This window comes from Chlorocebus sabaeus, chromosome 20 (genome assembly GCF_047675955.1).
Source record: "Chlorocebus sabaeus isolate Y175 chromosome 20, mChlSab1.0.hap1, whole genome shotgun sequence".
Lineage (NCBI taxonomy): Eukaryota > Metazoa > Chordata > Mammalia > Primates > Cercopithecidae > Chlorocebus > Chlorocebus sabaeus.
In genome coordinates, this window is record NC_132923.1 from 57,802,995 (window position 1) to 57,947,173 (window position 144,179).

General features: G+C 35.0%; 1 protein-coding gene across 1 annotated transcript; it reads left to right on the forward strand.

Moving 5' to 3' along the window:
- The first annotated feature begins 1,303 nt into the window (after window positions 1–1,303).
- On the forward strand, window positions 1,304–119,330 carry ADGRL4 (adhesion G protein-coupled receptor L4). Its single transcript, XM_007978197.3, has 15 exons — window positions 1,304–1,479; window positions 2,897–3,046; window positions 61,243–61,395; window positions 68,394–68,464; window positions 69,375–69,554; window positions 69,666–69,849; window positions 71,255–71,371; window positions 80,550–80,755; window positions 85,874–86,047; window positions 87,347–87,550; window positions 89,695–89,915; window positions 90,044–90,110; window positions 116,443–116,534; window positions 117,923–118,091; window positions 118,396–119,330. The coding sequence occupies exons 1-15, from the start codon at window positions 1,458–1,460 to the stop codon at window positions 118,456–118,458; spliced, it is 2,073 nt and encodes a 690-aa protein (XP_007976388.3). The 5' UTR covers window positions 1,304–1,457; the 3' UTR covers window positions 118,459–119,330.
- The last annotated feature ends 24,849 nt before the right edge of the window (window positions 119,331–144,179 follow it).

Genomic DNA, 144,179 nt, shown 5'->3' on the forward strand with positions numbered 1-144,179 from the left:
CTGAGCAAGTCACACAACACCTTTGTTCCTCATTTGTCTCACCTATTATGGTGCCACTCTCAGGAACTTTTGCCCACATTCACCTAGAAGGAGTCTGGGAAAACGCTATGGAGAGCCAGATAAATGTGTCAACACATAAGCACTTGTGACTGCTGTTAATACATAAGTCACTTTGTAGTGTGTGATTGTGACTAGTTTTAGTCGTTTTTCCAGGGGTTCATAATCCCCCTGGAGTCCAGGGGCTGTGGCTGTTCATCTTTCTGAGACTGCCCTTTATACAAAGTAAATTTGCACTAGTCACTTTTTAAACAGAATAGGAATGGAATGTGACAAAGGTGATCTGACTTTTGAAAGGTAAAATGACTTGTGTTAATGGCAAAAATATTAGTCATTTCCTTTCTTTAAATCAACTTTATTTAAACTTCCATATAATACAATTCATCTAACTTATATATGATAAAATGCACCAATTTTAAGAATACAGTTGGATAAGTCATGACAAATGCATGCACTCATATAACTGTTGCCTCAATCAAGATATAGAATATTATCATCACCTCAATTTCTCCTTGTGCCTTTCTGCAGTCAATCCCTCTTCTGCATCCCAACCCTGGGCAACCATTGATCTATTTTCTGTCATGATACATTAGTTTTCTCTGCCAGTTATTTTTAATTTTTTAAGCTAGAATTGTTTCCATGTTCCAACGTGAACGATATCTTTCTACATAATCGACTTGTATACTAACATGCAAACGATATGATGCACCAATTTTTCTGCGGGTGTAAGGAGGGGCTACAGGTGAATTTTACCTCAAATTGAGTTGATAATGGAAAACACAATCTAACCTAGACACAATAGACTATATCCTTATTTTACACGATGCAACCCTGAGTCCCAGCAAGGTGGAAACTGAGCACTGGCATGCCCCTTTGCATGGGTTCAGGTTCCCTGACTACGTCTTGACCCATTGTTCTTTAGGAAAATTTATTGGTGAGTATATTTAAAAAAGGCTACGTCTTGAAATTTAGGTGTCAGAGAGAACCCCTAAAACCTATTGAGTTTTGGATGCTAGCTCCGGAGGGGCTCTCCATGGATCTCAGAGATCTTTGCTTTTTAAGTACTCACTTTTAGGGTGTCACTCTGGGAGCTGCGCCTGAGGACAAACTGATTCCTCACTGAGGCTGTAAACATTGCTCAGGGTCAGTGGTCACCAGGCAGGGAATAGAGCCCAGGTGGCGTGGGGAAAGGGAATGGGGGCCGGACGTGGTCAGCAGACTCAGGACTTGACTCACACACTCACACAAAAGAGGCCGGAAAGTGTCCGGAGGAAGCCGGCGCGTCACGGACGACGGATCCGGGACCCTGCCGCGCCCGCCCAGCGGCGCCCGGTCCCGGGTCCACAGCCGCACTAACCCCGCCGCGCTCTCCGCCACCGCCACCACCGCGGCCACCGCCAATGAAACTCCTCCCGCTCCTAGGTGAGTGCTCAGCGCCCCTGGTCGCCGAGGTCGTCCGAGGGGCCAATGCCTTGTAGGGGACAGGATTTTTTAAGAGGTGGAGCTCACATGGCAAGTGGATTTGGCAAAATCTACGAGGAGAATTGACTTAGTACTTCTCAGGATGTTTTTCTCCTTGACCTTTCAACTCTAAAGCTGAATATTCCCAGGTCCAGGGAATGTTACCTTTTTATTCCTCTTGAGGAAGTGTCCAGCGTCCCCTTTCACCTTTCTTCTGTTCTGACCTGAAGAAATTTGGGAAATCCAAACCATTAACACCCATGGGAGGTTTCCTGGCATTTTAAGGGGATTGCCGAGCCAGGTTTGAGCTTCATTTTGACCATACTGTGCAGAAAGATAGTAAGCGACATCTCTGAGGGTGAAATAATTCCAGCTTCGTCAGTATACATAGTTATTTGCCACTAGGATTTAGAATAGAATACTTAAGAATCTCTTGGTACCTGATAAGGACAACTTATGTTAGATGACTGTTTTCAGAACAATGACCTCATGCTTTATAGCTGTTGGTCCTCAAGACTCTTGAGAAGGTCTGGTAAAACAAGAAAAAAGGAACCTTCTGTACTTTTCCTTATCTTTTCCTATCAGTCCACAACATATAATTTCCAAATGTATTTCAATAACTCTGATGTATAGTCTTGCTCTTTGCGTTGTTTCTTTCTTTTTTTTTTTTTTTTTGGTCACATTTGTGTGATGTTCCATTTCAGGAAGATCATTCTTTGCCCATAATGTTGAGTTTGTTTTTTGGTTTTTGTTTTGTTTTTAAATTTCCCCTAATGGAAAAAAATAGTGAAATAAATTTTATTATGAATAATTGAATTGAAAACCATTGAAATTGAAAACAATTGAAGTTGAAAACAATCATTAGAACACAGAAAAAAAACAGCAATTGTATCTGTTCTCCTAGATGTCATCTTAAAATAACACAGATTTGAATTTACAAAAACCCAAATACTCAATTTACCTTCATTTCTACACAGAATTACTCCCAGAGGAGGGAAATTGCTTTACAATCAGGCAGTTCCCTTTCAAAGTATCTCACCTCAGAATGAAGGGTAACACTGAATCAACATGTTATACTGATGTGGGAACACAGTTTTTATTATAAAACTGAGTTGTTTATTACATTTTAGCTTCGTTGAGATTTACTTGATAAAGGTTGAAATTGAAAAAAAAAAAAAAAAAGCCTTCATCTTAAAAGCAAGTTTTACTTACTTGCGGTTGTGCTGTTACTTAGCTAAGTACTCTCTTGGGAAAAATTTATAATCTATTTATCTAAATAGAAAGAGAGGAGAATTTATGTTTATTATACTCTAATTCAACAATGGGGAGAGGTGTTTCTTTTACTTTTTGAAAAGGTGTATTTCTGTATTTTATTTAGTGGTTTTTTCCACTTTGTTGAATTGTTCCTATACTCAAAATTGCACCAAGACACCTTGTCTCCCAAATGCAAAATGTGAAATACGCAATGGAATTGAAGCCTGCTATTGCAACATGGGATTTTCAGGAAATGGTGTCACAATTTGTGAAGGTAAACAAGCTTTATTACTTCTTTTGGATGATACTGTAAGATTCAATTCTGATGCGAATGTTTTTCTGTCCTCCAGAAACTAACTTGTTTTGTTACACAGTTTAATTTCATATATTTAAATAATGCTTAAGTAGCTAAACAGTAAGTTTGACTTCACTTGTCAAAATTTATGCTTGTTATTGATTTTAAATGACTTCATGCATATCTTATTTTTTGATGCAAATATTAAAGATTTCCCTTTAACTCATGCTGGAGATCCAGGTATAGAGGGCATAGTCAACAGCTTTGGGAACAAAAGAGTTCATGAAATTTAGACTATACTGGTGTGGATTGCCTTCATATATCCTCTTTACTACTTGATATATGATACCAAGTATATAAATATTCGTATACCTATATGGTATATGATACCACATATACAGGTACTTGACCGCCTATATTTGGAGATGATATTAAGAGATTCACGGTTTTCTCATGCATACCCTGAGCATAGGAAATGACAAAAGAAAGAGAGAATTTTGAAAAGACATCATCTTTTGAAAAAGTAGATTATAATCATCGAACTTTATGCTACTGCCCAGAGACAGAATGCCAGAAAGCATCCTTGTAGGATGCAGTGTAGTCCATTGATTTGATCAGCAGAACATCATCTGATAATCAAATTTAAATCATTTCATGTCTGTAGTTGTCACCTTACCCTTAATCCTCCACTCCCCTTAACACACTCAATCTTTTTAAATTCATTTTCAGTAAAATCTAGTTTTAACTGGATCTGTAGACCAACATTCTATGTAGAAGAGAGAGAGAGAGAAAAAAAAAGTACTAGGTCACACAAATTAGTTTTAAAATATAATTAAATAGCAAGTTCAAATTAAAGCTGTATGGTGTTATGTATCTAAGTGTATTTGAAGATAACAGGAACTTTTTCTACTTAGGACAGGATATTGTATATTGTTAATATTGCATATGTTTGCTTGCAACATAAACAAGTTGTATCTTGTGATTGAATTATATAAACTCTTTAAAAAGATTAAATATGCAGTGTTTAGTAAGACCAAACCTCATCATAATTAGGTTGAATGTTTAAAAAGTGTACAGCAAAGCTAAAGTTCACTTAATGGTGCATTAAATCAGGCGTTTCTGCTTGTGTACACAGCCAGAATTTGTAATGTACTATTTTACAAGAATTACAAAATCCTTTTCATAAATAATCTTAGAAATTTATTGTGTATTTAATTGAATGGCATTATAGCAAGTGGGAAGTTGAGCGACCTTCAAAATACTGCATCTCACAAATTAGTGTGCATTTCCACTAATCATTACAAATTGTACCATAGTACTTCATAACCAGAGTTGCCTTTTTGTTTAGATACTTTTCAATTGTCATGCTTACCATAAGTAACATCAAAATTTTTCACAATTTGGACCTTTAGCAACCAACCAGCTTATAATCATGTCTTTAATGATTTCTTTTAAAAACGCATCTTCCATTATCTAATGCAGTTGTTTTTCCCCTGCTGCCTAAGTCAATAACTAGCTAATGAACAGAAAATATTTTCCACTGGAAAGAAAATTCTTTAAGACCTTTTGGCCTGCAATTTCTTTTCACACAGAATATAATTTGTAATGGGAATTTATTTCCTTCTTAGGTTCATGTTAAACTTAAATTCCCTTTCTGTTTTTAAAAAAACTCCATATATACTTGTTTTGATATTTATTATCTGAGATTTGTAGTGTCCTCTTAAAACTGTTCAAACAGTGGTTTTCATCTTTTTCACCTTTTATTAATTCACTGACAAGTTTTTAACCTTTTTTTATTCAGGATAGTTAATATGCCTTTTAGGATTAAAACACTGCATTCCCAACTGCTGAATAGTCTAGGTTATATTTTGAGTTTTAAGATTCTTGTTGGCATTTTTGTCTCTAAAGAGATTCCTCACCTTTCCTATCTTTCTCTAAGATTGGTATTAGGTCAAGATGAAATGACTGGACAGGAGATTAGCTACAGAGGATGCCTACTTCTTGATGAATAGAATTTGTTTTCTTTTATCTGTCTTCAATATTACCATTATCATAAAATTTGTCTCTCTCAGAGGTACCAAAGAAATGTTATAGTAATAACCCAACCTCACTAAACATATTAAAAGAGCAAGTTTTGAAGAAGTAATTTATAATTTGTTTTGCATGGTCCTAAAGAAATAAGCTTTAATTGTAGTGAATTTATTTAATCTTTTTTTAATTCAACAGATGTTTATTAAGCACTTTGATCATTATCATAATCACATCAATATTAGAATAACTAATATATACTCTGTACTGAGTCCAAAAAATTAATTAACAGAGGCCTTACAGTCAGACGTACTGATTAGGAGTACAGGCTGTGGAATCAAACAGACTTGGATTCAAATATTGGCTCTACCACTTGGTTGGTTGACCCTTCCTACTTCATTTTTATTCTACCTAACAGAGTCATTTCCTAATACACATAATTTATCATGTAACTCAGCTACTTAATACCTGCCAGTGACTCTTCCTTGTCAACAGGATAAAATCTAGGCCCTTAACATTCTTACTTAATTCCCATTGCCTCCTCAACAAATATGACCTCTGATATATGTCTGTCATGAAATTCTTGGAACTCATTTAAAAATATCATACATCTTCAACTTCTAGGTTTTGGCTGATGAGTGAAGGGAATAATTAACGGCCAAAATGATTTTTCAAAACGTTGTATGCTTATAAAGTAATATATGGGGAACATTTTTTCATGAGTAGTATGGAGTAAAGACAATTTGAAAACTTTTGAGATGTTTTGAGCAATAGCAAGCTGACTGTAATAAATGTATTGACTTTCAAGTTGTTACTTCTCATTTGGATGCATATGTTCCATTATTTGTTTAAATATAAATGAATTATTTTCATGCGTTCATCTTATAAACATTATAAGTGGAATTACCATTAAGTGGAATTCTTCAGAATTTCACTTCCAAAGGAAATTGCTAATGTCTCTAACCCTAAAATAACAAAAATAAACTATTATGTTACTGAAACAAATCCGAGAGGTAAACCAACTTGTTTAGAAAACATATTTATAATGCAATTATTAATGCAAACATTTAAAAATAACCATTACAAAGCATAAAAACAATAATCAAAAGATATCAGTGCATTTTGAAGAAGAGATCAAGCATTTTCCTCTATGATAAAATATCATAATTACCTTGAAAAAATGAGAAAAAGGCAAAACCATTTACTTATTTTAGCAATTACAGTATTCATTGTCTCCCCTTCATACTAAACATTTTCACAAAATGGTACATTTTCACAAAATGGTACCTCTAAGCAATTAGCATAACAACAGTACAATTTGATTACCTAAAAAGATTGTCTATCAGCTTATTTTTATCATATCCTAGTGAATTAAATAGTCTGCTCACCAAAGTTAGTCTATTTATTCACTGAGATAGTGTGTTACACAAATAAGCAAAGTTGAAGTTCACAAATTGCTTTAAAATTGTATAAATATGGATCTTATGTGAAAGTACATACCCAGAATATAGAGTTTATCAAAACTATCTGCTTCAGGTCCCTCTGGAGAAGCTATTTTTTGCAGTGGCTTCTAAATATTTTCTTTCTTTTCTTCTTTTTTTTTTTTGATCTTAGGCATTTTAAAAACATTTGTTTTCAGTTTTCATCAGACATTATCAGCTCTCTGGTAATCTGAAACTTTTCTTGTCCTTTCATTTTTAAGTATTGAAATTTAGGAGTAGTCAATTCAGCTGAGTAGTACCTGGATCAGCATTCATAATCCCTCCCTCCCTCTCCTTTCCTTCCTTCCTTTCTTCCTTCCTTCCTTCCTTCCTTCCTTCCTTCCTTCCTTCCTTCCTTCCTTCCTTCCCTCCTTCCCTCCTTCCCTCCTTCCCTCCTTCCCTCCTTCCCTCCTTCCTTCCTTCCTTCCTTCCTTCCTTCCTTCCTTCCTTCCTTCCTTCCATCTTCCTTCCTCCTTCCCTTCCTTGCTTCTTTTCCTTCTTTCTCTCTTTCTTGTTTTTTAAATTACAATCCTCAAAAGGAGGTGGTTCCCGATTTTCAGGTAATATTTAAGGACTATTTCAAAAATTGCAAGTATATCTCAATAATATTATATGTATGTTTTGCTTCATGTACAAGATATGTTACTAAAAATCTTATGGAATTTTTACGTATCTCAGAGGAACTTCTTAAATGAATGCTACAGCAAACTTGAAAAAGTATAAACTCAGATGTGCTACTGGAGAGTCATGTATCAAATTTGTTTAAAGAGAGGTTTATATTTCCTTGGGATTTCTGTATTAAATGGGAAATGTAACCTCTTTAAGAAATTATAGTCTAAATTAACCCAGGGTTTACCTTCCAGGATCATGATTTCTGTAAACTTCATTCAAGTAAATAAAATATCTTGCCAATTTCAGAAATTATTTTCTTTGTATTGCAAATATGACCTCTTTTCTCTCTTCACAAGAAAGGTTCTACAGTAGAGATACCTACCACTATAATTAGTTGGAACTTCCTCAGAAATATCCACTCAACAATATTACACATTCCATCAATATATAGAAAGAGGAAAATAAACCAATAATACCATTATAAAAACTTCCTTTAGGTTAATATTTGCTTTGAAAAGAGAAGGAAAGGGACTTGTGTGATCTGAGTTTTGCTGATCAGTTCCACAGTTTTAAAACCAAATATTTCGTTGATCCGGTTTATTAAGGTCAGTTTTACAGACTAAGTTTTAGGAATCATTTCTCCAAATCATCTTGCTTCATGTTTATCTCACAGGATAATTACCAATAATGAATCAGATACAGCTAAGAAATTTCTTGAAATCTTAAAGTAGAGTTTAACATGAACATATGATTTTGGATTTTCCCAAGTAACCGATAATGAAACCTAATTAAAATTTTTCTTCAAGTAGAAGCCTCATTTATTTTTTTATGAGTATTATCTAGATGGATTCATTGAATATTTAGAACCAGAAAAGTAATATCAAGTAACTAATAGGATGAAGAATGCAACTGAAATAATAAAAATGAACACACAGCTTCTGGGTTCTAATTTTAAGAATAAAAGTTATGCAACATTTTTTACTAAATCGATCTTAAATAAGACTTTACACAATATATTTTCTACTTATGCACAGAAAAATACCTTCTGGGTTGACATTATTCGAATGTTGATTTTTTTTTTTCCAAATTAAGAATACCATTTTCTGTTTACACTTCAGGCTCTGCCATCATTTTATAAAGTTGATGATAGGTAGAAAGATAGACACAACTATAGATGTGCATCATATAATATGTATTCGTGATAAGGGATCAATGACAATAAAAATTGAATATGCTTTTCCTAGAGCTTGTGTTCATTTTGCATGCAAAGTGAACACAGTGGCTGTACCATCTTATATTTCCTGTTCTGCCATGTATTTTGAAGCTGCTATGAATGTAAAACTAAATAAAAATTGTATCCTAAATGGGGATTATCATACATTTTAATTCCTGTTGCTTTTCCATGAAAATTCTGGTAGAAGGGTGACCAAGAAATAGTAGAGATAGCACTTCCAATGCTCCCCCCAAAATCACTGAGTCCAAATTTTCCACTGTGTTTATTATAGTTCTAGTCTTTTGTCATTATTTTAAGGTTGCAAACCTTATTTTCCAAAATTGATGACATTTCTGTCATTCTGGAAATGTCAGTTGTCTATAGCCCCAATTTTTAGGGCACCAGCACACTTCTTAGTAAACTCTTGGTTATTTTAAAAGTAGATTATCCAGTCTTGTACTTATCTGTGTTCCCATTATTTCTCTTCTTCCTTATTTACTCTCTTTAATTATTAAGTAAGTTTCAGGTTTGCAGCTTAATAAAAAAATTATATATTGATGTTGATTTTAGTGACTTCTGTGAGCTAGACACTATTCTAAGCACTTCACATGAATTTTTAAATTTAATTCTCACAATACTTCTCTGAAGTAAGGGCTGGTATTATCCCCAATTTATAGATTAAGTAATTTGCCAGAGAAAGTATATACAAACAATTGCCTCATATAATCCTCAAACTACTCTGTGATGTAGGTCTGCAAATAAAGAAAGTGAATCTCATGGAGATAAAATGAATTATTTTGGTTCTACCCCAGCCCCATCAGCCTTTTCCCTGCTACATTATGAAAACAATCATATATATATATGAAGATATTTTAAGAATCTGGCTGGGTGTGGCGGCTCACACCTGTAATCCCAGCACTTAGTGAGGCCGAGGCAGGTGAATCACCAGGTCAAGCGGTAGCGACCATCCTGGCAACATGGTGAAACCCTGTTTCTACTAAATATACAAAAATTAGCTGGACATGGTGACACATGCCTATAGTCCCAGCTACTCAGGAGGCTGAGGCAGGAGAATTGCTTGAACCTGGGAGGAGGAGGTTGCAGTGAGCCGAGATCGTGCCACTGCACTCCAACCTGGCGAGAGAGCAAGACTCTGTCTCAGAAAATGAAAAAAAAAACAAAAACAAAACCAGAATCAGTGCAAGTTTTAATATCTTGATAAAATGCGTAGGTCAGGCATAAGAGTTTAACTCCTGTTCATCAATTTCCATCAAGACAAGTGAATTTTTTTTTTAAAAAAGGAATGAAATCAGAGGGAGGCCACAAGAAGTCCACAAATTACAGTGAAATTCTCAAAGCAGTATCTAATGCCACAAAAGGGGGCACTTCAGTGCGTATAAAGAACCCTGCGGCAAAGAGGCCAGCTTTTCCCTGTGGTGGGTATCCTGACCTCTTCCCAGAAGTGGAGAGAAATCTAGGTGATTGTTTGAGACATTGTTTTCCAAAGATTACACAGATCGGGCATTCTATTCCTCATTGTTTGTCTCCAGATAAAGTCAAGAAAACACTCTAAAAGAAAACTTGGTTATCTGCCTGGAAGCAACTCTTGAGAGTGAAAATTGATGCCTCCTTTCTGCCTTCTCCTTACTGATGTTACCTAGAATAATGACTCAAAATTACTGTACCCATCTGCGTATACAAAGAACTCTGAAATCTCTTTTACTCCAGAGATAGTAATGGTTAGCTGGCAAAATCTGGAGCAAGTTACCTGTGATAATCAACATTGTTTTCTAATTATAAATGTGAGGGTCATTTAAAGATAGTCCAGTCTTTGAAGAAAAGTGAACAACATAAAACATCTATTTATTAGATGAATAAATAAAAAAATTTGCCTGAAAAGCCATACTTTTAGGTTGAAGAAAACACTCTGATTTATATGCTTAAAGACATTCTGGAAAATTTTGCATCCAAACAATTACAAAAATTTAGAAGAGGTTTCTATGTACAAAGGAAGTATCACACCACAAAAAAATATTGCTTTGGTATAACCTCAAACCTTTGCATTGCTCAACCTCTTCCAAATGCTTTCTCTAATTCTGCTTCTTTCATAGGAAGAGGTATCAAGATACAAAGCTGCTAAAATTGTCAGTAATGCATGCCAGTGCCCAAAAACCAACAAAAGATTGTGATTAAAGTTTCTCATTCCTGGATTTTCTGTCTTGCAAGGGTGGTTGCCGGATAGAACAGGGAAGCTGCAAATATTCAATGTATTTATGTCTCTATGGAAGATACACCAGGACAGCATTAGTCAAGATATTCTTGAGCATATCATCTCAGTACCATTCCCCTTTTTATATCTCGATTTCACTCCTTTTAATGTTTTTTGTTAATCTAGGTCCAGACTTTTTTCATATTCTTCCTGTGCTTTATCTCAAAGGTTAAACAAGGCGATCATCCGTGTGTTTTCTGACCCTAACTGCATGGTTTGCCTGTGATTTTTATATTGAAATGTCATTAATGCAGTAATGGAGTCCATATCTGGTAATCATTGTTGCAGAACCCCTGCTTCATTTGATTGAACTCAAACTCTTTCTGTGACTCACTTGTAACTTTTGTTGTTGCAATAGTGTAATCATGTCTTCCCTGTGTTGTGTGTTTACCCCAAATGATTTCCTGAATTCATTGGCTAACTTGATTGCTCCTGCCAAACAAACCTAAAGTATTTTTCACCTTCTATAAAATATATTTATCTTCTGATAACTGATGAGATAATGTACAACAATAGGGCTGAAAAAAATCATCCCAAAATTGTAGCACTAACAAGCGAAGAGGGAATATAAGAGAACAAAATGGAAAATAAGAGAACAAAACTGAGAAACAAAGGACCAACCATGGAAGGTCTAATATTCATCTAATAGTAGTCTTATTGAAGAAGGGTGCAGGCAAAATTTAGCAGAGGATAAAAGACATAAATTGATTTCCCAAAACTTAATAAAGTCATGAGCCTTCAATTAAGAGAAACCACAGATGACCACTTATCTTCTATGGAATGTGCCTGTGCCTTCACTTCTTAGTTTATTTTTAAGGAATATCTATTGATATCCTGTTATAAAAGAAGAGTATAGTTTACTTTATAACCTGTCACTTTTATTTATACATGTACGTTGTTTATAATCTTTATGTCCTTAAGCAGTAACAGAATATATTGGCTGACTTAACATTAGGAAACTCCATTTCTAGAGCCTAGGTTAAAAACCTACACAAATCGTGAGAAGAGAGAAAGTACTTTTCAAAAGGACATTTGGGTGACTACTGTCAGGAGGATGAACAGATGCCCTGCAGCCAGAAGGGCAAGTGACCACTGCAAGAAAGTTTCTGTCAGTCCTTTCAGTTCCCATTTCTACATCCATCTACTTTCATTTAACCACTACTTTATCTTTTTCCTGAGACAAATTCTAGTCTAAAAAGGGACATTTATTAGAAATCTTGTGTTATATCATATTAATAATAAAATAATTTCTAGATTAAACTCTTATCCTCCAAGTTCTAATTATTGGACTCCTCTTTTATATCTTATGCTCCAACAGCTAAAACCCATCCTTATAAATTGAAACCCTCTTGGTATCCTATGCTCCTGTAACTAGATTCTCTAATAATAAATTTTAATGTTTCTGTGCTAAAATCTCCAAATTTGTTAGGTATATTTTATCTCTGTTCTACTAAGATTCTCATCGTAAGTCACAAAGAACATCCAAGCCTCAGTTTCCCTAAAATGCACAGATTGGACTAATATATTTATTAATGTCCCTGCAAGGTTTAAAGTTATTTGATTCTACTATTGTAATACATTTATTTGATCTGTAGCCAATTTTCAGTTCAACCAGTTCTTGAGTACATAGCCTTGATCTTGGACTCAATTTGAAACATGAAAATGAAACAGACACCGATTTTGATCTCTCGCCTGTAAGCTCAGTGCCCTTTCCACTTTACTGCACAGTTCTGTTAAACTCTGATCTCTGGAGCTGGCATGACCAATGCAGGAGATGCTCTATCTACTCTTTGTACTCCTCTCGTCTCCACTCATGACCTGACACAACATGATACTCTTTCCTGGTGAGCCAGGATGTGACCTGAAAGTTCTTCTCCCAATATTACCAGGCTGGTGCTACAAATCAGTAGAAGTTGGCACATAAATGAAGCATTTTTTCCATATTTTCTCTGTTGGTTTCCTCCCTCAGAAGGAATTTCTGGATCAATTTTCTGAGACCCCTCCTGCATTACAGTGCTGAAAAGTAAGACATTAAATATCATATGATCAGTGAGAGAAGTACTATATTGGAGTCACTTGAACCATTAAAAGCAAGCGGAAGCCTGTTACATCCATGATTTTTATATTTGCTCTCCTATTGGAAAGGTTTAGTCACTGTGATGTGTGACTGAGAGTACTCCTTTGAGTAAGATGGTGCACAAATCCATTTAAGGGACAGGAGGGTTGTAATTCATGTGATTTTATCATTGCTATGTAACTAACAACTAAAACAAAATAGTACATAGTGGGACTGATTTTGTGTTGCAGTTCCAAAAGATCTTTGCTTAACGAGTGTTTATGTGCAGGAATGGTAAAAGTAGAATGGATCAGAGAGGCAGTCGTCTCAGCTAGGAAGTAAATCCAAAAGCCACATTTATTCATTCTGAGAGTAATATATATTGCCAGGCATCAAAATAATTTTGCACCAGGCTCAACTAATGAGGCAGGATGATCAAGTGTATGTGTGATCAGAGGACAAATTAGATCCTTTCAATACTGGGACTTATAAACCTGGTTTCTGTCCAAGACCAGATTCACATGCCACTTTCTTTGCAAGGCTTTAAAAAAATTTTATCTGTCAGTAATAATTGTTTGTTTTTAATCACGCTCTCTAAAGTAATTAATCCTAGTAATGAATAAATAATTTCATTTTATTTTTAAATTGATGATGGAGTCTGCCTGCTTTTCATTAGTGACTGGGAAATCCCATCAATGATTACACTTTGAGGAGAATGGCTGGTTCTTATTTTTTATTGTAACCTTGGAAGCTACAAAAATCCGGTCTACAAAATGCTGCAATTCCGGTTTGTTGATGCCCCGCTTTTATTGTTCTTTACCTATGCTGAATTTATTGAAAGATCGTGAATGGTATTTCTGTTTGCAAGAATCAAGCACTTAGATATGATTGAACATCACATATTGTATAAGGTTGAAATGAGATTACTTTAGATGTAATCCCATCTCAAATATTTTGCTGTAAATACAGAGTATCCATCATAGCCAAATGAAGAATTTGCATAAATGATCAAACTCAGTATCATAAACTTTACATTGGTTTGCTCTGTAATATCTTTGTTTTCTACTTCGTTTTAAGGGATGAACTATGCAAGTCTGAATTTTCATTGACTTATTTATTGCTTTTGTGAACATTTTCATGAATAAGAAAGTAACATTTCCTAAGACAGAGTTAGCTGAAATATTGGCATTAATAACTTGTAATGGTCTGTTTTTGAGGCAGCCTTCAGAGTCCCAAGAATTACTTTGTTACTTTCTTTTGGATCTTATGTATCAAGTATGATTTTTTCACAAAAATTCTGGGAAGTGTAAAATCACTGGCACTTAAAAAAATGAAATTTTTGGCCAGGTGCGGTGTCTCATGCCTGTAATCCCAGAACTTTGGGAGGTCGAGGCGGACGTATCACGAGGTCAGGAGATCGAGACCATTATAGCTAACAGGGTGAAACCCCATCTCTACTAAAAAAATACCAAAAAAATTAGCCGGGCGTGGTGGCGGGTGCCTGTGGTCCCAGCTACTTGGGAGTCCGAGGCGGGAGGGTGGTGTGAACCCGGGAGGTGGAGCTTGCAGTGAGCCGAGAGGGCGCCGCTTCACTCCAGCCTGGGCGACAGAGCGAGACTCCGTCTCAAAAAAAAAGAAAAGAGAAAGGAATTTTTGCTTAGAATCATATTAGTACTTATTTTAAATTACAAAAATAATTTTACTCCTTTTACTCCATGTGTTATTCATAATGCTTGTCTCACATTTATCACTCACTTCCAATGAACCAAACTTCATAAATACAACTTTATATAAGATGAGGTTTTATAGGTTTAATAATTTTTTACATTATTATGTGCAAGGTGAAATATTTTATGCTGTTACAATTTCATATTTTAAAAAAGTTTATTTTGTTTATTATGCCCTAAATTTGATTAAAATGGAATGCATGATCACATAAACAAACTGGGAAGAAATAAAGTATTTTTGCTCTCTACAACTTTAAGTCATTTTATGAGAATTTGTGTACTCCCAATATATAAAGATTGTAAATAAAATATTGTGTACATTCTCGAAAAATGCTTGGTTTAAATTTTAAAAAAAAAAATGTATTTTAAACCTCCTTGTTACTTTCTTCCTCTAGAAAAGATTATTTTTCTACTGTTTAGCAGTGTTACAATCAACTAAAAATTACATGTTTAGGAGAATGTAGAAAAAATAATTTAAGAAACTCTAAATGTATTATCTAGGATAATTTTCTACTTCCTTTATGCCCAAGATATAATTTAATATCCTCTGTTTTATCAACCATCAAACATCAAGTGGTCTGAAGTGACATAGATTTGTATAGTTTGTTAGTCAGCTGTATGACAGAACACCACTGTACGGTATATATTATACAGCTTTTGTAAAAATGTATCAATCATTTGGATTGATAAAAAATGGAACAAATCAAACTCGTCAGGCATAAAAACGGTGACTTTTCTGAATATTAAAACACTGAGGCAAGATTTTTGAAATATTCTTTTATCCTTAGCTCTTTGGTCCATTGCCATTGAGCATAGATGAAAAACACCAACCTTAAATTATTGTCCTTTTATGTGTAGTTGTGAGTAGGATAAGAATGAGAGTATTAGGAGGAAAAAAAGTTTTCAGGCAGTTGGAATATAGGGAACAAACTCTAACATCTGAGTCTAATAGATAGTATTTTATATTCAAGTCAAAGAATTTTCATTAAAAATGTGATTATGTGGAGTGTCATTGGTCAGACAAGCTCAGTTCCTGAAAAGTCCCTTGGCATGGGATTTACTGCAAGGTAATGCTATTTTCCATATCAACATGATTTTTCTGCAATCTTATGTTCAGATACATAATTTATATTACCAAGAAATCCAGATTAGTGTACAGTTTCATAGATTCTCTTTATAATTGTTTAAAGGCTTCCTAATAAATTGCTGAAAGACAGAATGTTAAAACTGTTCAAACTTTGTACTTATTTTAAGGAGGAAATTAACACTTTGGTCCTTTATTTGCCATGAAAAGAGATAATAACTTTCTCTAGGAAGATTAGAATCTAACCAAACATTGTAGTCTAAATATAGCATACAAAGTCTTGTGCCATTTGTGAAAATGCTATCAGGGAGAAAACCCAGTAACTGACTTTCTGCACTGTATTTTTTAGGTACACAGATTTAATTTAGAGATTATGGTTTGAGAATAAAATTTACCGTATGAGTGTTTTTGGCTGATAAGAAATTGATTTTGTGACCTTGGTACACATTAATTGAAATATCTGGCAATATGTCTTGACTAGGTTAAAGGAACCATACATACTTGGAACCATATTATTCCTTCACACTGTACTAGCGAGTTAATCCCTTTGTGCCATTAGAAGGATGTAAACTGCTTTTTGCTACTATGGGAGCAGAAATAATCTCCTCCTATTGAATAATAAGTAGGTTTTGTGTAATTAACTTACACAAAACTTAGTTGGTTGACTATATTGAAGGTGAAGTCTTTTAATTTATTTAGGAGTTATATTACTCACATATTAAATGTAGTATATTTTCACATATTTCAAAAGTTATATTTATTAAATCATAAATATAAAAATATGTGTTGATGAGCATATTGAGACTTAAAGGTTGCTACTTCAGTTATTCGCCAAATTTTAGAATGTAGTTTTAAATAAGTTAAAATACCGTGAAAGTACTAAATTGTCAGCATTCTCCGTACCTTAAGTGCTAGCTTATTTAACCAATATTGACTCTAATTGTATTTACGCAGGAGAAATGAATTGCAGAAGAGAATTAAAACAAATTGTGAAATTTGTAAATTCTGCATAAAGAACCCCAAAATATGTACTTCCCATGAGGTTTTTGGGACTTGATTAACCAGACTAGTTATCTATACAGTAATTATCCAGACACATGCATTGCACATCTTCACTTATTTCTCTTTCGTGTATATAACTTCAGAACCAAAATGTAGGTCAAGCTTACCTAGCACTTTGTGCTTTTGGCCCTCTGAAGGACAAGAACACATCGTAAGTCTTAACGAATTTAGTATTAAAAATATAATTGAAGTTGTATTTAACATTTACAACTAGCATGGGGAAAGAATGTGCTGCTGCCTTTTATGCATTTTTGGTAATTAAAGTTGACATGTACAGGCAACTAAATCAGTTTTCATGGGATTGAACAGAAGCTGAGGTGTTTTTAACACTTGCTTGATAGTTTTGCCTTTGTGGCAAATTATTGATATTTTGAAATAAGAGAGTTGTATATCCTTTGTGTCAAAAAGGTTCTCATGCCAGATTTCCTGGTGCCATATGGAGGATAAGTTCTGAGGATTTTTTCTGGACCTTTATAAACACAGAAACCTATTGAGAATATTTTTTAAAGTACAACAAATCTCAGTTGTATATGCAATGCAGAAAGGCAAGCAGATGCTTGATTATAGTGTTATGCTTCTTCAACTAATGTTATGTTCACTGTAGCAGTTTCCAATGGAATACCATGTGGAGAAGAATGGTCTTTTAAATGTGTTTTCGTCTTTGAATTTCAATTTATTTGTAGACAAATATATTTTAAAAATTTCAGTAGAAGCATTAATTGTTGTTTTATAGTCAACAATCCCTTTATACTTCTCCTTTGAAAAAATCAAATGGTTGCTTTGAGAATAAATAAATGTAGTGTTAATCTGAATTTAAGCAAGTCTTTAGATTATAATCCATAGTAAAAATTGCATTATTGTGTCAAGAAAGTAAAACCAAGTCTTATAAATTATTGGTGATACCTTTTTAATAGAAGATTCCAGTGATTCCTAAATTGTGAACCAGGGACTTACTACTAGTAATGCCTTAATAATTCCATATCAATTTCTTAACTAATGAAAAAAATTTCTTCTAACAGTGTTTAAAATTAAATAGAAATATGACACACTTAGAGAATACAATTAAAAATAAAATTTGGAAGTATGACGAGTGCTCAAAATTAGATATCAAGTACAGATAATAAACATAGAAGGGAAAAACGGCTTGTTCATTTCAAAAGAGTTTTGAGGATGTAGCACTATGATGGAGATACACTGAAATAAAAAGGATCCTCAGCTTTTTTGATTCAGAAATGAAATATTGATGATCTCAATCAAGATTAATCAAAACCTGATGAAAATATCCTGATCATCCATGGGAAGTAGAATACAGCTTACTGTGGGAGTCAGGACCTTGGAGGAAGCAGACCTTCTAAAGAAGGCATTCCTGGAATTGAATCCTGGTCCTGGCATCTACCAGATTCTACATCTGTGGATTGTAAATAGTTTTATCAACAACAAAATCATTTTTGAAAACGAAAGACGAAAATACAATTAAAGCACTTAGTTATAACCCAGCCATCTAGAAAGGCTTCAATAAGTCATAACTGTTACAATGTAAATCTGTCAATCACTTTGTGACAAAATTGTGTTTGATGGGTTCAGTCTCTTTCTACTTGCCCAAACCATTCTAGACACCTGATTAAGATCATCTAGGCTGCAAGATTCTGATGCTAGTGATGCACAGATAACAAGATGCTCTTCTGCTTTTCCCAAATTCCACAAACTACAACACAAAACGGGCACTTCAGTACATACCTAGAAAAAGAACATGTTACTCCCCATTCTTTACCAGTTTACTAGTCTTTAACTTGTATTTTTAGCTCACTGTGTCCAAAGGGAAAAAGAACAAAACAAAACTTTATTTAATTATTACAGTAAGAAAGTAAGCTTTCTTTAAAGAGTAAGTTTCTTTAATTTCCTTTGTACCAATCACCTGGTCAGTATGGTGGATGACTGTATTTAAAGTAGAAGCATGTTTACAAAGACGATCTGGGAACTAACTTTTCCTAAATTGTAAGTATTTCAATACATTCAATTATCTAAAAAAGATGGTTAGCATTGAAAGCATGCTATGATATAAAGTACAATAAGAAATATATTTTAAAAGTGTAAATTCTTGAAATAGTTTACTGTGAATATCAAAATGTGATACTTTTCATTGCTTGAAAATAATGAAGTTTACACAGAAATTGAACAAGTGTCTATATTATAAAATTCTAAATATTTTGTTTGGCTTAACAGATCTTTTACTGAAATTAGTTGTTTAAAATATATGAAATAAGTTATAGATGACAGAGCTTTACTATATATGAAGTTTCTTTTAATTATTATTATGAAATTTGTAAAAACTTGTAAAAAGACTTGTAGAATACTTTGGCATAAAGTTTATTAGAGTAGAGAAGTACATATATATTTTTAATTCTAGGAAAATGGAAAAAAATCATTTTGCAGGGTGGAAGGATTGAATAATTAGCACAACTTTGTTTGTTTTAAAGATGAATTTGGTGTCTTACCTCTCAAGTGGTTCATGTAATCTCCAGGTAGATTCTTAAACTTTGAGAAAAATCATAGATCTGTAGACTCACCTTGTGAGACATCATTTAGGATTTTCAGTGCCTAGAAGTGATGTGTGTTCATTGACAGGAACTGGTTGAGAGGGATGATTGGAATTACTCTGTCAGGGTTCTGCTTTTCCATGGCTGTTGAGGCATTCATCAGTGTAATATTTTATCTTGAACAAAGATAGATTTGAATGAAAATGTGTCAAGACACCTTCATTGAGTTCAGCAACATTTCTGAGTTACAGTTTAATTTATGTTATCTCTAGATGATCTAATATTTGCTCATTGCACTTGAACCCTCTGTAGTTTTTGGAAACCTTTCCAATAAATGAAAAGTAGAGAGCTAAATATGAATTCTATAAAGGAATCCTTTTGTAACTAAATCTCAACTTTATATTTTCAGAAATCAGAAGAGCTCTCTTAACTCTTGGTCTGGCTCTCCTAATTCTTAATTTATTCCTATTTTTTTCAATCTGTCATTTCAAATTAATTGTCAAAAAGCCGATCATCAATTTAAGTTTTCCAAAGTGCCCTGAAATAGTGTTTAAACTCTTGGTACAATAACATTTGTTTTTCATTACTTTCATTTTGTAATTTGCCAAGGAAACAGTAGGTTTTACCTTAAATTGCTTCTCTTTTAAGTATGTTATTTTAAATTCTAGTACATTTTGCAACTTTCCTACTAGTTGGTCAGTATTCCTAAATTACGAAACAAAAAAAAAAAATGCAGTGGCTATTTTAAATAATTGAAATAACAATGTGATAAATATTACCTTACTATAAATCTAAAAATCATGGTATGATTAGTATGTGTTAAAAAAAAAAAAAAAAAAGACAATAGAGCAGTAAGATTGAATCAGATTGAATGTTCCTTTGGATAATTTCCCTTTCACTAATTTATGTCTCACATTATTTCTAAGGCTTCAGCGGTAAGGACAAAAGGGCAAATAAATGTGGCCTCTCTTGGAAAATGATGAGTCATGCAATATTGAAAAGGAAAAGATAGCAGCTAAGAAACTCGCCACATAAATTAATCAAGAATATTTGCCAGTGCCTAGAGTAGAATTCTGTATAGTAAGGTTCCAACCTAACTATTAGTGTTCCAATAACACACTTTGTTCTTCCACCAGCTAGATAACCATCATGGTATCCCTTATCAGCACTGACTAGATATTGCCTTAAAATTTTTCTCAGTACAGTGGATTGAGTAATAACTTCCAAATTTTTAGAGTTGTGTTGGGAATCAATCTTATTTTAATTAATGGTGGTAATTTTTTATCCTGATTCATGAAAATTATTTACACTGTAATCCAATGTATATGCATTTATTTATTTTATATTTACCTCACTCTACATTATGAAACACCCCAAACCAGAAATGTATAAGGCATAAATAAATGAAGAAGTGTTACCATTTTTACCTATATGTCAATGGATGGCTTTGCACACACTTTGGGGTGCATTTCCCCATTGTAATTGGACAAAACTGTTATTGTTGAGTCATTCATTAACACGTATATCACGATGACTTGTCATTTATATACTATGTAGCTGTCTTAAATCATATGTGGAAAGTATAATTATTATGCTTGCAATTAGATAGTGATTTAGATATAGAGATTTGCAGGTACTTTTAACTAATATTCTTGGTAAAAAATTTATCTGAGACTGAAGACTTACTACTTAAAATATCATTGGCATCTCCTTCCAAACTATCCTGTTTAAATGATACCATCATGTCATGATTTATCTACTTTGTTTTATGACACGCCTTGTTAGTTTCATGGCATGCATGCTTTCAAAGCATCTTATTGCTACAGAACACCTCCCGTGTGGTCAAATTAGTTTTTAGACTCTATCCAATCTTTTATTCAAGATATGTTTTTACTATTTTTGATCATTATGAGGTTTTAACTTAGATTATTTATAGTTATTTCAAATAGGACTCTAGGTACTCTTTGTTATGATGAGCGAATAATTGGGAAAATATTTTAATTTTAGTGAAAGCACAGTTTGCATTCCAATTTGAATGTTATTTTATTATTTGAAAAATTTTACTTTTATCCCAACTATTCAAAAAATAGTGTATATTGTTTTTTAATTATTTATTTATTTATTTATTTATTTAGATAGAGTCTCATTCTGTTGTCCAGGCTGAAGTGTAGCAGCTCAACCATAGTTTACTACAGCCTTGAACTCCTGAGTTCAAGTGATTCTTCCTTTTCAGCCTCCTGAGTAGCTGTGTCTATGTACCAACACACACGCAGGTAATTTTTTTTTTTTTTTGTATTTCATAGAAACGGGGTCTGGCTCTGTTGCCTAAGCTGATTTTGAGCTCTTGGCATCAAACAGTCCTCCTGCCTTGACCTCCCACATGCTACGATGACAAAAACATCAACAACTTGGTTGCAGATTTCACTGCCAAAAGACAAAGTCAATTAGTCATAGTTCTGCTGTATAAGAACTTAAATAGGTTCTGGATATTAGCCCTTTGTCAGATGAGTAGATTGCAAAAATTTTCTCCCATTCTGTAGGTTGCCTGTTCACTCTGATGGTAGTTTCTTTTGCTGTGCAGAAGCTCTTTAGTTTGATGAGATCCCATTTGTCAATTTTGGCTTTTGCTGCCGTTGCTTTTGGTGTTTTAGACATGAAGTCTTTGCCCATGCCTATGAACCTACAAAGAACTCAAACAAATTTACAAGAAAAAAACAAACAACCCCATCCAAAAGTGGGCAAAGGATATGAACAGACATTTCTCAAAAGAAGACATTCATACAGCCAACAGACACATGAAAAAATGCTCATCATCACTGGCCATCAGAGAAATGCAAATCAAAACCACAATGAGATACCATCTCACACCAGTTAGAATGGCGATCATTCAAAAGTCAGGAAACAACAGGTTCTGGAGAGGATGTGGAGAAATAGGAACACTTTTACACTGTTGGTGGGATTGTAAACTAGTTCAACCATTATGGAAAACAGTATGGCGATTCCTCAAGGATCTAGAACTAGATGTACCATATGACCCAGCCATCTCATTACTGGGTATATACCCAAAGGATTATAAATTATGCTGCTATAAGGACACATGCACACGTATGTTTATTGCAGCACTATTCACAATAGCAAAGACTTGGAATCAACCCAAATGTCCATCAGTGACAGATTGGATTAAGAAAATGTGGCACATATACACCATGGAATACTATGCAGCCATAAAAAAGGATGAGTTTGTGTCCTTTGTAGGGACATGGATGCAGCTGGAAACCATCATTCTTAGCAAACTATCACAAGCACAGAAAACCAAACACCGCATGTTCTCACTCGTAGGTGGGAACTGAACAATGAGATCACTTGGACTCGGGAAGGGGAACATCACACACCGGGGCCTATCATGGGGAGGGGTGAGGGGGGAGGGATTGCATTGGGAGTTATACCTGATGTAAATGACGAGTTGATGGGTGCAGCACACCAACATGGCACAAGTATACATATATAGCAAACCTGCACGTTGTGCACATGTACCCTACAACTTGAAGTTTAATAATAATAAATAAATTAAAAAAAAAAAAAAAAGAACTTAAATAGGGATCACATTTTTTTCAAAAGGCAAAACATGTTATTTTACTTTGTTTTTTATGTGATTGTTATTATTATTGTTTTTAACTTTTATTTTAGATCCAAGGATTCATGTGCAGATTTGTTATATACATAAATTGTGTGTCACAGGGGTCTGATGTACAGATTATTTTGCCAACAGTAAATAAGCATAGTACCTGATAAACAGTTTTTCGATCCTAACCCTCCTCCCTTCTTCCATCCCCGAGTAGGCCCCAGTGTGTATTGTTCCCTTCTTTATATCCATATATACTCAGTGTTTAGCTCCCACTTATAAGTGAGAACATGGCATTATTTGGTTTTCTGTTCCTGTGTTAGCTCATTTAGCATAATAGCCTTTAGCTCCATCTGTGTTGGTGCAAAGAACATTATCTCATCCCTTTTTATGGCTGCATAGTATTCCATAGTGTGTATATACACCACATTTTCTTTATCCGGTCTACCACTGATGGGCATTTAGGTTGATTCCATGTCTTCCCTATTGTTGTGAATAGTGCTATGATGAACATACAATGCATGTGTGTCTTTCACATTTCTTATACATTGCTTAAGCTTTACTATGCCTATCTTTTGACATTTAAAAGGAGGTTGTTATATGTAATTTTTGTCCCTGATTTTCTGTCTTCATTTAGAAGAGAAATGAGAGATTATGCAATAGTTATTAACTAATCTCAAATTACCATTGGAGGAAACATTATACCAATTGTGTAACAAGAGTTAAAGGTCAAAATTAAGACACTATTCTTAAATTGATCAAATAAGTTGTAAACTCTATGCTTTTGTTTCTAAATACCATTTCAGCATATTTTGTTTTGATAAAAGTAATATATACTTGTTGCAAAAAATTTTAAGCCACTGAAAAAGTCAAGGGAAAAAGCAAATCATCACTCAAATCCCTACCTTGTAAGCCTGCTTTTATGTGTTTAATTAACATAATTCAGAGTATCTTTCTATGCATGGACACTTATAAAATAGATTATAGATAAATTAGAGAATAGATGAGAGAAAGATTAGATAGATAGAATGGTAGACTATTATAAATGTTGGATTGCTGTTTACATGCTATTTCAATGAAAGTCCACTCTCATTTTATTATAATTTAACAGAAGGAAAAAGAGACTAAAATGAACTGGAAAGAATTGTTGATTGTAGATTTGCAGATTTATATTTTTAACCACAAGACAAATAAGTTTTAAAATAACTATATAAATATATATATAAACATATATATATATTTATACATATAGGTGCTGAGATAATTTTTAACCACTCATTTAGATTTCAGACAGTACTAGTTGACCATTTGCCATACTAACACTTCTTCCTTCCTCTCTTTCCTTTTTTATCTTCATGTTATTGTTTTGTAAAGGCTCATAGTGTTAACATTCTGTTCTTCCATGAGGTCCACAGTAGTTTAATCTCCATTTATGCTGAAAAGGTTTTAGCCCTATCCTGAGGTTATTTTCACTATCGATTCTCCATTTTTAGGAGAAATTTCTAGGATTTTTTTTTTTTTTTTTTTTTTTTTTTTTTTAAGATGGAATCTCGCTCTGTCGCCCAGGCTGGAGTGCAGTGGCCGGATCTCAGCTCACTGTAAGCTCCGCCTCCCGGGTTTATGCCATTCTCTTGCCTCAGCCTCCCGAGTAGCTGGGACTACAGGCGCCTGCCACCACGCCCGGCTAGTTCTTTGTATTTTTTAGTAGAGACAGGGTTTCACCGTGTTCACCAGGATGGTCTCGATCGCCTGACCTGGTGATCCGCCCGTCTCGGCCTTCCAAAGTGCTGGGATTACAGGCTTGAGCCGGAAATTTTTTTAAATGCAATTCTAAGAATTCTAAAAAAAGCTAAATTTCTTTATTGAATATGTGGCTTTTTTCAAGAAAGGTTTCTCACTACTGTGTTCTCTGCTTTCTTCTGTATTTGAAAATGTCTTACTGTTCGTCTTACACTTGGAAAACTTGTTTCGACACACTATTTTTAAGTCAAACTGTCATCATTAGAACTTGGATACACTACATTTTGTGCCTTTTGTCGCTGACTGCTGTTATGCCAAGATTGAGGCTAGTCTCACTTTTACCTCTCATACATGTCATGCTTTTTCTGCCTAGATGAATACATTCAAAATTAATCCAGACTGTTTTCTGGTGGACATTTACCTTTTCCATCTCTTTCCTTTTAGTTTTAATTTTAGTTTGTATAATTAACTAAATAAATCCAAAATGATCCATATTTTTACATACCTAAACATATAAGAACTTTAGTATTTTAGCACCAATCTCCTACCTCAATATTACTTAGTTTTATAGTTCAGTATTTCAATTTCGTGTTTTTTGCCCCTCAAATTACTCATTAATATTTTTAAATAGTAGTAATACTAACAATAGCAATAAGAACCATCATAAAGTTCTTATTTTGTACCAGGAATTGTTCTAGTGTCTTTGCTTGTATTAAAACATGTTTGAATCAGTATACTGTATTGTCTCTTAATGTACTGCTTATGTAGTAGTGTTGTTTTCGACTTCTCTGGATATTTGTTTGTTTCTTCTCGGCATTCCTTCATGTTAACCATTCTTTCCTTCTGAGTTCAGTATTCTTTTTCCTGAAGTTCACCTGATAAATTTTGTGTTTGTTTATCTGAAGATGGCTATCTGAGTAACAGATACTTTTTCCTAAGAACTTTGAAGGTATATGGTATATTATTTTCTAGTAGTTACTGTTTAAAGTGTCCTCATATATCTTTTTTTTTCATAGGCAATCTACCTTTTCTCCATAGTTGTTTATAAAATCATCTCTGCAATTTCACTGTGATGTTTCCGTGTTTAGTTATTTTCATTAATCTTGCCTAAAGTTGTATTCCCCGAATTTGAACATTGTTATCTTCAATGGTGTAAAAGTTTTAATCTGTTAGCTCTTAAAATAATAACTTTCTCATTTACTGTCCTTGGAATTTCAATTGAATGCTCCTCTTTCTGTGATATGTTTCTTAAACATCAAAATCTTTTTTTTTTTTTTTTTTTTTTGAGACGGAGTCTCGCTCTGTCGCCCAGGCTGGAGTGCAGTGGCCAGATCTCAGCTCACTGCAAGCTCCGCCTCCCGGGTTTACGCCATTCTCCTGCCTCAGCCTCCGGAGTAGCTGGGACTACAGGCGCCCGCCACCTCGCCCGGCTAGTTTTTTGTATTTTTAGTACAGACGGGGTTTCACCGTGTTAGCCAGGATGGTCTCGATCTCCTGACCTCGTGATCCGCCCGTCTCGGCCTCCCACAGTGCTGGGATTACAGGCTTGAGCCACCGCGCCCGGCCAAACATCAACATCTTCTATCTCTTTTTGCTTATGTGTCTTACATGTTAGTATTTCAGATCTTTCACTTCATTTTTTTCTATAGCTATATTTAATCTGTTGTTCAACCAGTTCACTACATTAATTGTCTTCTTTTATTAATTCTAGAACTTCTACTTGGTTCTCTTAAACTCTCGAGTCTTTTTAAATAGAACCTTGTTGCTTTCACATACATTAAACTCCATTGCTTATCTGTTTAATGTTTTCAACCTAGCTACCTTGTATTCTGTATCTAATAAGTCTGTTTGTAAAGTGTCCTAAATCTGCTATTTGTTCTTTCTGCGGATCCTCACTGATGATGTTTTGTGTGTATGTGTCTGTGTGTGTAGTTTAATTGCAAAATCTCTTTTGGCACTCCTTATGTGTGGGAATCCTGTGGTGCCAGAGCACAGGATCTTTCTATACAGGAAGAATATTCATTTGTTCTCTCAGCCACCCTGCCTTCTTCACCATCACCTCAGGGTCGCTTTCTGCTGCTAGTCAGTTTGGAGTTTCTGTGATCATAGGCATGTCGCCAGACATTCTTAAATGACTCCCTCTCTCCCTCTGCCCCCTTACCCTAGGCCAAGACCAATAATTTTATTTTATTTTTCCTGATGAGGACCCTTTTAAGGTCCATCCTATCACTGAATGTGTAGCACTTTGAAGTCCTGACTTCAGACAATTTTTTTCTGTCTTAGATGGACCTTGCACAGGTGCAGTCCTAACCTCTTTTCTCAGAGAAACCCTTAAAAACCATAGTCCCCAGAATGTATTTTTGAGGTTTTGTTTTACACCCCTAATTTTTATATTTCTATTTGTGTTGTCCTCAAGGATTTCTCTTATTTTCCAGTATGCTGTTTATCTTCTAAAAGTACATTAATTTTCTTTGTCATATTTTATCTAGCATTTCTAGATGTTTTGTTGGAGAAGGATATTGAGATTATCTAGTCCTCATATTGTAAGAATAGATATTCAAAAGTTATAAATAATCTTATGAGCATAAAGGAAGCTAGCCCAAGGGGAAAAGTTTCAATTCTTTGGATGACAGAGCAGAAAGAGGAAATAACCTTGATGACATGGTTGTGCTACTAAATTAATCAACCCTGAAGCCAATCTACCGCTGTACTTTTTCTCTTTTGTGAGATAATTAATTACCTTATGTCTTAAGCCACTTTGAAATGGGTTTCTTGTACTTACAGTAAAAAGCATCTTACCTGATCTATTATCAGCTCGTTTTCTTTGGTGTCCGACTCTCCCCATCTGTGCCTTGAATATAAAACCATATTGGTGTAAGCGTTGTTCTGCCTTTCATAGGAAAATGTTAAAGCACGAAATTGTGAACAAAATGATAAAGTCATGCTTTCCTAACAACCAATATTTTTCTATGTTGCTCCTCCTCTGCCTGAGTGAAACACTTCACATTCATTCATCTATTTTACTTTAAAATATCAAATTTTTATCATTTTGTGATCTATTGATTTCATTTCATTGATCGGTTGGTATTTTTCTTCTGTCTCCTTTGGAGTTTGCATAGTAATATGACTGCTTTGTGGAGAAGGGATTGTTGAGGGGCCAGAGTGGTAAGTAGAAGGCTGTTCTACAGAGAGGCTGATGTCTTTCACAAGCATTCTGAGAGGTGTCACAAAGATTAATACTATTTTGGCCAATGCCTGTTTAACCTTTGACAAAAGAAGTACTCAGAGGTCCAGTATTAGGCTACACTGCACAAATGTATGGTAGTTTCTAACATAAGGGAGACTAACCTGTTAGTTTCAGGCTTCATCAGTGATGCTGATGAAGTGATCCTACAGCAGACAGGTTTACACTGTAGCATTAGAAGTTTTGGTTACATTTAGGGAAAGATTTTCAGGTTGAAAGGTGTGAAGTGTTGGAATCAGTTACAAAGAGAAGTTGTCATATCTACTTTCTACAGGTTTTTATAAATAGTGTAGTTTCTCATCTCTGTGGGATGATTTAAACATGAGAGATGAACTACGTGACCTTTCTGGTTCATTTCCAGCCTTGTCATTCTGTGAGGAAATAAAGTATTTCTTCAGAACTGCTCATAAATTCCATTAGACTACAGTTAGTAGTCTCAGTGGTAAACTAGTGGCTAAAGATTTCTTCTAAATTTTCTGGCTCTACTATATAAATAAAGCTTTAACTCCTCAGTGGCTATAAAATTGTGTTTTAACAATATTAAGTAAAAGTCTTTTAATTGTAGAAGTCAGCACTGTTTTACAATGAAACACTCAGGTGGATTCTATTTATAGGCCTCTGTTGGAGACAATGATATATTGTAAGAAGCAGTATTTTTTGTTTTGTGTTTACTAAATATTTATTATATGCTTATTCTTAGCTGACAATGTATTAAGCACTAGAAAAAAACAAAGTCACCACTCTTCAGAATAAAGGCCTGGTGAAAATGTTGAAATGTAAATAAAAAGAATTACAACTCAGTAAGAATAAGGGCACTGAGAAGAGGTAGCACATGGAATAGGGAATACCACCCAAACTGGTGGGTGTGTGTGTGCACGCACATGCGTGAGTCTTATCTGCATGTGAGTGCAGCACGCAGATAAGAAATTAGAAATGCTGCTGGAAAAAAAATGAAACCTGAGCTACATACTAATACATTAGTATTCTTTTTTGTTTAAATTTTTTATTTCAATAGTTTTGGGGGGCACTGGTGTTTTTTGATTCCCTGGATACGTTCTTTAGTGGTGATTTCTGAGGTTTTGGTGCACCTGTGATTTGAGCAGTGTGCTCTGTACTCAATATGTCATATTTTATCCTGTCTCCCTCCTACCCTTCCCCTCAAGTTCCCAAAGTCCATTATATCATTCTTATACCTTTGCATCCTCATAGCTTATCTCTCACTTATAAGTGAGAACATGATATTTGCTTTTCTATTCCTAAGTTACTTCACTTAGAATAATGACCTCCTGCTCCATCCAAAAGAGACATTATTTCCATCAATGTAAAAGACATTATTTCATTCCTTTTTATGGATAAGTAGTATTCCATGGTGTATATATTCCACATTTTCTTTGTCCACTCATTGGCTGATGGGCACTTAGTTTGGTTCTATATCCTTGCAATTTCAAATTGTGCTGCGATAAACATGTTTGTACATGTCTCTTTTTCATATAATGACATCTTTTCCTTTGGGCAGATACCCAGTCATGGGATTGCTGGATGAAATGGAAGTTCTGTTTTTAGTTTAAATATTAGTATTCTTTATTAAAGCAAGGTTAAATGAGAATATGTCAAAAGCAATACATTTAATGGTTCAGCAAAGTAGAGCCATAAGATGTTTGAAAATCTTCAAGTACTTCATAGGTTTGAAATGTTGACTACAGGGTGTCAAGAGAAGAAGGATGTAGTCATGAGCTGAATCAGGAAGGGATTTCAATACCAAGCTAAAGGGAATGGACTTACAAATCAAGCCATGGGATTTGAAATTAGTTTTGAAAACAAAGGTTTTTCAAGTAGTGAAAGGACACAATGACATTTTCATTTTAGGAATATAGATCTCATGACTGTGTGAACAATGTTTATTTTTGAAGGTTAGGTTCAACATTTCCAAATTATGATAAAATCTTAGATTCACTTTCTTAGGAAGGCCAGCCACATTAGGGAGAGAATCATGCAGGATCTAGAAAAGGCTGTGATATTTTCCTGGTTTAATTTAGACACATTTAGAAATGTGTTCTCAAATTTAACTCATAATTCATTCAAAAAATTGCTGCTGCTGGTGTTAAATACTAAATATTCACAGTCCAAAAATATTAAAATGTGAAATACCAACATTAGATTATCAGTGTATTTATAGGATAATGTTAGGACAAGGAAGCAAAAAAAGATAAGATCTTTGGCATTAGATTAACTTGTGTTTTAGTTCTGCCTCCAAACTTTCCACCTCTGTAAACTTTGAAAAGTTAAACTCCTTGACTCCAATCTTCTAACTGGTGAAAGAGAACTAATAAAATCTAACCCACAGGAATTTTTGTAAGGATGAATTGAAATAGCACATGTAAAACACAGATTTCAACAACGGGACAGTACTCAATAAGTGTTAGTCTGCTCTTGTGCATATTTGTAAAATATAGTAAGGTTTCTTGGGAAATCCTGCACAAGGAAAAACACATATCATTTTGTTGAAGAATATGGATATGAGAGAAAATGATGATATAAACAGAAAAACTTGGCAAAAATAGACTGAGGAATAGAAGGACGAGAAGAACTGAAACACTGACTATTGCAAACTTTTTTACCTGGAAATTATGGCTTTTCGTCTTTCATGTTCTTGTGGACAAAGATAATGCCTTTCACTTCTACAATGTCAGATATATGGTAGACAACACGTTTATAAAACAAAAATAGTTGTGTGAGTGAAAGTTCGGGAATGACAATAAATGATCTATGTTGAATCTTCACAAAGGGCAAGAAAATTTCCCGAGAGTCTCTCAAGCTGCAGAAATCTGGGACTTGAAAATAGGCACAGATTACCCAGACAGGAATACAGGCTACTTTTAATCGAAAGATAACTGGAATGCTGATGCTTTGATACATGACTTAGGGTGAAAGAGCAAAGTGGAAGTCGTATTATATTAGATGCCAGAGAATCTGACCCCCCAAATCTTTTCCACATAACCAAGATAAATGAGGTGATAAAGCAGAGTGGGGAATGCCTATGGCTATTTATATAATTGCAAAATTTGTTTGAGGGATACTATTAATTTGAATAGTAATTTAGAAACATATTTTTTGTTATTTTATTGTTTACTGAATAGATGTCTTTTCTGGTCTACTGGCCTATACTTCTTTGCTAGCATTTCTACCACACATACATGATGTAGGTGACTATCAGCTGTTTTGATTATGTTAGCCCTTTCCAATTAATTCCAGGTAATGCTTATACCTGTATTTTAAAACGTATTTGCTATAAGAAGTAGTTTATAGCCAGGTTCTAGTAGTGCCAGATGAAAAAAAGGCACTTATTCTCCAAACTACTCACCCAAACACACACATACTACTACTATAACTACTACTGCTATTACACGTACACAATTTGCCCATGAATCTCTGTTCTATTTCATTGGTCTCTTTGTCTCTCCTTGCTACAGCTTCACATGCTCTTGCCTAATGTAACTTTATATTAAGTCTCTATGAAAGTCATTATACTTTGTTTTTCTTTCTTCAAGAGTATCTTGGATTTATTTAGTCCTTTGCATTAAAAAAAAATCAACTTCATTGTGGAATAATTTGCATTTGATAATACTGACCCATTTTAGATGTATACTCTGAGTTTTATAAATTTGTAAATCCATTTAACCAACACCACAGTCAATATACAGAACATTTCCATTACCCCTAGTTCCCGTACAATTCACCAGATTCAGTTTTCACTATTACCTATGATTTTAGATAATTTTTTTATAGATGTCCTTTAGTAAAGTTACCTTCTATTCCCAGTTTGCTGAGAGTTATTTAATCATGAATGGATGTTGACTTTTTGTCAAATGCTTTTTCTGCATTGATAGAGATAATATTTTTTTTCATTTTGTCAGTATAGTGAAGTATATTGTGTTTATCTCAAGAGTGTAAGCGTAATTTAAGTTTTATGCTAACACTCTTGAGATAAACCCAACTTAGCCATGATGCTTTGTATGTATAGTTCGATTAAGTGTTACAATTATATTTAGCATTCTTCCCTCTATTTTCATGAGTCATATTGGTCTGTAGATTTTGTACTAGCTTCATCTGATTTTGGTGCCAGCGTTAATGATGGCCTCATAGATAAAATGGAAATGATTTCCTTCTCTTCAATATTTTGGAAGAGTTTATGTAGAATTCGTATTTTTTTCTTAAATGTTTGGAAAATTCGCCATTGAAGCCATTTGAGTCTGGAGGTTTTTTTTCTCTTGTAAGGCTTTAAATTATAAGTTCAATTTCTTCAAAAATGTAGTGCTATTCACATTATCTATTTCTTCTTGAGCAAACTTTGATAGTTTGTGCTTTTTATGGAATTTGTCCATTTTGTCTAAGTTAAGGGTTGGCAAACTTTTTAATAAAGATTCAGAAAGTAAATATTTTAAGCTTTTCCATACAAAATCAAAGGTCTTATGTATATATAATTATTTAACATGTAATCATTTAAAAATATAAAACCATCTGTAGCTCATGAGCATAAGAACTAATGAAAAACTAAAACAGACATATAGGTTATTTTTCACCTAAGATGTTGAAGACTTTATCTATAGAGGATTTTTTTTTTCATTTTGTTTTGTTTTCTTAATATTTCCTGTCTATATTTAATTTTTAACAAGTGGAAAAAAATACTGAAGCTCAATTCCATTAAACATTTTACCCAATGTCCTATTTTCCATCTGTTTTGTGAGAACAGAAGCTGTTGCTACATGAGCAAGGGATATTGCTCTCTATTATGCTTTCAGATGGTTCTCTCCTCACATGCAGCGTGCAGCACTTATTTATTGTACTTTGCTGAACCTACAAGGGGACCTCTGCAGTTATCTGGATTCTTTCTCTCATGTTTTTGCTTGTTTGTTTCTGTCTTGTAAACTCTAGTCACCGTGTTCTTCTGGAACTGTTAACTCCATTTGCTTAGTGCAGGGAATCCATCAGGCTCTGTCATAGCCTCCTGAACTCTCTCAAAGCAGTAAGCTGGGGCAGTCATGTATTAATAGTTTATCTCTTTTTTTAACTTATTGCTCAGGGATTACTGTTTTTTGATGACTGTTGTCCAGTGTCTTGAAAATTACCCTTTCACATATATATATATATATATATATATATATATATATTTTTTTTTTTTTTTTTTTTTTTTTTTTTTTTCTGGCAGTGGTGATTATTGTTGCTGCTGATGAAGATGTTTGTTTCTGTTAGGAGGGTAAATCTAATCCCTGTACCAAAAAGAAAGTGTTTCAAAACTTTGTGTCTCTTGTTACTATAGGCATAGTCCTTTCATATCTAAACACTAGGTTGCTCTTAGTTTCATTATCTATAATATATACATAATAACAATTATAATACATTGCCCAGCACAAAATAGTGACTCTATAGTGTTTTTGACAAATGCATACTACTGAGACATGAGTTGAAGAGTTTATATGTAATAATTCATGTAAATATCAAGATAACCCCTGAGTTGGATTGTAGTCTCCATTTTGAAGTTTAAGAAATTACAGTAGTGGCAAAGTCAGATGTCAACCTGGGCCTACATAATTGTAAAGGGTCAACTGAAAAGTTCATGTAATACCATTTAAGAGGGTCTTTCAGTGGAAGATAGGGAGTTTGGATAGACAAATAATTGTTTAGGGGACAAAGAGGTCTTAATATCAAGGCATCTCTCACCATCCATTTTGGTGACATATGGGCATCATATTTCTCATTTGCTTTTTAACTATAGGTTTTTGCCATCATTATTCCTATATTCTAATTATAATATTATTAGTATCATGAGATACTTATTCTAAGCAGTAATTAGTCATCATTGTTCCTATATTCTAATTATAATATTATTAGTATCATGAGACACTTATTCTAAGCAGTAATTAGCCATCATTGTTCCTATATTCTAATTATAATATTATTAGTATCATGAGATACTTATTCTAAGCAGTAATTAATATTTTCTTCTTCAGAGTTTCAAATCATACGTCATCTTGGCCCCACTCACTACAGTTATATCCAGAAACGAATGGTAGTCAAGAGTGAGGATTGCCTGATAATTACTAAAGAAACTGCCAATTCTAATTTTCTACTAGAAAAGAAAGTTAATTTATCCATATTTTTCTCTCTATGATTGTAATAGGAGTCAAAAGTCAAACTTTTACCTGCCCACTACAGTCTATTCATTGGATTTGTTCATATTTATTCACCATATGAAATAGGCAACCATGATAGGCAGAATAATGGTACCCTAAAGATGCCCATGCCTTAATTCTCAAAAACTACAAATACGTTACATGGCAAGAGGGAAATAATGTTCTATATGGAATTAAGGTTGCTAACTATGTGACCTCAAAATAATCAATTATTTTGAATTATCTAAATGGTCCCATTGTAAAACAAGTGTCCTAAAATGTGGAAGAGGAGGCAGAATAGTTAGTGTCAGATTGGGGTGATATGAGAAAGATTCAATCAGCCATTTCTGGCTTTGAAGGTGGAAGGTCATAAGCCAAGGAACACTGGCAGCCTCTAGAAGCCAAAAAAGTCAATAAAATAGATTATCCTCTAGCATTTCCTGAAAAGAGTTCAACCCAGCTGACACATTTTAGCCCAGTGAAACACATTTTGATCTCCAACGTCTAAATCTGAATGATACTACATTTGTGTTTTTATAGACAACAAATCTGTGATAATTCATTACAGTAGCAATAGGAAATTAATATGGTAACTGAAGAAGTTTCCTTGAGAATAATATAAAAGTAAAAAATGTGACTTGTATACATTTCCATTCTTTTCTTTTTCAATCTCTTAGAGTTTTGGAGCCATATTTTAAAAACATATATATATAATAATGCTTAAATCAGAATGAGATAATTCGCTTGTCAATAAACAGCTGAAAAAGTAGAAGAAAATAGACCATAGTACTACTGTCCTAAAATTCACCAGGATCCACAGGCTGATATACATAGAAGGTTGTGACTTCTTCTCTCATCTTTGTAGGCAATTATTAAAGAATTTAAAATCAGACATACAAATTAAGTAAAATATTTTGCGGTGAAGATAAACTGGAAAAGAACATTTATATGTGTGTTTGAGGGAGGAACAGCAAGACAGCATGACAGAGTGGATAGCTGTAGCTGTACAGGCTCACATGGGGTGCTGGAGGGAGGGGTGTGTGTGTGCGCTCTTGCACACACGCAGTGTATTGAATCAAACAAAGAAAGAAGCTATATTTTCATCTAAAGATTGCTATAAATATATTCTCAATAATAATGAAATCCAAGTAAAGTAAAAAAATCCATAACTACCAAAGGATGTCATCAGTTGTTCCAGCCTTAATTTATTTATTAAAATAGTAAAATGTCTTCCTGGCATTATTGAAAAGGGGAATTACAGAATATGAGAGCATATAAGAAAAAAAACATAAAACAAAACCGCTTTAGCACCAGTGGATATTTTAGCACTTTTTATAGGTTAAGAAGGATAATAAGCAACTCAATTTATTAGAAATGGCAAAATTTGCTGAAAAATTGTATCTTGTGTGCTCAGGCTAACATATATATCATATATACAATTATCTTATTTAAGATAATATGTATACTAATCATATTATTTAAGATAATATATATTACTAATTTACTTATTTATATTGACATTAATTATTTTCCTGTGATACATCATGTATTACTTGGGAGAGATTTGCATGTGTTAAATTTTATTTAATTTGTATTTTTAATATATCATACTTGCTCATAAAGATTCCTTTTTTGAATATTTAAGTGCAGTCCTAAGAATATCTTTTAAATCTACACATGCTTATGTGAAAAGTTTTAATATAATATTTTAAATTATAAGTAGAACATTCACAAATAATCATTCAATTATTTAGAACTGAAGGCAGTCTCTATATACAGTAGTATACCTTATATATAATGCTTATACATATATATGAAGGGAATCACTAGACATTTGCTCTGTTATATGGAGTAAAAATAAACTCATTTTAAAAAAACGCACAAACGGGAAAGTAAGAGTAGTTCTTGGTTTAATTCTAAAATATGAACCAAATTAAGAATCTATTTTTAAAAATGCCTTGAAACTAGTTCCTAAGGAAAAAAGACTAAATCAGGAAGGAAAACAAAGGAGTCAAGCAGAGGAAATGATATTTGAGAGAAAATGCTAATGCCAACAGCCTAAGGGTACCACCTGTCTGGCTTCCTTTAAAACTACAGAAATATGTGCTTTGCAACTGAAATCAGTCCTATGTTCATAGCTGAGAGGCCTGCACCTGGTAAGAGCAGAGTCCATTGGCAGCCTCATTCCTCAACCAAACTTCCCACACTTTTGGTGCAGACTGGGATAGGCAGCAACAACAGATGGAACACCACTGTGATACAAAAGACATTTGGTGGGAACCATATGCAAATGTATGTTGGCCATGAAATTATGTGAAAGGTCTTACAATTTGAGAAACTAATTGGAAAACAGAACTATTGCAGAACCATCAAACAGAAAATTGAATAGAATTTGAGAATGCTTTGGCAATAAGCAGATTCATTTATGAAACCAAATAGCCAACACTGTTCTCTACAACTTAAAAATAATAATAGTAAATTTTATTTCCCAATATGTTCCCTTTCTGATTCAACAAATGCATATCAGTGCTCTAGTGGTAAATGTATACAGTATTTAAATTATAAAGAGTTGTTATAGGACTGAAACCATTGCCTCCTATATTTTATGGAAGATCCTCATGTTTTGGATTTTATTATTTTAAAAATCTTTGTAATTTACATTTCTTCTAAATATACTAGAAACCTTTTAAATCTGTAATATTTATGAGATCTATTAATTAAAATGTTAGAATTACACAATTCTAAGTTTCTAATGTTGCTTTACTGAAGATTCCTTCATAAATATTAGAGCTAAGCATTCATACTGACATAAAATCCAGTCAGACTTTCTCATCATGGTGATATGCTATGGAGATAAATACAGGTTTTACATGAACAGAGATAGCATCCCATAGCATGAGTAGTAAGATAATTATTTCCCACATAGTTATTCAAAAGTTAGCATGCTTTATAGTCCATAATGTTTGTATGGCATCTACATGTGCTACCTTAGGATATTTAAGGGTTTTTAATCATTAAAATAATCCTGTAATCCTGACCAGGTGCAGTGTTGCATGCCTGTAATCCCAGTACTTTGGGAGGCCAAAGTGAGTGCATCACCTGAGGTCAGGAGTTGCAGATCAGCCTGACTGACATGGTAAAACCCCGTCTCTACTAAATACAAAAAATTAGCTGGGCATGGTGGCACATGCCTGTAATCCCAGCTACTTGGGAGGCTGAGGCAGGAGAATCACTTGAACCCAGCAGGTGAAAGTTGCAGTGAGCTGAGATCATGCCACTGCCTTCCAGCCTGGGCAATAAGAGCAAAACTCCATCTCAACAACAACAACAACAACAACAAATCCTGCAGTGAACATCATTAATTCCATTTTGAAAATGAGGAAACTAAATTTGAACAAGTCACATAATGTTGTAGGACTTTCTCCATAGTTCAGCTAGGAACCAGGTCTTCGCCACACGGCCATGACATTAGGCTCAAAGATACTTTGAAGGGTGAGAATAATGGAATATAAGGAAACAGGGACTTTCCATCAAACCAGAGTCCTGCTAGTGTGCTTCCTGCCTTGCAGATTGAATCCCAGGTACCACACCCTGGAACAGGAGAGAGAGGCCAGGCCCTCCCCACCTGCAAAGGATGTGTACTTCCCATGGCTCTACCCTAGTGTGCAGGTCATCTGAGGTTATTCCAGGGAGCCCTTCCCACCTAGCTCTCTCATTCCCCTCTCTAAAGAAGTACATCTAACTGCCTTTAGAATAAGGATAAAAATGAGGACAAAGACCGATCTTAACTGCTTCCTGCTGTCAGGGGGTGCTGTTTGGGGAAAGTGACAGTCAAGAGTTTCCTCAGAGGCCTATCTAAGGGTTCCCAGCAGAAGGGGCCATTGTCCGAAGCTCCAGTCACATGATTGCATGACCGTTTGGAGTCTGATGCCCTGAAGGCAAGAAGAGATAAACAGGGTTATTAGAAAACATTTATCAAAATGGAACAAGGGGAGGGGTAAGGATGGCTCAGAATTCCCGAGGTCTTTTACCAGTTTGCACAGGGAGAGGGAGACCAAAAGCCCGACTGGTAAAAAAAAAACCTTTATCCTTTTGTCAACATGTTGGCCTTCTGGATTCCCTTCCCCTGAGCCCAATCCTATGCCAACCAGTTTGTGGCTTGGGAAATTAACTTTTCCCAGTTTGGAGGATGCATCTAAGGGGAGTGTCCCATAGTACTGAGACACAATTACCTACCCGTGAAGAGAGGACAGAGAAGGAGAAAGGAAAAAACAAAGGTAGCTTTTCAAAGGAGTCCCAGGGGTTCAGGGTGCATTCAAAAGCAGTACAGACTGAAGATTAATGCCTATCCGTCTAGAAAGAGGGGAGCAGGCATCCCTGGTTTCCTTCTCTTCCTAGCAGATAGCTGGGGTACATGAAGGAGAGAGGGAAGAGCATCCTTTTTCCCTCTTCTGTCCTTGCATTCCTGAGTCCTGGTGACCTTGGCACATGCTGGCATGGGTGCCAAAGTCGCTTGCACCCATGACACAGGGAGGGCCTAGAGAATAGGAATTATCCACTCTCACCCATGTCTCTATCCCACCTACTATCAGTAGTCTTGAAGTTCCCTAGACCTCATTTATGCTGTAGATACTAGCATGACCTTTATCCATGAAATGGTAGACTTGGCTTCATTGGCAGGGATTAGCCATGCTTACCTGCGCTCTTCCTTTTAACCTCTGTTGTCATCTTCATCTGGATCCTTTAGATCCAGTTTTCCTTCCTAGGGTTTTGACCCAAAACTTAGAATTGAGTTTTGGACAAAAATGTGTCTTGCAGGAAGAGTTGCATGGACTCCTTAACATAAGCCAACTACTAAGGTGAAAATGTGGAACTAAGTCCTCCTCCAACAAGGAAAAGAAAAGATGTCTTGTGACACACCCAGATAACTGGTGGCTACAGTTATGCTTGCTAGGATTTGGGTGCATGGTGCTTGGCTGTGGTTAGCTCCCTTGGTTTTACTTTCCCAAAGAAGGAAACCTCCAAGTGGTGAGCATTCTATTTATTCCTATCACCTGGCAGGATTTGCAGGATAATTACTCAGAACTAGAGTATTGATCCAGATTTTTACATTGCCCATCCCTCTTGTTCTTTCTGAACTGCAGCTGGAAGTTGCTGGTTGGTTCACAGGAACAAGCAGTGTTACTTTAAAATGTAGGTGAAAACTTAAAAACAATTAATGACAAATGTGTGATAAGTTTTGAAACATAATTTCTCTCTCTCCAGTCCTCATTTTTGTCAAAAAAAAAAATTAAAAACCCACAAATAATCATCGGATTGAGTGGTTTGTAAAACAGATTTTAGTCTTACACTTGTCCTGATTATTTGAATGAAGTGCAGCAAGAATAACTATTTCCACATGGCTTTTGGATTGTCTTTGATGGAACTCTGTTCCACAAGGAATCTCAAATAAGACTTTTTAAAGCCAAGCCCAGCCATCAGTTTGTATCCTCAAATATCTGTGAGTTTGGTGATCCTCTTAAGGTCCCAAGATAAACTTGGAGCTCCTAGACCTGTTAGAAAGTGATATTCTTTACTGACCACCAGCCAGGAACCCTGTATAGGGACTGTCTAAGCAAGAGTATGAGGCCAGTTTCTCCCCAGGGGGCTTTTATCAGCTCTGCAAGTTCAGTTTGGCCCCTTAAAGGGAAACATATCCTTCCAGTCAAAGCCTTGGTAAAACAACCAGTTTCTACAATTATGTCCTGTTGCAAAAGTAAAATGAATTCTTATTGCACTGATGCAAATTACGATATTACCATAAGTTAAGAATACTCACAGATAGTTTCCAAATTCTGAAGAAGCCAGGGAGAGAGATAGACAAATATGCTCCAAATTTTGTTCACAGGAATATACCTTACTCAATTATTAAATGCTGTAAATAGTTCAAAATAAATCCCGTTGGCTGAAAAACAAAACAAACATCAGCAATATTCCAATCAAAAGTCAAAAAGATGTCTTCAGCTTTCTGAGTTCAGTTGATTTAATTATTGATTGGCTTGGTACCCTTGAACATTTCAGCTCCTCATAAGTCCTATACATTTTTCCTTTATTCCAATATTACAGTCAACAAAGTTATCAGAAACCTGTATTTGAGAGCATCGGTCAAAATTCTATAGCTTATGATAAGCCATCTTTTGAAAAGGATTAAAACCAGATAACAATTGTCTGTGAATAACAAATTTTCATGGTAGTTACAGTTGGATGCAGGGTCTGTCCTGCAGACCCTGACCCAATGACAGATGAATAAAGTACACAGACACAGATATTTTGCCTGTCGGTCCAGCTGATGATCCGGGCCCCTCACAGACACCAATGAAGGTGCTGTAAAGAGTAGCAACCACAGCCCTGTTAAGTCAGTGAAGCTTGCATTTATTCAGTATAGATTAAATGACAAAGGTCTTTGAGTAAACATCACTAGAGGGTAATTGAAGTGGTTGCTGACCTCCCCCACCCCCCCGCCCCAGTAGAGAGCAATTATGCATCCTTGGTTGATCAAAGGTTGGTCTTAGGACTGCATGAGTAAACAAGCTATTTAGATAAACTACTCTACATTCCTTTGTATCTACTTTAAACTATTTAGTTAAGATAAGCATTAGGCTGCCTTCAGCCCAATCTATTACTTGAGCTTATGCAAGCCCTCTGTCCTTCCAAGAAGATTGTGTCTATTTCCATAACTATTTTTAAAATATTTCCCACCAACCTGACTGAACTCCCACAGTTGGAAACACAATTGACAAAAAAGTTTGGTTATCTCTGTGGCTTACAATGACTTCATAACAACTTTAATTATAATTGATAGCATGCAATCAGAAATTAGAATTTTAGAAATCCCATACAGTTTTGGAATATATGTTAGCTTTATCCAGAAAAATATAACCTAAAGAAGATTGAACATCATTTTGGCAATCTCATGTACCTAAACATGTCAAATAGTCTTGTTTACCTTTCTCTTCTGGACACTCCAAGCATCCTCTGGAGCCTCAGAAAAGCCAGGTGTCAAGAAAGACAATTTTGAAACTGAAGTTTGATTTTGGGAAGCCTGTTGAATATGGTAGCAGTTTAAAACACTTGATGTTATGAAACAGAATTCCAGATCACCATAAGTTATTTATTTATTTATTTATTTTTTTGGCAAAATAACTCAAAAATTTTAAAGTAGCAAAAACCTTTTGTAACCTTTTATAAATTTTGCCAAAGAGCAGATTAGTGCCTTAAGAAATCCTTGTTGTGCTTTTATTTCAATGTTTGATTTACAGAAAGACTGTAATACCCTTTTGAATTTAGTCAGTATGTTCACACAGAGAACCTCTTCCACAAGATTAATTTCCACAATCTTTCCGGCACTTGTTTGAAACTTCAGCTTTACCTTATGTGATTGAAAACAATCCTTTAACCCTGAGCAAAAATTTACATTTCTATGTCTTCTTATAACCTTTTACTAAAAACACATTTCACTGTTCTTGCACACTTTGCATGTAAATTTATTCTCAATAGTTTGAATTACACATTATAATCGTAACTCCTGGCAATTTTAACTTTAATATGAAACCTAGTAAGTTGTTTTAATTGTGTGCTAGGTGCAGCCAAGGTTTGACTGCTTCCAACATAACTAAGGGTGTGGTTATTTCCACTTTTACTCAGGTCTCACTAATTGTGAAACTGGCAACTCAGATAGTTCTCAAAACCCCAAACCAGTTTATAGCCTCAGACATTTAGAAAGCCTAGTATCTAACCTGCATAATTTAGTCCACCTGTTTACATTTTCATGGCTTATGCTTTTTACCAAAATTTTTAAAGCTGTTTTTATTTCTCAAAGATTAAAGTGATGTGAACTGAAAGGTACCACAGCTTTTATCTTTCCTTTAAAAAAATTTGATCCAAGTGCTTATCTTCCTTTAGGCCCATTAATTAGACCTCTTATTACAGACATCATGTATACAACACATGCTACACAGAGGCAGGAGAAAACATGATCCCTGTAAGATCCTTCTTCACAATTAAAAACTTACAGAGAATATAAACAGAGATTTTTTTCTTTTTTTTCTTTTTTTTCTTTTTTTTTTTTTTTTTTTTTTTTATCATTTCTAGCCTAGTAAAATGTCTTCTAAATAGGGGGAAAAAAACTAACTTAAAAGTTAACTGCTGACTGACAGAATGGAGAAGAAAAAATAATGCCTGGGGGAAGAACCTCTTATTCTTATTCAAATAGTGCCTCCACCAGGGAGAAAAGCTCAATTACTATCCAATGGAGTTGAAGCTGTTGGCCAGGGAAGGCGAAGATGTAAATGCTTGCATTCCCCAGGCCCAGCTGGAAAGGGAGGGGGAGGGAGTGAGGAGCCCCTGCTCACCTGTCCTTCCAAAATAAAAGAAGGAAAAGACCATGGAATGGCCCCAGACCTCTGGGAACAATGAAGGCGGGGGCACAGTTTCTCCTACCCTCAGAAGACCAAGGATGAAAAGGCTTAGAAGTGACAGTGAGAGGTTTTGAGTCCCCATTTTACTCACCCCTTCTCAAGACCCATGTTGGGCGCCAAAGATGTTCTATTACTTTCTCCTTAGTTCGGCTAAGAGCTAGGTCCTTGTCACATGCTCGTGAGATATTAAGTTCGCAGACACTTTGAAGGTTGAGAATAATGAAATTTATTAGGCAAAAAAAGGAAAAAGGAAAACAGGGACTTTCCACAAACCCAGAGTCCTGCTAGTGTGTTTCCCCCGTCACAGATTGAATCCCAGGTACCACACCCCAGAACAGTAGAGAGAGGCCAGGCTCTTCCCCACTGCAAAGGGCATGAACTTCCCATGGCTCCACCACAGTGTACAGGCCGTCAGAGGTTCTTCCCACCTGGCTATCTCAATAAAATTCAAACTTTACTATTTATGACACTGTAGCTTATGTGTTTTTCCAATCTCATGGTAGCTTTTCCCAACCAAAATTTCAAACAGCTTTTGTTTCTTGTTTTCTTTGTTTTTTTTTTGTTTTTTTTTTTTGGGGGGGGAAGGGTAGTTCTGTCTTATCATCACTGTTAAAGTGAAATAAACCTTACTTTTTCATTGAAGAATAGTTCTTTTGGCAAAACATTCATTTAAGATAATGTAAACTTTGCTTAATATTTTAGAGTGTCAGCTCAGCTGTCAGATTTAAAAGTCAGCTCTGACATTCTCTAATGCTATGTTCTTCATTGAGTGACTTAAGATATCTGTACTTTTAGTATTTTCATCTATAAAATGGGGGCAATGTCATTTTAAAGGTTTCTTTTAATATTTAAATGACAGAGTTAATTTACTGGCCTAGAACATAATAGGTTCTGAATCAATGTTGGCAATTGAATTCTTTTTATAAAAGATTGGTAGAAATGGATACAGGAGGGTTTAACACTTATAATCTCTTGTTATGTCCAGTTATTGGTCTTTGGAGTAGGTTATTTAAAAGAAGATTCTAGGTATACTTTTTGTTGGTAAATTATTTTATTGCTTGCTACAAAATTTGTGGGTTGTGAAATAGGAAAATTTTTTTTCTTTTTTTTAAATTAACACTTGATTGTTTTGGTAACTCCCAGGAAATAACTGTAATGTTAGCATGTTATTCTACGTGATTTCTCTTCTATTAGTCTGCAAAGTTTGTGTACTATAAATAAGCAAGTACAAGGAGTTAATGCTCCAAATATTTTTTTCTATCATAGTTAATATTGAATGATCAGTCAGTTTTTTGCCTAAATTTTATTCTTATAACAAAGTATCATACAAATTAGTTTTATTGGGTCACATTTATGTGATTGCTTTCAAGATTTAAAAATTAAATGACTTTAGCTTGTAAATTTAAAAAAACTCCCAAAATATATATTTGCATTTTACTAGAACTCTGGACTAGATAATTATAAACATCAAAAGGATTTCTATATTTTGAATTTGGTACATTTCTGTTTTAATGATTAAAATCTGAGGGTATTTTAGCTTCACAGTTTTTTTTTATTTAAGACTATTTAGAGTCACTCTCGTTTTTTGCTAAAAACAGTTCTACAGAGCATTAGAAAACTGGATAATTAATATCATCACTTTATAGGTGAGAAAACAAGAGACACAGAATTGAGTGGCTTATTCTTTCTGAAAATAAAATAATTCTGTTGTAAATAAATCCAGAACTAGGGTTTATCTTCCCAATTTAAAGCCTTCATACTTTTCAGTTGTACCAATAAGCAGAGTTGCATTCTGGTTACATATCTTTTCTCTTCCAAAATCTCTAATATGAGTCATTTAGCCAGAACGAAGAAGTCCTCATTTTCAGTAAATGTGCATGGAAAAGTCATCAGGCATAACTAACTACTATCACAGTCATTTTTAAATGGATGTTTGAAAGAAACAACTTTGATACTATAACAGAAAACATTACAGAAGCAGAAAACAGTATTTTATTTGATGAGTTTAACAGTATTTCAACCAATAAATTGGCTGTCATCCTTGCCCAGTGTGAGGATAAGGTGGATAAGGACATGTAGATGCCCTCCTTGGTATGCCAATTTGCAATTACCCCATGACAGAGCACACAGTTGTACTATGATTGATGAAACATTTTAGAAAGAAAGAACTTAAATGAAAGAATTTTATTAGGTTTGGAAATGACATTGCTAACAGTAGTGCTAGGGGAAAATAAACATAAAAACATTTTAAGTAGATAGTAGGAATGCAGCCTAATGTAAGCTGCCTACAATGCCCTTGCTATTTTCACTTACTTTTGCCTCATATATGGGGATGTAAACAACTTAATTCTAAGGTTATTGTGGGACCTTTTCTGCTTTGTACTTTGATCAGAAATAGTGTCTGAAATAAAAATGAGATAACTCTAAGATTTCAGTGCTTGTCATAAAAGGCTGTTATTAAGCATAAACACAGCAACTGCATACTCTGAGCTAGAAAAGCACTAGAGTGATAAATAAATGTACATTTTACAATAATATCAGGGTCACTCTGATCTTGAACATTCATTGAACATTCATTTTCAAGTTGGACAAAAGTTTTTGAATCAGTCTCCTTTGCTCTTAAGTATTCATATCTTAAGTTATATATCAATTTTACCATCCCATATTGGGTCAGATCACTGTTCCAGAAAATAAGGCATCATGTGTTTTTCCAGGTTCTGTACTGTTAGTTAAATCATCTTAACACAGTTCAGTGTACCTAACCAGTGGTATAAGACTGCAAAACTGATGGAGGAAAGCAACTTCTAACTGACCCTTAGGCAATTATTGTAGGACTGGAAGCCTGATACTGATTACACTCAGTGTCATTTTCAATTTAAATAACTATAAATTACTCACATTTTTTGAATATCTACAATCTTTAAATCAATGAACTCATCTAAGAATTGAAGAAATTTCCACAGGTTTATTTCATGCCTAATAAACACTGTTTCTTCACCTGCTTTAATTATTTCTTGGGGCCTTGATTCTTACCATGTATACATTTATTTTCATCTTATTTTATGAAGAAATCATGTAAAATTGTCACAAGACTGATGATGTGAGAGCTACTAGACATAAATGATAAGATAATATTTCTGTAGCATGCTTTAAGATAAAAGCATATTTGTCTTAAAATATAAGCAAATGTCATATTTGATCTGGAGAGTATAAAGCTTAAGAATTCAAGATTTATTTTCCATGGTCCCAAATTAGACTTCAAATATACAAATCCAATTAGATGTTTCCATCTTGCTAAGGAGACTTCAAGAGACAGAGAAAGACAATGTTGACAGTATGCTGGGGGTGACAATACTCCAATCTAGGCAGGATCTCTTCAGCTCCTTTCTGGGCTCAGAGAAGTTTGGGATCAGGTAGGCAAAGCAGACAGGTATCAAAGAAGCAAAGAGGTGTTGGGGCAAAGGGAATGTGGGTTTTTGATTACTTATTATGCATCCATAGCCTCTGTGTTGCAATGTGAGCACCAGGAAGATTTAGATCTATAAAAAAATCCCATGCCAGCCCTTAAACAACTTGTCGATAATAGACGTTTGACATATTCATACCTGGTGAAATCATGAAAGCTTACTCTTGTGTTCACCTCATTGAACAAGAATTTATTGTTCATCTTTTATGTGACAGGTAATTTCCAGCAATTTCTCAAAATACAAGTAACAGTAAATTGTGATCTTTTTTCCTTGAGAATCTCACAGTTTAAAACAGAGGGCATATTTGTGGAGAGTTTCTCAGCTTATAATAAAATATGAAAAGATTTCACACACACAATAGCTTTGCATAGTAAGTTTTCTTAAGAAAAGATGAACTTCCATGAACATTTTTCTCAAGTAGATTGGCAAACTATTTTATACTAATCTGTTTGTTGCTTGTTTAGTTTTGTGTAGCCATAGAATTTAACTATATCCTCACTACTAGTGCATTTTATTTTGCATATTGTGAGATATCTGTCAAATTTGAAAGAATGTTACCTGAAGATGAAAAAATATCAGTGAAGTTAAATTCTGTATTCTTTTCTCTAATCAAATAAAAACTATTTTCCCATATATACATATATATTTTATATATATATAATATATATATAACAGAAGACATGAATGCTATTTCACTACATTTTTAAAGAATAGTTGATGACTTATGGAAAATATCAAAAGAAAAATATGTTATCCTAACATCATCAATATAAAGTTTCAGCTTGGATGGAGAAGACAGGGGAGAGAGGCAAGGAAAGATGTCTTCAATCTGGGTTGGCAGGAGGAAGGGTGAAATCATGATGGAGATAGAAAGAACATGAGAGCCAAAATGCCTGCCATCTTCACAGATAAAGGCATATACAAGTAGGCTAAAACTTACCATGTTTATTGTAGGAGAATATTTGGAGAGGTAAATGGAAATACCTAGTAGCTATTGAGTTAGATTGCAGAGAGAAATCATGGGTGGAGGAAAAAAATGTAGGAGTGTCCTCAGTGGCAGTAGTTGAACACAGAAGGATGAATATGATCACTAAGGAGAAGGACAAAAGACTGCAAACTGAGGCATATTAGGAGCACATTACATATTTATTTAACTATAGCCTGGAAGGCCAGGCCCAGTGGCTCATGACTGTAATCCTAATACTTTGGGAGACCGAGGTGGGTGGATTGCCTGAGGTCAGGAGTTCAAGACCAGCCTGACCAGCATGGTGATACCCTGTCTCTACCAAAAAATACAAAATTATCCAGGCATGAAGGTGCATGCCTGTAACCCCAGCTACTTGGGAGGCTGAAGCAGGAGAATCTTTTGAACCCAGGAGGAGGGGGTTGCAGTGAGCTGAGATCTTGCCATTGCACTCCAGCCTGGGCAACAGGAGCGAAACTCCATCCAAAAAAAAGAATTATAGCCTGGAATCCTGCCCACATTCTGATTCTCAAGCCATGTACCATGTTTTTTTAACAGAGAAGGGAACAAGGGTTCTATATGCTTACCTAGTCACCTGCCTGCAAAGCTGCATTCACCCAGAAAGGGCATCTTTTTCTAAGTCATACAATGGTGCCATATAGGAACATCAGGGTTGCATGTGACCCTGATGTCCTGCTGCAAGACTGTTGTGAAGGCCATTAAAAATATTGTCTGGCACCTGGCATACAGTAGGTCATTATCAAATGGTGTCTTAGAAAGTGAAACTTAGACTAAACAGAATCAAGTGACTTGAGCAGATCGCTTCTTGTTCAAACTGTCTTTCATGACCCATTAGGAGATCATACAGTCAAAGTAGCAGATCATTACCAGCACTTTAAAACATACTGAAGTACTCACGTCTGTAATCCCAGCACTTTCGGAGGCCGAGGTGGGCAGGCTGAGGCAAAGAGACCAAGACCATCCTGGCCAACATGGTGAAACCCCGTCTCTACTAAAAATACAAAAATTAACTGGGTGTGGTGGTGTGTACCTGTAGTCCCAGCTACTCAGGAGGCTGAGGCAAGAGAATTGCTTTCACACCCAGGAGGAGGAGTTTGCAGTGAGCCAAGATAGCACAACTGCACTTCAGCCTGGTGACAGTGAGACACCGTCTAAAAAAAAAAAATACTTAAGTACATAGAGTCATAAAAAAATGGAGCACACACAATAGCTGATGGAAAGATAAATATTTTGATGAAAAAAATTACTCAATTTTATTTATGAATAAATCCATACATGGGTGCATAAAATGAATTTCTTACTATAGATTTGTCTTAGTTCATTTTGATTGCTATAACAAAATACCATAAACTGTATATCTTGTAAACCACAAAAATGCATTGCTCACAGTTGCGGAAGCTGGAATGTCTAAGATTAAAGCACTGGCAGATTCATTGTCTGGTGAGGACCGACTTTTTGGTGCTTTCATGCTGTACCCTTGCAGGGTGGAAGGGGTAAATGAGTTCTCTGGAGTCTCTTTCATTAGCGCACTAATCCCTGGAAAAGTTCCTAATTCCTAAAACCATCACCTTGGGGATTAGGATTTCAACATACAATTTTGGGGGTGGGAAAACACAAACATCAGTCCATTGCAAAATTACTATAAAAAAAAATCGCAAAACGTTAAGAGGCACACATTAAAGTGGAAAAGTTAAAACAACATATCCAATTTCCTCTTAACTCTGTTATTGTCTTATTCACAGTTTGCTTTGTCATGTATATGATCTGAGACATAGGACAATTATGTTAGGTCACTCCATAAGGGTGTCAGAGTTATAATTATTGTTTCAAGAGCAAGGAATCAGATTCATTGTCAAATTTATGATATATTCTAAAGGCCTATGGTTATCAGAAATCTAATTTAAGTATTTGTGTGATAACTTTAGATACTAGATATTTACAACATATATATAATCATAAAGTGCTATGTATACAGGTATGGTTTTAAATTCGGAATAGTTTTCGCAAAATTTAATAGTTTTAGAAAAACCATGATATAAATAAATAGATTTTTTAAAGCCACATTTTTATTTCTGTAAAATGCTTAATACAAGGATATGCCTTTATGCAAGCATTTTTCTTAAAAGATGCAAGAGATACTTTAACTCAGCAATAAGCAATGAGGAATAGGATTCACCTTTGTGTTTTTGGGGATGTTTCACTTCTTAAACTGCGGATATTATCTATTGTTAATGAGTATTCTTCAAAATTTTATTTTGAATGGCTGTACACTTTTAACTTATTCAAAATATTTATATTGGGCATTTAGGCTTTGACTTATTCTATATATTATATTACTTCTGTGAATATTCTTGTATATAACTTTTGACAGATCTCTGAACCTTCGAATTAATACCTATCAAAAAGGTTCATGGGAAAATATATGGCCACCTTTGGGGATCTTGATGTAAAAGTGTCTATCCTTGAGAAAGCAGGATATGTGAATGCTCTGATCATACTGACTCTGGTTTAGTATACTTTTATGGACAGTTTTAGGAAAGTAAAATGTTAAAATAAATGAGTCCAGACCAATAAAATACAAGGAAATACAAACTGAATTTCATTACTTCTATAACGTGTTTGCTATTAAAAAAGAAAACAAGATCATGAGATCAGGCAGTCCACCAGTCCATGCAATATTCTGACATTTTGCCTAGGAGGTAAACACACGCAAAGGTCAGACTGGAGACACGACTAGCTGAAGATGTTAAGGATGATATGAATGTGTTTTTGCTATTTTGGCCCAATGACTGAGTCCAGTTTAGAAACTATTGGCCTGGCAAATGGTGGTATTGAGTGCAGGATGGTGTTGTAACCAATTTGCCTACTTATTAATCACAGCTTAAAAAACTGTAATTTCTAAATACATTTTGACAATTTTGTAGCTGATCATTGGACTTTCATTTTCTATTTTAATTTTAGTTTCTTTATTAGTAAAGATAAATATTTATGTAGAACAATGAGCTATTTCTGATTTCTTCTATGAATTACATAAGGGCATACCTTGGAGATAACTGTAAATTTTGTTCTGACTACTGTCATAAAGCCAGTATCACAATAAACCAAGTCACACACTGACTTCAAAAATGAAGCTGCAGACCCTCGCGGTGAGTATTACAGTCCTTAAAGATGGTGTGTCTGGATTTTGTTCCTTCTGATGTTTGGACGTGTTCAGCGTTTCTTCCTTCCGGTGGGTTTGTGGTCTCCCTGGCTTCAGGAGTGAACCTGCACATCTTCGCAGTGAGTGTTACACCTCTTAAGGTGGCGCGTCTGGAGTCGTTCGTTCCTCCTGTCAGGAGTTGTTCATTCCTCCTGTGGGTTTGTGGTCTCGCTGGCCTCAGGAGTGAAGCTGCAGACCTTCATGGTGAGTGTTACAACTCATAAAGGTGGCATGGATCCAAAGAACAAGCAGCAGCAAGACTTACTGCAAAGAGCAAAAGAAAAAAGTTTCCACAGTCTGGAAGGGGACCAGAGCACGTTGCCACTGCAGGCTAGGGCAGCCTGCTTTTATTCCCTTATCTGACCCCACCCACATCCTGCTGCTTGGTCTGTTTTACAGAGAGCTGATTGGTCTGTTTTACAGAGAACTGATTGGTCCATTTTGACAGAGTGCTGATTGGTGCATTTGCAATCCCCGAGCTAGACACAGAAGGCTACCCAGAAAAGTTCTCCAAGACCCCACTAGATTAGCTAGATACAGAGTACTGATTGGTGCATTTACAAACCTTGAGCTAGATACAGAGTACTGATTGGTGCATTTACAAACCTTGAGCTAGGTACAGAGTACTGATTGGTGCATATACAATCCTCCAGCTAGACACAAAAGTTCTCCAAGTCCCCACCCTACTCAGGAGCCTAGCTGGCTTTGCCTAGTTGATGCCGCTGCAGGGACCCCTGCCTGTCAGTCCCGCCATGCATGCCGGCACTACTCAGCCCTTGGGCGGTTGATGGGACCAGGCCATGGGACCAGGTGCCATGGAGCTGGGGGTGGCACCCATAGGGGAGGCTAGGGCCACGTGGGTGTCCATGGCTGGCGGATCTTGGGCTTGGCGGGCTGCAGGTCCTGAGCCTTGCCCGGTGGGGAGGCGGCTGAGACCCTGCCAGAATTTGAGTGCGGTGCATGAGGGCCAACAGTGCTGGGGGACCTGGCGCACACTCCGTAGCTGCTGGCCTGGGTGCTAAGCCCCTCACTGCCGGGACCGTGGCGCCAGCCAGCTGCTCAAAGTGCGGCTCACGGAGTCCGTGCCCACCCGAACTCACGCTGGCCTGTGAGCGCCACAACGCAGCCCCAGTTCTCGCCCGCGCCTCTCGCTCCACAGCTTCCTGCAAGCAGAGGGAGCAGGCTCTGGCCTTGGCCAGCCCAGAGAGGGGCTCCCATAGTGCAGTGGCTGGCTGAAGGTCTCATCAAGCGTGGCCAGAGTGTACGCCAAGGCCGAGGAGGCACCGAGAGCAAGCAAGGGCTGCTAGCATGTTGTCACTTCTCACTAATGCTATATACTGTTGGATACCAAAGGTAATTCAAAGACATATTAGAATATAATCTGGAAAAAGACTAGAGTCAATTGTTATTATATAGTAAAGAAAGTACAATGTATTTGTGTAAATAAATGCATACACTTTTAGTAAGTTTAGATTAGATAAGTTTTTTCCAAACTATTTTATTACATTGATAATGTGTGTTGAAATTTATGGCATCTTAAAATCAAGGAAACAAGGTCTCATTTATAAGTAAAGCCAGCTGGCAGTGATGAAGGTGTGGAAAAACTCATCAACATAAGAGAGACTTCAGAAACTTTTCTAAGTAAATTAGTGTATTTTGGATATGAAAAAAATAACATTTTAAATCAGAAAAAAATGAATATGGAAAAATAATGAAAAAACTTACTCATTTTAGGAAAATAGATTTCAACTTCACATTTTACAGTGAAGTAAATTGCATATGATTCAGAGATTTTATTATAGGAAAAAAAACAAAAGCAATACAAAAGTATTACTAAACGTTTTTATAATGTTATGAGTGTGAATGTTTTAAAATGTGATAGAAGATCATAAACAAGAAAGGAAAGGAATGCAAGACATGATTACAAAAAGATCTCTGCAGCTTGGGAAGCAAACAAGTAAACAAAACAAATAATGTCACAAATAAAGTTAAAAACAATTTTAAGTTTAATGTTTATATCGTATCAGTGAGAGGCAATAGTTGATAATTTTAAAAGACTCTTGCAAATCTACAAGAAAATTAATAATGCCTAAGCAAAAGACACGAAGAGCCAATTAACAAAAGCAAAAACAAAATATAAATATCATGTAAATATACAAGAGGGTTCTGTCTCAGCAATATTTGAGTACATAATCTCAACATGATTATAGAAATGAGATCTTATACTTTGTCTATCAAATTGAAACTGAATGCAAAGGAATTGAGAAATATGCACATCTTGTACATTACTAAATATCTACAAATTTCCTGAAGGGTAGTTTGGCCATGCTGATCAAAGTTTCATGATTTAGAGTAATACTTATGTTGTTTTTCTTAAGTAGCTTTTACTACATTGAAAAAAGATTTCTCCTATCTGATGAATTTTATTAATTACATTTTTGGTATCCATTGATATAAGCACAAATTTTTTAGTAAGTTGAGTGTATCAGATTCATAAAAAGGAAAATTAAAATATTCAGCTATTATTGCACCTTTGTCTACTTCCCTTTGAATGTCATGTAATTTGTTTCTCTATAGCTTTTAAGCTAAAATGCTGTATTTAAGTTCTATATTTCTAACTACAATTTTTTAATAAACTGAACTTTTAGTGATATAATGTGCTTCTATCTCTTTTAATAACTTTAATCTTAAATTCTACTTTAATATTATGTGCCATCCCTATTTTCTTTGTCTGTTGAAATTTTCAAGGTTGTTTCCATTTAAAATTTAAGTATGTTTATTGTTAACAAAATATAATTGGATTTTGTTTGCAACCTAATCTGACATGCTGTGTCTTATGGGGAAACGCATGTCTTCCTCATTTAGTGTAACAGTTGATATACTTGATTGCTTTTCTTATTCCATCAAAATTGTTTGATGGTAGCTAATTTGTTTTTACTTAGAGTTTTGTTTTTTCTCTTATATTAGATTTTGTAGGCTTACTTCATCTCTTTTTCCCCTGTTTTTTTTAATTCAATGGTGAATTTTCAGTACATTTTTCTTTCCAGATACTTATAATAAATTCCATATTTTTGTCCTTTACTAAAATTCGATAATGAGTCTTCTTTATTCCAGTGTGTTTTACTTGCCCGCTGTGCTCCACTCTCACCCTAACTAAAGTAATATGAACCCTACTAGATGCAGACTATTTATTTATTTTTATTTATTATTTTATTTTTTTTCTGAGACAGAGTTTTGCTCTTGTTGCCCAGGCTGGAGTGCAATGGCATGACCTTGGCTCACTGCAACCTCTGCCTCCCAGGTTCAAGAGATTCTCTTGCCTCAGCCTCCCAAGTAGATGGGATTACAGGCATGTGCCACCATGCCCAGCTGATTTTATATTTTTATTAGAGATGAGATTTCACCATGTTGGCCAGGCTGGTTTCAAACTCCTGACCTCAGGTGATCAGCCTGCCTTGACCTCCCAACGTGCTGGGATTACAGGCTGGAGCGACCTCGCCCGCCTGGTGCAGACTATTTATTAGTTTCTCTTTTCAACATATATCCTATGAGAGTCCTAATTAGCATTTAATTTATGTGTTCATGATCACACAGTCATCATCTATTTGAATTTATTGTATTGCAGGGCTTATTGTCCACCATTTTTACCTCTCCATCTAATCTTTCCCTATATAAAATTTTGTCTCCTGAATTCATTGGTATTTGGTTAGAATACTGTCTTGAATATTTTCTTCACACACACTGCATGAGTGATCTACTCTCTGAATCCATGTATTTCTACAAATGTCTTTCATCGTGTTCAGAGAACAGTTTCTTTAGCAGGTTAGAGAATTATAAAGACACAGGGTCATTTTATCTCAGTGACATACATGTTACTCTATTGTCTTTCAGTGATGTTAGCAAGAATCTGATACTATTCTAATAGTTTTTCTTTTGTGAACTAGCAGCATTTGTTTTGCAACTGAGAACTTGTAAGATTTTTCTACCAATGATTTAATTTTCCCCATCAAATATGCATTACTTCAATGATTAGAAACAAAATTCAATAAAACTAGCTCCTCAAAAACAACTTCATAGCCATCATGTAAGTCCCAGAGATACTATAAGAGCATTACTCATCTTTACTGTACGTTGATTGATAGATACAGTAGAATGATAGTTTTAAAGTCTTTGGTCATTTGAAATAAATGTGTAGAATTTTGTCCTATCCTGCAATGAGCAAGATAAGTGATTTCCAATATGTACAAACATAAGATTGTTTCATTTCCTTTACCTTCTCTACTTATACTTAATTTTGTTTGTTTTCCTAATATGTGTATATTAATAGTTCTGACAAAGAGAACCAAAAAATTGGTAATAATATAAAATGGGAACATTTTCTTAAGTGCTACATTTCCTTCAGAAAATAAGTAAGTGTAAACAGAAACAGAGATTCTTCTCTCCAGGTACTGTTTGTTTGTTTTTTTCCTGGCTTATACATATTTTTCAAAGCCTGACTCATAGTCAAAGGGACATTTTTCCTTCAAAAAGTTTTTGAAATGGACCAGCAGTTTCAAGCACTTTAAAAATTCATTCCCAATGAAGATACTGAAAAATAATAATAAATACCCAGCACAAACATTTTATTCTTGTATAACTCTGCTTTATTTTATCTTTACAATTGTAACACTTTTCATTTGATGAATTTTACATTTCCTTTAATAAATTGAACTTGAGTTCATGGTCAAGGAAATGTGAGTTACATTATGTGCTTTATAATCAACAATGCAAATGTGAGAAGTGTATCTTCAGTATTAGATATCTGTTTTCATCTGCCTTGTTAATCAATAATTCTGCACATGGGAGGATATATATTCTGTCCTGCACTTAAAGATTCCAGTGCAAAAGCAATTTCCCGAGTGGAAGAAAGATGTAATTCTGTATCTTCCTTTTGGTACCTTTCCTTGTCTTATAAAGAGCATGCTTTTCATTTCATGAATTTTACATTTCCTTTAATAAATTGAACTTGAGTTCATGGTCAAGGAAATGTGAGTTTACACTATGAGCTTTATAAGTCTATTAATTGTCCTGACTGATTGAATCCATCCTGGATTCATTGTAGTTCTTTTTTTCTCTCCTTTCTAGTGATCTTTTCTTCCTCCTTATCTCTTTACCTGTATTTTTACCTTGGTATTCACAAAATAAATACAAACCATAGAAAGTTCATAATTGAGAAGGATAATGATGAATTTTTAAAGTCCCTCATAGTACTGATAAGGAAAGAGAATTCCCAGTGCTGTTGAAAACAAATGAGCCCAGTAGCTGCATTAGGGAAAAAGAGGGGGGAAAAAAAGTTTTGTTATGTTACTGTTACTCCACCTTTGAGACAGAGGGCCTGTTTCACAAGGAATCACATAATGGTTATGGTCATTTTAGTGTTCAAATTTACGGAGCAACACCGGCAATCACATCCAGAGGGAAAATGTGTACAGGAGTGATGCTGCTGTTAAGGTTCCATAGATTTCAAGTTGTTATAATCAATTCGAGCCCGGTCAGTAATATCTCAAGTGATAAAAAAAGAGACGATTCTTTTTTCCTTTTGTTTTTCTCCATCTTTGGTCAATACATTAAAAAATGAAATATAAACTAAAATCTTATTAAGATTCTGGAATACCAGTGTCTTATAAAGCAAATAAACTTCTATTCTATTATACAAAGCAGGTAACATAATCATAAGGTTTGTGGTCAAAAATGTTTCATTACTAGGGGCCTCAATATCACTCTTGAATTTGGAGAATTATATGCTCACTCTTTATGTCTTATTAACAAGTACACTTTATGATAAAGTACACTTCACTCTTCAATGCTAAAAAATAACTTGGGCTTTGGAGTCAGACAGTCTTAAGCATAAAATCTGTGTCTACCGGATTCTCTTTCTACGCTAGCATGATTTAACCCATCTGAGCTTTAGTTTCCTCTTAAGTAAAATGAAGACAATATCAATCATTGCATTGTTGCAACAATTAAGTAAAATAAAATGTGCCATTTAACAGAGTGCTTGAAATACATGTTTTCTCTGAAATAATTCTTTCATACTATCGGATATAAATCTTGTTAATCTACTTGTTAATGTAACTCCAAAATTACTAAACAAGTAGCTAACCATCTACAACAGAAACAAAGTGCCTACAAATATTTTGAAAATATATTTTAGACATATGCATCTGTTTATTAGGTTAACTCCCCATGTAGTTTACTGGCAAGTTGGGCTGAATCATGTGGAAACCTAAAGGCTTTTTCTGGTCAATGCTGAAAGCAAAAATACGTGGAGAGGCTTCCTTTGTTGTTTTTCTCTGCCTTCACATCCTACCCTCAATCCTCTGCGCTTTATCACTTGATTGGTAAGAAGCAGCAAATGTAAGGAAGAAGACACGAAGGACAACAAAAAATGGAGGGTGGGAGGCAAAACAAGAGCGCAATAATGCTCATACCTATGCTTGTAAGCTGAGATGGAACATGGGGAGTTAGAAGGAGAGGAAAGGGGTCCATTTAGAGATGAAGCACAAAGAAAAACAGCAGGCTTGCCCCTTTTCTCAGGAGTTGAGAAATACCAAGCTCTTGAATCTGACTCATGCTATGGAAGAGAAGAAGGGAGTCGTGAGCTTTCTCCTACGAATAGACAATTTATGACTGTATAGTTGACTGTGGAACTATTGATACGCCTTCTGAAATGTCCTCAGTTAATTAAGGCACATCAACTTTTTATGGCCAAAAGTGACTCCCCATTTTACCCTGCAAGAATGCTCCTCCTCTGCTTCTCCCTGTTCTGATAAGAGGATCAATTTATCCACCAGATCCCTCCAAGTCAGAACGTGGATTTCATTTTTGCTGCTCCTCTCTCTTCAGCCAACTCAAATATCCATTCAATCTCCAATCCCCATTGATATTTTAAGAGTATTTTATTATGAAAAATTTAAAATATAGAAAAGAAAAATATGATATTAAAAATTTGTATGTAGCCATCACTTGTTTAATCCTACCCTCTTTTCTTTATCTTCTCCAAATCACTGACTCGTAACATCTAAATATGTCTGAAATATTCCCTGCTTCTTTCTCGTTGATTCTGCTTTGATTAGTTCCTCAAGTCTTCTAGTGTTCTACCAGAGCTACTTGGGCCTTAGTTTTCTTTATACTTGAAAATGTGTTTGGAAACTCAAATCCAATCATATTTATCCACTACATAAAATCTGTTGATGGACATCCTTTACCCACTGGATATAATTCCGAATTCTTGGCAAGCGTTTTCTCAGTTTCAGCCATGCCTACCTGCACAGATTCTTGCCCTGAAGCCTCGTGCCCAGTGTCTGACAGTACAATTCTCCTCTAAATTATGCTGTTCCTGCAGGCCTCCAGGCATTTAGGTAAACTTTTTCCTTTGCCTGATTGGATTGTGGGGACCCCTTTTGTTTGTCTAAACTCTTGCTTATACTTCAGTACCTGACTCCAAGCATCACTTCCTTTTCTAATACTTCTCTGTCAATAATCTTTACACTTTGATCTTGCAAATGACCTGAGGAAGCCGTTTTCTTCCAGTTGCCACTATACTGCTAAATACCTCTTTTATTTTTGACACACACTACAATCTAATAATTTGGGTGTTGGTACATCTTCTCCAGTAGCTATGGATACCTTTAAGTTAGGAGCTGTGTGTATGCCTGTGTCTTGCTGTGCTTAACTCAGTGTATCAGAGGTGAACCAGGAAGAATTTTTTCTCAGAGAATACCAAATATTTTTCCTTATTAAAACATTTTGATAACATTTTAAAATATATCTTCAATATAATTGTATTTTAAAGAATTTTTCAAGGGACATCTTAATCTAAGTAGTTATTTTCCAATCCACCAAAATTATACAGTGAGTTACAGGGATTAGGTATTATAACTGGTGAACTGATTTGAACATTAGAAATAAGAGTGCCCAAGAAGCAGACTTTTATTTTTCTATATTATACCCATCCAGAGAAACTTTCTCCTTGAAGATTAATTATTATGAAGTTGGACCCTGGAAAGTTTAAGGTAATTTAAATAATTCATTTTATATATTACTTCACAAAGATAATTTTTTGCCTATCTCCACTATCTTGAGGGAAGAGAGAGGTTACTTTCAGATAAGTGGTATTTTACCGAACAAGATTTGAGTTGGACCATTAGGGAATTTGTCCATATCATATATCCAGCCCAGAAGATAGGGAGATAGATAAGGAAATATTTTTCTTTCCAAATTCTTGATAAGAAAGCAAAGAGGTCAAGCGCTCAAAACCATACAGCAGGAAAAGACACAAACATTAATAGCAACTTTTGTTTTTTTCTACCTGTTAATGTAGTATCCAAGACCAGTAACAATATTTTAGAGTTAAGCAACATATTGGCAAGTTAATCTATTTTTACAAACAGTCAGTTAGGTGATATAAAGTGGTTCATTTTCTTGGACTCCAACCAATACCTCAGATCTCATGAGTTCTTTTTCTCTATATTTTTGCATATCATTTTTGCGGCTATAGCCCACAAGGGATACAATCCTCATCATTCTCTATATTACCAATAACTGATATGAGAGCCAATTTCTTTTAAAGTTTAATATCAACTTCTCCCAGTATGCCATGAATGGAGTCAAATTTAAAGATAAAAATGAAAACTTTTATTTTAATAAAAACTCACTTATATGCTTCTGTGTTAACTTGCCTTTAGAATGTGAACTCTGACAGCAGGGCACAGATCCTGACTTTTTGATTAATTTTTACTTATTTCCCAGTATAGACATATTCACTTTTGGGAACTGGGAAACTCCATAAATATGTGAGTAACTGAATGATTGAATCAAACCTAATATGGTTCAACTATTTTGCTTATTTTCAATTTGTGAGCCACTCTCAGTTAATTTTAAGAAACTACTTTAATTTCTATTTTATGCATACATAGACATATATATCTACTTTCTGAGTATATATAGCCATATAGAGTTGCATCATATATTTATTTATACAAAATAGGTAAATTAATTAAATACATACATGTTAATAAAGTATTTTCTGCATTTTATAGAAGACCATTCACAATTTTTCTTACTTTATTGTCCTATTTCAGCAATTTTTCTCTCTTCCTCCTACCTCCATATGTTGTGCTTTAGGGGCATTTGACAAGTGCCTGGCGAAATGCTAAATCTAAACATGGAGTCTTAAATATGCTTTTAAATTTTTTTTTTAATTTTAAAATTTTTAAGTGAGTATGTACTTACTGGTACCACAAGCTACACAACACCACTTTCTATTGCCTGGTTCTGATGGAATCAAACTTTTACATTACCTGCCTGGCCTATAGAAACTTTTGATAACTCAACCTTCTTTGTTCTTTCATATCTCAAAGTTGTTAGTCTCCAGGAGAGGCTCAAAATTCTTCCCTTGCTGCTCTGCTCTTCTGTCTTCCCAATAATAAATCAGCTCAAATGCTAGGGATTAAAATTTTCAAGGGAACTTGAGATTCCCTCTCAACCTGCCAGGAAGGTATCTATGGTAAAATAAAAAGTGATCTGATGCCACAAAGAAAAAACTCTTAGATATGATGCCTGGGCTCCGTCTGCTCTATTTTTTCTCATCAGTTAAAGATAGTAATATCTACCTTCTAGAGCTTCTATAAAGCATTAAGCTAATTAATATTTATAAAACATTTAGAATATATCTTCAACTTTTAGTGATTACTATATGTGAGCAGTAGCCAGTATATGAATTAAATGTTACACAACTCACCCTTTAAAAAGAAATTAAGCCTGGTTTGAATAAAATGAAAAATAAAGATTCCAGATATTTTTCAAACCTGACTTGTTTTTACAATTCCCCTATGATTTCTCTCTGTGCTCCCCAATTAGGCTCCTTACAATCTTCAGAATATCCCAGTCACTTTTCTGCCTGCACTTTTGTCCAAAATTTTTTATTCCTTTAGTTTCCTTTCTTCGTCTCTTTCTCTCTAATACTTACCTATCCTATATTCTCCAGTTTCAGTCTACCGGTTTTCTAGGGCTGCCATAAAAAATTATGACCAAATTAGTGGCTTAAAATATCAGAAATTTATTCTCTCACAGTTATGGAGGCTAAAAGTCTAAAATCAAGGTGTCAGCAGAACCATGCTGCTTCAAAAACGTAAAAACATCTAGGGAAGAATCCTTCCTTGCCCCCTCTAACTTTTGTGGTTGCCAGCTATCCTTGTCATTCTTTGACTTGCAGTTACATCTTTTAATCTCTGCCTCTGTCTTCACAAAGTCATCTCTTCTGTGTCTCTATGTCCAAATTTCCCTCCTTTTATAAGGATGTCAATCATTGAATTACACACCATAATCAAGTATGACCTTGTTTTTCTTTAATTACATATCCAAAGGGCCTATTTCAAACAATGTCACATTCATAGACACCTTGGGGTTGGGACTTGAGCTATGTTTTTTAACCCACAACAGGGTTTCATATCACTGGAAAATATTCTCCTCCAGACCATTATGATAATCTCTAAGAAGCACATATATTCCAATCAATTTATTTAACAGATAATATAAATTTGCCTTCTGATATTTAAAAAGGGGTTATGAATCTTTGTCTTCTCTGATATATTGTAAGAGTATAAAGGTAAAAACTGTATTATTTACTTTTTAATTTATTGTATTGTATACTTCTGTGGACCAATATAATGCATATAGTTGTAAATAAATGCATTAATGAATACATGAAAAGATTGCATGCTGAGTAATGCAAATTTTTCTGTGGAACAATGGATGAAAATAAATAATACATGATAAGAATATGTCAATTTGTAATTTCTGATTTTTCATTTTTAATTTATGTTGTGCTTTTGATGGATTATGAAGAGTACTATAAATTCAAAATGAGCATATATTTGTTGACATGGTTATAATTAAATTACATATAAAAATTTGAAAGATATTGCCACATAGATTTAATAGTTACATCTAGTGTTTTAAAGTAAGAGACACTATTTTGCTTTGCAAATACAAAGAAGATCTCATATTCTAAACAAGAAGAAGACAAGTGTGGAATACAGATTCTTTAGTACTAAGGTTTGTAGATATAAACATTATATACCTTAAACTATTTAACAGTAAAAATTCCAAAATACTGATGGAAAATAGTCAGAATTTATGTCAATTCTATAAAAATAATCTTTTAAATTGATATGCCGACAGATGATAATGAATGTGGAAATTTAACTCAGTCCTGTGGTGAAAATGCTAATTGCACTAACACAGAAGGAAGTTATTATTGTATGTGTGTACCTGGCTTCAGATCCAGCAGTAACCAAGACAGGTTTATCACTAATGATGGAACCATCTGTATAGGTAAGTTCGGTTATCTAAATTGGAATTTGTACATATCTCTTATTGTTTATTACCCACAGAGGTAAAACATATTCAAACCAAATTCTGCCAGACCTTGATTGCACCCTAGGTGTTAAGTACTTTCAGAAATGTACTTAATGTCTTTATTTCTCCAGTGTTTTAAAGTCTATGGGATATTTATCCAAGGATACAGGAAAAAGGTTTTTTTTTTAATTTTTGGGAGAATAAGTTTGCAAAAATATAAAATAAAAGAGAGAGAAATGTTCATGGAGCCTTGAGATCTAGTATAGTGGCAAACAACAGAATAAATATTTATACTTTAGAATAATTTAATACTTCAAGAAAATTGTCATTTGCATTAAAAGATATTGATGCCTTTGGAAATATGCACCCTGTGATGGGTTCTACATATTTTTCAGACAATCATCATTTATAAAATAATTGTTCTAGTGGTTTTATCTCTGCTTTGATAAAAGTCACACTTCAGATATGCATTAAGTTTTTCTGAACACTATAGTCAGAAAATTATTTATAAAATCATGTAGGGTCAAGAAAACATCCTTTGTAGGAAAAATAATTTCAGTGTAATTTTTAAGTGATTGTTCACTTATTGTGGGTCTAAAGGGAGGACCTAGATGATTTTTTAAAATATCTTTCTGTTGTAATTTGGTCATGCATGCGATTGATCAGATCCTAGAGAATTGGATTCCAGCCTGAGAAAAAATAATTATTTATAAACTTCAACAGATGAATAATTTTCAGAAGCGAATTCTCTGGAGCCAAAGACTTTAACTTTGTAAATAAATTTTAAATCATCTTAAGCATGGTTTCCAAAAAATATTCAACTCATCAATAACTATTATAATTAATTAAGATTGGTAATCTACAAAATTAATAGGTGCGTGGAGGCCCTGAGAATGTAATCATGTAGCCAAGGTTAGACATGGGAATAGAATTCAGGAACCTACGTGCAACATAGAGAAGGCTAATATGCTGCTTCTAAATGATATAGCTAGATAAAAGAGATAGATATTCAAGTTAATCTCGATCACACTAAAGCCTTTGATTAGTGTCCTAGTGAGACCTTTTTTTTTTTTTTTTTTGACACAGAGTCTCGCTCTGTCACCCAGGCTGGAGTACAGTGGTGGGATCTTGGCTCACTGCAACCTCTGCCTCCCAGGTTCAAGCAGTTGTCCTTCCTCGGCCTCCCGAGTAGCTGGGACTACAGGTGCATGCTGCCACACCTGGATAATTTTTTGTTTTTTAGTAGAAACAGGGTTGTACTGTGTTGCCCAGGCTGGTCTCAAACTCCTGAGCTCAGGCAGTCTGCCCGTGTCGTTCTCTCAAAGTGCTAGGATGGTAAGCTATGAGACAATGTTCAAAAAATGTATATGTGAAATGTCTGTATTAAAGAAATTATCCAGTCTCATGTACCCACGCTTCACAACATTTACTCTGCTATGTAAAAAAAGGAGGATTTTATTTTCCTCATTTTATTGCCAATGAAGTGAAGGGCTACTCTAGATTCACACATTTTGGATAAAGGTAAGGTCTAAAAACTCTTTGTTATTTCCATGGAATACTTAAATGTGTAGCAGACCATTTAAATATCTCTTTGATCTGAATCATCCAGATACACTGGATCAAACTTTGCAAGGGTATAAAATATTTAAACATATGAGAAAATAATGCTATTACTGTTGAATGGTAAATTTACCTTTAGTGTTTCTACAGAAAAGTTTTATTGCAATATAGCATAATAACATACTCAGGAAATAGGAATCAATGAGATTCTGCCCAGAAAACTTACAGTACTTCACCGTTTGTTCTTCTCAAGCCTATATTATTGCTATAGTCTTAGAATGTCATATAATGTGCTTTTTACCTTTAGTAGTTCAGTTCTAATATGTAGCCCTGCAAACTTTAGTGGAAATGTTCCAGTCAGTGAGGAAGTCTAACTTGTAACAACTTAATCACTGTAATTTAATAGAATTTTAACTTTGCTCTCCATTCCCTAATGTCTCTTGTTTGTAGAATACATCTGTCTTTTTATCTGATCATGTTTACTTTTAATAATTCTCAACTCACAAAGGGTTATATTTCTCTGTTCATGTTCCTTGAAGTAGAGAATTTCTGCACTAGAAAACACTGAATCATAGATACAGAGAAAACACAAACACACAAAGATGACTGAATGGCAACGTTTTATGGGGGTAGTATATTTGTAATTGAAGACTCTTTCTCTTGATACTCAATTTCTATTGCGGTAAGGTGGAATGGGCCTAAGTTTGTGCTAATTCCCTTTTTAGCTATTTTAAGTAGTCGGTAAATGCACTAACCTTATTAAAGCCTAATGCCCAATATTGAGCCCTTCTGTTTCTACCTGTTTTGTTTGATGGATTATTCAGTGAAAAACTCATTCTCTAGAAAAATGTTATTTCTCATCAATTTTTGTTGTCCTTAAGGATTAAGCTTTTTTGAGAAGCAGTGTAGCTATTTCATTTTATTTCAGTTCTGCAGTAATTTTTGTTGCACAATATCATAATCTTCAGGGAATCTGAACAGAGAAACATAAATCTATTTCCTTTTGCATTAGTATATCACCTTACAGTATATTGCTTCTGATTTGAAATTTTAGCTTATCCTTAAATTTGACATTTCTGGTAATTATAGTCATTAAAATCTCTATGAATAAAAAATGGAAGACTTTGATATAGGGCAAGACATGACTCAAGCAAAATTCTTTACCTTTAGTCCATATTCAAATACTGTTTTCCACACATAAGGTCATTTTGCTGCAGAAGGCGCTGGGTGAGATTTAGCACTGCACATATTTCTCCTCCCCTTGGAATCACAGTAAAACGGAACTTTAGAAGTCCAGCTCCTGAGAAACCTAGTTACACACCAGAATTTCACAAATGGGAAAGTTGGGACATCCAATAGTAAAGTTAATCTGCTGAAACCAAATTAATAGAAGCCATGAATTCCTTCAATTTCACCATGTCTTTTACAGCATTGTTTACTGCTTGTCATGTCCTACTGCCTGGAGTACTCTCTGATAATTGTAGATTTTTTTTTCTAGCTTTGAATAATATTAAATTTTGTCTTTGAAAATTATTTACTATAATTGAACATTTTATCTTTCTTTGGCAGTCTGTGAGTTACACATTAGAAAACTCTATTATTGATCATAATAAGAATCATAACCATCATCTGATCATGTTTTGAAAGAAGATTATGATAAAATGTTGCTGGATTGGCTAATTATACACATGAAAAAACATAACGTTATTATCATCATTATTATTATCATTATTTTTGAGCTGAGGTCTCACTCTGTTACCCAGGCTGGAGTGCATTGGTGCGGTTATGGTTCACTGCAACCTGGAACTTCTGGGCTCAAGTGACCTTTCTGTATCAGCTTCCCAAATAGCTGGGACTACACTCCACAACACCCTGTCTGACTAATTTTTAAATTTTTTTTAGTAGAGAGAGGGTCTTGCTATGTTGCCCAGCCTGGTCTCAAACTCCTGGAATCAAGTGATTCTGCTGTCTCAGCCTCCTAAAGTGCTGGGATTATAGGTGTGAGCCACTATGCACAACCAAGCATCACCTGTTAACAGAAATGTTGCAAATGAGTTAAGATTGTTAACGATATGCTTGCATTTAGTGATATCAAATTGTTAATTTAAAATCAAATTGTAAGTTGGTCGTGAGGAAAGTGGGTCAATCAGTAAATCAGGTCTGTCAAATCTAGCCGGACTTAAATAATTACCTAACAGAGATTTAGCTTTCATTATGATAGGAAAGAGGTTCTTTTTTTATAGATTTGGAGATTACCAAGATATGGTAACGTAAAAGAAAACACTCTTTATTTATCTGTATCTTAAAACATACTACACAAAGCTCCTGCTATTAGGAAAATATGCAATATGAGTAGAATCACCAGTCCTGATTTTCCAGTTACAGTATCAGGTGGCAATGATATCCTAGGCACTATTCCACCTTCCCATACATTTTCTTGTTTGTTTATGAGGTAGAACTCTTTTGGGTTAGAAGCTGTCTTCTTTTTGAGACAGTGTCTGGCTCTGTCGTCCAGGCTGGAGTGCAGTGGCGTGATCTGGGCTCACTACAAGCCCTGCCTCCCAGGTTCACGCCATTCTCCTGCCTCAGCCTGCCGAGTAGCTGGGACTACAGGCGCCCGCCACCACGCCCAGCTAATTTTTTGTGTTTTTAGTAGAGACGGGGTTTCACCATGTTAGCCAGGATTGTCTCGATCTCCTGACCTCGTGATCCATCTGCCTCGGCCTCCCAAAGTGCTGGGATTACAGGCGTGAGCCACCACGCCCGGCCTAGAAGGTGTCTTTTTAAGATATTACCCAAGGTCATCACACAACTAATTAATGTTATAGTCAATATTTGAATTTAGATCTTCTAATTAGCAATCCCAGAGACTTTTCCTTCAAGAAAGAGGTAAGTGTAGGTTTTAGCCATTTGGACCTGCAAGAGATTGCAAGAGAATTTAGTGTGGATCTTGCTGCAAAATGTAGCCATTTGGCACATTCATTGTAGCCAAGCCAGTTTCACTGGACATTAAAGTCCAGAGTGCAAGAAGGAGGATGGAAATTGAGTTCCTGGAGGCAAGATTTTTATGTTTCTCAGAGATTGGGTTTGGGATGAAGTTTCTAAGAACGTTGCACATTTAAAGGATTTGAAATTGAGAAAAATCACCATCTTGTTTACTGTTACCCATAGAAGGCATCTCACCTACAAAACAAAGGTATTCAAAGAACATAGTAGTTTTCTTGCTCATTAAATAAATTTTTTTATTGTTGTTTATGATACTTCATGGGTCTGTTCACACTTTCATTGGGGTGTTTTCCCAGTTGGAGTATAACATTTGGTGCTTCAACAGTTCAGCTCCAATAAAGATTCATCTTTGCTTTAGTCCTATATAGTTTTCTCACTTCATTGATTTCATGACAAATGACCACCCTAGTCTGCACTACCATCTGAGTGCTTCTGTCTTTAGTCCAGCCTAGAATGCTTTCCTTGATGGTTCTCCACATCCCAAGGTCACTTGTCACTACTTGTTCCCTACTTCATTTTCTGTTCATTCCTTTTTGTGGAGTGGTAGGTCCTGAATACACCTAGAAAAGAGAGGATGAGGGGTGAGGGTGGTACAAGAGCATTTGTGTTTCTTTAGAAGTGGTGAGCTCAGATTTCTGGGTAGTACAGATTTTGAATACATATACTTTTTGGAAGAACAAGAGCTGTTCTAACCTTTTAGGCCTGCGCTATTAGCTGACCTTGTAAATCTAGTACCATCACCTTTCTAGTGAATGGAACTTTCTTTAAGAATCTAGCAAGAGGCTCACTTCCAATTTTTGGTTTTGGTGGTGCGAATTTGGATGTGTTTTCTAGATCTTTGTTGGATTTTTTAATGAGAAATAGGAACAGCTGCATTTAAGATAACTAGTTAGATGACATTTTAAATTAGACTTTGATTACACACCTTTTTTCTACTACAAAGAGTATTATGACACCCTATTAGTTTTAAATCAAATTATAAATTTAAGGTTAGATGTTCATTTATTAATTTAATATAAAGTATCTTGAAGATGTCAGACCTGGGGTAGAAACATAAAAATTTTGCATTAATTCAAGGTAATGATCTAGACTCTTCAGTTCCTTAGAATCTTTTTCTCTAGTAGCAGATTATTTATACTCTATTTATAATTATAATGTAAAGCATATTTCACTGTAGTAAGTAAAGTTTTAAGTTAAGAATATAAACTGTGTAAGCTTAAAACCTAGGGCCTTTGGTACAGCCTCAATACTTGGCTTTTGAGAATGTAAGACTTCATTCTGTATAATGTATTATTTTATTTATGATGATTGTGTGTTAAGAACCGTAGTAAAATGTAACCTGAACAAAAGTAATAAGTTGTGATAAAATTTTAAGGGAATTCAATCACACATTCTGCTACATCTTAGTTTTTTAGATTAACTTACATGCAAAAATGAAGTTTTGGAAAGAAATTGGGTCACTCTTCTATCCTCCAGATTACACTGCGTTGTTGAAATCAGTTTAGTTTGATACTAGAAAACAAATAAGTTTAAATGTGTTTCTTAAGTTGGGTCTTTGTTAAATTAGAACTAAGTGTTACATCATCAATGATGGAAATTACTGTAATGACTTTGTTGATTAATCATGCAATTCAATCTGAGAGTGTGGCCCATGAATAATATTTTCAGTACTCTCTCAAAATTGATTGGAGGAATTAAATCTAAAATGTATATGCAGCTAAGTTTGTTATGCCATTGTCTAAATGATGGTATTTCTCTAACTTTCTTATAAAATTTGACATGAAACCACTAATCATAAGTAACACTATTTTCAACAAGTTAGCAAGTATATGAGCACTAAAAAATTTTTTTTCAAATATTAATATTTCCAGATATAGATGAGTGCAGTGAGTCAATTGTCTGTGGTGATCATGCCATATGGGCAAATGTGAATGGTGGGTATAACTGCTCCTGCAAAGAAGGTTATCAGACATATACAGGAAAATCGCAGTTCACACCTAATGATGGCACTTACTGCCAATGTAAATTACATTATCAAATTTTATGTGTGATCAAAGAACTATATAAAATATGTAGTACACAGTTGTGAAGTACCACAGAGCTACAGCTTCCAAGGAATGTGCCTGCATTCTTTATGTTCTATGGAATAAAGAAATGAAAGCCTATTTTTAAAAATTTAATCAAAATTGTAGATAGCATTTTATGGAACTAACATTCCTTGGTCCTTAAAACTCCTTTGTTTCATTGTCTGTAAAATATTGCACATTCTAAAACTGAAGAGGAAATTCAAGTGTTAGAGAATGTCCTTTTAATATTTAAATAAGTGAGCAAGATCATTGGGATTTATATGATGAGCTTAGGCAAAAATACTTTTTAAAACTTACTGTATAATCTGTTTTTTCCTACAGAAAATGTGGATGCAAACTGCCATTTAGATAATGTCTGTATTGCTGCAAATATTAATAAAACCTTAACAAAAGTAAGTAGAACAGTTAGCAATTTATTTTATTTGGACATTTTGATTTCAATTAAAATGCTTTCAATGTCACACATTTCAAGAAGAGTAATCAGTAGCTGAACTTTAGGGAGGGTTGAAAACGTTTACATATAGAGATCTAAGCATCATGTTTGCATCAAAGACAGGGTTAATTTGAAAATCCCCAAATTATTTAAAAGGCCTTTTACATATTTAATATGCTACGTTTTCATTACTCCATATGTTGGAAAATTCTTTTTATGTAAAAAAGTTTATTGAAAAATAGTAAAGAGGTACTTTGACTCTAGACCCATTCCCACATTCTAAGTAGACATAATTGAATGCACCTAGATTTGGTACTTAAAAGAGAACATTTCAAAGAGCAAATAAAGTAGATGATTTATAAAATAATTGTCATATGATTGAGAATGTGAATCTCAACATGAGTAATCAACTATCAGTTTAAAGCAAATTTTCATTTAATCACATTGTAAAGAGTTTTGTTTGGTTGATTAAAATCTAATTTAAAGTATTATCATTTATTGCTTAGGATAGCAATATTTATAAGTACTAAGCAGTTCAAGTATTAAGGTAGATTCATTGGCTAGAATATAATTCTATACTGAAGAATGGGAAGTTATTTTGAAGACTCATTTTTAAAAAATTATTAATTCAAATATGCTCTGTTTCTTTTCTAAAGTAAAGTCTATGCTTTTAAGTTATTTGCTAATCTCTTGTAAATAAATTCAGGTTTCAGTGATGCATGTTATGGTTTAGGTTTATTAGTTTGATATTATTTATGTGTAGACCAAGAAAACCAACTCAGAATAAATTTAACATATAAGTTTTATTCTTATAAAACTCCAGTAGAACTAATTTAGTTTCCTTTTTCTGGACTCATTTTTTTGCTCAGATCAGACCCATAAAAGAACCTGTGGCTTTGCTACGAGAAGTCTATAGAAATTCTGTGACAGATCTTTCACCAACAGATATAATTACATATATAGAAATATTAGCTGAATCATCTTCATTACTAGGTTGTAAGAACAACACTATCTCAGCCAAGGACACCCTTTCTAATTCAACTCTTACTGTAAGTATGTTCAGCTTCAACTCTTAATATAATTGGGCTTTGAATTTTTCCTTTCATCTGTGATTAGTGTAGGATTCTAACGTTTCTAAAAGACATGCTTTTTTTCAATAGGAATTGGTGAAAACCGTGAATAATTTTGTTCAAAGGGATACATTTGTAGTTTGGGACAAGTTATCTGTGAATCATAGGAGAACACATCTTACAAAACTCATGCACACTGTTGAACGAGCTACCTTAAGGCTATCCCAGAGCTTCCAAAAGACCACTCAGTTTGATACCAATTCAACGGATATAGGTAAGAAACAAGGGTCCATTTCAAAGTAATCGTGTTTTCCAAATAAGCCATTTTCAAAGTCTTGGGTGGGGGTTAGGAGGCATGGTGTTGAAACTAGTACTGATTACATTGAAAACTACTTTTATTAGTGTAGAAATGAATGGTGATGCATACTGCAAGAGCACTGTGAATAAAGTACTAGTAAAAAGGATAAATCCACAAGTGTTGTCTCCTTCCTATCATGTCCACCTTTTCTGATTCCTGAACTGTACAGCCATTAAATGGTCAGAGTAAATTACTCCTTTGTCATTTTGAGTCCGTCATCTCATGACTTGTCAGGGTCTACCTTGACCAACGAACTTTTGGATATTGTTTGTTTGTTTGTTTTGAGACAAAGTCTGGCTCTGTCACACAGGCTGGAGTGCAGTGGCACAATCTCAGCTCACTGCAACCTCCACCTTCTGGTTTCAAGCAATTCTCCTGCCTCAGCCTCCCGACTTGCTGGGATTGCAGGCGTGTGTTACCACGCCTGGCTAATTTTTGTTCTTTTGGTAGAGATAGGGTTTCACCATGTTGGTCAGGCTGGTCTCGAACCCCTGACCTCAAGCCGTCCACTTGCCTCAGTCTCCTAAACTGCTGGGATTACAGGCATGAACCACCATGCCCAGTCGGATATAACACATTTAAACTTCTATTTAGGAATCCTTTGCATGTTGATGATATAAAGCAATCAACATAGCAAATTAGAATGTTTCTTGCTTCGTGCAAATTCATACCTAAAATATTCAGAATCTTGTGTCAAATTGAGGATGCCTATAAAGTCTTACTGAGGAAGCAAGGTAAGTTTGCTGAAATAATCGCTGCATACATCTATACTGCACTTTCTGAATGGCATTCTGCTGTGCAACCGCAGATTTACAAAAATCTCCTCAGGATTCATCATTTACTCTAAATCAAAGTTTCAAGGATTATGACTAATATGTAAGTGCTCTATTTTTATAATGTTTCTGCATGAAAATGGTGATAATACAGCAGGTCAAAGGAATTGTCACTCAAACGTTTAATTAAATCACTCATTAGTGAGTTATAGACACTATTCTGTAAGACATTGTAGTTGCTTATCTTTGCTTTACTAATTGTAATTTTACAGCTTCCTTGGTTACATACACATACTATATTTTATTTAATTCAAAAAAAAAGTTAAACCATGAGTGCCATAGTGAAATTAAAAAATTAAAACTTGAGTCAGATTTTTAACACATATATTACATTGTCCAAACATGTTAAGAATATGTTCACTCTACCTGCTATAAATAAGTTGAAACACAATAATGATGGATGAAATTATCTCTAAGCTAATATATTTACCATGTATATTGATTAAACTAATTTCAGGTTTTTCTTTGTTTTCATGGTTTTGTTTCAGCTCTCAAAGTTTTCTTTATTGATTCGTCTAAAATGAAACATATTCATCCTCATATGAATGTGGACGGAGATTATATAAATATATTTCCAAAGAGAAAAGCTGCATATAATTCAAATGGTAGGACTTTAACAATCTAACAGACAATATATCAGTGAATTTTCAATGAATACTTATCATGTATTTGATTATGTCATATGTATATGGAACAGTATGGTTTCCTACAAAAACATATGATGTATGTACAGTATACAGAATATCCATATTCTTACTTGAGATTTCCATTCTGATATAAATACTGGGGAGGATTTTGGCTGACAATATCTGGGTCCTTGTCTTAACTCCAACTTTTGTTACTGTCTGAAATGTTTGAAATTCTAATGAAAATATACAAAGAGCTCTGATTTTACTACTCCTTATACAGCAAAGTCACTACATTTGCAGTTCCTTTAATTTTTCTTCCTCAATAATCCATCATATTCTTCATCATGAGACAAAATTTGGGATTATGTGAGGAAGAAAAATAGAGATTTTTTTAAAATAGGTTTTTTTTTAAATGTTTGCTTTAGTTCTGGGAAACATGTGCATAACATGCAGGTGTGTTACACAGTTATATGTGTGCCGTGGTGGTTTGCTGCAGCTATTGACCCATCCCCTAAGTTCCCTCCCCTCTTTCCCCACCCCCCGGCAGACCCTGGTGTGTGATGTTCCCCTCACTGTGTCTGTGTGTTTTCATATTTCAACTCCAACTTATGAGTGAGAACATGTGCTGTTTAGTTTTTTGTTCCTGTGTTAATTTGCTGAGGATGGTTGCTTCCAGCTCTCATCCCAATACCTGCAAAGACATGATCTCATTCCTTTTTATGGCTGCATAGTTTTCTGTGGTATATATATACCACATTTTCGTTATCCAGTCTATCTTTGATGGGCATTTGGGTTGGTTCCATAACTTTGCCACTGTAAATAGTGCTTCAATAAGCATACGTGTGCAGTGTCTTTATAGTAGAATGATTTATAATCCTTTGGGTATATATCCAGTAATGGGATTGCGGGGTCAAATAGTATCTCTGGTTCTAGATCCTTGAGGAATCACGACTGTCTTCCACAATGGTTGAACTAATTTACATTCCCACCAACAGTGTAAAAGGGTTCCTATTTCTCCACTGCCTCGCCAGCATCTATTGTTTCTTGACTTTTTAATAATCGCCATTCTGACTGACATGAGATGGTGTCTCCTTGTGGTTTTGATTTGCATTTCTCTAATGATCAGTGATGTCAAGTTTTTTTTCATGTTTGTTGCCTGCACAAATGCCTTCTTTTGAGAAGTGTCTGTTCATATCCTTTGCCCACTTTTTGATGGGGTTATTTGATTTTTTTTCTTGTAAATTTGTTTAAGTCCCCAGTAGATGCTGGGTATTAGACCTTTATCAGATGGATACATTGCAAAAATTTTCTCCCATTCTGTAGGTTGCCTGTTCACTCTGATGATAGCTTCTTTTGTTGTGCAGAAACTCTTTAGTTTAATTAGATCTCATTTTTCAATTTTGACTTTTGTTGCAATTGCTTTTGGTGTTTTTGTCATGAAGTTTTTGTTCATGCCTATGTCCTGAATGGTATTACCTAGATTTTCTTCCAAGGTTTTTATGGTTCTGGGTTTTACATTTAAGTCTTTAATCCATCTTGAGTTAATTTTTGTCTGTGGTATAAGGAAGGGGTCCTGTTTCAGTTTTCCGCATATGGCTAGCCAGTTTCCCCAGCACCATTTATTGAATAGGAGATCCTTTCCCCTTTGCTTGTTTTTGTCAGGTTTATCGAAGATCACATGGTTGTAGATGTGTGGGGTTATTTCTGAGGTCTCTGTTCTTTTGGGTACCAGTATTATGCTGTTTTGGTTACTGTAGCCTTGTGGTATAGTTTGAAGTCAAGGAGTGTGATGCCTCCAACTTTGTTCTTTTTGTTTAGGATCGTCTGGGCTATATGGGGTCTTCTTTGATTCCATATGAAATTTAAAGTATTTTTTTTCTAATTCTGTGAAGAATGTCAATGGTAGTTTGAATAGCATGGATCTATAAATTACTTTGGGCAGTATGGGCATTTTCACAATATTTATTCTTCCTATCCATGAGCATGGACTATTTTTCCTTTTGTTTTTGTCCTCTCTTACTTCCTTGAGCAGTCATTTGTACTTCCCCTTGAAGAGCTCCTTCACATCTCTTGTTAGCTGTATTCCTAGGTATTTTGTTCTCTTTGTAGCAATTGTGAATGGAAGTTTATTCATGATTTGGCTCTCTGCTTGTCTATTGTTGGTGTAAAAGAATGCTTGTGATTTTTGCACATTGATTTTGTATTGTGAGACTTAGATGAAGTTGCTTATCAGCTTAAAGAATTTTGAGGCTGAGATGATGGGGTTTTCTAAATAAACAATCATGTCCTCTGTAAACAGAGACAATTTGACTTTCTCTCTTCCTATTTGAATACCTTCTATTTCTATCTCTTGCCTAATTGTCCTGGCCAGAACTTCCAATACTATGTTGAATAGGAGTGGTGAGAGAGGGCATCCTTATCTTGTACCAGTTTTCAAGGGGAATGCTTCCAGCTTTTGCCTATTCAATATGATATTGGCTGTGGGTTTGTCATAAATAACTCTTATGATTTTAAGATATGTTTCATCAACATCAGGTTTATTAATAATTTTTAACATGAAGGGTTGCTGAATTTTATTGAAGGCCTTTTCTGCATCTATGGAGATGATCATATGGTTTTCTGTCTTGGGTTCTGTTTATGTGATGGATTACATTTATTGATTTGTGTATGTTGAAGCAACCTTACATCCCAGGGATGAAGCCGACTTCATTGTGGTGGATAAGTTTTTTGATGTGCTGCTGGATTCAATTTGCCAGTATTTTATTAAGGATGTTCGCATCAATGTTCATCAGGGATATTGGCCTGAAGTTTTCTTTTTTGTTGTTTCTCTGCCAGGTTTTGGAATCAGGATGATGGCTGGCTTCATAAAATGAGTTAGGGAGGAGACCCTCCTCCTCAGTTGTTTGAAATAGTTTCAGAAGGAATAATACCAGCTCTTCTTTGTACCTGTGGTAGAATTCCAGAGACTGTGAATCCATCTGGTTCTGGGCTTTTTTTGTTTGGGAGGCTACTAATTACTGCTTCGATTTCAGAACTTGTTATTGGTCTATTCAGGGATTTGACTCTTTCTTGGTTTAGTCTTGGGAAGCTGTATGTACCCAGAAATTTAACCATTTTTTCAAGAAATTCTAGTTTTTTTGCATAAATGTGTTTATAGTATTCTCTGATGGTAGTTTGCATTTCTGTGGGGTCAGTGGTGATATCCCCTTTATCATTTTTTATTGAGCCTATTTGATTCTTATCTCTTTTCTGCTTTATTAGCCTAGGTTGTGGTATATTTTGTTAACTTTTTTTTAACCAGGTTCTGGATTCATTGATTTTTTTGGAGGGTTTTTCATGTCTCTGTCTCCTTCAATTCTGCTCTGATCTTAGTTATTGTCTTCTGCTAGCTTTTGGATTAATTTGCTCTTGCTTCTCTAGCTCTTTTAATTGTGATGCTAGGGTGTTGATTTGAGATTTTTCTAGCTTTCTGTTGTGGGCGTTTAGTGCTATAAATTTTCCTCTTAATACTGCTTTATCTGTGTCCCATAGATTCTGGTACATTGTCTCTTTGTTCTCATTGGTTTCAAAGAACTTCCTGATTTCTGCCTTAATTTCCTTATTTACCCAGGATTCATTCAAGAGCAGGTCGTTCAGCTTCCATGTACGTGTACGGTTTTGAGCAAGTTTCTTCATCCTGAGTTCTAATTTGATTGCACTGTGGTCTGAGAGACTATTACAATTTCAATTCTTCTGCATTTGCTGAGGAGTGTTTTACTTCCAATTATGTAGTCGATTTTAGAATAAGCACCATGTATCTGTAAGAAGAATGCATGTTCTGTTGATCTTGTGATAAGAGTTCTGTAAATGTTTACTAGGTCCACTTCATCCGGAGCTGAGTTCTAGTTATGTTTATTTTCTGTCTCATTGACCTAATATGGACAGTGCGGGCACTAAAGTCTGTCACTATTATTGGATGGGAGTCTAAGTCTCTTTGTAGGTCTCTAAGACTTGTTTTATGAATCTGGCTCCTGTATTGGGTGCAAATATATTTAAGATAGTTAGCTCTTCTGGCTGAATTGATCCCTTTATCATTATGTAATGCCCTTCATTGTCTTTTTTGATATTTGTTGGTTTAAAGTCTGTTTTGTCAGAGAGTAGGATTGCCGACTCCTGCTTTTTTTTTTCCCCTTTCCATTTGCTTGGCTAATTTTCCTCCATCCCTTTATTTTGAGCCTGTGTGTGTCTTTGCACATGATATGGGTCTCCTGAATATAGCACACCAATGAGTCTTGACGCTTTATCCAATTTGCCAGTCTGTGTCTTTAAATTAGGGCACTTAGCCTACTTACACTTAAGGTTATCATTGTTATGTGTGAATTTGGTCCTGTCATCACAATGGTATCTGGTTATTTTGCACACTAGTTGATGTGGTTTCTTCATAGTGTCTTTATATTTTGATGTGTTTTGCAGTGTCTAGAACCAGTTTTTCCTTTCCATATTCAGTGCTTCTTGGAGGAACTTTTGCAAGGCAGGCCTGGTGGTGACGAAATCCCTCAGCATTTGCTTGTCTGGAAAGGATTTTATTTTTCCTTTGCTTGTGAAGCTTAGTTTGGCTGGATATGAAATTCTGGGCTGAAAATTCTTTTCTTAAAGAATGTTCAATATTGGCCCCCAGTCTCTTCTGACTTGTAGAGTTTCTGCTGAAAGGTTCATTCTTAGTCTGATGAGCTTCCCTTTGTAGGTGACCTCCCCTCTCTGTCTAGCTGCCCTTAACATTTTTTCCTTCATTTTGGCCTTGGAGAATATGATTATGTGTCTTGGGAGTGATCTTCTCGTGGAGTATTTCAATGGTGCTCTCTGTATTTGCTGAATTTGCATGTTGGCCTGTCTTGCTAGGTTGGGGATAAAGTAAGTTTTTTAGGCTTAGATTTCTCTTTCAATTTGTATTTTTCTTAGTCTTTGTATAGTAAACTCTTCAACTAAACAACCGTTTTTAAAAATTGTATCAAAATTCAATGTTGATTCAATTCTGGTACTAGCAGGCAAGTTAATGATTAAATAACTGAATATCTTTCTTATATGGATGATGTAACTAATGGGCAAAGTTAATAAATTTGTTCCATGCCCATCAGTAGACAGTACAGAACCGATAGAAGCTGATTCTTCTAAAAAGAAATCAGCTTGGCCGGGCGCGGTGGCTCAAGCCTGTAATCCCAGCACTTTGGGAGGCCGAGACGGGTGGATCACGAGGTCAGGAGATCGAGACCATCCTGGCTAACCCGGTGAAACCCCGTCTCTACTGAAAATACAAAAAAACTAGCCGGGCGAGGTGGCGGGCGCCTGTAGTCCCAGCTACTCCGGAGGCTGAGGCAGGAGAATGGTGTAAACCCGGGAGGCGGAGCTTGCAGTGAGCTGAGATCTGGCCACTGCACTCCAGCCTGGGCGACAGAGCGAGACTTTGTCTCAAAAAAAAAAAAAAAAAAAAAAAAAAAAAAAAAAAAAAAATCAACTTTTCCAGGCCGGGCGCGGTGGCTCACACCTGTAATCCCAACACTTTGTGAGGCCAAAGCAGGTGGATCATGAGGTCAGGAGTTCAAGACCAGCCTGGCCAGGATGATGAAAGCCCATCCCTACTAAAAATATGAAAGTTAGCCAGGTGTGGTGGCAGGTGACTGTAATCCCAGCTACTCAGGAGGCTGAGGCAGAGAATTGCTTGAACCCGGAGGTGGAGGTTGTAGTGAGCCGAGATCGTGTCATTGCACTCCAGCTTGGGTGACACAGCAAGACTCTATCTCAAAAAAAAAAAAAAAAAAAGGAAAAGGAAATCAGCTTTTCCTTGGTACCTAACTAGCAAGTAAGTAGCTACTATTTCAATTTAATCGTTTATCTGTTATTTTAGTGTAATGCATTTAGAAAAGAAAACTCTGCTGATAGTAGAATTTTGTTGTTATTCTCATATAGGTAAAAATATATTACCTAGAGAAATAGGAATTATAAAATTTTTGCAAAGAAAATAATAATATTTCCTATTTTCTCTAGGTAATCTATTTTTACCTATATGAGAACAACAACAACAAAATAGCAAAATACAATGGAAAATATATACTGCAACACACATATTGTCTCATGGAGAGACACTGTTTCATAAAAAGAAGTATTTTCGTATCCTCTATTCTTTCTTGTCATGTTCTGCACAAAAGTGGGAAATAGCCATAAATGAAGTAAAAATAACTAAGTCATACTGCCATTGAACCCTTGGCTTTTACTCTATTATACCATATTCTAATTATCCAAGTACACATTTTGTATTTAGGAACAAATCCAAAGAATGTATTAACTGTTGAAATTTCAAAGACAACTTGGTACTGTTTGGAATTTGGATAAAAAGACATTGAAAATACTGATTATGGTGATAGATGATGAAATTGTTATGGAATTAATATTCTGAAGAAATTTTGTCTGATTGTATGGTAGCTTTGTTATATTTAATGATCCCACGGACAAAGTGACATTTGAAAGGGACAGTAATATTAGCTCTCAATAAAGGAGAGTAAGAAAATGTGTTTTGCTCAAGGTTATATCTTAAAAATAAGGACAAATCTAACACATTGATCAAACCCTCTCAAAGATGTCTGCGTGTATTTCTTAATTTATTGAAAAAATTAGTTAATAAAACACATGCATTCTTTAAAACATAAACAGTACTATTGGTAGGAAAATAAAGGAGGTCTATGCAGCACAAGTGAATTTTATTTTTCTTTTTTGAGACAGGGCCTTACCCTGTTGCTCAGGCTAAAGTACAGTGACATGATCATGGCTCACTGCAGTCTCGACCTCCCAGGGCTCCAGTGATCCTTCCACCTGAATCTTCCAAGTAGCTGGGACCAAAGAAGCATGCCGCCATGCCCGGCTAATTATTCTGTTTTTGGTAGAGATATGGTTTTGCCATATTTCCCAGGCCGGTCTCGAACTCCTGCCTCAAGCGATTCTCCCACTTTAGCCTCTCGGGATTACAGACCTGAGCCATGGTACCTGGGCCCTGGATTTTTAAATAGATATTTTTTTATAGACTGAATTTTAGAAGCGTAAGGAGGAAGGGTTGAGAATGAACAGAACAAGATTCAATGCTCCAATCTATCGTTTTACGGTAAAAAGATAACGGACTTTTCTTAAGAGATTTCACATATTTATTTTCAAATTACTTATGAAATCAACATTTATGTGAAAAAATAGAGCAGCATATGAAGCTCTATTGAGAAGTGGTTTTAGTTATTCTCAAGTTAAAGTGGCAATAAAGCAGTTTGAGAGCAATGATTCTCTAAGGAGTTCGTTGCATAGTGTATGTGGGTAAGATTGATTTGAGAATTTAACATAAGGAAAAATCATAACTCTTGTCACCTCAGTAGTTTTCTAATGGTTTGGAAAGCAACTTATGCTTGGACCACAATAATAAAAAACTATTAATTTCATTCAAAAGAATTAGAAGCAAGAAAACAAAATAGGAATAAGGAAGAAGACCTACTGAATGGGAATCTTTAAACAAACATATATCGGTATTAATTCTAAAGCAAAATCTCCAGAACTTAGCATAGTTATTTGCACTATGTAAATGCTCAGATATGTGTTCTGTCAATTGAATTGAAGGCTATGTCTAGTTCCTGGTAAACATATGGTAATGTTAACAAATATAGGAAAGATCTTAGGGCAAAAAGACTACAGTAAGCATTGTGAAGAAGAAAAACTAGGAAGGATGGATGATGATTTATTAGGAAATGATCTACTCTGTTCAAATTATTCAAAGTTTTTATGCTCTTTGTTAGTGAATAAACCCCTAATTTTTTAATAAAAGGTACAGGTTTGATAAGAAAATTCAAAGCTAGAGCAAGCCTCGAATTCATGAGAAATCATAGGAATTGAAGAAGTTCAAAACCCTGGGAATGGAAAAATAAATACTGAGACAATATATTTGTAAAGGAGGTGAGAAGATGTTTTGGAGGATTCTCTGTGGCAACCCATACCAAAAGTCAAAAAAATGATGTTAAATAAATATTTTTCTTCACAAAGGAAAGCAGTGACTAGTAGATTTTTACAATTCATCTTATACTTTTGCTTTGTCATTTGATTTTGAATCATCTTCTACTACAACTCCTGAGATGCCACTGTCCCACGACGTGGTTCATCAACTGGAGCTGGTCATGTAGACCTAACAGGTATCCAAGTCGTGCCTCAGGCCCTTGTCTGTTTATAGGAAAGCCTGGGACAGTTGTCATCTTTTGGAGTCATAATTTTACTAGCCCAATGATGTCATACTTTCTTTAATATAAGTTTTATAAGATGGCACTTGAGGAAAATCCTTTATGTAATGTATCTGGGTTTAGCAAGGCTCTTAACAATGTCTCTTGAGGTACCTTTTAAGATTAAGAGAGAAAACATAAATAGCAATACACTTTGGCAACTTCTAGCTCACACAGTCATATCCAAATAATTCTATTTATTCATGTGATGTGGAGGTTTCCAGTTTTGTTATTACAGTCCTTTGTATTTGATGATATTAATATTTGTATTTATAATTTTGTGCTATTTGGTTATATGCTGCTGCACTGCATTTGGTGAGTTTTAGGGGACATGGATAATGGCTGCCTCTCAAGGAAATAAATTTTCTACCCTGACATTGCATAATTACATGTTATCAATATTAAATAGAAACCATTTTATTAGGCATAAGTTTGAACTCAGTGGCATGTTACAACTCCTTCAACTCTAAATTTTATTGATTCTATCAGCCTGCGATAATTTCCTCCTAATATCTCTTAAATTCATATATTTATACGAGGACATAATAACTCAAAATTTAATTATTCAAGTGAATACACTTCACACTCTGGTTCTTGGTCAGGATTTTGGCGTAAATTTATCTAGGACTATTTTTCTTCTAAAGATAGTTTGTGCAAAGGGGATATTTATCTTCAAAATCTTAGAGGTCAGAGAATATGTCTTACTATGGTTTAACAATGCAGGCATGGGCTTATTGTGGTCCATATTTCAGTATCTGGGTATTTGTATAAGTTCCTAATGTAAAATGTTTCTCTATTCAATTTTTATGTTTATCTTAAGAGTGTATATACAGTTTGTTTTATAAGAATTTCACTAAATATACTTATTTTATTGATAGGCAATGTTGCAGTTGCATTTTTGTATTATAAGAGTATTGGTCCTTTGCTTTCATCATCTGACAACTTCTTATTGAAACCTCAAAATTATGATATTTCTGAAGAGGAGGAAAGAGTCATATCTTCAGTAATTTCAGTCTCAATGAGCTCAAACCCACCCACGTTGTATGAACTTGAAAAAATAACATTTACATTAAGTCACCGAAAGGTAAGCTGTTTTTCTGGTAGTTATTGGCTATGACTGTGATATAGTCAGAGAAGTGGACTCTCTGTTGTGTCACATAAATTATCTAAGTTCTTGAGTTTAAAAATACAGATTTGAAATTAAAAGAGTGAAATGGTTTTAACTAATTTTTCTACAAATTATTTGTGTACTTTCAGGGCTCTTTAAACATTCTAATTAATACCAAACAATTTATTAATTTGATTCTCTGGAAATAAGCAATATTTTTGTTTTTTTTAAGTACACTGTTTATTTTGGAAATATTCATAGTTTCAAAGAATGAGTTATTAAAAAGTATCACAATCAGAGAAATAAATAAATGTCACTTGTGTAATAAGTGAGGTGTTTCATTAATACTTGTCATTTAAAATAATATTTGAAGGAATTCTGGTGTTGATTAAAAGAAAATCTTAGCAAAATTTACAATATTTCATAAAGAAATTAGTGGAGGCCATTTGACTCTTATTTTTTATTCTATTTCACTTTTCAGACTCATATAATTAAAGTTATACAATAAAAAAGCATGATTAGAACTAACCAACTGTTTAGCTATTTTAGTTAAAAATAAATGGGGGCAACTCAGAATCACAGGTTATTTGCAAAAATTTCACAATTGATGTTATCTTAAACTTTCAACATAATTTCAGTTCTAGTACATGATTCAAGTACTTTCGAAGTTCCATTTGAAGTACCTTGAAGTTGAGCAATTATATTTGCATTATTATGGGAGAAAAGGGGCTTTCTAAAAAAAAATAATATATTTGCTTACACACAATACAAACATGCCACTGTTAAGTAAAAACATCAAAGGTAGAGAGAAACTAAATGTATAAAAAATGCAAGTAAAAAATAGCTCAAACTTAAATAATGGTAAGCATCATTTTGAGGGAAAAAGAAAATGTGAAATTGTTTAAGACTGGAAACCAAACTTAGACTTCTATTTAAGATGCTAAATGCAAAATACACTTTTAATACTAGAAACTAAACACTGTTCTTTTACATGGTCTGATGGTTTTTCTGTTTTTTATCAGTAAAATGTTTTGACATCTAAAGAGTTGCCAAGAACAACCCACTTCACCAATCCCTGTTTGACAAAGACACAAAACAAAACGCATATTTAAACAAAAACTCTTCACAGTAATTTCTGGGAAAACTTAATTGCTCTTATCTGCCTTTCTGCTCAAATGTATTTTCCATTCAAAGTAATGACTGTTATGAAATTTCACCACTCTTCTCTGACAATAGACCTACTTAGTCTCTAGTTCCTTCTCTCTGAGAATGAAATTTTGGTCCCATTTTTTCACCGGAGAAAATAAAAACTATCTCATAAGTAATATCTTCAGTGTCCTGGTTCCCTGATAATTTATCTGTGATTTGACTGATTGATACATACTTCTACAGTACCTCAGAAGAATAGTAACACTAATTATAGTAATATTAACAATTATCATAGCAATCAATAATTACATAGTGCTTGGATTAGAAACCAGGCAGTATTCTAAGTTTTTTACTAAAAACAAACAAACACACAAAAAACTCATTTAATGCTTACAAAAGCCATATGAAGTACATACTATTATTACTATTTTATAGATGAGGAAACTGAGCCTGTGAGATTAAATAATTTGCTCATGGTCACTCAACAATTAACTGGTAGAAAAAGGTTTCAAGCCCCTGCAGCCTTCCTCCATAGTCCATGCTCTCAAAAACTATGATACTCCTGGCCAGTTTGGTCCACTACATCCATCCCAGTCTACTTCCCAAGAAATTATGCTCCATCCACCATCTCATCTTTCCTGGATCTCTCCACATTGGTGTCAGTGTCTCAGTTAATAAAAAGACTCAAGTCTCCGCCTCATAAAAAAATGAAACCATTCCCCTTTGGTACTGGATCATCTTCAACCAAAAAACCAAAAAATGGTAACTCCTCTTATCCTAAGCTTCTAAAAAGTAGATGTAATCTGCTGACTTCCATCTATGGAAGATTCAGATTTAGTTTTCTTACACACATCTTCTGTTGTGATATACACACTCTCTCAACCATCCATCCAGTCATGCTTACTTCCAATTTTTGGTTAAATCGATTTTCAATGTTTATAATACTATAAATTGGTGTGTTATTCACAACTAAATCATGGAGTTCCGTCATTTTCCTGGTGTTAATAAATTCATTTATTTTCATTTGCTTATATTTCTGTTTATCCATTGTTAATTTGTCTCCAAAATATTTGACAGAATTATAAATCTCTTTTCAAAACATTCGAACAAGTAAGCTTATCTATCAGCCAGTTTGTTGTCTTGGAGACATCCTTCCAAAGGCTCTGTAGCCTTGACGCTGTCTGGATGATCTACCCCTGGGTCATTTATCAGCCTGGGCATGCCTTCCCTTCCCCCCATCATTTTCACATATCATTCACCATTCACCTCACTCCTCTCCTATGTCAGATGCCATGTTTCCTCCAGCAATGTCTTCCTCTTTCTTAGTTTATATATATATTTTGGTGGCATATTCTCCAGTGGCTGCTTGAGAGAGGAAACAGAGAAGGTCAATTTTTTAAGCTCTTGCATTATTAGGTTTTATATAAATATGCAAATATATACACACACACAAATATATTTTCCTACCTTACCCCTATACTTGTTAGATAAATACCATGTACAGAGTTATGTTTTATTCTCAGATCTTTCTACACCTTGTTCATGTGTGTTCCAGCTTTCAAGGGTAACCTGGAGAAGTTGAATGCAATTAATTATTTTAATTAAAATGTATTGTCTTTTGAATGCAATCAGTCTCTTTCTCTTTATCTCTCTCTTAAAGTTTTGGAATCTTTATTCTTGGTATTCCAAAATCTTTTAGATATACTTTGGTGTGAATCTTCCTTCATTAATTGCAGTAAACATCTTGTGAGTCTGTTCAGTCTGAAAATGTATGGTCTTCAACTTTGGGGAATTTTCTACAATGATTTCTTTGATAATCTCTCCCTGTCCAGTATCTCTGCTCTCTTTTTCTGTTCCTCTTAGTATGTATTAGACTTCCCAGCTGAGCTTCTAATATTTGGAGTTTTTAAACTTTTTCATTCCTATTTTTAATTTTTCTCGTAACTTTTTTTATTTTTACTTTATACTTTATTTTCACTGAGAAACTTTATTTTTTCAATCCTGATTTTATTTAATGGGAATAGTATCTCATCTCTCTGAGATATTATTAATATATTTTTTAAAAAAACCTCTTTTCTGCTCCCTGCGTCATCTTGCTCTTGACTTTCTTTGTTTGGATCGTTCACCGTGGTTCCCTGTCTTTCTTGTTGGAGCTTGTCCTCAGATGTCTGGGGGTTCGTGACCACCCGTTCCCATTTAATAATGAGACACGGTGTGCACTCCTGGCCTTGTGGCAGTGGTGTGCTTCACTAGAGTTTTCATCAGGCAGGCTCCTGGCCATGGTATTGGAAGATCCTGAATGTCAGTACCCAAAAGCAGTTTATTTTTGGCCAATCAGTTTCTCAGGAAGAAACATTCTTACTTTCCTGTCTACTCCAGACAGAAGTCTGGTTGGAAGGATTAGGAAAATTAAGAAAATGTGGTGGGACATGGTGAAAGATCAGTGTGTAAACAGACCCTCACTTAAGTCTGTTTTTGAATGGTACGCATAATCACAGCTTAGTCTGGCTCCTCAAATCTACAGTCCCTCTGCTTTCTCTAGAATTAGGCACTTCCCAGGCTCTTTTTGAGGCACTAAAAGAATTTCAGTTTTCTTCATATAGTTTGACCTTCTTGACAAACTTCTAGCAATCTCTCCAATTTTAACTCAATTATCTTTCCAGACAAACTCACACTGTTTTTGTCAGTGCTCCAACTATTGACCTAAGGGTTATATTTAACGTCTATTCCATTAAAACAATTATCTTATTGTATTTAAATCATCTGAGTTTCTATCATCCTTGAAGAGCTGATACTTTATCTTTTTGATTGATAATCCTCACTCTTTGAACAGTATATATCATACATTTGACACTCAAGGTACATTTTCTTTAATAAATAGTTGTCTGAAAATTGGAATTTGATTCTATATTACTCCATTTATCAATGTTTAGTCTTAAATACACCTTAAAATAACATGTTTTGGCCTCTTAACATAGCATTTATCTCAGAGCGCGTTTATGAGGGTTGAACTAAACAAAGTAAGAAAGCAAGCACCTAGTTAAGTGTAAATTGTTATATAACTGGAAATAGTTTTTATTTCTACAAGTTCAACATTTTATTGATAAATTATTATTAAACCATACATTAGGTGTGGTGTTATGATTAGTTAATATAAAAGTATGATAAGAACTCCACCGTTTATTGAATAACTGTCACACTGTCTGTGTGTCATCTGTGCCATGTCTGTATCTGATCTTGTCTTCACTATTCTTTACCTCACTTACTGTGCTCTAACTTAACTGGCTTCTACAAGTTTCTGGAATGCCTCTGGTCAGTCTCACTTCAGAGCTTGTCCATTTGCATTTCCAACTGTTTGGAACCCTCTGTTCCCAACAGAGGGACTTGGGACCCAACTTGGGGTCCCAAGTCTGTTGGACCCCCCCCCCCCTTCACTTCATTGAAGTACCTGCTTAGACATAATCTAGGAGACATCCCCTTGGACAACCCTCCATATCACTTTCTTTCTTCTTACCCAGGGTTACTTTTCTCATTGAGTACTTTTTCATCTCTAACTAGAATGTAATGTCAACAATGCAAACAATTTTTTCTCTTTTGTTCACTGTTGTATTTTTAGTACCTGGATTAGTGACAAATATCTGGTCAATACTCAACAAACATGTACTGAATGAAGATGCAAATGAAAATTATGCACTGTGGTAAATGACATATGAATAATTTAATAAAAATTATCACGTTTGTGAGACAAAATTGATGAAATATAGCATTGTTGCAATATAAATTTCCATTCTTCCACATAGCCGCCTTTATTTTTTATAATTTGTTTTGTGTTTCACTGTTAAGGCATTGTTTCAATCACATTAATGGTATTTTAAGTATGACAAAAGCAATACTATGTATGTAACTTTTTATCTTTTTTTCATCAGTAAAATATCTTTTTTTCAGATCACAGATAGGTATAAGAGTCTATGTGCATTTTGGAATTACTCACCCGATACCATGAATGGCACCTGGTCTTCAGAGGGCTGTGAGCTGACATACTCAAATGAGACCCACACCTCATGCCGCTGTAATCACCTGACACATTTTGCAATTTTGATGTCCTCTGGGCCTTCCATTGTAAGAGAACCTTCCCCTTCATATTTATAAATGTTCCTTTTTCTGTTTTTATCCATGTTATTCAAGATAATATTTATTTTTTTATATATTTTTCTTGGGTTTAGATAGCACATTTAGTATAAGAGACAAAACCCCAACAGGATCTTTCTTTCTGTCTGTTTTCCTACCTACCTTCTAGAACATATCTAGTATGCATTTAAAATTATTTCTAGTCTGAGACTTATCTAGTCTGTAATATCTGGTAGATTACATAAAAAATTAGTTTGTAATGCTGCTTTCAAGAGCCATTTGCCCATTTTAATGTATCATGGAATTTAAAGGCACTTTTTTGTGATGACAATGTATTTTCATACATGACAAAGCTCCTGAAAATAAGTCAAATATTCTCAGTCAAATAAGTCAAATATTTTCAGGAGCTTTGTCACGTATGAAAATAAATTGTTTGAAATCATGTATGAAAATACTTATAAGTGTGCTATATTTGCTATAACATCATATTTTTAGCAATGTAGAACCCCACATGATTTTTAAACATGAAGAATCTCTCTAAGGTGAATGATTTCATGATATGTACTTTGCTTTTGAAATATCTTACTTACATTGTATATTTATCACATAATTTCTTATTTTATAGCTCTGTGCTAGCATCTCCATTATATTATATTTATTTATAATCTATCATTAAATATATAAAGTAACCAAATAAATCTACATAAACATAATATCAGTCCTAACGATGATTTTTTCCTGAAGTTAAGCAAATAAACATCTATTCTTTATATAAACATAAGTATTCATCTAGTTAGGATAAAACCAACATTTTATATTTTAAAGTTTCTGAACAATATTGCTTGATAATCCTTATATTCAGCATTGCTAACACCTTTGTTTCATGTGTTTTAGATGAATCACTGCATAGACATAAGACTTAGTCTTACCACTGATAAATCTGTTTTAATTAACCATTTTCACATTACAATAATGGATTGCCTTTCTAATGTAATGAAATTAATGATGATAACATTGTTAAACCATGTACTAATACTAATACTATGCCTAGAAAAAAATCGCCAATTACAGAACTGTTAAAGTGCTACATGATTTACATCAGATTTATGTGGATATTGAGGATTTTCAAAAGTACAAAATTTTTCTCATCTAAATGCATATTTATAGTTCTACATTTTATGAACATTTTGATTAATGTTTCACCAAAAAAGGAAGTTCATTATATGTTGTAGTTCCTTTGACAAGTTACTGAGTTATTCTTTTAACAGCTTTATTATTATTTTCCCTTAGGGTATTAAAGATTATAATATTCTTACAAGGATCACTCAACTAGGAATAATTATTTCACTGATTTGTCTTGCCATATGCATTTTTACCTTCTGGTTCTTCAGTGAAATTCAAAGCACCAGGACAACTATTCATAAAAATCTTTGTTGTAGCCTATTTCTTGCTGAACTTGTTTTTCTTGTTGGGATCAATACAAATACTAATAAGGTATGTAGGCATCCTAATCTCTATTTTTGTCCTATGATACGTGTACTTTCTTAAATGTGTATGTCATAGAAACATTAATTGTAATTTAGGGTTTAATGGGGCAGACATACTCTATAATTTGTACTTCAGCTATCCTTTCTAAGTCTGATAATGCTAACACAGCTAAGCAAACTACTTATTGAGTCCATTCAGCAAAAAGGGCCCTCATTATGATGAATTATTGGGACAAATTAAAACTTTGCAACAAACTGAATAAATACTTTTCTTGTTGTTCTGTTTTGTTTTTAAATGGACGTTAAACAAAGACCAAGGACAGAGAGAATTAGAAATAAAGTTTATCTTAGAATGGGGACTGAACCTAAATGCAGTCACAGTTTATAGGTTGAAATGTGATAAATTGGTTTTACCTAGTTTCTTTTCTAACTTCTCATTTCCCAAGATTATTGATTTTGAACCATTCGAACCTTCCCAAATGGTTTCATATTGTATTGGTCTGGTCCTCCTAGAAGCAGGTGTTAAGATGGGGTTAAGCATGCAATAGATTTATTAAGGGAATTGCTGGTGAGAGCAAATGGGAAGAGAGAGGCTTGGAAAGCTATCAGGCCAAGATTCAGGTATGATTCTGAGGGAAGAAAAGAAGAGTGGGCAAAAGTGTTCCACACAGTAATGCAGTTCTAAGGAAAAGTCAGCACAAGTGTTAAGGAATCCTCTTGGAAGTCCTTGAGCCAAAATTACCTGTCAGGGAAATCTTTTGTCCCTCAGGAGCAGGATTCCTTTGTAAGAGGAATCCTTTGTTTCTCACAGCAATAACCCTACTGTGCTCTGTCATGGGCTGGCAGCAGCCTATGAGAAGTGGGAAGAGCAATGGATTTCCTACAGCTGCAGCTGAAGCCTTAGGTCAGTTGCACCCCTTGCAGTTGGATATTGGAGAAGTGTATTCTCATGACCACAAAAAGTGAAATTGCCTCCATATTTCCATTCTTAGAAATCTTTCAAAGACTGAAACTAACAATCAGTTAGCAAGGTTTTCTTCTGAAGTAGATGGCAAGAAGTGTTTATTTTAAATAGTATACACCAGACTGTAAACTCCTTATCTGTTTTTATGTTTTACAGTGGTATTCGTAACACTTTCCAATTTTATGTATCTCCCACTATCCTACAATGCCTAGTTCCTCTTTCAGTTACCTTCCACCATTATCTTCACCCCAAAACTACTCCTTACAGTGTTTACTTTCAACTACTTTTCACCTATTAAATTTGTCCCATTTTTCCAGTCATATCTTAAATCCCACTTCCTCGCTAGTGATTTCCAAATTTTAATTGCCAATGATCTTTCTGTTCCCCAGCCTTATAGAGTACTCTCTAACATATTTTAGTATGTCATATCATTAATCTTGAATTATAGTTTTTTTTTTAAATGGGATAGGTACATAAGTATGTATTATGTTATCTCTCCCATGATATATACCTTTAGCTTTACTAGTATGGGAAAGTATAACTACTTCTTTTTCTATTATTTCTTATAGGCCTAACTTTAGTTCTAGATGAGAAATAACCACTGAAAAGAATGTTTAAGTGAAAGCCATCTCAAATTTACATGATAATCTTAACAGTTTAAAGTAGTTCTATAATGGATATTTTGATGAAATATATTATTAATCTATTTTGTAAATTTTATTTTTGTCACCTAAGATATTTATTTTATTTTGTTTAGCAGAGTATTGTAAGTCATTTTCATTCTTCGAGCATGAATAAAATAAAGGAAAAGAGAGGTATCTCCAAAACAGAAATCAACTTAAATCCTAACATATTAACCAAGATACCATGGTGTACGTGTGAATAATCCACAATTTATCACATAACATAAATATATAAAAGTTATAATCCTGTGGACAAAAACAGTAACTTAGTTCTATCCCAAGATTAGTTAATATTTCACGTTGATGAAGCACAGTTGTTTTCCTAAATCAGCTAGAACTAGTACATCTTTAAGAACTGACATGATATTTTAATATGATTCATCATTAAAATATGTGGCATACTTTATAGTATAAAGAAAGTTGTGATTTACAGAGCAAGTTGAGATTGTATGTTATGATAATTTTAAAACAAACACTGCCAATTTTTTTTTCTTTGATTTCTAGCTCTTCTGTTCAATCATTGCCGGACTGCTACACTACTTCTTTTTAGCTGCTTTTGCATGGATGTGCATTGAAGGCATACATCTCTATCTCATTGTTGTGGGAGTCATCTACAACAAGGGATTTTTGCACAAGAATTTTTATATCTTTGGCTATCTAAGCCCAGCCGTGGTAGTTGGATTTTCAGCAGCACTAGGATACAGATACTATGGCACAACCAAAGTGTAAGTTAAAATGATTTCATGGGCATTTGAAACACAATTTTGAATGTGCTTTGCATATCTTTGATAATTTTGCTATGTTAAAGTACATGCAAACATGTTTATAGATTAATCTTTTATTTACTTTTCAGATGTTGGCTTAGCACAGAAAACAACTTTATTTGGAGTTTTATAGGACCAGCATGCCTAATCATTCTTGTATGTATATATAAAATTGTTAATACAATTCAAAAAAGTGATGATTATAGGGTGCTTAAAATTTCCAGCAATAAGGTGTTATTTTTTAAAAAAGAATTTGAATGTTTTACAGTATATCACTTATCAGCATTTTACACATATTGTAATTGAAAAATACATGTATATCTTGTAAATTCAAAGCTATTACAATTCGTTTGCCCCTCTTGATGGAGGATAGATGTCTGCATAACAAAGAGGAAAAAGCATTTTTCACTTATCAGTATATCTTGGCATACTTCAACACAGAGAGTGTGCCAACCAGCTGATAATCTGGCATTTTAGATGTTTACATTATTTAATCTTTTATCGATGATCGGTCATCTTTGAAGATTAGACTGTCATCTTTATAGTTTTATCATCTTTATGTACCCTGTCATCATAAAGTGATTTTAAACTAAATTGCAACATCAGAGACAAGAACTCGCTATTTCTTATGAACAGACAAGTCATATATTGAGATAGTCCTATTTCAGCAAGGAAGAGGGCCTTTTAATTCTTATTGGAAGTGGTTTCAAACCTACAAATTTGGCAGGTATTATATGTTCCATTATAAATAAAGACATTTTTATATGTCTGAAGAGCATTTCTAAGTGCTGAAAGTTTTCAACAGTCTTTCTGAATATAATAGTCTGTCAATGAATCTGGGAGGTCTGACAAGACTCTAGAGTGGAATGAATTGTCAGTAGAGAAGTTATGGCAATATTTTGGACAACTTTGTTCCATATGTGTTGACCATAGGCTAGTCATCTTTTTGAATTTCTTTTTCTCTCTTCCTCTTTCCTTTGAGTTTTTTGTGGTTATGAGGGTACTGCTAAATGGAGAAAGACCTGAAATGCAAAGCAGAGAATTTTCATCAAGCTTTATTTTGCAATGGTGTGGGTGAAATCAAGTGCATTCATAAACTGTACTTTCTACTCATCACAAAAACTCATTTATAATTCTCACAATAAATCAAACAGTATTTTATAAAAGAAAAGCCAAGGGCCAGATTTAAGCTAAAGCAATTTGAGTTAATTTATTATAGCTCCAAAATTTCCAACCCACATAAGAATATAAAATGGTGTCCCACTCACATATTTTTATGGATTGCTCTGATGTGAGTATTTCATGTGATGACATATTCTGCATATCCTAATTTTACTGATTTCCTCACCATAGGAAAATCCATCTTTGCCATTGTTTTGTACAAGTCAAAGGTCCGTGGAGCAATGACTCTTACTGTTTGGATAAAAAGTAGCATGACAGAAATTATCCTGAAACAACAAAAACAGGAGCATACTTCTCTAAAATAAGACAGGGAAGTGTTCTCTGAAATAGTTTTTAACAGTTGCTTATGTAAGGCTAATTTGGATTATTTTATAGTAAGATACAGAGAATTTAGATGAAATTACTTAAAAATGAGTCCTGTAAACTTTTCTCGAGGTCTAAATGAACACCGTCACATTGTTCTAGTCTGGAGTTAATGAGCCAATTTATCTCCCATACAGTCTCTGTATGATAATCATTTCCAGGTTAACCAGAGGGTCAGGCTGCTTAAAAAATGAGCTAGGCCCCTCAGTTTTACTCTAAAATTAAATATTTCTCATCTTTTATGATATCTTCTTTAAATACTAAGAAATTATTAGATAATTATTGAATCAAAGTGAATTATTTTTCTCCAGTTATCTTTGTTCTTCTGTGCTAATGCTTGCATATTGCTATTATTATTAAGTTGTGTAACACAATGTTAGATGACATTTTTTCTGTTGCCCATGAATAGTATCTAGCCCAAAGATAAAGTCAAAGAGATATTGAACACCAAACATATAAAAAAGAACCACTGATAGTTTAGGCCTGACTCTTCCCAAGCGTCACACAATTAAAGAAAAGGACCAGCTATAGCCCTGTGAGAGGACTGGGGAAGGGAGCTTAGTGGGTGATGTCTCAGAGTTAGCATGCTTGGCCTTTAGGGAAGGACAATGTTCTCCATTAGAAGTTTTTCTTTTATCTACCGATAAGAAAAAATGATGGTGTTTCCCAACCCCCTGAAGACAAGATGTGGAAGAATACTCAAAAAAGTTTGCAGAGCATGGAATCAAAATAGTAAGAGTAAAATTATCATCCTGGTCTCACATTGCTAGAATGACTGTAGAATTTTCATGTGTCCCTGGGATATAAGAATACCAGATTATGATGAGCTTTTTTTATGAGAATTTGGCATATATCCCCTGATTTCGAGCCAAATGTGAACCTAGAGACTAGCACCTGCTTTTGTATGGAGTTTCCTGCAGGCGATGTGCTTACTGGATTATTCTTCAACAGCAGGGGCAGAAAAGATTATTATACAGTGTCCCTAGTAATAAAATGATGGGGCAAAACACAAAGACTTGAGCTATTCTATATGCACAGATAAGTTGGAGAAATGGAAAGAAGTTGCAGGGCTGCCTAGGTCATGTGAAGATATGTACAATGAAGAGAATGAGTTGAATGGACATATGAATATTCGTCTTTGACAAATAGAAGAGACCAAGATGGAAATGAAATACTGTGATCACCAAGTAAATTATACATACCATCAAAGTGAAGACTGTCTCTTAAGCCAAGACTAGCAATGGTAATAAGAACTAGACTAAACCGAAATGATATCATGCAGCTCCCCCATAACAACAGGTGGTCAGATCCTTCTACCCTCCCAAGCACAGAGTTGTGGAGCCTTAGCAGTAGAAGACCAGTATCTCAGATCCAGCCACGCTGCCCCTACTCAAACACATATGCTCCAAGTATCTGGAAAGGAAAAAGAAGTAAACACCAAATTTTAAAAAATCTAAAATTACTAAAAGCTATGGCATGTAAATTTATGACAATCCCTGAATTTAACAAAAAAAAAAAAAAAAAAAACATAACTGTTATGTCACAAAAAAAATCTCTACTTCACCAAGTAGGGATTCCTTTTTAAATGGAGTTCAGGTGTTCAAAACTGATCACCACTTGCCATTTTGGGGATAACAATGACCTCCTGATTAGGAGTTTGTCATCCTATGCTTTAGAATATTCTGCTAGGTGAAGACCCAAACCGTATGATTAAGTTCACCATGTTAATTGGGTGCTCTGGGCATGATAGAAAGACAAAGAAAATGTAAGAAATATCTTCTGCCCACTACAGTATGAATGAGAGAAAAAAGACAACACGCATGATAAAGAAAAGTATGTAATTACATATAAGTGATACTGGTGAGATGTGAAGAGATCAGTATATACATCATAGTCATTCAAAAATCTTCATTGAGATGTAGGACCTTGTTTGTGGATGTGACAAGAAGCAGGTTCTACTTTATATGATTGCGAACGGTCAGAGGACTGCAAGTGTGAACTAAAGCAAGCAGCTCTCGTAAGCATGCCAGATTCCTTTTGAGGGAGAACAAGGGCAAAACAAAAAGTAGTTAGCATTGTAAACCAGGCAACACCAGACATCAACTGAAGTGTCATCATTATTCACAGTATTCAAGAATAATCTTTTTAAAATAGATTAATCACTTTTTAGTCCAGATTGTCATTAACTACTAAACAAATTTTTACCTCCACAAATAAACTCATCCATTTCTTCTCCTCCATGTTTATAGTCAGGCCCTTGCTATACCTCACTAGGATGCTAGTATTCAGAACAAAAATAAGAGGTTTTATTTTAATTTATAATTTATTTTATTTTATTTAACTTTCAAGTTCAAGGGTACATGTGCAGATTTGTTATATAAGTAAACTTGTGTCATGGGGGTTTGTTGTATGGACTATTTCATCATGCAGGTATTAAGCCTAGTACCCATTAGTGATTTTACCTGATCTTCTCCATCCTTCCATCTTCTACCCTCAAGTAGGCTCCAATGTCTGTTGTTCCCATCTTTGTGTCCATGTGATCTCATCATTTGGCTTCCACTTATAAGTGAGAGCATGTGGTGTTTGGTTTTCTGTTCCTGCATTAGTTTGCAAAGGATAAAGGCCTCCAGTTCCATCCACGACCCTGCAAAGGACACGAACTCATTCTTTTTATGACTGCACAGTATTCCATGCTGTATATGTACCACATTTTCATTATTCAGTCTACCATTGATGGGCATTTAGTTTATACTGTGTCTTTGCTATTGTGACTAGTGCTGCAGTGAACATGTGTCTTTATGATGGAACAATTTATATTCCTTTGGGTATATACCCAGTAATGGAATTACTGGGTCAAATGGCAGTTCTGTTTTTAGGTCTTTGAGGAATCACCACCATGTCTTTCACAATGGTTGAACTAATTTATACTCCCACCAACAGTGTATAACCATTCCTTTTTCTCCCCAACTTCACCAGCATCTGTAATTTTTTCACCTTTAATAATAGGCATTCTGACTGGTGTGAGATGATATCTCATTGTGGTTTTGATTTGCATTGCTCTTACAATTAGTAACAGCGAACATTTTTTCATATGCTTGTTGGCCGTGTTTATGTCTCCTTTTGAGCAGTGTCTCTTCATGTCCCTTGCCCACATTTTAATGGGGTTGTTTGGTTTTTTCTTCTAAATTTGTTTAAGTTCCTCATGGGTTCTGAAATAAGACTTTTGCCAGATGTATAATTTGCAAATATTTTCTTCCATTCCATAGGTTTTCTGCTTACTCTGTTGATAGTTTGTTTTGCTGTGCAGAAGCTTTTTAGCTTAATTAGTTCCCATTTGCCAATTTTTTAAAAGTGTAGGGGTGCCTGACTTATCCTGGCCTGGCATAGCCTTAGGTCCTGTTTATAATTTGGTATCATATTGCCACAGAGTCTGTTCTGGCAGTTTTATGACCTCCTGTTTTAACATTTATGCAGTCAGCTGTTGTTTCTAAACTAGCAATCCCCAACTTTTTGGCACGAGGGACCAGTTTTGTGGAAGACAATTTTTCCACAGATTGTTGGGGAGGGGTAATTGGCATTAGATTCTCATAAGGAGCAGGTAGCTTAGATCCCTTGCATGGACATTTCACAATAGGGCTTGCCCTCCTATAAGAAGCTAATGCTGCTGCTGATATGACAGGATGGGGAGCTCAGGTGGTACTGGTTCATGGCCTGGGGTTTGGGGATCTCTTGTCTAAGCTGTAAAAGAGTGGGTATAACAAGGTGTTTTTGACCTTCCAACTCATCATGTCCAGGAACTCAGTTTTCAGGTTTTTCTGGGGTCTCCTTGGCACACTGAGTCTATTCAGTTGATGAAGGGCTTCAAATTTTATTTTTAGTTTACATCTCAATCATAGAGCTATGCTTTTCTTGATTTATTTACTGCATCTTACTCAAGAATCATCTTGCTCAATAATCAGTGCCACGGTGCTGCACAACCTTAGGAGTCACAGTTCAATTGCAATATGGTCTTCAAGGAGCTGCATTCACGTTGGAATCTCTGTGAGTGATGGACTCTGGAACTCTAAAACTTTGTGGCCCTCTTTTTGGTCACCCTGCAGTATAGAAGTGCCTAGTAAGTCTTCAGTAATTATGTGTATGTTTTAATTGAGCCACTAAAAATATCCATGGTAATAAATGAGGAAGCAAGATTAAGTGATCTTTCTGAAGTTATTTTTCAACCCCTAGCCTTGGGTTCCTAATATACACATGAAGTGAATGATGCCAGCCCTACATAACACGACTACGGTAAAAACAACAGCAACAATATTAACTTATTTTTTAACAATTAAGAAAGGAAAATACACAACATTCTGGAGAATAATCTTATGGCATTCCTATACCTAATTTAATACATTTTAGTATTAAAATTAAATAAAAAGACCAATTTTAAAACCATGATTTTCACAGCAAAATATTATATGCAAGGGAATGTATGTGTAGCCAACTATAGTGTGTGTGTGTGTGTGTGTGTGTGTGTTTAGATCCTGATTTTTAAAATATTGGTGAATAAGTAACAGTATTATAGCAAGAGATGATTATAATACATGTGTGTGTTGCTATATAGAATTTGTTACAAGTCTTTAGTACACTATACCAGAAAAAGTTTAGCTAAAACAAATATGAAATATTGCAAAGAAAACCAATAGAGATGTAATAGAATAAATAATACTTATTTTCCAGAATAAAGACAAATTATAAGTGAAGCTTTGAATTTAAGTAGGTAATTAGGGGCAAATTTTTATGGCCTTATATGAGGGTTAAGACTGCTTTCATCGTTTCTCTGAACAAATCTAGAAAGACTTGTGCTCCAGAAAAGAAATCTCTATAGAGCAATCTTTAATCCTTACAGTTTATCCATAGAGTAAGGACTACTAGAGTAAGAACTGTAGACTAATGCCTTAAATGGTATTTGCTTATTTTTATGAATGGAGCCCTGGGGCTTGCCTGGTTTGGGAATATAATGTAAAATGCCTTTGAGGTAATATGTAAATGAATAAGAAAAGAATTAGTTCAACACTAATGTATTATTATGTATGTTGTTTCAAACAAATATTTAAGCTTTTAATCTGTTCTGATAAGTGTTAACTACTTAGGTATTTGAACAGTAACATGTTCTGCATTGATCTTACTAAAGTACTTCTTCAGGTGTTTGGCTTATTAATATTAAAAATCTCTTAGAATTCTGAAATATGAACCAGTGACCTCATTGATTCTATCTACGAATCACTACATTTAAAATGTTAAGATTGTGACTGTACTTGAAAAGGCCTAGCCTTGCTTTTGAAAGCTTGAGCTGTACAAAAAAGAGGTTTCTAAACCTTTGTAAAGCAAGCTGCAAACTGAAGATAATTTCCATAATTTATTTCTTTATTCAATATTTTTAATCTTCAATGCTCAATTCTTTAAATTAAAACTATGTAAGTGATTAGATTCAAGTACACAACTATAAAGAAGAGTTTGTAAAAATAATTTCACTTTTAAATAGAAACTGAAGTTTCCTATAGACACATTCAGCATTGAAGAATAGCATTTGCTTGATTGAGGCAAATACTAATTAAACTATGTCCAAATAAGGCATTTTATTTAAAAACTGTGAGCTTTCATTTGAATTTAAATCAAAACTCTCATAATTGTGTGTTGCTGTATCATCACTACTCTTACCAACTTCTTTTCAAATCTGACCAGAACTCCACTCATTTTTTGTTGTAACCTCTAATTGTCCTTTATATGTCTACAATCTAATTCCCTTTCACCAGAAAATACTTACTAAACCTACTCAAAATGAATTTTTTATATGACCCTTACAAGATGGGCCACGTTTAGACATATCTGTTATTATGTGAGACATTCTTATTACATTTTTTAATAGCACAAATTGCCAAAGATAGGAAAAATGCAAATATTACAAGACTGTGCAAGGTAAAAATATGAATATGTCATCCTACACTCATTCTCTCTCCATAAATACATTTTTCTTAATATTTACTCTGTATCCTTCTAGACCTCTGCTGTATGTGTATTTGATTGTAAACTCAAAAAACCTGAATTATCTATTATCTGTAATATATCATATTTATTTTTCCTTGTTAGAATATACAGTTCTACCCTCTTTTTATCATGTATGTTATGACTATGTGCTAATTTATTTAATAACTTTCCTAAGGATGAATATTTAATATATTTCCAAAGTTTACTTATTACAAATAATACTGCACAGATCATCTTTATTGCAATATAATTTCATGTAATGTATACATGAAATTATTAGGAACTACTTCTTAAGAAGAAGAAATGCAAGTATATACAGATTTTAAAATTTACAATTTACCCTTCAAAACAATTACTTCAGTTGATAGGTTCACCAGCAATATATGAGAGTGTTCTCTTTCTGACGCTTTTGGCAGCGCTAGATATTATTATCTACTGAGGCAGATAATAAAACTAAATGGTTTGATTGGAGTATATAAACCAAAAAGCATTGTGATAGACTAGGATTCCACAGTAATGGCACAGTTGACACTTTGGACCAAATCTTTGTTGTGGAGGCTGTCCTATCTGTGCCATTATAAGTTTAGAAACATCTATGGTCTCTACTCACTAGATGCCAGTAGCACCACCGCCATTTAAATATGACAACCAAAATTCCCTCTCCGTGTGTCCTCTGGGGGATGATATTCCCAGTTCTCTTCACTGGGAACCACTAGCCTAGACATGGATGTTAAGTATCTTGAATACGATTGTATTTTGCAGACCTCTATAAATAGCATACAATGAGAAAAATCATGAAAATCATGGTTTGGGCACCACGCTTTAGATGTCCATGTTAAAATTATATTAGAAACACTACTCATTGTAATTTTAAATGTTATGGATAATGGCATTAACATTTTAATTACGTGTTTTAATTTAATATCATCATATTTGTTGGGTGCATCTTTCAGTGACCTCTGTGGTTCAAGGCACCTTAATACTCTAATCTTTATCCATATTATGTATTAATAAGTATTTCAGTGCCTGTAACATTTTTCCACTTTTTTCATATTATTCTGTCCTTCTTGAAACAATAGATAGCTGGAATTCAAAATAAGAAAAAGTGGAATTATGAAAAAAAACGTAAATAATACATTGGTAGTTTCAATATGTTCCTATATATGAGAGATATATTCTTACTGGAAATACCTTCAAATGTAATGTCCTTAAGACAGATATTAGAAAATGTCTTAAAAGTTGAATAAACTCATAGAAATTAGGAATCCAAAAAATATTTTTAAAAACTCTTGGGTCTCTAAAGCCCAGTTGGAAATAACTGGTTAAGATGAGATTCATCACTAGTATTTCCTTCTAAATGTAGCTTTATAGTGAAGGATGTTGCATAATGATATGATGAAAGGGAAAAACTACGGATGTTGGTAAAGCAAGATAGTCATTAGAATTATTATTCACTTTACATTCCTATAGTCTTTTAATCTTTACAAAACACTTTTAATATATCTCAGTTAATCTTATTGGAAGCTTCTGTAATACATGCAAATAGAAATAGTGACAGCATTTCATAAAATATGATGTTTTACTAGATTTTTACACTATAATACCGCAATCTTGACTTATCTACTTAAAAATACCTAGAGGAATTCCGTTATTTATAACTTTTTTTTATATATATACTTTATGTTCTAGGGTACATGTGTACAACGTGCAGGTTTGTTGCATATGTATACATGTGCTATGTTGGTGTGCTGCACCCATTAACTCGTCGTTTACATTAGGTATATCTCTTAATGTTATCCCTCCCCCCTCCCCCAACTGCACAATAGGCCCCGGTGAATGAGATCACCTGGACATAGGAAGGGGAACTTTTTGAAGCTGTAGACCAATTGTTTGAAAAGGGCTGATTACACTAAGGCAAGTTATGTGCATTCTTTTGTAGTTAACAGACAAAACTGTCAAGCTCCTATTCACTAAAAATCCATAAAATCCTTAAACTTGGCCAAGAGCACAGTATAGGTTCTGATCATCTTTGGACTTCTGATCATCCTCTGAAAGTAACACGATTTCCTTCCCCAAGCTGATCTACTACAAGAGGGAGACTTTCTTTGAATCAGTCTTTCTTAGCCATTGCAGAGCTCTTGTTCTACACAGCTGAAGATATTTAAACTTCTCCATAAGTGTTTGTCATATCCCTCTGTCCCCTTTAATATTCCCTGCAAAATATGAGTTACAAATTTTGAGAGAATGGACTGTCTGCGTGGCTTGGTCTTGATTTCTTTTTCTCATATGGAAACATTGTGCAGTCTAATTTCAGGGCTTCCCAAGGAATAAACATTTAAGATTCTTTTTGATGCAAAAATCATTCCTCCTAATTGTATCTGATCAAAATGACAACCAGCCCAGGCAAACAGTGACATGTGGATACTTTACCTAGAAGTGCACATTCTAGACCCTGTCTGCTGCTCAGCTTCTTTTTTCACGAGCTCTCCATATTCAGTCACACTGGCTGCTTGACGCGTCCTGAGAGGTTCTGTGTACCTTCCCATCTCAGCACCTCTGCACTAAAACATTCCCTATCACTTCCTTCTGTTCATACCTCCATCTGGTTACCACTCATTTGTCTTTCAGATATCAACTCAAACAACACTTTCCAAGGAAAGTCCTGCTTGACTCATTAGTTCATAATAAATCTCATTGTTAAATTCTTTCATAGAAGCCCATTTTTTCTTTTGGAAAACTTCTATCATTCTGTAATTACACATGTGTTAGTGTGAATAACCTATTAATATCTGTCTTCTCGAAGGAGTACTGTAAGCGCTGTGAAAACAAAACCTTATAGATTTGCTCCCAGTATATTATCTTTAGGGGTCAGCATGTAGAATTCACTCAAGTAACACTGTTGAATGAATAAATGAGTGATGCACCAAGAAAGGTTACTCGGAAATGATATTTCCTTCCCTAAAATGGAAATTTAAAGCAATAAATCATCATGGACATGAAATTATTTTGAAAAAAATTTTCGGAAAAGTATGTGCCAGCATTCATTATAAACTATCACTTTTACTTTATTTACTTTTTTCTTCAGAAATGATTACTGTATCTACCTATATATATCAATCTATCTACCTATGACATGCTTTCAGTAGGAATTTTAATGCTGAGGTTTTACACTGAACTGAATGAAATGAAGTGCTGGCCAGACAATGTCAGAAGTTTTCAAAAGCAATATGGAGAGTGAAGAGTACAAACAATGGGTTCTTTCCATGCCCTGAATTTCTAATATGTAGATGGGGATATATGGTATCAACTTTAGATACAGAGATACTGTTAAAAAACAAAACCAAATTATTAGAGCATTCTTTAAAAGTCAGAAAAGGACAATTCTTAATAATTTGGGGAACAGTCTTACATCTCTTCTATTTTTGCCTTTTAAATGAAAATTTAAATTGGCAATAATTTTAGATATACCTTTGAATTTAATTGCGCATGTTCTGTTTTAGCTTCTCAGCAAGCAACTTATATAAATTTATATTAAAGTTTTTATACCTTAAAGCTTACAGTTTTATAAACTTCCTTTAAAATGTTTGATTCTTACTAACTTCTGTTCTTGTTTACTATTGCAAGTATCTACAAGAAATATTTTTCATTGCTTGTATCTTAATAAGAAAGAGTTCATTCTGTAGTATTCATTGTCACATTACATCAAACAAACAATTACATTGTTGTAAATGCTCTTCACACGCAGTTGTTCTCCCTCACCTTTATTCCCTTCCATGGTTTAAAATCATCTACACTTAAAAACCAGTGATAAAGATAAGCCCATGTAGCTCACTTACTCCCATGTGGGTCACTTTATTCTTCATGGATACAAATGTCCAGTTCTCTCTGTCTTTTGATTCTGTTTTTGAGACTTGTAAATTATTCCCTCAAACACTGAAAAAAAAATACCACTATTAAAATATTCCTAATGGAAACATGTTAAAAATGTGAAGTGCTAATACTATCTTAATGCTTAAAATGATTATGTATTAGGATGGGATTTTAGCCATAATTAAATAGAGCAATTATTTAGCTATAACATGAGGATTAATTTCCCAATAGAGAAATATCCTGCCAACTTGTTGACTAAGAATTTAGTTGTGGCCTACCAGTGTGCCCAAGTCTTCGATTAATGAATTTATATCATAAAATCCATGAATCTTTAGTTTTTGTTAGATGCAAAATATTGAAAGTTGTTCAATGTGTCTATCTACATCAACAGATGTAACTTTATTATTTTTCCCTACTCAGAGTTATTCCTGGAGAATAATTATATTTGGATAATTTTGGCTATATCTCTTAGTTTCTATTGTCATATGTAGTATTCTGTTTCTAAATATATACTATTATGTCACAATCTGCAAAATGTGAGACAAAATAAAAATGTAATTTTTCAAAATGTTTAGTCAAATTAATGGGTAAATGCTCCTTTACAAAGGTTATTAAGGATACCTGGGATTAAAATATAGAGTCTATCCTTCACCATTTTATTTATTCAACAAATGATTATTGAGCATCTTGTATACTCCAAACACTGTTCTAGGCCTTGAGAATACATCGCCGAATAAAACAGAAAACAGTCTTTGTCCTTGTGGACCTTGGATTCTAGATCAGTAGTCATCAAAGAGCATGGTTTGTTTTTGTAAATAGTTTTATTGGGATACAGCCACACTCATTTATTTATGTATTCTCTGCTTTAATGGTGTGGCAGAGTTGAGTAGTTGTGATCAAGGCCATATGGCTCTCAAAACCTCAAACTGTTATTTTCTGGACCTCTACAGAAAATGTTTGCTAACCCCAGCTCTATACTAGAGAAATGTAAGAAAAGGTAGCTATCTGCTCTCATAAAATTCCCAGAATTTCATAACAGATTAATTATGAATATTTTTCTTATATTCCAGGTACTCTGTGGGTTACCCTTTGCAATATAGTTATTTCTTTCTTTCTATAAATTTTTCTTTCTATAAATTTCTTGAAGGTAGCCAGGTTTATGACCTGTAAATTACAGTTCTACCCCAGAGAAGTTTCAACAGAAATGAGGAATTGTTTACACAAATGATAAATGCTCAACATATTCTTGAATTATATCCATTTCAGTACTTATTTTGCTGACATCACTTTAGAAGAAAGTCCTGAAAGTGGAAAATATTTCCCTCCTCTATATTAACAACATATTATCCAAAACTAAAGACTGACAAATGTAAGTTCTGGTATTTTAAGGTGCTATTGACAGGTCCAGTGAAACCATATCACAAAATAATAATTATCCAATTATCCAGTCGTTGAATAAATATACATTACATGTATTTTTGGTCACTTCAAATTTTGAAGACAATATGGAAGAACCATAATTCTGTATATGTGTTATAACCATTACTGATAATAATTGATGTTTATTGAGAACTTAAATATTGGGCACTCTTTGGAGTACTTTACATTAGTTATATAATTTAATACACACAAACAACCTAAAAGTACCAATACTATCCATGTTTTACACACAAGGAAAGCAAGATGCAAATAATTAAATATATTAACTTTCTCGTAAGTATGAGAACTGGAATTTGAACCTATGAGTGTGGCTCTAAAGTCCATTTAGTCTATTTATTTTGAAGGTGCATTTGTTGCTTTCTTAAAACTGTCATATCATATAAGAAAGTGGTTTTCAACCGTTTTTGACTAAACACCCATCAGTAAAAAGTAGGCACCTCACTAAATGTGTGTTTTATATCTTGAAAATGTCTATCATTTATTAGTTTACTAATATTTATGTAAATTATCTTATACAGTATATAATGTATATTGTAAGACATAGTTTAAAATATACATTCAAAGAATGAAAGATGAAATAACAATATTTAAAATAGATCAATATGATTCTCACTAAAATATTAGCATTTCATTTTTTTAAATGAAATATTGATTATACTTTAAATGCAGCAATTCAAAGGTATAGATCTAAGTTCAATACTTGGTTTAAATGACTATCGGGAGCTGCAACCTCAAAAATACATTAAATCTGTACTTTCACATCAGGTGTAGCAGATCTACAACTCTGGGTACTCTGTTCTAATACTTATTTCTTCAAATCTTCAGTAATGTTTTATTATTGCACTTTCTAGAAGTTTTTAATGGAGTATATAAAGAAATACATTGAAATTTGGTGCCATTATTTTATTTGTTTTCCATGTATTCCTTCATGGGTTATTATATTATGTTCCATGTATTATTTTAGTTAATTTTATCATGAAGAACAGAGATTTTCTTCAATAGTATATGATTTTTTTTTTCTTTTTTTTTTTTGACAGAGTCTCGCTCTGTCGCCAGGCTAGAGTGCAGTGGCGTGATCTCGGCTCACTGCAACCTACGCCTCCCAGGTTCAAGCAATTCTCCTGCCTCAGCTTCCTGAGTAGCTGGGACTACAGGCACGTGCCTCTATGCCCAGCAAATATTTTTGTATTTTTAGTAGAGACAGAGTTTCACCATGTTGGCCAAGATGCTCTCAATCTCTTGACCTCGTGTCCACCCTCAGCCTCCCAAAATGCTGGGATTACAGGCATGAGCCACCGCCCCCGGCCAATAGGACATGATTTTTTTAAAACTTCCACTATTAAGTAGAAAACATTACTAGACACTTCTAAATGTTTCATGGATATGCGTAACTTTAAATATGACTGAAAACTGGATCTACATCCATGCTTCAAATTGTTGTCTTAATACTTGGAGTTTTGTAATACCATTTAATCAAATCTGATTAGATCTTCACAGATTTTAGCCATGATGGGCTTATATGGACTTGTTACATGGACTTGCAGCCTGGCTGGCAAATAACACACTTCAGAAGTAAGAAAAACGTCAGTTTGTCATTTTCTTGTTTGTATTTTCCTTAATAGTATTAATTTTAACACAGTGCACTTGGAGACATCTTAAGTCTTATTTGTCTATTTCATTAGGATTACCTAATTAAAACTAAATAGTGTGTGCTGACAGGCATGTATACAATATGATGCAGTAGGCTGAAAGATAAAGAGGGGGGACTTCTCCACCTTGAGGAAGAAAGACTGCCTTCAGAATGGCTCAGCTCTGATATGGGACTTCACTCCATAGAACATGGAAAAAGTGAGGACACCGGTGTCATTCATTTTTTAAGTATTAAATTTTAATTTTTCCGTGGGAAAGTATCAGTTGGAATTCGAATGTGTTCTTTATGTACCCCAACTGATATTTTTTTGACAATCCACTTTGGAAATCACTATCATGAAATGGTTATACAGTTATATTTGGACTCTAAAGGATGGAAAGCTTTGTTGTTAACCAGAACAGGAAAAATTACCACCTTCTTTAATCCCTTGACCATAGAGAACAGTGAGGACACGTGTATCCAGTAAAGGATAATTAGCACAGTATACTAAATCCTGTTGGCTATTAACAAGGACTTCATCACTGGTATCATGATTAATTTGAATGAACACTAATGCAAAATAGCTAACCATATTATAGCTTACTAATATGTTGTTCCTCTCCTTTAACTATTTCTCCAAGGCAATAATTGTTAGCTACACATGTAAATAAATGTTTGTATAATTAAATTCTTAAAATTGTAGATGTCAGTTTAGCTTCTCTTTATTGTTCCTTCATATGTAGTTTGGTAGCTTTGTAAAGTGCTCAGGAGCATAAACTCTATAACCTGTCTACTAGATATGAATGTTGGCTCTGTTACCCCCTAATTGTATTACCTTGAGCAAGTTATTTGACCTCTTTCTGACTCTGTTGCCATAAATGTGAAACAAATACAATAATAAGAGCAGCAACAGAAATAATAATGGTAATGGTGATAATATTAAGGCAAAGAATGCTTATCCTGGAAAGTTGGTGAGAGGGTTAAATAAATTCATAAATAAAACAGACTTGGAACAATGTCTGGCACAAAGAAAGTACTCAATTGATATCAGCACTCAAAAATTTAATTTGGGGGGTGTGGAGGTGGTCATTTACTTGAGTTTCAGTATAACAGTAGTTTTTAAGTACATGGAGAATGCCACATTATCTCAGAGCGATTATTCACCTAATTGGGTTCCTCAGTAGTCAATGCCTGGTAGGACAACATTGCTGTTTACCAAAGTATAAATCCCAATAGTTCACTGCATTTTTATGATACTGTTACTATCCCAGAGTGATCTATTAAAATTTTTCTCCTTTTGTGATATAAAGAGCCTACTTGAATATATTTGTTATGGTTTCAGATGTTTCAATGTGTTTCAGATTACTTAATTTTTTTTCACGTAATTATAGACTGCACTCTCATTTCTCTGAGGTCTGCTTTCTGCTGAGCTGAGTGTTGGTAACCTCAGCAGAGAAATATCTTTTAGCTCTGTAGATATTCCCAAGTGTGCTAAATCCTGACCCTAGTGAGTGCTGAACATGATAAGGCTCATGGTGTTAGCAGAGAGACGCCTCCTAACAGTGTCATGTAGCTATATGTGGGGCTGAAAGTTATTCTATCTTTTTTACAAATCTGACAATAGGTGACCAAACACTGGTATCATACTTGCTGTGAATTTTCACAAATGTACTAATACTATTTTATACCTGTGCATTATACATTTTATTTCTAACCATTATTTTACTAACAAAAGGTGTTTATCAGGTACTGGATCAATCCACTGCTTTCATACACAACTGTACCATATGTACCAAGGAGTTTCCAAGGAGAAAGAGTTCTGCCAAGCCCAAATGTATCATTTTCTGGGTTCAATCCTTTTATGTGCCCTTTCATAGACTACATACTTTTAGGACATTTTATCAGTTTTAACATATACACATATATTCAGTTTCCACAATAGTTGGAACATCTAAAAATTTAGCCCTTCTTCCTTTTAGGTCTCTTTCAAACAATTATAGATCAGCCTGTGTGAAGAGAGTGACATCCTTGGGGTTTTCCACTAAGAAGCTTATGTCCTCACGTTATAAAAAAATCAGATGTGAACAAAACCTGAAGCTATGAAGTTAGGGTTGACATGCCAGATGCCAAGTGTAGTTAAATTTTAGATAAACAAAGAATTAATTTTTAAGTGTAAATATGATCCCAAATATTGTGTGGAATTAATATTAATATTTGGAACCAAGATACTGGTATCCTATATTTTTATTTACAACATCTGACAATCCTATGTGAAGGACATATAAAGTTAAGAATTTTACAGAAGAAATATGGTAGGTACTATAAATTAGTATTTATTTTAAACTGGATTTTAAATCTTACACAATTTAATATTAAGTTAAACCTTTTAAGATTTAAAATCAAGTTTAAAATAAATACTACTTTAAAGATAATTAAAACTCTAATTATAGGGTATTTCATTTATATACATATACACATTGTATTTAGCCCATTCTCACACCGCTACAAAGAACTACCTGAGACTGGGTAATTTATGAAGAAAAGAGGTTTGAGTAACTCCCAGTTCCTCAGGCCGTACAGGAAGCATGGCTGGGAAACTTCCAATCATGAAGTGAAGGAGAAGCAAGTACGTCTTCGCATGGTGATCAGAGAGAGAAAAATAGTGAAGGGAGAGGTGCTACACACTTTCAGCCAGCCAGATCTCATGAGAACTCTATCACAAGAACAGCGAAGGGGAAAGTCCGCCCCCAAGATTCAGTCACCTATACCAGACCCCTCCTCCAACACTAAAGATTACAGTTCAACATGAGATTTGGATGGGGGCACAGAGCCAAACCATATCACACCTACACACACACATATGTACATGTGCGTGTATTTCTCCCTATATTAGTTTTCTATTGCTGCTATAACGAATTACCACAATTCAGTGGCCTAAGACAACACAAACGTATTATCTCACAGTTCTGTAGGTTAGAAGTCTGGGTATAGCATGGTGCAGCGGTTTTTCTGCTTAGTGTCTCACTGGGCTAAAATCAAGATATCAGTGTCTCTGGAGGGAGTGGGAGAGAATTCGTTTCCATTTTTATTCAGGTTGTTGGCCAAATTGAGTTCCATGCAGTTGTGGGACTGAGGCCCCATTTCCCTGCTGACGGTGAGGTGGGGCTCCTACTCAGTCTGCAGAGGCCTCCCACCTTCCCCGACTCATATCTCATTCATCTTCAAAGCCAACAACAGCTGTTGGTGTCTTTTCCTGCTTAAATTTCTCTGCCTCCACTTCACTTTTGCCTTATCTCTCCCACCAAATCTCCTCTGCCTCAAAGGCTCATGTGATTATATTGGGTTCAACCAGGTAATTCAGGATCACCTCCCTATCTTAAAGTTTATAACATTAATTATATCTGTAATATCCCTTTTGCCATATTCACAGGTTCTGGGAATCAGGGTGTGGACATTTTTTTGGAGAGGGGGGCATTATTCTGCTTTACACCACCCAATTTTCTGATACTCTGTGATAAGCATTGTAACTAAGGCACTTAATATGGTAATCTCAATTGGGAAATGGTTAAGAAAAAAAAGTAAATCAGACAGAAGACAAAACCTGTACTACTTTGATTCCAACTTAACTCATGGACAATTAATAGAGCATAATTTAAATTTTTGATGCTTAAATTAATAACTACATAGGTCCAAGCATGGTGGTTCACGCCTGTATTCCCAGCACTTTGGGAGACCTAGGTGGACAGATCGCTTGAGTCCAGAAGTTTGAGACCAGCTTGGGCAATAGGGCAAAACCCCATCTCTACTTAAAAGTCCAAAAAATTAGCCAGGTATGGTGGTGCACACCTGTGGTCACAGCTACTTAGGAGGCTGAGGTGGGAGGATTGCTTGAGCCCAGGAGGTTGAGGCTGCAGTGGACTATGATTGCACTGCTGCACTCCAGCCTGGGCAACAGAGCAAAGACCCTGTCTCAAAATAAGTGCATACATACATACATAGCGATTTCTGCAGTGGTATAATGATTGAGAATGAACAGCTGTTGTATATAGCTATTCAGTAGGCCAGTGAATAGAAACCCATCCGTTGTACATGGCAAAAGCAGATCTGTCATAGGTCAGTTGACTTGAAGGTAATAAAACTATTTGAAAGAACAAAGACGTTGTAATTATGACACATCCTTAAATGAACCAGATTCTGTTGGATATATATATGAAAAATTTAAGCATGGGTCTAAAAGTGCCGTAAGAGAAATATTTTCATTTTTTTCGATGAGATCTAACATCAGCATATAGATGGCTTCATCAATTATTGAGAAAAAAACTAAGAAAGGAAAAATGACTGATTGGGATGCTTCATTTTGAAGTCTGATTTTGAAGCCTTTGGGTTGAATGTACCTGTAGGTCTAAATCCTTCAGAATTCGTTGTCATTCTTTCACCAACTCATCTACTTAAATTTCTTGTTTTTTTTTTTTTTTATAAAGACACAACAAATTTTAACATACTGTCAAACAACAAAATGTATGTGCTAAGCTTTGAAATACATGAAATATATGAGCTGCATGTATCTGAAGTTAAGAAACAGATCTCTTTATAGGTAAATATCACTTAAGATGAAATTAAAATGACTTTAAATTTAAAATATCACTTTATTTCAAGGGTTAAGTGTTCATGACTTTGAGTAATGTTTTTTTTCTTCACAGCTATTTTTATTCTCTTCTGTATTCTGAAGTGCAGCATTGAATTTCAAAGTTCTTATACTTGCCATCTAAAGTCCTTGCCCTGTTTATTTCTATCAAAATATCATGCAACCCAAGTTGACAATCTAAAATCGTTAAAAAAAAAAAAAAAAAAAGGAGACAAAAGTGATAATGAAGGAATATTCATTTATAAATCATTAGTTATCTCTGGTGCTTTTGTGGTGCTAACATGTAGAGATTAATAAAGGGACCACAGTGAATTAAATAAGCACACACAGGTATGCACTAAGGAGTAAAAGTGCATCTCATTTGAAAAGCACTATTTTCTTAATTCAGAAGAATACCAGTGATTTTTCTTACATTTTGAAGTATTACCCAAGTTTGCTATCATGATGTTAGACACTGTTATGTAAACAGTGCTGATAGTATGTTTTTGTTTGTTTGTTTTTTGTTTTCTTTTTTTGAGAGGGAGTCTTGGTCTGTCACCCAGGCTGGAGTGCAGTGGCACACGGTCTCTGCTCACTGCAAGCTCTGCCCCCCGGGTTCACACCATTCTCCTGCCTCAGCCTCCCGAGTAACTGGGACTACAGGCACCCACCACCGCGCCTGGCTAATTTTTTGTATTTTTTTAGTAGAGACAGGGTTTCACTGTGTTAACCAAGATGGTCTCGATCTCCTGACCCCATGATCTGCCTGCCTCGGCCTCCCAAAGTTGATAGTATCTTTATAGCTGCTCAACCCAAAATGCAGACTTTTATCATCTATTCTCCAAGTCATTACCTCCGGGTTAACTGAAAACTATTTTTTATCATTAGAAATGTTTTCTAATTCTTTATCATCTTTTTTTGAGGTATCCTTTTTTTTTAACCTCACCTTAAACGCTTCATATTTATTTTATAAAATTCCCCAAAGATCTTTTTCCATACCGTGTAAGCTTTATTTCCACCTCTAAGTACATAAACTGATGTGCCTTTAGATGTCTTTAGGTGATACTGATTCTTTATTTATAGCTTTGACACTGCTAGAAAAAGGATTTAAAGTAGCTTATATATTTATGGATAAAGAGAGGGCACAGACAATATAAAAGAGTAAATATGAGTTTTGCCAGTTACCTCAAATTTGCTGGATATTTTAATATGACATTGGGGGTAACTGGGCAATGGGGGTAACTGGGAAAACCTATATTTTTCTTAATTTACCCCAAATTTGCTGAAAATTGTAATATGACTTTGGATCATATAATTCAGGAAATTTTGAGTAATGAAAGAGAAACATATTCTAAATAATTTTAGATAAGCATTTTTCTGGTAAAATTTATTAATCTGAAACAAAGTTAAAGAAAAAAATTGTTACGACTGTTGTTAAATGGCATGGGAGACTTTATTCAGGACTGTTGTGATAGGTGTCAAAACTATGTCAGGGGAGGTAGATTGGCCCAACGCTGAAATCAGGGGATTTATCGTCAAGGTGCCAGTTAAGGGTAATGGAATAATTACTGAGAAGAGACAACATGGGTAAGGGGAATTCTTGCTAAACTGACTTAACAGGATTCCTACTGAATGGCAAGTCAGGGTGACCAAATATCAAGGATGTGAGTTGAAGAATTTGACTAGGTATTGAGAATGATCAGGTATCAGTAGTGAGGAGATTCTCTCTAAACTGACTTATCAGGAATTTTACTAAAATTGGACTCCACAAGATCAGACACTGAAGCCCAAGGTCGAGGCTTACCTAGTTGTGAAGAGGGCTCACAGGAACCTGGCTCGAGCTTGGTCCAGGAGAGTGTCAATTTTTTAATGACCAAGGCAAGGGAAGAACATGTTGGCATACAAAGTTCGCATTGTGCGGAACAGTAAGGAATACTTGTCATTCTCTACATTTCCCTGAAATTAAACTTAAGTCTGATCTTATCGTTTGATTTTTGGTTTTTTAATAGAAGTACATGGCACCGAGTATGTAGGCAAGATGGCATTTAAACAGAGTGGTGAGGGAATGAGCCATGGGAATATCTTAGTGCCCAAATTCAGCTACCCTATGGCGTGGTGCATGGGGTACTGGAAAAACTATGGTGAACTCACTGTGAGTGGAGTGAAGTGGTCAAAAGATAGAGAAGTACTGCTTGGGGGAGGAGGTATAGCAGAGATCAAATCATTCTGTGTCCAGAATTGATGGGTTCTTGGTCTTGCTGACTTAAAGAATGAAGCCAAGGACCCCCGCAGTGAGTGTTACAGTTCTTAAAGATGGTGTGTCCAGAGTTAGTTCCTTCAGACATTCAGATGTGTCTGGGGCTTCTTCCTTCTGGTGGGTTCGTGGTCTCACTGTCAGGCGTGAAGCTGCAGACTTTTCGTGGGGAGTGTTACAGCTCATAAAGGCAGCGTGGACCCAAAGAGTGAGCAGCAGCAAGATTTATTGCAAACAGCAAAAGAACAAAGCTTCCACAGGGTACAAGGGGACCAGACAGGGTTGCTGCTTACTGGCGCCACTGCCTGCTTTTATTCCCTTATCTGACCCCACCCACATCCTGCTGATTGGTCCATTTTACAGATAGCTGATTGTTCTATTTTACAGAGAACTGATTGGTCCGTTTTAACAGAGTACTGATTGGTGTGCTTACAATTCTTGAGCTAGACACAGAGTGCTGGTTGGTGCGTTTACAATCCTTGAGCTAGACAGAGTGCTAGATGGAAAACTTCTCCAAGGCTCCATCCGGCTCAGGAGCCCAGCTGGTTTCACCTGGTGGCTCCTGCACTGGGGCTGCAGGTGGAGCTGCCCGCCACTCCCGAGCCCGGCCTGCACTCCTCAGCCTTCCGGCGATGAATGGGACTGGGGGCCACGGAGCAGGGGGCTGCGCCCCTTGAGGAGGCTCAGGCCTCACGGGAGTCCACAGCAGCAAAGGAGCTCAGACATGGCGGGCTGCAGGTCCCAAGCGCTGCCCCGCGGGGAGTCAGCTAAACCAGGAGAGAATTTGAGTGCAGCACCGGCGGGCCGGCACTGCTAGGGAACCGAGTGCAACCTCCACAGTTGCTGGCCCAGCCCCTCACTGTCCTGGGCCAGCGGCGCCCGCACACACCTCTATGTGCGGGAGCCCGCCGAGCAGGCACCTGCAGAACTTGCACTGGCCTGCGAGCGCCACTCGCAGCCCCGGGTTCCGCCCCCACCTCTCGCTCCACACCTCCCCACAAGCTCCCGCCTCAGCCAGCCCAGAGAGGGGCTCCCACAGTGCCACGGCAGGCTGAAGGGCTCCTCAAGCGCCGCCAGAGTGGACACCAAGGCCTCGAGAGTGAGGGCTGCTAGCACATTGTCACCTCTGAATTTCAGACCTTAAAACCCACTGTGCAATCTTTAACTCTGAATGACATAGGAAGCCATTGGAGGATTCTGAACAGGGAAAAGATGTGGCTTACATTTTAGAGAGATCAATTTGAGTGCTGTGATGAGATAGATTATAGGAAAGTAAGGACGGCAGAAGAGAGATCAATTAGGAGGTTTCTGAAGTAGTGCAGGGGAGGCATAATGGTGGCCCTTTTCAGGATAGTGTCTGTGGAAATGGTAAGTAGTTCATGGTCATATTCTGAATATGTTTTGAAGGTAGAAATAAAGAGTTCACTGACTGATGACTTAGAATAAGATAACTGTTTTTGAGATGGGGAAGATTGCAGAAAAAGGTTATTTGTGGGAAGAACAGCAGTTTGGATTTTGACTTTTCTTTTTTATTTTATTTTATTTTTTGAGACAGAGTCTCACTCTGTCACCCAGGCTGGAGAGCTGTGGTGCCATCTTGGCTCACTGCAAGCTCAGCCTCCCGGGTTCACGCCATTCTCCTGCCTCAGCCTCTCAAGTAGCTGGGACTACAGGCGCCCGCCACCATGCCCAGCTAATTTTTTGTATTTTAGTAGAGACAGGGTTTCACCGTGTTAGCTAGGATGATCTCGGTCCCCTGACCTCGTGATTCGCCCGCCTTGGCCTCCCAAAGTGCTGGGATTACAGGCGTGAGCCACTGCGCCCAGCCGACTTTTCTTTAACTCACAGTGCTTATTCGACTTCCAAATGGAAAAGTTAGATTGAGCCTAAGGACAGACAAAATGGACATGTAACATTAGAATGAAGGTTTAGGAAGTACCTGTCTTGGGACTTAGCATTTAAACCCGGATTTAATCAGTTATAATGCATTAGTAGATCAAATAATGAAGGGACAAAAAATATTCTATGGAGAAAAACAGCATAGGAAGGTTTGAGGAGCTAAGAAAGTGACATTCCTATAAACAATTGATAAAGGTGGCTGGAGTATACTAAACAAAGCAAAGAGTGGCATGAACCATTGGATCTGAACACCTAGGAAGTGAGAATACATAGATAGGTCCAATGATTGATGTTCACAGTAATCATTTATTTCTCTGTGTCTTCCTCCTTTGCTTCTACTGGTCATTCAAGACTGGCTTAAAAATCCCTGCTTAGGGTGCAATCACCTGACTTATTTCATGACACTAAGAAAACAACTACATAGTGCTTTCTGAATCTTGTTGCACTTGCCTGTTTTCTGGTCATCTTCTCCAGCATACTATAAGTTCTTTAAGAAGAAGGCCTATAGTACACGAATAATTATTGAACAAACGAGTAAATAAACCTTTGCACTTCAAATAAAATCTAAGTGATAATTGTCCCTGTCCTCAACCAACTCATGTCATGCCACTCTTTGCTTTGTTTACTATACTTCAGCCACCTTTATCAATTGTATATAGGAATATCACTTCAGCCACCTTTATCAATTGCATATAGGAATATCACTTTCTTAGCTCCTCAAGCCTTGAGGATTTTCCTCTGCTGTTTTTCTCCATAGAATACTTTTTATCCCTTCATTATTTGATCTGCTCATGTATTATAACTGATTAAATCTGGGTTTAAATGCTAAGTCCCAAGACAGGTACTTCCTAAACCTTCATTCTAATCTTACATGTCCATTTTGTCTCTCCTAACAGTTCTAATGTGAGAATTAATAGGATTTATCACAGTTTGTAGATTTATAAGGATTGTATGATTATTTGTTTACTGTCTGTTTCTCAAAAGAATCTATGAGAACAAAAGACCATGTCTGTTTTAATCATTAATATGTACCTAGCCCTTGCCACTGCACAAGACACTTTATAGGCCCTTTAAAAAATTCTTAGCATAAGTGAAAATAAAAAGTTCCACATGTTTGTATTATTATCAATGAATGTGGATTATATAATCAGTATGTTTGTGATTTTTGGATAACATAAAACTACAACACCTTTTGATAAACATGTTTTAATCTGTTTTCTCCTAAATTTGGGAAAATATGTGCTAATGGAATAAGAATTAGTCTCCCACTTGCCCAGCAGCACCTGGGTTTTATAAGTACGTAAATATTTTCCATTTTTTACTGAAAAAATGTACTTTCAAGATTTTGATCACCTCAGGGAATGTTCCATTTCCTCTCTTCACTAGTTCAGCATGTGATGTAGAAGAGCATACCCAAAAGGAATGTGAACTTCTGAGAAACCATTAGTATGAGCAACTATTTTTCAAAGTCAGTTTTATGGAAAACAGAAGTTTAAGAAACTTAAATAAATTATTATTTATGTGGAAATTACTATTATGTGGAAAATTGTGGATCTAGAGAACAGTTTTTCTTATCATTTACTTTATCTTCTAACTCTTTGTTAAGATAACAAGATCAATATAAATACCTCATAAAAATTATTTTAAAATTTTCAAACCAATAATGGTTAGGCATATATTATTTAGACTAACTAAATTTTACAACTCTTATTTATAAATATATGTGCATATATTTATAAAATTAAATAGAGTTATTTCCAAATTTATACAAAGAAGCTATAGCTATTGAAACCTAGAAAATACTAAGTATTCCAGTTTCGTGAATATGAAAGACTACTTATAAAATTAAATATTATTTAATTGTCATTTCAGTTAATTATTTGAGCATACAAAGAGGATGGAACTATCACCTAAGTCAATTTAAATATTATTTATCTCACCTCTGCAATTGCTAAAGTATGGAAGCACTACTATAATTAGGATTAATTACTCATATAATTAGAAGTAATGGACATTTGGAAACAGGAAGAAGAGATTAGATCCCTTATTCCTCTGAGATTTCCTCTCAAGGACCCCTCCATACAAAAGTGACAACATGAAATTCTCAGGCCCATTATTTTATACTGCTGTTTGTAATACTAAAATATACTACATTTCATTTTGAGAGGATACATAAAACTCATTAGAATATAGAAAAAAGAAATGTTTGAAAACTGTAAGCTTCTGAACTGCTAGTAAAAGAATTAGCTGAAAATTATAATGTTGCACCTTGCTGTTGTCATTTCAAAAGGTCTTTGGAAAAATCTGCTTGAATTAATAAAATATATTTAACAAGGGATTAGCCTTCCAACTATTTCTATAATATTTAATATTTTAAATTATTGATATGCTCATATTAGAATATATATACATTTAACATATACCCCTCATTTAGCCTTCTAACACTGCAAATATGACTTGTAGGTCTTCAAAACTATAGAAAAAGGAAAATAAGAGGAAACTTTTCATAATGCAGTCACAATAAAAATGTTGACAACTCTTCGATTCTATTTAGTTCATATTGCAAACTATAAATAACTGTGTTATTAACATGTATTTGCCTAACAACAGACATTTAATTCATTGATTAACATTTTGAAAGCATCCAAGGTTAAATCCAAAAAAATGAAATATTAACATTTGTATTAGGAGAGAATCTAGATAAATCATATGAGAGAAAGTACGTTCAAACATTTCCTCACAGTAGAAATTGAGAGTGCTCTGTTGAGTTTTCTTATTTCTTTTCAATCTTTCAATTTTTCTTTTCCAGTCTATATTTTTAAAGGGTTGACAGAATTATCACTAATACATTTCTTCAAAGAAACAGGATATAATTTACTGAACAAAAATTTGATTTCTTTAGTGTTTATACACCTTTCCAAACCAAAATTTACCTTAATGTCTATATTAATCATATTAGTGGCAGCAGATGATACTCATCCATCTTTAGGTATGATGATAACATCTGAAGAAGTTTCATAAACAAGTTGCTTTCACTACCACTTGTACTGATAATATTCAGTGATATTGTAAAGAACTATATAAATGCCATGATTTTTAGTTCCTATCTTATTGAAATCTTTACTATTTATTTTCTTTATATGTATCTAATTTAAAATGAAAACTATCTCTTCTTTGAAATTATTTCTTTTTCCAGGTTAATCTCTTGGCTTTTGGAGTTATCATATACAAAGTTTTTCGTCACACTGCAGGGTTGAAACCAGAAGTTAGTTGCTTTGAGAACATAAGGTAAATGTGTCTTTAAGTTCACTTTTTTTTTTTTTTTTTTTTTTTTTAGTAATTAAAAGCTTTAGTAACTCGATAATTTTGGGAATTATTTTTAAATGATTTCATACTTTACCATACTTAAAAGACATATTGGAAAATAGCATTTAGTACGTACATTAAGACTACAATTGCTACAGATTAAGTGGTAAGAAGCAATTTTTTTCAAACATACACCCCTTTGAAAGGGAAAAGATGATGACTGTCTTTTAAGGCAAGGAAGGCCTTAGTGATTTTCTTTTGTAAAATGTTTTTCAGAACTTAATAACTTTCTTTCTTCTTATTCCTAGTTTGCATGTTGTCATGACTTTTCCTTTACACCCACCCCCTCCACCCCACCCCCTGCTTTAAAACTGATTTATTGAAACCTCGAAAATGATTTGTTCAGGAAGAGCTGAATTATGCTATAGGGAACACTGGAAACAACGTACTATTTGTGTTGCTTGGGAACACTCTTGTAGTTTCAATACCTTGCACAAGATTTATAGTGGGGATTTAGTAAATGTTTGATCGATTACTTTCTTTTAGTCCTCACCAGTCATGGTTTCATGTAATGTACTGGTTTTAATAAAGTTGAAAATGATTCATTTTCTGAAGTATACTGCTAAAATATCTACTGCAACGAAGAATGATTCGACTAAAAATGAATGAGAGAATAATCATTAGTTGCTTCATTTCCAAGGCAGTGTCCTTAGTGAGCAGGATAGAATATTGTTTTGCCAAAAGTCACAGGCATTCTGCTGAAAAGATTTAAGAGTGGTGTGTGTATTTTTTCTTTAATTTTTAAGAAAACAGTATTCTGTAATGAATTTATCTTGACATATTTTTGTATTGCAAAAGCAAAACAAAATAAAACAAAACCCTGTTTTTATATCCTACATGTTCTTTTCTTCTAAACCTGAAAGGAAAGCAGAGCCTCCTTTGATGTCATAGATATGTGCTGACCCCAGTCCACATGGTATACTTTTCAGAGTTTCTTAGGGAAAATACTTCCTAACAGATATATGTCTTACCTTCAGGAATTCCTGCAACATTACATTTGAAATCAAAGCATGCACACTGCAGTACACCAGACAAAAATATTTTAAGATTAAGGAAATTGCTTACTCTTAAACATAATTCCATGGTTTGGTACTAGTAATTTGACTTTGGAAGCACACCCCTGCCATGGTTCAGTAGCATACCCTAAAGGCTGTCCCACTTAACTGCAGCACTACTTAGCAGTTTTGAAATTCTATTGGGTCTTTGTAAAAGGTTTCTTGGTTATAGTGAAAACTCACCTCCCACATAATTTGGGAGATGTGTTAACTATACATGGCTTTCTTCACTGACGCATTTCTAATATGTGATAGGTCTTGTGCAAGAGGAGCCCTCGCTCTTCTGTTCCTTCTCGGCACCACCTGGATCTTTGGAGTTCTCCATGTTGTGCACGCATCAGTGGTTACAGCTTACCTCTTCACAGTCAGCAATGCTTTCCAGGGGATGTTCATTTTCTTATTCCTGTGTGTTTTATCTAGAAAGGTAAACAATTTCTTATTTTGGTCGAGTCTAGTATATTCATGTAACATCAGTTGCCAAATTGATAGAAAATTCTTACTCTCGTAGATTTATAACTTCTGCCTTTATTGCCTAAATCGCCTAGCTGTTCATAGGAAAATACGCTTTTAAAAGAACCTTGATATTAGAGATATAAATATAACTTAAATGAACATATTCTGAGCTATAATACTTTAGAAAACCACATATAACAATTTATTGTGATTTGAAAAAAAATTAAGTGTGATTGTTATATAACATTTCTTCCTTTCCTTTTTTTAATTTTTAGATTCAAGAAGAGTATTACAGATTGTTCAAAAATGTCCCCTGTTGTTTTGGATGTTTAAGGTAAATATAGAGAGTGATGGATAATTACAACGGCACAAAAATAAAAATTCCAAGCTGTGGATGACCAATGTATAAAAATGACTCATCAAATTATCCAATTATTAACTACTAGACAAAAAGTATTTTAAATCAGTTTTTCTGTTTACAGTATAGGAACTGTAGATAATAAGGTAAAATTATGTATCATATAGATATAGTATGCTTTTCTATGTGAAATGGTTCTGTCAAAAATAGTATTGCAGATATTTGGAAAGTAATTGGTTTCTCAGGAGTGATATCACTGCACCCAAGGAAAGATTTTCTTTCTAACACAAGAAATATATGAATGTCCTGAAGGAAACCACCAGCTTGATATTTTTGTGACTCATGTTGCCTCTGAAACTAGTCCCCTACCACCTTGGTAATGAGCTCCGTTACAGAAAGTGGAACATAAGAGAATGAAGCGGCAGAATATCAAACAGTGAAAAGGGAATGACTCTTAAAATAATAAGATGTATTTTGAATAAACTTGTTTTTTCTGTAGACTAGCTGAGAAATTGTTGACATAAAATAAAGAATTGAAGAAACACATTTTACCATTTTGTGAATTGCTCTGAACTTAAATGTCCACTAAAACAACTTAGACTTCTGTTTGCTAAATCTATTTCCTTTTCTAATATTCTGAAACAAAAAAGGTTTACCTCCACAAATTGAAAAGAAAGCAAAAAAAAAAAATCTGTTTCTAAGGTTTGACAGAGATATATACTATTTCCATATTTATTTCACAGATTGCAACTTTGGATATTTAATCAGTAAAATACAAATGTGTCAAGGTATAATATTGTTTATGCCTATCAATGTAAAAACAGTGTAATAAAGCTGAAGTATTCTATTCTATTACCTTTCAGTGAAGTGAAAGTTATACTATCTCATTAGTATATTTGAATCCTTTATTATTTTTAATTTTAGAAATATTGCAGTTCACATTGCAATATTCCCTTTTAATTTACTATTTTTAAAGGGGTATTATAAATATGAAAGTATTTATAAAGTGAATTGCTATTTTTTCTTTTCAGAAAAGTACACATTTAAAATTGTTATTGTTAACAAATCATGGAGAACTATAGAGGTTTTCACAGTGGATCCATTTTCTGACCATTTTCTACTATCTATTAAATCATGTCTGCTTAAATATACAGCTTCTATCTATCTTTAAATCTTCTCATTAAAATGTAGAAGCAGTGACTTTGATCTCAAAAATAGGTAATTTTTCTTTGCCTACCTGTAAAAGTGTGCCAATACACTAAGTTTGTGATTTTAAATTAATTTCTCCAGCTGTTGAAATGAAGCCTGCCAAATCTTGCTCTAACAAATAAAATGTTATCTAAATGAAGCAATTCTACTACAGCTTTGCTGAATTCCTGTTCTCAAGAAAGATGAGCTACCTGCCAAAGGGTCTTTTACATTTTTAGAGAATCTATGATAATAACTTCTCATTATCTTCTAATTTCTTACCTGGTAAACCTGTGACCTATTATTATCAGTGCCATTGCAGGATAATGTTCTAGAAATGTGATATTGAAAATACTCATCTCTTTAATAGATGTATTCAAAACTTCATGTGGTAGACAGAATAATGCCCCCTCCCAAAAAATGTCCATGCCCTAATCTTCAGAAACTCTTAATATGATAGATTACATGGTGAGGAGAATTCAAGTTGCAGATGACACTAAGGCTATTAATCAGCTGACCTTGAGATGAGGAGATGATCCTAGATTATCCGGATGGGCCCAGTGTCATCACAGCATCCATGTAAGTGAAGGAGAGATTCAGAAGGAGGGCAGGAGTTGCAGTGATGCAGTGTGGTACAGACTTTACCAGCCATTGCTGGCACTGAAATGGAACTCCACAAACCAAGGAATGAGGACAGCCTCTAAAAGCAGAAAAAGGCAAGGAAATGTATTCTTCCCTGGCATCTCCAGAAGGGACTCAGCCCTGCTGATAACTTTGTTTTAGCTCAGGGAAACTCATTTCAGACTTCTAAACTCCAGACCTATACGATAATAAGTTTATGGTGTCTTAAGCCGAGTTTGTGAATAATTTGTTACAGCAGCCATTAGGAACTAATACGATGGAAATATTTATGTAATAAGATATTTGGAGATGAACCACTGTTCAAATCATTAGGGCAAGCGTTCACCCAACTGTCTTCTTTTCATCCACCTTTCCATAGATATCATTGGACAAAGCTTATATTTGCTAGTATGACAGTTAAGAGCTTCTCATATCTACTTCCCTCCCCAGTTTTCATTTTTGCCTAACAGGTTTATCCAGTTATACCAAACTGTTTATCTTTCTCCAAATTTGCCATGGTTTACTGAATTCCCCTTTTCTGGAATTTCCTCCTTGTGACAATCATTACTCTGGCAAATATTACTTGTCCCTAATGCATCTTTCTTTAAGAAGCCTTCTCTGACTCACACAAGGAATTAATCACTTCTACCTTTGTCTCACCACTCTATCTATTACTTATCTATTTAACATTTATTACACTGTATTGTAATTATTTAGCCCAGCTCAGGACATTCACTGGAGGGTGTTTTGTTGTTCCTTTAAGACAGGTACCCTTTTCATTTTAGGTTTCGTGAATCAATGTTACTTATCTTCTGTTGCTTCCTGAACACATGTTTGACGTCATAACAGGTCTGCACCCCCTGAGCAATCTGGCCTTTGCTCTTTTGCTTTACCTATTCCATTCTGGAAGCCCGTTTAGCCCGGCCTTTCATGCTTGTGTCACACACACATCATGCAATTAGGTAGAAAGGGATGACCCGGCAACTTCAAATTAGTAAAGTAGAGAAGGCAGAGGAATTAGGCCAGCAATATAGCCTTGAGCATGTATTATTCAATTCAGCTTTTTCAGAAAAGACATTGTTGGAGGATTTGTAAGGAGCTTTCCAAAATAATAAAAGTCATGCTTCATTTTCCGTTTGGTTGTCTTTCCTCGTGTTATTCCTTATTCCACCTCCTCATTTGATAGTGAGTTAGGTAAATATTAAGATTCGAGACTCAATCACCTTAGCCTGTAAAATATATCACAAGATCATCAGTAAATACTAAATTACAAACTCTTCTTTTCTTCATAAACAAGGGGGAGTTGTAAAATCTCAGAAGATTCAATCGAATAACTTGATACTTTAAGCTTGGCCTAAAGCAATGAGATGGACAGACACCAGGGAAGTATAAGATAAATTCTCTGACTGTGTGAAAACTTGCTATTAACTAGAGATGTAATAATCCTCTAATAAAAAACATCTGTTGGTTGACTGATTACACTGTAGTTGAGAAAAATTTATTTACATGCAATGTAACAATTAGAAATAACATGACAGTCTATGAACAAATAATCCACAATCTTCATACTAGGCATTACTAACAACTTTCATAATTTGATGATGACATCATTTCTTCAGTCCTTTTCAATTTAATGCCAGCCCCATAAAATTAAATGCTGACTCTGCATCATTAATTTTCTATATATTCTATCTAACTTTCAATACACATCTTCACTGCCCTACAAAATAGGGTCCATTTGTATATATCACATTATTGTCTAATTTCTCCAACATGAAATTTTTGAGGAAAGCATGAATTATGAATTCAATATGAATCCAGAAATAGTACCCCATTGTTCAAGTTTTCCCCCTACCTGCAATGTCTTCCTGATGCAAATTTTACCCATCATTCAAGACTTCACATTATGAAGCTCTCTGGTCAATTTGGTCCTTATTAATTTCCACAATCACTACCACTATAGCACTTACAGGGTGTGCATGATAACATAGCACTTAATAAGAATCATTGTAAAGTCATGATTCAGTGCTCAAGCTTCAAATTCCTAGGTTTTAGATTATAGATAGGAGTTAAATAACTTAGTAAAGGCATTTAAAGAAAATATTTCTTCCTTGAACGTTGATGCAGTTTTGAATAAACTGTGCTATCCCATTTAATTTTCACACTAACATATGCAACTCTGTCCTTGTCTTTTCAATATGAAAAGTGTCTAATGTCACACAGGTAGGAAATAGCAAAATTAGTTTTCAAACTCAAAGCTGCAGCTCACCTATAGCTGCTCCCCTATAGGAGCTCTCACAAACTTGCTCGGACTCAGACAAGGATTAAAAATGGCTGGATTCATACCCAAGCTTTCTGCCTCTGTAGGGTATATTCCACAGCTATACATTTGTATAGTGTAAGGATAATATTCCAGTTTACAATTATGTTCTCTTGAGGCTAGAGGAAACATGGCATACTTTTTTATTTTTTCTTTGGGACTGAGTTTTGCTCTTGTCGCGTCGGCTGAAGTGCAATGGCGTGATCTCGGCTCACTGCAGCCTCTGCCTCCTGGGTTCAAGTGATTCTCTTACCTCAGCCTCCTGAGTAGCTAGGATTACAGGCATGCACCACCATGCCCAGCTGATTTATTGTAATTTTAGTAGAGATAGAGTTTCTCCATGATGGCCAGATGGTCTCAATCTCTTGACCTCGTGATCAGCCCGCCTCGTCCTCCCAAAGTGTTGGGATTACAGGCATGAGCCACCGCACCCAGCCAACATACTTTTTTAACATGGGATTTTAATGTCTTTTCTACATGCATCTGTGATTTGAAATAAGTGTATAGCATAAGTCTTAAGTTAAAGTGTTTTTATTCTTCTTCTCTCCGCTTTGCTACCCTTTCCTTGTACATTTATTCCCATCCCCCATTCTTACTCACACTCTCAACCAGGCAATTCATGTTAACCAACTGGCATATATTCTTGCATATTGTTCTTCCTATTCATATCATCATATTGAGAACATTAATATGACATCACATTATAAAAATGTCTAAGTTGCCTGCTTTTCTCACTTATTAAATTAACAAGTATAGCCCATTAATTCATTTAATGGCTGAATAATATTTTATATTGAGGATGTACCATAATTGCACAGCTGATATACAATCTGAACTAATGCAATAATATATTGGAAGAGCTCACTGCCTTTCAGAAATAATGTTCCCTATGCCATACGGCTTGGTTTTGTTATTGAAAATACCAAATGCTAATGTTATTTTTTATCTTAAGATGAATGTGGACCCATGTTGATGAGCCAAACCATCATAACCCTTTCACTGATGTAAAGGTTGTTTGTTGTTTCTAGTAAGTATTCAGTGAAAATCATACTATGGATTTGAGATCCACAAAGATCCTTGAGCATTTTCATGTAAGTGAAAAGGATTTGAATTATTTACCCTACATTGATGGCTTGAGCGAGCATTAAGATTGGTAAGCAATCTGAAAGTACAGAACATTTTACCTGGTATTTCATTCAGACACTGCACATCACAGGTTTGTATGATAGTTATGATTAATATAAAATGAGAGGGCTAGTTTAGTCTCAATGGATCTCTTTTGGTGCCAATGTACTATGTTTCTAATTCCAACCCCCCATTTTGAGGCAATGTAAATAATAAGGTCTATAAAGTATATTACAATTTTATGCACTCAAAAGTAAGGGGAAAAATAATAGGTTTCTTTCAAAATTGTCCTTTAGAAATGCGGTTTTTTTCCCTACCCGGCTGCAATTTGCCATATATCAACATCTAAGGGCCAGGCAGCTCAACCTGAAAATGATTATTTTCTTTCTTTTCCTTAATGTATCGGAAAGTGGATCTAAAAGAACTTTCAGTATGCAGGGGGGTTAATTATCTTGGCAGTCAGTTAAGCTTTGGAAGTTTTAGGTGATAAGAACAGAGCCCTAAAAAAGACTCCCTGCTACTGCTGCCTGCTGTGAAGAAACAGCCATGTGTTGCCACCACTGCAAATATCGCTCAAATTACCCTGACATTCCCCTGCTTTTCTGTGCATCCTGGCTCCTGGAGAGCAGCACTGTGCCAGTGAGGTCATTTATTCTGTCACATCAACCCACACGGCAATCATGACAACTACATCTTTCACTCAATCTAATACAGGAGGCTTTTCTGCAAGACCTTAGATGACCCAAGCGAGGAATGTAATTATTCAAAACAACAGTGCTTCTTGTTCCTCAAGTGCTGCCAACTTCTCTGCAGAGCCACCTAAATGCTCCCCAATTTTATCTTCCCACTCAGATCAGTTTCTCAGATTCTCCTAAAGGAGTGTGTAAATAAACAATCACTTCTTACATTTTAGAACTTTACTTTCAGAGACGCAGTAACAGTGGTGTGGATGGAAGCTCAGATTCTGCAGTCAGACCACCTTGGCTAGATCTCCCTTCCTAACAGAGTTAGTTGTATAACCTTGGGCAAGTTACAACCCTAGACCACAGTTTATCATCTCGGAAATAGAGACAACAATGACATAATGTTGTTTTCAGAATTAAATCACTTAATATATGGAAGATAATTAATACAATGATGAGCACATGGCAAATGGCATCTAAGTATTAGCTAATGTTATTCTAACCTAGATGAACAATTACTGATCATGCACTTACCAGGTACTAGTGACTGTTCTCAGTATGTGGTGGAGTTAACTGGTAAAAATCATGAAAACTGAGAAAAAATAAACATAAATATGTTGTTCAAAGTGAGACCTCCACATTATTGATTTATCAGCAAGTTATTTCTGAAACAAGCAAGGAAACAGTACAAACAAGTGAGTCATAATGAAGTCAAATTGTAGACGTACTTTATTTTCTATCACCTCCCAATCTAGTTTCTCCCACCCCTCATTTCACCCCACCCAAAAACTCCAATTTCAAGTTTTATTGCCCTCTAATATGGAGCTGGAAGTATGCCAGAGAGAAGTTTAAATGTTTGACTTTGTTGATGTGTTCTCTGGAGTGCGGTTGCAGCCCAGGTCCCACATTCTCTATACACACAGAAACTCTGCCCCTGCAGGTGCTAATGTCCTTCAGTTAAAATTAAAGTGGTTTTACTATAAAAAAATTTCATCAATATGTTTTTATTTAAATATAAATATTATTAGTATTTACATGAAGCTAAAAAATATTTTCTCTTTAAACATAGTGCATATAAACAAAGACATTTTGGTATTCTCAACTTTCCATGTACTACCATAAATAAGGAAGAAATTTAAAGTGGCATTATTTGGGTACCTTTTTCAGTATATATATATTCAATGTATTATATATATATAAAGAATATATATATGTAAAGAATATATACAAAGAATATATATGTAAAGAATATATATGTAAAGAATATATATGTAAAGAATATATATATATAAAGAATATATATATTCTTTGTTCAGGACACTTTCCAGTCATTTTATTTGCTCTTGCCTAATTTAAGACAACAGAAAGTATGCTCCTTTAAAACACAATCCTGATATCTTTAAAGGAAAAAGCAAATGAGCTATTTTAATACTTGAGAAAAACTGATAAGGGAATTGCCAGTAGAAAAGAAGAAATATTCTTTAATAAATACCAATTACTTGTTTGTAAAATGCATTTGGCTTTACCTATTATTTATGCTATTTAAATGTTCAGCATTGTTACCTGAACAACAGATTTCTTTGTTGTTACATAAAAGTAATTTCTAGCTTCCATATTTAGTAAACTAGATATTACAAATTTTTGAGATAAAAATTAACTCAGAATTTTATTATTTGCTAATTTGAGAATTCAGATTTTCATTATATCTCCACCCTCATCTGCCAATCTCGTTATTTTGATGAAGAATGCCTCAGAGATTAGAAACACAGTTCTTTATTCTTCTATGTACTAAAGGGTAAGACGTATTTAGTATTGTGTGATTTTTTTCCAAGCAGAATTTGCATTCATAGATAGAATAAGCTTAATAAGTCTACATAGTCAAACATTTTTTTTCTACTTGCTCCAATAACACTACAAATAGGAAGCTCTTGATTGCTCCCCAAAACTCCATTTCCTTGAAAGCAGAAGTGTAACATTACTTCTTAGTATCCTTCCATTTTCTTTGTGAGACTCAGAAAAGGTAAATGGATTAATATATATATTTTTGACTTGGACATGATGTGAATTTCATACATAAAGAATTATGTACATATGATCTTACAAAATGAATTTAAGGTGCTTTACAAAGATGGATAAAATATAAACTGGATAATATGAATATAAAACAAGAGAGTACAGTCAAAGGAAAAACAAGGGTCCTGTCGTACAACGGAGGTAAAAACTTTAATAAAATATGATTACTTTATTCACTTAAGTTCTGTCCTGTTATCTGTTGCTGTGTAACAAAGCACTCCTTCATCCTGCCTCAAAACAGTGATTCAATATTGTTTCTCACATTTCTGTTGGTTGACTGCCTCAGTAGGGGAGTTATCACCCAGAGTTTCTCATGCAGCTGTGGTCAGATATTAACTGGGGCTACAGTGATCTGACCTGACTTTCCACTGTAATCTTGACAGGAGCTGCCCACCAAACACCCATTTATGGTCTCTCCATGTTATTTGGGTTTCACACAGTACAGATTCTGGGATCCTTGTGGGAGCATCCTGAAAGCAAGCATTACAAAAGGTTCTAGTAGAGACTGCAAACCTTCTTATTACCTAACCTCAGAAGTCATATCACTTACTTTTGTGAAAGCAGTCCGTCACAAAGCCCACCCAGACTTAGGAGGAAGTAGAAATAGATCCATATCTTAATGGAATACTAACAAGGTCACATTGCCTAAGAGCATGTGGGAATGAGAAATATTATTGAGGTCCTTTTTAGAAAATACAATCTGCCATAAGTTTTTTTTTTTTTTTTTTTTTTAATTATACTTTAAGTTCTGGGACACATGTGCAGAATGTGCAGGTTTGTCACATAGGTATATACGTGCCGTAGTGGTTTGCTGCACCCATCAACTAGTCATCTACATTAGGTATTTCTCTGAATGCTATCCCTCCCCTAGGCCCCCACCCTGCCATAATTTTATGCTCTTGCTAATATCTATATATCACAGTAATATCCTTACATTAGACAAAGCAATGCATTTTATAGGACTGTTGCCTGTAGTGTCCTTGAGTGTAGACCACTGAAATTGCACCAAAGAACAATTCAGTTAAAGCAATAAAAGCCATAACAATCCCAAATTATATGGGCTAGGTAACTATTTTATGCTCTTACAGCTTTACTAAGGAGTACATTTTTAAAATCAGTATCAGTCTTCTCCATATTGTATTCTAGTATTTTGAACACAAGTATTCTGATTGCTAGTAATAAGGCCCTATTTGAAAAAAATAAATTAATAAAGGCGTTCTATAAGTAGAATTATTTTTAGAAATCCTACATAGTTTACTCATTCTCACTCTCCAACTACACCACTGACTTGAGTCAGCCAGTCAGTTATTTTATATATAAAAGTTTTGAGAATTATTGCCATTTTAAAAAACACAAATCCAAATATTGAATTGGTTTAACATAGTTTTGCTGCACCTTTTAAGACTCAGAGCACTTTTTTCCCCTTAGTATACCAATTAAGATATGAGAGACCTCACAGAACATAGATCAGGAAGCATTAACATAATATAATACAGAATTTTCACATTCTTCCACCATCATCCATCCATGATTCTTCACTCTATGATATGGTTTAGATGTGTATCCCCTCCAAATCTCATGTTGCAATGTAATCTCCAATGTTAGAGGTGGAGCATGGTGCGAGGTAATTAGGTCATGGGGGTGGATTCCTCATGAATGGTTTAGTGACATCCTCTTTGTGATAAGTGAGCTCTTGCTCAGACAGTTCATGTGAGATCTGGTTGTTTAAAGGAACATGAAACCCACCCTGCTGCCCCCAGCCCTTTGTCCATCTCTCACTACGTGATGTGCCTGTTCCTCCTTCACCTTCCACCATGATTAGAAGCTTCCCAAAGCCCTCACCAGCAGCAGATGCCAGCACCATGCATCTTGTATGGCCTACAGAATCATGAACCAAAATAAACCACTTTTCTTTATAAATTACCCTGTCTCAAGTATTTCTTTATAGCAACACATAAACAGATTAACACAGAAGATTAATATGGAGGAGAGGGGCCTAGCTATAAAGATATCTGAAAATGTGGAAGCAGCTTTGGAACTGGGTAATGGGCAGAGGGTGGAATAATTTGGAGGTCTCAAAAGAATACAGGAAGACAGGGTCAAGTTTGGAACTTCTTAGAGACTTTTTAAGGGGTTGTAACCAAAATGCTAATAGAAATATTGACAGTGAAGGCCAGGCTGATAAGGTCTCAGATAGAAGTAAGAACTTTATTGGAAACTATACTAGAAGTCACCTGTGTTATGCCATAGCAAAGAACTTGGCTGCATTGTGTCCACGTCCTAGGGATCTGTAGAAGTTTGAACTTAAGAGTGATAACTTAGGGAATCTGGTAGAAGAAATTTCTAAGCAGCAAAGTATTCAAGATGTGGCCTGGCTACTGCTAGCAGCCTATGATCAGATACTGAAGCAAAGAAATAACTTACAGTTAGAATTTAAATTTAAAAGGGTAGCAGAGTGTGAATGTTTGGAGGATTTGCAGCCTGGCTATGTGGTAGAGAAAGAAAAAGCATTTTCAGGAGAGTAATACAATCAGGCTATGGAAAAAGCATTTTCAGGAGAGTAATACAATCAGGCTATGGAACAATGGCTAGCTGGAAATATTAGCATGATTAAAAGGGAGCTAGAGTGCTAATATCCAAAACAATGGAAAAGGTTTCAAAGGTATTTCAGAGATCTTGAAGCCAGCCCCTCCTATCACAAGCCCAGAGGCCTAAAAGGAAAGAGTGGTTTCAGGAGCCTGGCCCAGGGCCCTGTTGTCCTGCTCAGCCTCAGGACAGTTTCCTGAACCCTGGCTAGTCTAGCTCCAGCCACAGCTCAAAGGGCCCCGGAGACAGTTCAGGCCACTACTCCAGAGGGCACAAGCCCTAAGCCTTGGCAGCTTCCACATGGCATGAAATTTGTAGGCGCACAGAATGCAAGCATGAAGGAGGCTTGGCAGCTTCCCTGTAGATTTCAGAGAATATATGAAAAAGTCTGGGTGTGTTATGCCCAGTCCGTTTATTCCCCGAAGAAGACCACCAGAGTCCAGAGTCGAAGCTAAGCAGCAAGGATCTTTATTACAGGTTCGAACCCGGAACTCCCACTCACTCTCGGCAAGAGAAGGTCCAGAGAGAGAGAGAGTTCTCTCCCAGAGTTTTACACAGTATTATATAGTCTAAGAAAAGTGGTCATTTAATCATTATACAGATCAGATGTATGATTGGCTGGTATTTAAACAAGGCGATTTGGCTATTTATGATTGGTTCCCGCCATTTTGGGTATTTCAGTTCAACATTTGAGACAGAAGAGCAGTTTTTACACAAAGGCAGTTAATCATATTGCGTCAGGTTGCACAACCAGTTTATGGCAGCAGGGGTTTATCTTACTTAAACATGTCTTGTGACCTAACCCCCGGGAAGAAAACAGGTACTTACAGAACTTTCGAAACCTCTGGTACGTGCAGAGATAAGAAAGCAGAAGCAGAACAAAGGGTGTAACCATAGGGAGCAAGGGGGTAGGTAAGTCTTTGTGTTTTTGTGTCCTTTCAGGTGCCCAGGCAGAAGTCTGCCACAGGGGCACAGCCCTCACAGAGAGCCTCTATTAGAGCAGTATAGAGGAAAAAATGTAGTGTTGGAGCCCCCACACAGAGTCCCCACCAGGATACCACCTAGTGGAGCTACAGGAAGTGGGCTGCAACCCTCAGACCCAACAAAGGTAGAGACACCAGTACCTTGCAATCTCAGACTGGAAAAGTCACAGGCACCATACTCCAACCTATGAAAGCAGCCATGGGGACTACACTGTGCAAAGCTAAAGGAGCAGAGTTATGCAGGGCCTTGGGAAACTACCCCTTGCATCAATGTTCTCTGGATGCAAGACATGGAGTGAAAGAATAGTATTTTGGAGATTTAAGATTTAATGATCATTCTGCCTGGCTTCAGACTTGTTTGGGACCTACTGACCCTTTATTTGGCCTATTTCTCCCTTTTGGAATGGGAATGTCTAGTCAATGCATATGCCACCATTATATGTTGGAAGTAAATAATACAGTTTTAATTTTACAAGCTCATATGTGGAAGGAGCCTCATGGAGTACACAGGCTCATGTGTGCTCAGATGAAACTTTGGACTTTGGACTTTTCATTGATGCTGGAATGAGTTAAGATTTGGGGAAACTTGAAAGGGATGATTGTTCTTTTCACAATGGAAGAAAAGCACGAGATTTGAGGAGCAAGCCAGAGGTAGAATTATGTGGTTTAGATGTCTATCGCCTCCAAATCTCATGTTGAAATGTAACACCCAATGTTTGAGGAAGGTCTTGTGGGAGGTGATTGGATCATGGAAGTGGATCCTTCATGAATGGCTTAGCATCCCCTTGGTGATAATTTAGTTCTTTCTCAGTTAACTCATGTGATATCTAGTTGTTGAAAAGACTATGGAACCTCCCCACACCATCTCTTGCTCCTGCTCTCATTATGTGATATGCCTGCTCCTCCATCTTCTGTCATGATTGGAAGCTTCCTCAGGCCTCACCAGAAGCAGATACCAGCACCATGATTGCTGTACAGCCACCAGAAACATGAGCCAAAATAAACCACTTTTCCTTATAAATTATCTAGTTTCAGGTATTCTTTTATAGCAATACAAGAACCAGGAATGAACTAAGACACTCCAAAAGATGGGTTGTTGAGAAATAGTGAGTAGTATTTGACTTGAGAATAAACTGAAAGCCAAGTATCATCTGGATGTGAAATAATATTCCTTTGTGTTCAATTAATCAAGGAATATAGCTGATTCTCTTTTGTAATGATAGCAGAAGATGACTTAGTAGCTTTTTGAAGACTCCTTAACCAAAGAACATAACAAATGATTGTGTGATTGACAGCCCATAGTTCTATTCCATATATGTAGCATAGTGGGAAAAATTCAGTTAAAATCTTGCCCTACTCAATATACAGGCAAGCATCAAGCTTGATGAACTTTTACAAATAAACTGATCTTCCTATTATATTCAAGGTTGTAAATCTAGTCAGTGTTAAAATCTACAAATGTCTTTCTTTCATTCACTTAATAACTTTAAAAATAGTTTCAAGTACAGAACATAAATATTTAGGTCTCCAAAAAACTATAATTCTAAACTTTAAATGAACCCATTTTCTTGTTATAAAATGGCAAATAAATCATTTTTATGTTACTTTAAGCTATATTTACTATTTTAACTATAATAATTGTACGAGATTGGTAATAGTATAATGTTTTCTAAACTAATGCGAATTAGCTGATGTTCAGTAAAGTAACTGAATATATACTCAAATATGATTAACGTTATGTAATTGTACACAATTCTGGCACTGCTGTAGGCAGCTGATGTTATTTAAAGAATAGTATTTCAACATAGTAGTCTAGCCAAAAATAAAACAATTATTTAATATCAGAAAAATTAGGAAGAAAAGTTTATAAATATAAGAAATCTATTTTTAAATTTGACATATTTAGTGAGACTCAAAGTAGATCTGTAATATAAACTATGTCGTACTTTGTCTTTCTGTGACAACTAAGTCAAAGGGTATGACCCAAAGCAGGTTATACACTAAGACTGGATTTCATGTAGGTCAGTTTTAGTTGTAGAATGTTTTAACACAAAATGACTGACTCAAAATCTGCATGCAACCCCTGACAGTAAAGAAGTCTGGTGTCCCTGCTTCACGATGACAGTGTACAAATAAAAAAGGGAAATGATGTTTAAGAGAAAATGGATTTATGAATTAGGAAATAAGAGAACCTTTAAATAAAGGCAGTTTGCAGGGATGCCTCCCCTGAAGCTACATAAAATTGAAAAGGCATCCACCGAATCTTAAAACAGCATTCAATGATATCTTTTAGTCTACTCTTTTAATGGATGATTTGTATGCCACACTTCCAAGTGAAATGAGAGTATTACAGACTACTGAAACAGACATAATCACGCTGCTGACCCAGCAGGGACAGCTTGAGAATAGGGGAAGAATGAAAAATTCTGTTTTTCTCTGAAACCACCTGAGCAAAACAGCCTATGAACATTGCACACATCATCATGTAGCCTCAGCCATAGCTTGTGCCTCTCATTTTTAAAGGGAAAATGCCCACTATCAAAAAATTAGCCTGCCTCCTTTAGATTAATTAGGCTAGCCATCTCTGTTCCTAATATGCTAAATCTCAAAGTAAGTGGTGATTGCCTTTTGGTGGCACTACAGGAACCAAAAGGGTTGACATGAAGACAGAATTATTTTGGTTTTAGTTTAACTTCTTTTCAACAGGTGACATTTAAAAAGCATTGTGAGCTATTAGAAACCAATGAGAAGGCCACAGTCACTTCCAAAACATACACACACAAAAATATCATTTTATAAGCGACAAACAATAGCCATTTTTATAGAATAGGTAACCCTTATTGGAAGGACATATCTGTGAGGTAAAGACCATGTGTGAGGGTCTTCACAGTCCTACAATATGAAAGATAAACTACATCCTATTAAGATACCCATATAAAAATAGAGAAAGCCTGAAACAACTAAGATGCCTCATTACAAAAATTGGCCAATTTTAATAGTTTTCTTATTAAAAACTTTGTGTTATAAAGTATTTAAACATATTGTAATTTATTTTCTGATAGAAAAATAGAAAGTAAAATTTTTTAAAATCTCAAAATGTGTATTTTTTTGTGTTTTGAAACAGAGTCTCGCTGTGTCACCCAGGCTAGAGTTCAATGGCAGCCATCTCTGCTCACTGCAACCTCTGCCTCCCAGGTTCAAGTGATTTTTGTGCCTCATCTCCAAGGTATCTGGGATTACAGGTGTGCCCCACCACGCTGGGCTAATTTTTGTATTTTTAATAGAGACTATTTTGGCCAGGCTGGTCTCAAACTCATGGCCTCAAGCGATCTGCCCGCCTTGGCCTCCCAAAGTGCTGGGATTACAGGTATGAGCCACTATACCTTGCCAAAGTGTGTATTTTTGAATGTCAGTATTATAATTATCATTCATATTTAAATTCAATTTTATGATATTTAAAATTCACATAATTTTTTTCTTACATTATGTGTTGTCTAGTAAAGAGTTAACCTTGCCCAAAGAAAAGTCTGAACTTTTCCCTCAACTACTGAGATCTATACATACCTAGAATGTCTTATCTGGCAAGGGAGACTTTGTTGACTTGGGGATTTTGGCCATGGGACAATGTAACAATATAATTTCTGATGGAAGACTTGAGCCATGCTATATTAGTTCTAACATTCAGCAGAACTAGAGACTAAGAATATTAGCCTGACCTCTGAGAGGAACTGAAGACTGAAGTATGTAATCAAGCCCCAGTCAAAACTGTGAACACCAAAGGCTCAGGTGAGCTTCTTTGGCTGGCAATATTCAGTATATATTGTCACACATTGTGGCTGAGAAGCAATGCTGCTTACAACCCACAGGAAGAGGACAATCAGGGGTCTCAAGTTGGGGCCCCTTCTGGACTCTGCCCTGTGCATCGCTTCCCTTGGCTGATTTTAATTAAGTACTTTTGTCATAATAAAAGAAATTATAGGTACAGGATGTTCCCGAGTTCTAGCTGTTCTAGCCAATTATCAAACCTGTGACTGTAGTGGGATCCAAGAATTTGTAACTATATATGTCAGGAATCTCAAGAAAAACAGATTTTTATATGTATGATATGACATATATTATATATATAAAAGTATAGTTTATATAGACTATAAACAGATCACATATGTAATCTGATATATATTTATATGTATACATAATCATGTATATATGAGTGTGTGTGTATATGACATTTACTCAAAACCAGTGCTCACCCAATGTGGTAGCTGGCAAGTCCAAAATTTATAGGTCACATCAGCAGACTAGAAACTTAGGCAGTGGTTAATGTCACAGTCTTGAGTCCAAAATCTACATGTAGGGCACGTCAGCTGGCTGGAAACTCAGCATGGGCAGTCTTAAAGCAAAGTATTTTTCTTCTCTGAGAAACCAGTGTTTACTCTTGAGGCCTTCAGTGTATTGGATGAGTCCCATCTACATTATTGAGGGTAATCTCATTTTCTTGAATTAATTTGATTGTAGATGTTAATCAAATTTACTAAATATCTTCAAATCAACATCCATATTAGTGTTTGATTAAATGTCTGGGTGTTATAGCCTAGCAAATTTGAAACATAAAACAATCATGGAAGTAAACTGGTCTGAAGTGAAGGTGGTCTAGGGAACACCTGAAACTTGTGGCTGGTGACTTAAATGAGAGTTTTGTGAGAACTGTGTCTTCTCACTGTAGTCCTAGTTGGCTAAACTCCACAAATAGATCCATACAAATATATTCAACTGATTTTGATAAAGGTACAACGGCAATTCAATGGAGAAAACACTGTATTTTCAACAAATGATACTGGGATTACTGGATGTTTATATAAAAACGTGAACCTAGCAACAGAACTTACACCTTACACAAAAATTAACTCAAAATGTATCACGCCTGTAATCCCAGCACTTTGGGAGGCCGAGGCGGATGGATCACTTGAAGTCAGGAGTTCAAGACTAGCCTAGCCAACATGGTGAAACCCAGCCTCAACTAGAAATACAAAAAAAAATTAGCTGGGCATAGTGGTGGTCACCTGTAATCCCAGCTATCTCAGGAGACTGAGGCAGGAGAATCGCCTGAACCTGGGAGGTGGAGGTTACAGTGAGCAGAGAGATCACACCATTGCACTCCAGGCTGGGTGACAAGAGCAAAACTCTGTCAAAAAAAAGGGGGGGCGGGGATCATATACCTAAATATAAAATGCTAAACTATAACATTTCTGAGAGAAAATATAGGAAAAAAAAGGAGAAAAAGCCATATAACCTTCAATTTAGTGATGAGCTTTTTAAATGTAACAAGAAAAACAGTCCATGAAAGAAAAATCTGGTAAGTTGGACTTTATTAAAATTGAAAATTTCTGCTCTCCTTAGTATACTGTCAAGAAAATAAAAATAAAGCACACGATGGGAGAAAATATTTGCAATCACCTATCTGATAAAGGACTTGCATCCAAAATATCCAGAGAACTCTAGTATTCAACAATAAAAAACAAAGAATTCAATTTAAAATGGGCAAAAAATTTGGACACCTCACCAAAAAAGATATGGCAAATAAGCATATGAAAATATGCTCAAAATCATTTGCAATCAGGGAAACACAAATTAAAACAACAATAAGATACAGCACTCACACTAATTAGAATGGCTAAAATCCAAAAAACTGCCAATACCAATTACTGTTAAGAATGCAGAGCAATAGGAACTCTCATTCATTGCTGGTGGAATACAATGCTACCACTCTAGAAATGTTTGGCAGTTTCTTACAAAACTAAACACAGTTTTGCCATATGATCTAGCAATTGTGCTCCTAAGTATTTACCCAACTGATTTGAAAATTAATGTCTACATGAACCTGCACATGAATGTTTATAGAAGATTATTTATAATCATCAAAAAGGTAATAATCAATATGGCCTTTAATAAGGGAATGAATAAACAAATTGTGGGACATTCATACAAATGTTCTTTGGCTATTAAAAGTAATGCACTATGAAACCACACAAAGACATTGACAAAACTTAACAGTATATCGCTAAGTGAAAAAAGCTAATCTGAAAAGGCTACATACTGTAAAATTCCACATATCTGACATTCTGGAAAAGATAAAACTTCGAGAATAGTACACAGATCAGTGGTTGCCAGAAGATCATGGGGAGATAGCTCTATGAAAAGATAAAACACAAGGGACTTTTTTAGTGTAGTGAAACTATTCTGTCTGATACTCCAATAACGGATATACAACACTATGAATTTGTCAAAATCCACAGAAATTAACAACATAAAGAGTACACCTTAATGTATATAAATTTTTAAAAAGCATTGGGGAAATTGAGGAATCCCAGGACATAATGCAGTGTGACAAAATAATATAACTTTATTACAACGGATTAAAACAATCTTATTGAAATAGGATGAAAGGAAAAGGTACTGAGCTAAGTAACTTTGGAAATAAGTAGAGTCTTCAAGATTAAGGAAAAAAGAAATGTACATAAGCACTGTATTCTATTTGATGAAAGTATTTCCTATGGGCTATGGGGTCAACAATTGTGAAACTACCATACATATGTACAAAAATTAAAGAATGGTGGACTGCAGTACCCAAATTTCTCACTGTTGTTTAACTAGGGGTAAAGTTAAATAAGGAGAGAAGGCAAAAACGATATATATGTGTAGTAAATTGTTACAATTTTATGTTGCCTCAGCATCCATTTTGAATATAAGTTGGACTTTCTCAGGGTCTAGTCATCTTTGACTAAACTTTCCAGTTCTCTACTTATTCTCAATTTTTCAGTATGGTGGATCCAAATATCTGCCTTACATAACCATTTCCTGGTGATCACCTTCCTATGAAACAGCTAGATAACAATCTACTTGACTCACCCCACTGATTCCCACACCCCACATGGAACACAATTATATGCTGCAGTGGTCCTCTTTTAGGCACACTGTGACTCTGTGGAACCCGTGCCTGCTTACCTAAACCTACCCATTAGACTTCCTACAGAAAATCTGCTTGGGTAATGCCCTGGACCCCAATTAAGCCTTTAGTCCACAGGTTCCACTCTCTTTTGCTCTCATTCACTGGTTGAGAACGTGGGTCCTGGACAGCTCCCCACTCCAGTTGGCCCTGTGAGGCATGCTGCCCTCTTCTCTCTGGGAGAATAAACTGCTTCTATTATTTCACGAGGTTTGTTGAGTTTTCTACCATTTCTCACCTGACCAACACTCCCAAACGTAATTTCTTTCATGGTCAGGGCTCTTCTAGAGAATGTCTATCTTGGTAGGAATAAGCTGAACACAGGTCAGCAAAAGTCATAAGGGCATCTGCCAGTATAAACAAATTTCCTGTGAGAGAGACAACTGGTCACATGTTGGACACCCAGGCATTCAAAGCTCCCAATGGCCAAAGCTGGAAAAATTTGAGCAACAAAATAAGGAGACACAAATATAGATAACTGATATTTGACAAAGGAGCAAAAACAAAAACAATACAATAGAGAAAAGACAGTCTTTTTGTGAAATGGTGCTGGAACAATTGGACATCATAGGCAAAAAAAAGAATATATACATATTCCTTACATCCTTCACAAAAATTAACTCAAAATGGATCATAGACCTAAATGTAAAATGCAAAACTATAAAACTTTCAGAATATAACATAGAAGAAAATCTAGGTAAGTGTGGCTTTGGTGATGAATTTTTAGATACAATACCAAAAACATGATCCATGGGAAAAAAATTGATAAACTAGACTTCATTAAATTTAAAAACTTCCACTCTTTTAAAGACACTATCCAGATAAGAAGACAAGCCATAGAATGTAAGAAAATAATTGTAAAAGACAAATCTGATAAAGGATTGTTACCCAAAGTATAGTATACAAAAGACACTTAAAGCTCAACAACCCCCTTTAAAAATGTGCAAAGATCTATACAAACACTTTACCAAAGAAGATGTACAAATGGCAAATAAGCATATATGAAAAGATTCTCAACATCATATGTCATTAGAGAACTGGAAAATAAAATGATATACCAATATACACTATCAGAATGGCCCAAATACAAAACATTGACGCTTAACACTGACAATAATGTGGAGAAACAAGAACTTTCATTCATTGCTAGTGGGAATGCAAAATAGTACAGTCACTTTGAAACAGTTCACCAGTTTTTTACAAAGCTAAACATACTCTTACCATGCAGTCCAACAATTGTGCTTCTTGGTTTTTACCTAAAAGGGTTGGAAGTTTTCATCGGCACCTGTAATCCCAGCTACTCAGGAGGCTGAGGCAGGAGAATTGCTTGAGCCCGGGAGGCGCAGGTTTCAGGGAGCTGAGATCATGCTATCGCACTCCAGCCTGGGCAACAAGAGGGAAACTCCGTCTTAAAAAAAAAAAAAAAAAAAAAAAAGTTTACATCAACATAAAAACCCATTCATAAATGTTTACAGAAGTTTTCTTCATAATTGTCAAAACTTGGAAGCAACCAAGATGTTCTTTTGGTATATGAATGGATAAACAAACTATGGTACATCCAAACACTGAAATATTATTCAGAGAAACTGTAAATGCATACTTCTAAGTGAAAAAAGTGAATCTTAAAGGTTTACATACTGTATGATCCAACTATACAACATTCTGGAAAAAGGCAAAACGATGGGGACAATAAACAGATCAGTGGTTGCTGGAGTTAGCGGGAAAGAAAGATGAATAAGCAGAGCACAGAGAAATTTTAAGGCAGTGAAACTATTCTGTGTGATACCATAATATTGGCTACTTATCATTATTCATTTGTCAAAATCAGAATATACAACACCAAGAGTGAATCCTAATGTAACATATGGACTTTGTGTGATAATCATGTGTCAATGTAGGTTCATCATTTCCAACAGATGTACCCCTCAGGTTAGTGATACTGATAGTGAAAGAGGCTGTGCATGTGTCAGGGAAGCAGGGATATGGGGACTCTGTAATTTCCTCTGAATTTTACTGTGAACCTAAAACTTCTCTAAAAATTAAACTTATTTTATAAATAAGTAAATAAAGTAGCATTGGAATATAGCTCTGTGTAAAATCAATATTCCTGAGGTCATACTGATATAAATAAATGATTGACTAAATACTTTAAAAAATAGAGATTAAACAAACCTTTCATGCACATAAATTACAAATAATGTATGTAAATATTACTATTGAAGGAGGTATAGTTTATCTCTCCACCCCTCTCCTGTAGAGAGTGTGGAGTAACTTCCAAGTTCATGCTGTGAAAAGGAGAGGAGAGACTAACTTCACAGTGGAGAAACCTGTAAACACTACTTCAGTCAGGTGGTCTAGGTCATCAGCAGTGATAGGTCATGTTGGTAGTCTATAATCTTGATATGAGAAGAATGTCACTTCATGATTTTCCTATGAAAAACACATAATCCTAAACAAAAGATTAAAAAAAAACAGACATATCCCAATTGAGGTATATTTCATATAAACCTCAACTAGTACTACTCAAAACTGTTAAACTCATCAGAAACAAGGAAAATTGTCACAGCCAAACAAAGCCTAAGGAGAGATGGTGATGAAATGGAATGTAGTTTACTGGATAGAATCCTGGAAAAGAAAAAACACATTAGGTAAAATGTAAGGAAATCTGAATGAATTATGGACTTTAGGTAACAATAATGTATCCATATTCATCCATTGATTATTACAAATGTGCCATACTAATGTTGCAAAGTGAATAAATACTTGTAAGTGGAAAAGATTTTTTATTCCTAAGCTGTTTTCACTATCTAATGTTTATTTACTTTCAAATACACAGCATTAGTTGGTAATGATAAAGTTCTGCTTCATCACTCAAATAACACATGAAAATAGGAGATAACCTCAATGCTAGACCTGAAATATAACTGACCACATTAACAACCACCTAACAGTATATGTAATCGCCATAGCTGACTAATCCCTTTAAGGTTTTGGCCTTGACAGTGAGAACCAAATTAGAATGCTTGAATAGAGCAATGATGGCATATGGCTGTGGAGCGTGAAATCAAAAAACCTTGAAAAGTCATTGTCTAGTTTCAAAAAACGGAGTGAGGACCCAAGCTGATAGAATGAACAATCCAAAGAAGACAAGCAAGGTGGTGGAACCACTTTTGTGGCAATAGGACTTCAAAAGGGGAAAATGAAACTATAGTTAGTAGCTATAGTTGGGGTTTGGGATGCAAATTAGAGGCTTTACACATGGTGTCTACAGTGTCATCTATCCTCTTGTTAAGAAGGTGCTGTCAATAATACCAGGTAGAACAATGAGCCAACTAGGACAATAGCTATTCTATTTACTTAGCTCTTAGAGTCTAAGTTTAGATGTGAACAGAAATTCTCTTAGTCAAAGTATTATGTACAACAATTTTGAGACTTGCAAGAACAAAGATATATCTCTTAATAGCTAAGTAATCACTTCTAAAAATGTCCCCTTAAACCTTTAGGGTGGAAGCCCCACATCAAGAGGACCACAGATAAAGCAAATTGATCATACTACTGTGTCTGACTCTCCTACTGATACCCACTGATATCTTTCTGATTTCATTCCTTTAACCTATATAAATCTGTTTCTCTGATTGATCTTCACTGACTCCTCAATTCTTACCTTTGGACTAAGCACAGTCTCTATCTATAATTTGCTGTCTTCACTTTCATTTCTGGCTCCTTTATCTATCAAATGGCTCTATTCTGTTCCAACATCCATCTATTCTGATCAAACATCCAATGATGTTCCCCAATATTCCATCTGAACTGAACCACCCCTCTCTTGATAGCCCCACATAAGATCCAGATACCAGCCCGGGTTATACATATCTCAGGGCTCTACCCTAATAACACTCTTCTGATACAACTGAAATTCTCTAATCTATTTTTTGAGTCCTCCAAAACTAACTATATAGTTTCATATTAGCAACCTTTTATCTGTAAAAAAGATCTTTGTGAAATGTGCTGATTTGTACATTTTACAATATACAAAACATATATTCATCGGATTCTTCCATAAACTCAATGAAATAGTCAATTCATAGTTCCCAAGATTAAAACTAAGTTCCAGGAATGTTACCTGCTCTCTATCCCATAGCTAGTAACTGGGATTTTGAAGTCCTAAGGCAGGAGTTCACTACATCAAGTACAACATGTTCCTTTACTCTCATTTGAAAGACATGATGAACAGAGAGGTGTGAAAAATCTAAGATCACAAATATGCCATGAGAAAGCATCTTTGTTTCTACTGCTACTTTACAAAACCACATCTCTAACTACTAACGCTTCAAATTCCCTCAAAATAAACTTCTTTTCCCAATTGTCCCTCACTACCAACTATCGTCATGCTCTGGAATTATTATGGAAATTTAGCATCCGAAAGAAACAGGAGGTTATAATTAATCCCTAATTGCAATTGGGCATGAACTTATTGTTTTTCTTCTACCTTTTCTAAATGTACCCAATGCTCTTCACGTTTTCTGTCAGATGTTCTAGTCACTGCATGATGGGATTACTTTTGCCGCTTCTCTGGACTCCTCACTCTTAGTCATTTTAAACATGGCTAAAATGACAATCTTTCTTATCATATTTGATATGTAACTTTCAAAAAGAATAAAACTTAGCACCTCCTATTAGACCTTATGTAAATGGAAACTTATTAGCAGAGCATCAAGGGCCCAATAAAGTGCCCCCTCTTTCGAACTATCTCTCTACTCTCTTTCATATACTTCAATCATGTCCATTTCTTATAGTTCCCCTAAATAGGTGCTGATTACTAAACTCTATTCATGGGTTTTATTTTTTATGTTCCTTTCCGTTAATTAATATTCTTCACTGACTTTAAGGCTTCACGATTCATTCTTTTAAAAGAACACGTTTGATGTCCTCCACCGCTAACTGTTAAATATCTCTCTGATAATATTGTTTTCAGGCTTTCTCATCTGGTGTAATTATGTTTCGAGTGTCAGGGGGAAAATACATGTTCTATCCTGTGCAAAAACCCATGCTGGGCACTAAGAGCATGGAGCATGTCCCAGTTATCTATTGCTGCATAACAAACCAACCCAAACTTTGCAGTATAAAACAACCACTACTTTAGTATGCACATCAATTTTGAGGGTCAGAAATTCTTTCCTCCTTTATAAATGGCATCTCAGTTGAGAGTGATATAAATGGCGCAATGCAGAAAAGGCTGGGGTGGCAGAATGCCCTTTCAAGATAATGAATTCACTCCCATGACTGGTGCCCAGGCTAGGATGACTCAAAGGCTAGGCTTAGCTAAGAGTGTAAAATAGAATATCTACATGGGGGCAAGCAATATGGCTATGACTTCTCACAGTATGGTTTCTGGGTTTCCAGAGGAACATTCTGAGCACAAGCATTGCAAGATACCACAGCAGAAACTGAAAGACCACCTCTAACCCAGCTTTAGAAGTCCTGCAGCACCACCTCTGCTCTACTGTCTTGGTTATAGTCCAGATTGGTAGTGAGGGGCAGCAGTCTGGGAGGAATTAAGCATTACTTCCTGATGGGAAAATGTTAAGATCACATCGAAGAAAAAACATGTGGAATAGAAGATTTATTGCAGTCATCTTCACAAAATACAATCTTACAAAGTACTACAGGACAAAAATAAATCTTGTTAAGATGGCATTCCATGTCAGGTTGTGTGCTGCTTATCTCATTGTTCCCAATCTGGGAAGCATAATATCCATTATTAGATCATACTTGTAGACATATATAGACTATCCAGCTTCATTTTTTTAGAATTATCCCTTTAATATGCCATCTTGCAGTTTGTTACATGCAGTGTCCACCATACTCTGGCCGTGGGGGTGGAAGGATCAGCCAGGGAAGGAACACAACAAAGACGGGACTAATCCTAAAACTACATGCCTTATAGGGCCAATCAGAGTCTTTTCTGAAAGCAGAGGTTGGAGAAAAAGTCTGTTTCCTTTGATGTTACTAAGTCAAGAACATGGAAAACTGTGTGCCAGCTGGTACCCTTTTTAAGTCAACCATATGCAAAAAGTTTATCCAGAGTAGAAAGAATTTAAACTGATACACAGCAAGAAGCAGAGTCAAGGGTTGAAGAGAAAGGCCTGATGGCATCAGTACAGCCCCAAATTCTAATGTGTGTGAAACTACATCCCATCTTGACTTCCAGGTTACACAAGACAAGAAGTTCTCTTTTTGGCTTATGTTAATTTAAACTGAGTTTCCAGCTTAACCTGTGCTGAAAAAGTTCTTCTGACTTGAGTGAGATCCATCTAGTTCTGTTACCCATACATAAAAGTACTGGAAAAAAATCTTATAATAAGGGATAACAATCGATCAAAAAAACTTTATGATAAAGAACATAATGTTCTCTCTTAGATGAGAGAAATTTTTATACTGGTAACCCAGTTACAAGTTAATAGAGCCACTTTGAATACAACAGCATGAGTTATGATGTTAGTTTGCTCATTTCATAAGAAACCTTGGCAAGGAAGGTCAAAATAAAATTTTCAAATGTACAGATTATCTTTTATATAAATTTATTTCTGTGGGTGTTTTGCATTCTTTCAGTAAGCTCTGAAGAATATTTTTTCTTCACTAAAAAAAAATCTTGCTTGTTCATTTTTACTTGACCCATCCTTCCACAGATATTTAGTGAGGCCACAAAATATGCTATCCACTGTAGAAGATAAAGAGTTGTATGAGACAGATAAATTCTTGTCCTCATGGTCCTTACTATCCAGTTTGGAGGTGGGAGTGGCCAGCATGGGTAAAATCTCTGCTTCTATGAAACTGAACTCCAGGTCACGTCGTGCATGTTCGTGTTTCCACACTTCTGTTTAAGCCATTTCTCCAGCTTAAATGCCTTTCCTTTCCTATTTCTTTCCCCTCAGCTAAGTTCTCTACTTAATTCAAGGAATTTCCCTTCTCTGTTTTGTGCTTTATCCAGAGCAACATTTACTTTTTTGAGATGAAGTGGTGAGGAAGGATAAAAAGTTGACTGTCTTTGGTTTAAAAGAATTACTCATTGATAGGGGTTCACATATTGAAAATAAGTTTCCTATTAACTTTCTGAGT

Bases quoted from the DNA above. Each gene is read 5' to 3' on its own strand.
- ADGRL4 (XM_007978197.3), top strand. From the start codon at position 1,458: ATGAAACTCCTCCCGCTCCTAG. The intron at 68,465-69,374 runs GTAAGTAGAACA...TTTTTTGCTCAG, and splicing joins TTAATAAAACCTTAACAAAA to ATCAGACCCATAAAAGAACC. The intron at 69,850-71,254 runs GTAAGAAACAAG...GTTTTGTTTCAG, and splicing joins TACCAATTCAACGGATATAG to CTCTCAAAGTTTTCTTTATT.